Here is a 144179-nt window from a genome sequence, read left to right on the forward strand (position 1 = left end):
CAGAAGATTGAAGATGTTAACTTCACTACTCCCCCATAGTCAATGCATCAAGGCATACCTAGTCTAGTGTAGCCCATTATCTCTATGTATGATCGGGCTATAAAGTCCTTCAACCATTTTGTAGAAGAGTGAGCCATGCACCATCGTAATATTTTCAAGGCTGAGCATCGGTTGATCACTTGTTGCTCGGATCTACCAACTACCTAAATCGACAATGCTCGAGCTTCCTTTCTACTATTCAAAGATTTTGTGGGAGCATGACAAATTAACTAGTAGCCATGTTACCAAAACAGCAGCCATGCGGAATAATGTTTGAGACTTATGCAAGGATCCGCTAACCAAGTGGTAGGAGTGAGTGACCTTAGTTCACCACTACACGACCAATTTTGAGACGGCATTGGATATCACCGATCCACACGAAGCTCTAGTTTCTGAGTTGTGGATTGTCGACTGGCTCACCAACTTGGAAAGGTGTCCTATGGACATTAGCTTTGATTGTATTGAGCTATCCAAGCATGGCATCTTGCATATTTTGCTTAAACAAATGATATGCATATTTGTTTTTCTTTTCCCATTCTGCATGTGCTCGAGCAATGGCAGAATCTACTATAGGTGTGGACACAGGTGGTGCAGGTGTAGATCCTTCTACTTGTGGGAGTTGATGCGGGTTCACTAGACGGTCTAGGTGTAGACCCATGTACATACTCCCATTTGTCTTGAAGTAGAAGAATTGGCTCCATTCGATATTTCCATGTGCCGTAGTTGGATTTGTCCAACTTAGCAGATGCCTTCAATTGAGGTTTCTAGTAGTAAAATGTGCCTATGAGGAGGAAACTATGCCTATCTAGCACTATGTGCCATGTTACACTGATGAGATGGTAGGTAACATGGCTTATCCACATGGCATGATGATGTGGCACTATTGAATCACTACTAATGTGGCAGTGATGATGTGTTATTGAGCTGGAGGCTGAGTGGAAGGGTGACATGGTTGCTAGTGTGGCATTACTTACATGGTTTGATGGCATGGCAGGCGGGTTGCTGATCTGGCAAATAAGGTGAACCTGATGATGTGGCACTCTAGATGTGGTTGCCATGTGGCAACAACTAGAGTACCAGACTTGGGTATGGTCATTGATCCTCCACGTGTCACAAGGAGGACTAACCCTGGGTTTTGATAAGATGCTCTAGAATCTTACAAGATCTATCAAAATCTCTAAAGATTCCATCACCGTCCCCATTTTTTCACTGATGGAGTTGTGCATGTAGGCTATTATGGAGCGTTGGGGGCATTGTGAGATGGACTTGTAAGGTCACGCTATTTTTGGCCTTGCAATTTGTTGAAGCTATCTGTAGGTCGTCTATGTTAGTCCATGGAGGTCCATGGTGTTGTCGTGTGGTTTTAGTCATAGAAGTCCATTCGACTGTTGCGTCCATTGAGAGGTGTGTCATCTAGGCATGGCATAGCTATTGGCTAGAGCGTCGCCCTTTCCATAAACTTCCTTGTAGACACTCATGTTGGCATTGAATTTCATTCTTTGCACTTGTAACCATCGTGTTGTCGGAGAATTGGGCTGCTTGATCGCTTTAGTGCATGAGTCTTAATCACTAGCTGAGTCTGTGTTGCCCCCTAAGGGTCGTCGACGTTGCTGTGTAGTCACCCCACCTACTGCTCTTGAGTTTGATGTGTGTAGCTTTGCATTGGAGTCGCTTAGTTCCTTGCTTTGTTGTAGAGAATCCCACATTTACATGCACGTGCGCATGTGCATACGAGTGCGTGCATGCACACACACACACATACATCGTGTGTGCGCATGTGCATGTGCGCGCGCACACACACAATCACTATTTTTCCTACTTTTTCCTAATTTTCTTCTAAATTATTCCTAATTTCTTCCTAAATTTTCCTCTGTGTCTCTCTCTCTCTCTCTCCCTTTCTCTCCCTCTCCCTCTCCCCCCCCCCCTCTCTCTCTCTCCCTCTTCCCCCCCTTCTCTCTCTCTCTCTCTCTCTCTCTCTCTCTCTCCCCTCTCTTTTAACCCCCTTGCTCTTTCTCTTCTCGCTAGTGTCTCTTGGTTTCTCTCTCTAAACCTTCCCTAACTTCTCCAAACTCTCCCTTAATCTTCCCTATTTTTTTCTAATTTCTCTCCCTAATTAACTACTCTCCCAAACTAACCCCCTCCCTTCTCTCTCTCTCTCTCTCTCTCTCTCTCTCTCTCAACCCCTTGCTCTTTCTCTTCTTGCCACTGTCTCTTGGTTTCTCTCTAAACCTTCCCTAACTTCTCCAAACTCTCCCTTAATCTTCCCTATTTTTTTCTAATTTCTCTCCCTAACTAACTACTCTCCCAAACTAACCCCCCCTTCTCTCTCTCTCTCTCTCTCTCTCTCTCTCTCTCTCTCTCTCTTCTCTCTCTCTCTCTTTCTCTCTCCCCTCTCTTTTAACCCCCTTGCTCTTTCTCTTCTCGCCATTGTCTCTTTGTTTCTCTCTCTAAACCTTCCCTAACTTCTCCAAACTCTCCCTTAATCTTCCCTATTTTTTTCTAATTTCTCTCCCTAACTAACTACTCTCCCAAACTAAACCCCCCCTTCTCTCTCTCTCTCTCTCTCTAAATTCTTCTACTTTTTTCCAACCAAACTATTCTCTCTAACTAGCCCCCCCTCTCTCTTTCTCTAAACTTCTCTCTCAACTGCCTCCAAAAAGCCTACTCTGCCTGACTACCACAACTCCCCCTAATCTTCACTATCTTTGTAAGCTTTATCCCCCCCCTTAAATCTATCCTCATTTTTTCCTCTCTACTTTTCTACCCCCCCCCCCTCTCTCTCTCTCTCTCTCTCTCTCTCTCTCTCTCTCTCTCAACCCCCTTGCTCTTTCTCTCTTCACCATTGTCTCTTTGTTTCTCTCTCTAACCCTTCCCTAACTTCTCCAAACTCTCCCTTAGTCTTCCCTAATTTTTTCTAATTTCTCTCCCTAACTACTTTGCCAAACTAACCCCCCCCTTCTCTCTCTCTCTCTCTCTCTCTCTCTCTCTCTCTCTCTCTCCCTCTCCCTCTCTCTAAATTCTTCTACTTTTTTCTAACCAAACTATTTTCTCTAACTAACCCCCCCCCTCTCTCTCTCTCCCTCCCTCCCTCCCTCCCTCCCTCCCTCCCCCCCCCTCTCTCTCTCTCTCTCTCTCTAAACTTCTCTCTCAACCACCTCCAAAAAGCCTACTCTGCTTGACTACCAACTCCGCCTAATCTTCACTAATTAAGTAAGCTTTAACCCCCCCCTCGGACGTAAATCTATTCTAATAGTTTCCTCTCTACTTTTCTACCCCCCCCGCCCTCTCTCTCTCTCTCTCTAAATTCTTCTACTTTTTCCTAACCAAACTATTTTCTCTAACTACCCCCCCCATCTCTCTCTCTCTCTCTCTCTCTCTCTCTCTCTCTCTCTCTCTCTCGGTAGCTCCCTTGGCTATTGAGGATTCCATATACTGGCCCAATCTTCATGTATGACATTTTGGGCTACTGCTATAAGTTGTTGATGTGCTCCTCTTGCCTAGCATAAGCATATGTATTAGGCTTGGGTGGGCATGCTTGACGACACTTGTCATTTAAGTATGTTCCATAATCAAGGATTGGCTCAATTAGCCTTGTGCTTGGAAATTGGTGTTGCTACTTTCCTACCTTCCCACTGTGACAATTTGTTCATATTTGTCCCTAAGCTTTGATGTTATAGTTAACGCGAAGCATGGCAATCCATAATAGAAGTAGATGTGACTACAAGTATTTATACATTTCTCTCTCATGCCTATGGTTTGACACTCTATGAGAGATGAGCTTCTCTCTAATCTTGCGGTTTGCAAAGTTAGTCCAAATGCTTCGGGTCACCATCCAACTGTTAGTATGTGTTGATGTTTGCATATGTTGTTACATATTTGGCCTCTGAGTCCTTTCTTCTATGAGGTTGTAACTTTAATATTTACGTTGGATTATTCTTGTGCCATGGCTAATCCTAGTGGCTTTGCTAGTTCTCTTTGTCTGTGCATGTCCATCTCCATGAGAGACTATTGGGGATTCATTGCGACTTGAATGTTCTTTTGCATGTGGTAGAATATCTTTAGCAATGGCCCTTATTTTTGAAACCTCGATTGCAAGGTCAATGCCTAGCTCATGACACGCACTCCCATTGTTCCACCTAGTCTAGCATATCATAATCGTTTCACTTGATCCCTGGAAGTAGCAGCTAAGTTCATCCTTCAATGTAGTCCTATATCAATTGAGTTTCGTGTTTTTTGAGTTGGGTTCTTGTGTAGCCTGCCTACCAGCCATATAAATGTTTCTCATATAATTGACTTATGATTAGCTAGATCAATCGTGATCCCTTATAGCTCTCAGTAGAACTCAATTCAATATTTAAGGACTTTACATTCTACTGTTGCTTGTTCATGGGATTTTTGCCTCGTTCAACCCCACTAGAATAGCATGCCATTTTTTTGATGGCAATTTTTTCATCTTTATCCTATATTGCAACAAATAATAGTCTCAGGCAATTTGTGATTTAGTCATCCCAAGTAGGTCAGATGAGGCTGTGCATGTATCTAAGCTTGTGAATAAGATCGAGTGGTCATAACCCTCTTCATCTTTCTATGCAAATTATAACTAGCTGCAGTCCCACAAGGCTCATGAGAGCGCTTGGCCATGACTCATATTTCAATACGACAGCTTAAAGTTTAATGTGCTAGCATATAAATTGAAGTTGTCATGTATAAGTTTATTACCTTATTAATGCCTCAATTATTTATCCATGCAGGCTTGTTTAAAGTGCATGGTACTTGAGCCCATGGATTCTTTTGTAATATGAGAAAATGTACATGGTGCTTGAGCCCATGAGAAATGCATCTCTATCACCTTTGTAGGGATGGGAACATCATGGCCTTGTGACTTGATGACATTCTATAATGTTGGCATCCTAGATGATGTGAGATTAAAATATGAACGATCCCTTATGAGACCCCCCGTCCTCCTCCTAGACTTAAACCAAAAAGTTTTCTTAAAAGTCTCTTTTCATGTTGCTAAGTATTTCTAGGTCTCTTGGATGTATGCTCATGCATATTCTTGATTGTAATAACAAGTAGTTGGGGTCTATGATAGAGTCCCAAGCTAGAATTTGGATTTGTTCTAACATCACCTTCTCTTGGATGGATGTAAGTAACAGTCCCCGACACTGGAATATGTCTCAATGTAGCTGCCACAATGAGATCAAGTCTTCATTGCTTTGCATGCTCACCATCCCCCAAATTGCTACCTATAGCTATTGCCCTACATTTTATAACTTAGCTATTGTTTGCCATCGTTGCCTATAGCTATTGCCCTTGCATCTTGCCTACCGCGGCCTCCACACTACCTAGCCCAAGCTATTCCACCTCGACTTCCACACTCTACTGACATCCTCACACCTCCTCCATTTTTACTTCTCCCCCGTCTACATCTGGCCCTAGCCCCATTTGTGCCTTTCCTGCTATCCATGATGGCTTCACACTCAAGCCGTCCAAAGGATTTTTCCTCCCATATGTATTGGCGCTAGTGTTGCCTCCCTTGGACTCATAGGTGCTTTACCTTTGTTACATGTATCCCCCCCCCTTTCAATTCTTTATTCCCCCTGCTGGCGTCGCCTCTTGACTCACTTCATTGCTTGCTTGAGCAATACTATCTCTGTCACTAACCTTTCGAGTTTCACATCATCAAAAACTCTTGTATCCCAAACAATTCTCAAAATAGCCTAACTCCTTCCTTCCCTTCTTTCCTTTCCCTTCCCTAGTGTTACTATCATTAAACCTTCACTCTGTTTCCCCCCCCCCTCTCTCTCTCTACCCTTTTCCCCTTCCATGGCATTACTATCATCAAACCTTCACTTTGTTTCCCCCCCTCTTTTCCCCTCTCTTTCTCCTAATTTCCCTCAAACCTCTCCCTTTCCCAACTTATCCTCTTCCCTTTTCACCCTAATCTAGCCCCTTATGTCCTTATGTTCCCCCTAATTTATCCCTAATTTTTTCTAATTGTTTCCTATTTTTCTCCTAATTTTTTCTAGTTTTTCATTCTCCCCTATTCTTTCCTAATTTCTCTTAATTTTCTCATAATCTCCTAATTTCCCCTAATTATTTCCTATTTCTCACTATTTTTCCTACTTTTTTCTAATTTTCTTCTAAATTATTCCTAAATCTTTTCTTTTTTTTTCCTCTTGACTTTTCTACCCTCTCTCTCTCTCTCTCTCTCTCTCTCTCTCTCTCTCTCCCCCCCCTCTAAACTTCTCTCTACACCCCCTTCAAAAAACCTACTCTGCCTAACTACCAATTGCCCCTAAAATTCACTAACTAAGTAGACTTTAAACCCACTTTATTGCCCTTCTCACTGTGGCTCCTCATCTCCCAACCCTACCGACTACTTGCCACTCCAACTATTTATTTCTCCCCTACCTTTTACAAGTGAGCTATTGTTTGCCACCGTTGCCTATAGGTACTGCCCTTGCATCTTGCCTACTGAGGCCTCCACACTACCTAGCCTAAGCTATTCTACCTTGACTTTTTCACTCTGCTGACGTCCTTGCCTCTCCCCCGTTTTTACTTCTCCCCCATCTGTGCCTCTGGCCCTAGTGTTGTCTGCACCTTTAGTACTATCCACAATGGCTTCACACCTACGTTGTCCAAAAGATCAAGTAGATTTTTTTATAGAGCTATATGCTGAAATTTTGTTCAGCCCAAGAGTTCTAATGAGTCCAAATAGCAACCATGAAATTTCTACAAAGACAATGGAGGCCTTTTCATAGATTTTTGTCTATAGAAGTTTTTCCCCCATTTCTTGAACATTCAACAATATATGTCTTAAAGGGTAATTACATTGGATAGAGGTTCAAACCACTCACCAAGGGTTCTCCTCCAATTGGGGAACCGAGGTGAGTAAGATAACCTCCCCCATCGGCTCTATAAGCATAATGGAAGAGCCCCTTCAGGTTCGAAACCCCATGTATCCAAAAGCATGGCTAAGGGAGGAAACTAGAGGACCTACGGTAGGTACCAACCCATTACAAGGCCTACACGATCGAGGATTGCAAGATCTTATACCAATAGGCCAAAAGGTCTCGGGAAGATGGATGCTCCCAATGGTACGACAGGCCAAACCCCAAGGAGGTAAACCTAGCCCCAGAAGGGTAGGATTCCCAACCCGTATTCATCACCGATGATCTCACCCCCAACGAGGAGAATGCCTTAATCGCTCTCCTACAAGAGTACAAGGACTGCATGGCCTCAAAGTACACTGACATGAAAGGGGTCCGTGCTAAAGTAGTGCAGCACACAATCCCCATGCTAGACGACGGTACATCAATGCCCCTACCCTATGAATCCCAAATATGCACTCATAGTGAGGGAAGAAATCCAAAAACTCATAGATGTAGGATTTATCTATGAGATTGAGCATATGGACTGGGTATCACCCATCGTAATAGTCCTAAAGAAAAGTGGAAAAATTAGAGTATGCATGGATTTGAAAAAGGTTAATGCTGCCACTAGACGTGACCACTACCCCTTGCCATTCACAGAACATGTTATGGAAAGGGTAGCCGGGAGGGAAGCATATAGCTTCCTAGACAGATTCTCAGGTTACAACCACGTGTCTATCACCTCACAAGATAGACATAAAACCACCTTTGCAACTAAGTGGGGTGGCTAGGGTGATGATATTCGGATTAATCAATGCCCCTACCACCTTCCAATGGATGATGATCACGGTATTCAAAGAATATTTGAGGTTGGCAGATGAAGAGAAAGATGATGATGCCTTCTTTGATAATTAAGGCTCACAGGGTCATGTAAAAAGGCCACTACAACAATACTTAGCAGTATGAACTCTCTATTTCTCAACTAAATACCATTTTTTAAATAAGATTTAAATTTAAAGATAATGAATCTAATCTCTCATGTTTGTTTACAGGCAATAGAGGGAGAAGAAATGGATGAAGTCGAGATGGAGGCACTTCCTTCTACTTTAGCAGTGCAACCACCTCTAAATTTGGTTGAAGAATTCCATGAGCAAAAGAGCCTTGCAGACACCATAAAAAGTAGAATGACTGCAAACATAGAATACAAGCTATGACAGAGACCCATTCTGCAAATTTGTTTGCATTGGATAAAATGGAAAGCTCATTTAAAAGTCTTCTTGGACAACATCTACGTGAACTCGACATGGGATGACCACCTAAAGTACCTTAGGCTCATCCTTGAGAAGTGTTGCTTATACCATATATCCCTGAATCCCCTCAAGTGCTAGAAACATGGTGTCATTCTTGGCCACATAGTGTCCCAGAATGGAATCTCTACAGACCACAATAAAATCAAACTCATCTTGGAGTTACCATCCCCCACCAATGCCAAGGGAGTCCAATGATTTACTGGCCACATGGGCTATTACAGGAGGTTCATCTTGTTCTATGCAAACATAATGCGCCCGTTATACAAGCTGCTAGTATCCTTTGAGTGGATTGAGGGATGCAAGAAATCATTCGAAACCCTCAAACTAGCTCTAGCCACCACACCGGTGTTGAGATCACCCGACTAGAATTTAATATTCCATGTCCATATCGATGCCTCCAACTTTGCCATTGGGTGTGTGTTAGCCCAACCCAGGGAGCATAATCTGGATTACTCGGTATACTTTGCGAGTCGCCAACTCGCCAACAAGTTTGTCTTCTTTGTGGGCCACTAAGCATTGTTATACTTGGTCAACAAGCCTTGCATGACTGGACGCATCACTAGGTGGATGCTAATCCTTTTGGAGTTTGACTTCACAATCGTTGTACGTAAAGGAAAAACCCATGTCCTGGCCGACCACCTATCAATAATCCCAAATGGTGAAGCCCCAATGAGAGTAGAAGACGATCTCCTAGATGCTTCTCTCTTCTTCCTTGACATCATCCTTGAATGGGCCGCCGAAATGGGCCACTACTTGGCAAACAGATTACCCCTGGACCAAGCCCTTAAGAAGGATAGAGCTTGCAAACTCATTAAGGATGCAGCGCCATATCAATTGATAGTAGGCCAACTATACTACAAGGGCAAGGATGGCATCCTGCGAAGATGTGTGTGCGAACACGAATACATCGATGTGCTTGAAGAAGCCCACTCAAGAATCGCAAGAGGTCATTTTGCTACCACTGATGTTACAGCATGTAAAGTGCTGCAAGCTGGTCTTTGATGGTCGACTCTCTTCAGAGACATGGTCGAATACATCAAACGATGCGACCCCTACCAGTGTATCCAAATCCAACACAAGGCGAACATGATGCCCTTGACCAGAATCCTGACCGATCAACCCTTTGAGAAATGGGGCATCGATTTTATTGGACCCATAAGCCCAGTAGCTAAGAGAACTGGGGCTAGATACCTCATCCTCGCCACTAATTACTTAACCAACTGGGTAGAAGGGAGAGCCACAATGAAGGCCGATGCGAGATCCATCACCAAATTCTTATATGAACAATTTGGATGTCCATTGGAGTTAGTTACTGACCGAGGAACTCACTTCCTCAACGAAACGATAGCAATCTTGACTAGTGAGTTTATGATCATACATAGGAAGTCAATGCCATACTACCCTAGGGAAAATGGCTTGGTTGAGAGCTCTAATAAAACGTGTTGTAAGATCATCACTTGTACAGTAGAGGCCAGTCACACCAACTACGAGCATAAGCTCACAACAGCATTGTGGGCCTACACAACCTCCTATAAAGTGGCCACGGTACCCCCTTCAGCCTAGCCTTTGATGTGGAGACGGTGATGCTAATGGAGTATGTAGTGCCTAGCCTTCGTCTACAAATGTTAAGGAAAGACTTACATAGAATGCATTAGTAGAATGGCTAGTTGACCTCGAAAGGTTAGAAGAGACAAGGTTGCATGCAGCCTACTCTCTCTGGGTAGAAAAGGCCTGGTGTAAAAAGTGGTTCGACTGCAACCTCAAGAACAAGGACCTAGTAGAGGGAGATTCGACACTCCTATACAATGTCCATAATACCAAATGCAAGCTAAAGTACTAAGGTATGGGTCCCTACCATCTCCCGTGAGGTATGGAAAAAGCTACAGGTACCCCTAACCCTCACCATCGCTTCACTAAGAGCTATAAATGGCCAACTCCTACAAACCTTGGGTTTTGTGAATTTAAGTGTAATGGTTGTTCACTAGGCAATGGAAATATGATTTTATGTTCTCCCCATAGAAGCAACTGACGAACATATTATATTGGGAAGAACCTGTTGCTTCACTCACAAATGGTGGCAGAACGGCAGTAGTCCCGCTATATGGACCAAGTCATGCTCCTTTAGTTCCACCCTTGCTAGTCCACGACAATGAAGCCATGCAAGATGTCGGACCAGAAGCCCCATCCACCTCCAACGTCCCCCAACAAAAGTCCATCCCCAAAGGGAGAAGAAAGCCAGCTGTAGTGATACACCGGTGCCATTTCCCATTTCACTGCCACTACCACCCTCCACTCACAAAATTTGCGAACAGCAAGTACGAGCGGCTATCCTCTATGCTCAACGCCACTTCAAAGTGAACCCAATGCCTGGCGGAAGTCCAAGTAGCACAAAAGACCCTAGTTGTCCCAGGAACGCCTCTTTTGAAACCATCTGTTCCAAGAAGGAGACCACATCGCCAACTCGCGCTTGGAGCTTCAAGCTCTAATCCACCTGCTCCACTGCCACATCCCCCCAATAGTAGTGTCTTCACCAAACACTTGGGCGGCCAAGGCAAGAAGGTTGCCTGGGTGCCAAAGATGATGGTACAAGTTGCAAAGGTTCCGAAGGCAGCAACACAAGAACATGTGTCAACCCGAGATGTAGTACCACAAGAACCTACTTACGAACTAAACCTAGCAGACCACCTCCAAAGTCCTGAATATGCACTATTACCACAAATAGTCCACCTCAACACAAATCGCCAAGGGCAGCAAGGGTGTTACACAAGAACCTCCCCTCGATTCCGAAGGCCAACCCTCAAAGGTAATTGCGATCGTACCATCTCCAACAATACCGACACAAAAGCAAGGGTCTTCGCCGAGGGTGGTCACACAAGAACCCGCTTCCCCCATGAAAACAGACCACGTTGCAACTAGGCCCAATGCCAATGTGCCTCTGGCGTCCAAGGTAAAACACAAGCTGGACACTTACTCTACGTGGCTTTTAACACACATCCACAGTCAGCACTAGGTGATTAGGATCAGTATGTCCATTTTTGCATTGGTTCACCATCTTGGATGCTGGCCTCACAATCAGTCCCACACTGCACAAATGCACTCCACTCACTCCCTCTCCCACTCACCTTCATACCCCCCTCTTTTACTTCTCTACACAGTCAGTATCCCACTGGTTGTTGCTATAGAAGTATCACGCCGACCGTTGCCATCCTGGATCCTCCGAGCGACACCATCAAGTATCCCGTCGATCGTTTCTATAGAAGTATCATGTCAACCGTCGCCATCTCGGATCTCATCAGGCGGCACCATCAAGTATCCTGTCGGTCATTGCTATAGAAGTATCATGTAGACTGTCGCGATCCCGAATCACACCGACAACCACCATCGACTTACTCCACCAACCATCACCATCGACTTACCCCATCGACCATTAGCATCGAAAGATCTCATCGGCCATGGGGATGAAAATTCTATATAAATAGGCCTTATTCTGTCGAGTCATCTCGTGATAGCAGTTTCCCCTAGACTCTTGCAAAATTTCTTGAGAATTCCCACAGCCTCCTGGCCTCTTCCGCTGCCATCTAGAATAGCCCATTTATGTCCTCTCTCTCTTCCTCGTCCCACCAACTCCCTCATCACTCAACTGCCATCACTCTTCCCTATGGATCCTGAACACGAATCCTTCAAATTCAAAATTGAATTGGGACTTCAACCACGCCCTATTCCACAGGCCACTGGCCCCTCAGATTCTCAAAGCACCCCTTCTACGATGATCTGTATGCCTTTTGAGTTCCCCATAGAAGATTTGCAAGGGGAGGAAGAAGTTTCCAATAGACAAGCCACCCAGGAGGGTACAACAGCAATGGGTACGCCCCCCTCAAGATCAAGAAAGTGCACCCTGGCTCCAACAAAAGTTGAATACAAGGTCGTGCACTCCCAATCGCACTCATTGCTTGGAGAAGCCTGGCTCTAAGAATTGGATGCATGTGTTGTGCACTTGTGCTTCGCCTATGGCGTTCACGACTACACCCTCCATTACCATACAATAGCAGCCTATGCAGCACTAAAGGAGCCAGAGATGGAGGATGCACTCAGAATTGTTGGCTTGAGCAAAATGGCGGACCACCTCCCATGCCACCTGGACATGAAACTGTTGGCAGAATTCCTCCAGGCGTATAAAAACAACACCAACGTTGGCATCCTACGAGATGCAACAAGCACTCCCCACCACTACCAGATCAATTAGGATGTGGTACGTGCCGCCTTCAACCTGTCAATCATCGATGAGAAGTACTCCAAAAGAAGAAGGTGGACGCCCTCAATAAGGTCTGCCACCATGACCGACAAAAGAGCAAGGGCCCACTCCACTTTGCTGCCATTCACAAGCCTGAGGTGGAAAGACCAGCAAGAGCCTTGCAATGGCTCATGCAAGTCAAGCACATGGACCATCATTAGTCCGTCATGCCCAATATCTTGCTACGCTTGGTGGAGCCCAGCCTATAAATTGGGCAAACTATTTCTGCAGCCAGATGAGGGATGACCTCAAGACACACGGGGAAGTAATCGGCAACCCAATTCTTTACATGTCAATTCTCTACTACTTGCTACAGTAGCATCCACCAGTCGGCTTTGGGTTGGGGCCAAAAAATCTACCAAAGGGCCCACACAGACAGAGCGAGAAGAGACGGAGTTCAAGCCCAAGCGAGCAAGGACAATGCCCAGTGCCACTTTGATTGACCATGAGCAACAAGACCAAGGCCAGTTGCCCGCACAATATGAGGACCGCCAGATGCAAGAGTTCATGAGCTAACAACTGCGACTCCAATAGACAAAACCTCAGAACAGGGGCAAACGGGTTGAGGAGGCAGGTTGAGGAGGAGCCCATCCTAATCGAAGGCCTCCCAGGTGACAAAACAGTCCACCATTGGCCTCCACCTAGGAGCCCAAGCCACGTCGACCACTCCCGCTGTGCCTTATGTCTCGATCTCGACAACCGCCTAAGAGACCACATCCTTCACCATCGGCACCTCCTCTTCTCCATGGGCAAGCCTAGCAGAGGCTCTACAATTTTGCAACACGTCCCAATACAAGGCATCAAGTGGCTATAGCCACATGTCGGTCGAGCAAGAATCAAGTGCGGACCTGATGGAACAACACCTATTTGAAGCCATGATAGAACTCCCATAGGTCGCATGCATAATTTTACAGAGGAGGCAGGAATAAGCCTCACAACTCTAAGCTAGTCTCCTTCAAGCACAGCTCTTTGTGCACGACAGTCAATCCATAAAAATTTTCGCTCAAGCCACAGGTCAAGCAGCCATACACAAAGCAAAGGAGTACCGTGCAAAAGCTGAAGAGCTCGAGCTAGCCTTAATGAAGCTCAAGGATGACCTCACCACAAGTATATCCCTGGTCCAAACTCTCATGGACCAAGTCGACAAGGCAGAATCTGGCCTGCGAACCACATTGGAGCAAAAGGCACAGACAGAGGCACAATATGCCAGAACACAGGAGAACCAGGAACGACAAATCCAATCCCTACAAGATCTCCTGGCACAAGAACGGGCACTTGCTGTGTTCCTCCAAGTAGAGAATGAATGACAGCGCCCCCCGACCAATTAGAAGAGTCAGGTTTGGAAGACCGGGAGCAATAGGAGTTTTGGATGTACAGGGAGGTCTCCACATAGTTTGCCACATACACACTTGCACCATGCACCATCTCCCAAACCCTCCAAATGCCATTCAATGCACTCTGTGCACAAAACCTCATCTTCCACTTAGACCTCACAGCTCCACTTCCTCCTAACACCCTCCAAACCATCCTTTGCATAACCCCAACCACTGCCGCCCCATCCTAGCCATGTCATACTTTTCATTAGATCTCCAACCCACTTCTCTCTCTCTCCTCTGTTCCTCCGACCTCCAGACACTAGCTGCCCATCGTATCCTCCTCAATTTCTAGGCCTGGTGCTGCATCATGACACGAAGTCCCTTAATTATCCTATGGTCAATGAAGTGATGCAAATCGCAAAGCCCAAGGAACTCACGTCGTGGGTCTAAACCCTCGAAAGTCTATAAGTAGACATTAATTGGATGTAGACCTATGGCCAAGCCTCTGTAATCTAATCTAAAGGGCACCTTGCAGCATTCCAATCCACCACCTACAACCCCCTTGGCATAATAATCCTCTTCAACAAGGTGCTACAAGCTCTCCAAGACTCACTCCTTGTTGAGCAATTTCGAAACAATTCATGTAGCATACCCCTAGGAATTCACTGAGGAAGACAACCAAGAAATCATCGCCCTCTTTAATTCTACCGCCCCTCCTGTTGAAATTCCACCATGACCTCCTTTGGATCCCACCCAACCCACCCAACAAGCCACCTAACCTCCCCTCCCTCGGACAACATTGATCGAGTATTCATCTAATGCCTCCAACACCACCATCGCATAGCACGGGACCTCCTCATTTATCTCCTCTATAGCCTCGGTCGACACCTTCTTGACAAGGCATTCAACATGCTGCTCAAAGAAACCAATTTTGTCTAGGCAGCTGAAGAAGCAATAGCAACAGGCATTGTCAAGCCGGAACCCATGCCCATTGCAAATGATGAGGCTCTGCCAACTCCTCGTGCCTCCCCCCTGAAGATGTCCATGTGGGGGTTAAAGGTCACTGTGCCTTTACCCCAGTTATGTACAATACTCAAACACATATATAAATGAATGAAAAAGAAGATTAGGGTGGTTCTACACCCACCAAAACTTGTGTGGCTCTCCCACCAAAACTTGTGTGGCTCTTTGTTTCTCTCTCTCCCTCTTCCATTCTTGCTTCCGTTGAGAGCACTCTCAACTGGTATCAGAGCCCGGGTGATCTAACTGAGTGTGCATGAATGCTTGAAGCTTAGCAACTCTGTGGGAGGAAGGAGAAGCTCTGTGGGAAGCTTTGTGGGTGACTTTACTTGCATCCGAGTGTGTAGAGACCTTGGAGGAACCTTTGGAAAAGTCACTTTGGTTTTGCGAAGTGGTTTTGAGAGCCTGTTAAGTGTTTTCAAAGAAAAAGTCATTTTTTTGAGCTTTTCTTTGTTTCGTTTGATGGAAAGACTCCGTATTGACTTGTAAAGGCAACTATTGCTTGCTTTTGGTGTCCACTTCACTTCAGGAGCTTGGAAACACCTTCATTCTTGAATTTGGGATCATTTCATTGGATTTCTGACTCATTGTGTCAGTTTCTGCGTTTTTCTACCTGGGTGTTGGAACTCAAGTTTGGAGCAACCATTTGCAGATCTGTCAGTTCCGGTGGACTCAGGAGGTCCTAAAACTTCTATATTGCTCATCATTTGCACTCCGGTCGAGTTTACAAACAGCTCTGTTTCCAAAAACGTTTTTTAGTCCGTGTGTTGGACCCAGTGATTGAGACCATGATTTCCAAAACCGTCTGTCCCCATGCATTCCGGACGCCCAAAAACCCCTACCTGTCAGTTCTTACGTGATTTGGTGGAGGATTTTCAAAGTTATAGATCTCTGTGTATTCGATTTCGTCTCTCTGTTATGCATTTTTCATTCTAAGGTTTTGAAACCTTAGATTTATGCCACATGGCAGTGGATAAGTGTTTACTCCCATTTCTTACTCATCGGTTGGGATTTTGGAGTTTTGGCAGAAGAGAGATATTTGCAGATTTTTTGCTGAGTCCGATTATGCAATGGTGCCCATGTTTTGAGGCATCTCAGGTTCTATTTTCAGTAGCAGTCATTACCGTGGGACTACGATTTCTTGAGCATACCTTATGCAGATCACTCTGGTTGTAGTTTGAGCAGTGTGCGCTCATTCGTGGTGTGCATTGGGTTGCAGTGGATGATTAATAGGCCATTTGGATGCATTGCGGTCCTTATTGGATGCGCTGATAGGTCCAAATTGCCTTGTGGGATGCTATTTTTATGGATGCTTTGCACATGGATGCTATTTTATGCTAAGGGATAGCTTTGACACATTGCAGGTGATGCATTGATAGTGCTATGCTCTCTTGGATGAGATATTATTAATGCATATGCCAGTGGACGGTGTTTATGCTGGCATTTTCTTTTGGGCCAGATTTGCTCATATGGATGCATAGTATATGCACATGAGTCAGACGCTTTGAGACATGAGTTTTGGTGATATTTTACTCTATTGTGGCATACACATTTGGGTGCACCTAGTATTTGGTGTGATTCTCTTTTACAGGCACTAGCATTTGGGATTTTGCTTCATTTGCATCATGGCATCCTCTTCCATGTCTGAAAAGGAGTTTTTCAGCATTAAAAAGTTTGATGGGACAAACTTTTCTTTGTGGAAAGAACAAATAAGGGATGTGGTTATTCAAAAGAAGCAAATTAAACCCTTGGTAGCTATTGAAGCTAAGCCTGCAAATATGTCTGAGGATGATTGGAATGAGTTGGATGCATTAGCAAAGTCTACTATTAGACTTCATCTTGCAGAGTCAGTTTATTTCACAGTAGTAAATGAGCAGACTACGAAAGATTTATGGAAGAAACTGTGTGCCACTTATGAGAAGGAAACTGCTTATAATAAAGTTTACCTCATGAAGAGGTTGTTTGAGCTACAGATGAAGGAAGGGGTCTCCATTACTTCTCACTTGAATGAATTCAATATTATTTTCAGCCAGCTTGAGGCTCACAAGATGAATTTTGATGCAGAGACTAAGGCAATATCTCTCTTATCTTCTGGTTATGTGTTCACCTTTGCAGGTGGTGCAATGTCGTGGATGTCTTGCGCATAGAAGTGTGTTGCTTTGTCTACCACAGAGGCTGAGTATGTTGCAGGCACAGAGGTTGCAAGGACGCTATATGGCTTGATCAACTAGTGGGAGATTTGGGGATTCATACAAGTGTACCGACATTGCATGTGGATAGTAGGAGATCCACTTCTAGTTATGTGTTCACCTTTGCAGGTGGTGCAGTGTCGTGGATGTCTCGCGCACAAAAGTGCATTGCTTTGTCTACCACAGAGGCTTAGTATGTTGCAGCCACAGAGGGTTGCAAGGAGGCTATATGGCTTGATCAGCTAGTGGGAGATTTGGGGATTCATGCAGGTGTACCCAAATACCTCGAGACCAATGATTGCAGGCAACGTGCGCAGATGGTATGTTCCAACTGCCAAGTTATAGGTTCTAGCTGCTGCCACGATTGTAGGTTCCAGCTGCAAGTTGCTGTTAAGTGTCTCGAGGAAGTTAAGCATTGCCACTCCAAGTTTTGAGCCTCATGCACGGGCTTTGAACCCCAAATGACTTAAAGCGTGAGGGCACTCAGGGATTTTGAGCCCCAAATAGCCTAATCCTTGGAGGTGCAAGGCTAACACAAGCATTATTTGGGAGATGGTTAGGAACATCTCCTAATGCCAGGGTTGTCCAAGCACTCTTATAACACAAGCACTATTTTTGCTACTAGTAGGGAGAGATGGAAAGAATAGCAAGATGCCTTGGCACCCTACAGGCCCAAGAGCCTTTTGTTGTAAAGAGAGGGAGAGTGCTAAAAGGAAAAGTGTTGGCCCTCCCTTCAAAAGGTGACTTGTATAAAAGGCCAAATGGTTGACTTTGGTCTTCATTGTTGTTTGCACAAGTTTGAATACAAGCTCCCTCTTCTCTTCCAAGAGAGTGTTTTGGGTGTTCCCTTGTTTCCATTGTAGTGCCCTTGTGTTTGCCACTCCATCTCCCTTCACTCTCCTCTTCTCTTCTTCTTCTCCCTCCCTTCTCCCCTCTCTTCTCCCCTCTCCCCCTTCCCTCTTTCTCTTGTGGAAACACATTGCAACAATCTGGAGGCTGCTTGAGTGACACTTGCAGATGGCTCGTGCCTTGCATTGCTCTCACAAGGAGTAGCTTGGAGTGGAGGCTCCATCGGCATCTCTTCAACATCCCCATGACACGTGAGTCACTACCAAGTCCCACACACTTTACAACTTCCTGAAGTGCAATTTTCCCAAGGAAATGACTTAGGAGGGATTTTGCTTCCACATCTAGTCATTCAATGACACCTCCGGCTCTGTTCCTGACCCCGCGGTCATTGTTGCAGTGGTCCACTTCAATCGCCTCATCCTCTTGCTCCTCCATAATCTCCCAACCCACAGTCAGCCCATTGACAAGCGAGCTCCGCAATCTCAACAACCAAATTGTCTTCAACCTCAACATCAGCCTCTCTCAATTCCTGGCTAATGCGAGGGTGGCTCAGCAATAGGAAGGGGGGCATGTTAACAGCCATAGCCATGAAGCACAGTGATGATCCGGCCATACAGGTTTTGAGCCACAAATGGCTCAACACCAAGCTAGGCCGATGGGGTTTAAGCCACGAATGGCTCAACATCTACCTCGCCATATGGGTTTTGAGCCTCAAATGGCTTCGGACAAAGGCAGGTGTCGGGACAGTCCAAATTGGCAAGGATAACACAGAGCCATTTGGATCTCGTATAAAGATAATGCAAGAGCCATTTGAAGAGGAGAGGAGGTTGAGAGAATGCCTAGGCAATCCTACAGATAGTCCTCTTCACCCACCTACTCCAACACGACCGATCTGAGGGCGGCTCAGCACCAGGAAGGGAGGCATGTTAACAGCCATAGCCATGAAGCACAGTGATGGATCCGACCATATGAGTTTTGAGCCATAAATGGCTTAACACCAAGCTAGGCCGATGGGGTTTGAGCTGCAAATGGCTCAACATCTACCTTGCCATATGAATTTTGAGCCTCAAATGGATTGAGACAAAGGCAGGCACCGGGACAGCTGTTGGAAAGCATTTTTTATCATGGGAAGCTTGTTTTTTAAGTTTGTTAATGTTTTAAAGTGATAGGAAGGTAGTTTAGAGGATTGGTAAGGTGTGTGTGGTAGAAAACTCCAACAAAAACACCCAAAAATGAAGATGGAAGCTCAAATTCGAAGTGGTCTTTGAGTGGTGATAGTCCCACTTGTAGAAATTTCTCATTCATGCACATGGACTCACCGCAAGGCCTACCCTCAGATATTTCTCTCTCTCCAAAAGAGGCTAAACTATATAGAAGATGCATACATTGTCTTTCATCTTGAGATACTAGTCGAGAAAATTGCTTCTCCATCGCCTCCGCCTCCTCAAACTTGCAGGCTTACAGTTGTTGTTGTTGCCCGGTTCCAACCTTCAAACTTTGCATTTTATCACTTCTCTTCATAAACCCTAGCTTGCACACAAGATAACATGCATGGCCAAATCATCATATGCCATGCCATAGGTGCCACATCAGTAATGATCACATCATCAACCCAGTCAATAGTGCCATATCATCAATGGTAACATCAACGTTGCCACAACAATAACTACCACATCATCAAAGACATGTCAGTAGCCATGTCATCATGACCCATTGTCACCACATGCCATGTCATCAAATCCACACCATCATGCCACAATGGTAGTGTCACCTAAGCATGCAGTGCCCCACAAGCACACTTTTGGAAGTAGCATGTGAAAACACATTACCACATTGTCATATTTTTACCACTCCTTGGAAGAATTCCAGTATAACTTTTAAATGGACATAGCTTTTAATTCTTAAGGAATTTTGCAGTTGTGTTAAAAGAAAAATGCTCAGCAAATAATGCTCTACATAGGCATATCAAAGCTTTGTTTTGATAATTTCATAGTTCAAAATCATCAAGCCTTGTCAACAAAATACCTCGTGATCCATTGTAACATCTTTAAGCTAGCGCATAAAATGAATGAAGTAAATATCTTGTGCTGCATTTTTATGTATCAACATGTAGTCTAGCTGTAGACTAGCACAATCTTAGAGGAGGTCCAACTCCACCAATCCAAGTGAGCCATTACCTGAATCAATCAATTAGTTTCCACCGAAATTAGTCCATTTGGTTTTATAGTCATTGTTCACACTCATACATCCAACTCCATTAGCCTTGTATAGCCTCTTGGCTATTCTGTTGGCCCTTGGGTTAAGGCCAAACAATACCAGTGACAAGAGCATGGTTATGAATGGTACTGAGTGCTACATCGCTTAGAGTGGTGGTATGTATGACTTTCTAAGTTGAGCGTTGCTTGTAGTACGAGGAGATAGTTTGCATTAGTACAAGTTGATTTCTTTACCTGTTCTAATTGTGTTATCCAATCAATATTCATAGTTCTTAAGTAGTGTTAATTTAGTTCTCCCATCACCATATGGTTTTCCCTTCAACAACTATCCCCAATCTCCAAGGGTTTAATGTTGGCATCTGTTTCATCACCCCGAGCACACTGCACTAAGGATTGTAAGAGCGAGCATCTTCACCCAAGTACTACACAGGGTTGGGTTATTATTGAGCATCGAGCACCTTTAAGTTAGTTGTTGAGGGTGGGTAAACTGAAGCTTCAACATTTTGGCAATCCTATTGGGGAAGGGTCAATTGCATTGCGAGTTGTTAGTCAGGAAAATCTAGAGTGCTAAGGTAGTAATCCTATAGTTGAGAGGTCATTGAAAGGTTTGACCAATGACAAAACGAAACAATTTCAGGGAAGTTTGGGCTAATACAAGAAATTCCTCCAAGTAACCCTAGACGAGTGGTGTAGTCTGGTGGTGTGCTTGGAGACCAACTTGTGGGATACACAAAGTATTCAGACAACTACTTGAATATTATCTGCCCTAACCAATGGCTGACAAGCACTTGAAAAGAAGACAAAGATACGCGACCAAGTGCAAAGAGTTCCTGAGCCAAATGAATTGGCTACATCCTACCATGAAAATTGGTGCAGTCTCAGAACCAAAGTTCAATGTCCAAAGGAGACTGGAGACAGTCCATCAGAAGCCAAGAGTGCGAGGAGAGAAACTCGTCCTATTGCGCCATGGGTGGAAGTTGATTACTACGTTGAGCTAGAAGGATGAAAAAATGGTCTTGGGCTGAGACATCCAAGAAGATTGGCATATGAAGGCTCGTCATGGTAGGTGGAGTCTGAGCATTCTTCCAAAGAAAGCTTGGATTTTGAGCAATTGGCCATTTCCTCCATGGGCCACCAAAACGAGTGTGAGTACCACGCGAAGGAATGTGTATAAATACCTCGACAATACTCGACTGGTATTCCATAGGAAACACGTCGACGAGAAATATATGAACGAAGAAGGCCACCCACAACAGATGCCCAAAGAATCAATCGACAAGAAGAGTGGCATGCTTCTGATGGAGAAAGATGTCATCGAGCACTTGAAGAGGTAAATGTAGAGCAACTTAGGTACTTCCCATTGAGTGCCTTGTAGTCATATTGCACCTCCCTTTTTGTCTATATCTCCCCTGTTATAATGACTTGAAGGGCTACTACTATGCACCCCTAAATTTTTGCTAGTGCAAGGGCTTGCACCTATTGACTTTTTGAAGCTTTTCCAAATGTAAATACATTGCATGAATAACCATAGAGGGGAGATCTTATTTTTTCAAAAAAAAGAGAGGAAAAAAACTACCTTGGTGGAAATCATAAATATCCAATACAAAAGGCATTGATGGGCTAGTACTATGCCACATATTGACCATCTTCACTTTTACTAGGAGCTTACACGTAAGCATTTCCCTTTTTCATGCCTCTTTACTGGGTCATCCCATAGACACAAAAAGGGGGGTTGTTGACATTTGCAAGGCACCTGCCCCTTTACTCACCCTTTACCCTAATGCATGTTCTTATATTCATGTGTTCAGTCGCTCCTCCTTCCACAACTATGTTGATTCCATGAGTATGTACTTGTGCTGATTCTGCATGTCTAGCCGCTCCAACTATGTTGATTTTGTGAGTATGTAATCATGTCAATTCTATATGTACTCGTCTTACTTCTACGAGTCTAGTCGCTCCTCCTTCTATGATTTTGAGTAGGGTCATATGTTAAAGTGACATTATTATTCCCACTCAGCATTTACACATAAGCACATCATGCAATAAGCAAGCTTTATGTTGTAATAAGTAATGGTTTCATAATGGTGTCATTTATGTTATGTGCATCTTCCTTACAAAATACACGTGCCCTTGATTAAAAAAAGTAAGGGGAGACTTATTGCAATAAGTTGTGTATTATTTATGTAAGAAAGAATGGGGGAGTTTTTTCAATCGAGTAGGCACACATATTTAGTTAAACGTAATTGCCATATATTCTATGCTTTGCAATAGATATAGCACCATGAAAAGGTGTAGCGGAAGGGTCTTGAATAAGTGACTCCATAAAGCTTGCAATGGTTAAGTCTTTTGAGATTATTTTGGTGATTAAGGTGGGAACATTGGACATAAACTTGACTGTCCCAACAAATGCCAATAGATTTTTGCTGCTGTAGTCGCGTTTTGCAGGTTTGTGCTTAGTGGAGAGGAGTAGTGCCCTTTATCATTTTCACTTGCAGATGGTATGCCACATTGTGACGAAAACAATTCAAAGTGTGAATAAATTAATTTTAAAATGCATAGGTTGGGACAAGAACCCTCTAATAGGGGTAGTCATGTGTAGGAAACTGAAGCAAAAGAACTTGCATACATTCCATATAAGCTTTGGCTACTGTATGAAGGATATGGGCTAGCCACACTTCCAGTCCATTTCAAAGAACGTTAATATGAAAGTCTTGCAAATAGGTATGGATTTGTGGGCAGACCACGTGAAGAATCATGTGTGCTTGACCAACTCAAATATTTTGAGTGAGCATGTTGGGATAACTATGGTCAAGGGCTTGGTCTATGGTGCATGTGTGCATCTAGGGGAGTCACATGTGTGTGTGTGTGTGTGTTGTAGAGGCACATCTACTGTTATGATGTGTCTAGTGTGTGATCTAAGTGATGATGTAAGCCAAAGGCCCCCACATGGGAGGTTCCTTTGATTTAGGCCAGTCCCACTGATGTAGGGATTGATTGCCACCACTGATTTAGGGGAGGTGCCTACACCATCTTCTCTTTTTATAAAATGGAGGTCATTCCTTCATTCTAATACATGGATTTTGCCTCACTTGTGCTCTCACTCTTTGTGCCATGATGCATCTCTTCTATCCCACACTCCTCTACATTTGGTATCATAGCTGGTAGGCTTTGTAGAACTCATTTTGGTAGTACCACCTCATCATCTTCTCCAACACCTCTTTTTTAGCTTTCTTCCTCCTTCCTTCTCAGAAATGGCTTAGCTCTGTTCTCCCCATTCCTTGCGACTTTTGCCAAGCCCTTCCAACTAGAGTTTCTACACTATGGGGCGCTCCTCTGGCCGATAGCATTTCCCTATATTTGGAGTATTCCACCCGTGCTGATTCAAGCAAACTCCGACAAAAACATGCATAATTTTGCTCTTTTGCTCAACCATTGCTTGAGCCCTCCTAGCACAAGTTGGTCCATGCCTAGAGTTTGCTGATGAGTTTTGAAGGCCAATGCTTGCTGGAGCAAGGAGAAATCAGAGAAAAGATAGTCAAAGAAGGCGCAACTCTCCCAAACAAAAAGGCGCACTATTTCAATAATGCTATTTGGTGAACTTACTTGGGTATTCAAGCTTTAGTTTTGCACAGAAAGCCCTCTCAAACTCTTCTTCAGTTGTCTGAATTGTGCCCTCCAAGTTGAGCTAGTCTACTGCAATGCAATTTTGCCAGTTTTGGATATTTGATGCTAGAGTGATGCTTGAGGATTGAATTAATGCCAAAGTACAGATCAGAGAATGCATTTTCAGTTTGAAATTTAGTTGGGATTGATCTTTTGTCAAAATGCCAAGCTCTGAAGGTTCTTCTAATGCTAATCACTTGAAGAAGACTACAAGAAGGACAAAATTCAAAGTGAAGAAGATCCGAGCCAAGAAACTTTGGGAGAAGCCAACATGGTATGAATATGCTAAACAATTAGGATTCGGCGACCCATTTTGGAATGACGTCGAGGAAGAAGAGGGAAGTGAGAGTGCTCTCAAAGGAAGCAAGAACGGAAGAGGGAGAGAGAGAAACAGAGAGCCACACAAGTTTTGGTGGGTGCAGAACCCCCTAATCTTCTTTTTCATTCATTTATATATGTGTTTAAGTATTGTACATAACCGGGGTAAAGGCACAGTGTCCTTTAACCCCCACAACTTCCCACTTAAAGGGCAATGTGCCTTTAAGGGAGAACAACCAGTGAGCATACTATCCAATGCCCATCAACACACGACAATACTCAGACCGCTGACTAGGTAGACTCTTCGTCAGCATATCTGCAAGGTTATCATCTGTATGAACCTTGACAAGCTCTATGCGCTTGTCCTCAAGTACCTCCCTGATGAAATGGTACCTGACCTCAATGTGTTTGGTCTTTGCATGAAAGACCGGATTCCGTGCTAGCTGAATAGCACTCATGGAATCACTATGCAATGTCGGTACACCTGTATGAATCCCCAAATCTCCCACTATCCTATCAAGCCATATAGCCTCCTTGCAACCCTCTGTGCCTGCAACATACTCAACCTCTGTGGTAGACAAAGCAATGCACTTCTGTGTGCGACACATCCATGACACTGCACCACCTGCAATGGTGAACACATAACCAGAAGTGGATCTCCTACTATCCACAGGCCCTGCATAGTCTGAATCTGTGTACCCAAGTACACGCATGTCTCCTCTACCAAAGCAGATGCACATCTCCTTGGTACCCTTCATATATCTCATGATGCACTTAACTGCCTCCCAATGCCTCTTTCCTGGATTAGCCATATACCGGCTAACAACTCCCACTGCAAATGCAATGTCTGGTCTAGTAGCTATCATAGCATACATAAGACTCCCAACTACTGATGCATAAGGAACCTTGGCCATCGTGGCCCTTTCCTCATCTGATTTGGGACTATCTGTATGACTCAGTTTCACATATGGAGGCAATGGAGTACTCATGGCCTTCCCCCCCTCCATATTGAAATGCTACAATGCTTTTGTAACATACTCTTTTTGTGAAAGCCAAAGGAGTTTCCTACTCCGATCACGCGTGATGCGCATACCAAGAATATGACCTGCAAGTCCCAAATCCTTCATATCAAAGGCCTCATGCAACTTGGCCTTTCATGCATCTAGCTCATAAGTATTCTTGCTAGCCAATAGCATATCATCCACATATAGTGCCAAGATTATCAGGCTATTATCCTTAGCCCTTTTAGTATAGAGGCAATGATCAATTTCACTCCTTCTAAAACACTGGGACTGAATGAAAGCATCAAACTTCTGATATTATTCTCTAGGTGCTTACTTAAGACCATGGAGACTCTTCTTTAGCTTGCAAACTAAATGCTCTTTGCCCTTTTCTTCAAAGCCTTCCGGCTGCACCATGTAAATTTCCTCATGCAAATCCCCATGCAAGAAAGCTGTCTTGACATCCATCTGCATAAGCTCCATATCCTCTGATGCCACTAGTCCAAGAATGCATCTAAGTGTGGTCATCTTCACAACCGGAGAGAATATCTCATCAAAGTCCACACCCTTCTCTTGCTTGAACCTTTTAGCGACCAAACGGGCCTTGTACCTAGGCACATCATCACTTGTGACCTTCATTTTGTAGACCCATTTACATGGCAATAATTTCTTTCCATGTGGCAAAGAAACCAAGTCCCAAGTCTTATTCTTCATAAGTGAACTCATTTTTGATTGCATAGCATACTCCCACTTGCGTTGATCCTCACGCATCATACCCTCTCTGTAGTAAGAAGGCTCCCCACAATCAGTAAGCATCACATAGTCTACCCCTGGAACAAACCTATCAGGCAGTCTAGACACTCTAGATGATCTTCTCAAGGGCATTTCAACTTGCTGTCCCACTTGCATATCAGCCACATTTGGCTCATCATTTCCACCAATAGATGATCCATTATCTACCCTTGATTGTATACCTGTGGGAGTACTTGGTGACACCATTTCTTGCACATTTGGTGCATGGACAGCTTGTTGTCTATCAACATATGTAGGTGGATTCACATCCTGGAAAGTGATTCTTCTCATTTCCACATCTCTCATGGGTGCCTTATGCATCTTCTTCTCATTGAAGACTACATCATGGCTGCGTATGATCTTCTTTGCTTCTGGATCCCAGAGACGATAGCCCATCTCTCCACTTTCACCATAACCCAGAAAGATGCATTTCCTAGACTTAGGATCTAGCTTCTTTTGAAGCTCTTTCGGCACATGTGCATATGCCTCACACCCAAATATACGCAAATGAGATTAAGAGGGCTCCTTGCCACTCCATGCCTCTTCAGGAATACCACCATCCAAACTCTTACTAGGTGATCTATTGATCACATGCATTGCAGTCTTCATTGCCTCAGCCCAAAAACCACCAGAAAGACTTGCATTGGAAAGCATGCATTGCAACCTTTCTTGAATGGTACGATTCATCTTTTCTGCAACTGGATTTTGCTCTGGGGTACAAGGGGATGTGAGCTCCCTCTTAATCCCACGTGTATCACAAAAATGCTGAAAGTCATGAGAGAGATACTCTCCACCATTGTTAGTCTATAGGCATTTAAGCGTTCTACCTGACTGATTCTCAACCAAGGCCGAAATACCTAGAACACATCACTCTTCCGAGCTATAGCATAAGCCCACACTTTCCTAGTTGCATCATCAATGAATGTCACATAGTATTCAACCCCGCCTAATGACCGTGTAAGCATGGGACCACATACGTCTGAATGCACCAAATCAAGCTTTTCAAACTCTTTCTTTCCCCTTCTTTTATGGGCTAATTTAGTTTGCTTCCCATAGAGACAGTGTTCACAAAATTCAAAATCAGAGAAACTCAAATGCGGTACATAACCCAAACGGCATAAGAGTTTCATTCCATTCTGGCTCATGTGCCCCAACCTGCAATGCCACAAAGAAGTGCTTGGCTACTCGGTTATTGCAACAACATGATCAAATACCCTTGATAAATGTAAGGGATACAAAGTTCCATACTTGGCACCCCTGGCCAAAAGCATAGAGCCCTTTTGAATTTTCCAACTCTGAAAGCCAAAAGTGGTGTGAAAACTAGCATCATCTAGCTGACCCACCAACTTAGGCACATGTCTCACATGTTTCAAAATAAATGCAGACCCATTTGCAAAAGAAAACTTTATGTCACCTACTCCCACTATGTCACATGCATAGTCATTTCCAAGATGCACACAACCTGTCTTTCCACTGTCATAATTGGAGAACCATTCCCTATGGGGAGTAACATGGAATGAAGCACCAGAATCCAAAATCCAATCTTGGGAATATGCATCATCTAAGGTGGTAAGCAACTCTGCAGATAAACTCTAGACATGAAGAGAATGTCATTGTCACTATTATGTGTGACTGCATTGATCTCCTCGATCTTTACTTTTCCTTTGTCCTCCCTTGGACTCTTTTCCTTTTGATTTGCACCCCAATTTGCATTCTTTTTCTTATCCTTTTGCTCTCTTTTCAGCTTGTAGCAATCCTTTTTCATATGGCCCTTCTTGCCACAGTGGTAATACTCAATGTTCCGTGCCCTGGATTTGCTACGAGACTTCCCTCTTTCTTGGGACTTCCCCCTAAACTGTGATCTGCCCCTTTGCACATTTAAGGCTGCATCCTGCTTGTTGCCGTCCATAGACTTCCGTCTAATCTCCTCGGCCAACAAGCTACCCACAACATCATCAAATTTCAGTACTCCACCAGGTGCAGAGTTACTGACAACTGTACGGAAGGTATCCCATGAGCATGGCAATGAACATAAGAGAAATATTGCCTTAGTCTCCGCATCAAAATTCATCTTCTGAGCCTGAAGTTGGCTGAAAATAATATTAAATTCATTCAAGTGAGAAGAATGGAGACCCGTTCCTTCATCTGCAGCTCAAAGAACCTTTTCATGAGGTAAACTTTATTAGAGGCAGTTTCCTTCTCACAAGTGGCACACTGTTTTTCCACAAATCTTCCGTAGTCTGCTCATTTACTACTGTGAAATAAACTGACTTTGCAAGATGAAGTCTAATAGTAGACTTTGCTAATGCATCCAACTCATTCCAATCATCCTCAGACATATTTGTAGGCTTAGCTTCAATACCTGCCAAGGGTTTTATCTACTTCTTTTGAATAAGCACATCCCTTATTTGTTCTTTCCACAAAGAAAGTTTGTCCCATCAAACTTTTTAATGCTAAAAAACTCCTTTTCAGACATGGAAGAGGATGCCATGATGCAAATGAAGCAAAATCCCAAATGCTAGTGCCTGTAAGAGAGAATCACACCAAATACCAGGTGCACTCAAATGTGTATGCCACAATAGACTGAAATATCACCAAAACTCTTGTCTCAAAGCATCTGACTCATGTGCATATACTATGCATCCATATGAGCAAATCTGGCCCAAAAGAAAATGCCAACTGCAATGGCAATCCAAAATGCCAATAAGTGCCAAATGACTCAAGCATAAACACCGTCCACTGGCATATGCATTAATAATATCTCATCCAAGAGAGCATAGCACTATCAGTGCATCACCTGCAATGTGTCAAAGCTGTCCCTCAGCATAAAATACCATCCATGTGCAAAGCGTCCATAAAAAATAGCATTCCACAAGGCAATTTGGGCCTATCAACGCATCCAATAAGGATCGCAATCCATCCAAATGGCCTATAAAACATCCACTGGAACCCAATGCACACCACAAATGAGTGCACACTGCTCAAACTGCAACCGGAGTGATCTGCATAAGGTATGCTCAAGAAATCATAGTCCCACAGTAATGACCGCTACTGAAAATAGAACCTGAGATGCCTCAAAACATGGGTGCCATTGCATAATCGGACTCAACAAGAAAATCTACAAATATCTCTCTTCTACCGGAACTCCAAAATCCCAACCGATGAGTGAGAAATGGGAGTCAACACTTATCCACTGCCATGTGGCATAAATCTAAGGTTTCAAAACCTTAGAATGAAAAATGCATAACAGAGAGACGAAATCGAATACACAGAGATCTATAACTCTGAAAATCCTCCTCCAAATTGTGTAAGAATTGACAAGTAGGGGTTTTTGGGTGTCCGGAACGCAATGGGACAACCGTGGTCTCAATCACTGGGTCCAACACACGGACTGAAAAACGTTTTTGGAAACAGAGCTATTTGTAAACTCCACTAGAGTGCGAATGATGAGCAACATAGAAGTTTTAGGACCTCCTGAGTCCACCGGAACTAATAGATCTGCAAATGGTTGCTCCAAACTTGAGTTCGAACACCCGGGTAGAAAACGCAGAAACTGATACAATGAGTAAAAAATCTAATGAAATGATCCTAGATTCAAGAATGAAGGTGTTTCCAAGCTCTTAAAGTGAAGTGGACACCAAAAGCAAGCAATAGTTGCCTCTACAAGTCAATATAGAGTCTGTGTCATCGAACGGAACAGGAAAAAGCTCAAAAAACAACTTTTTCTTTGAAAACACTTAACAGGCTCTCAAAACCACTTCGCTAAGCCAAAGTGACTTTTCCAAAGGTTCCTCCAAGGTCTCTACAGACTCAGATGCAAGTAAAGTCACCCACAAAGCTTCCACAGAGCTTCTCCTTTCTCCCACAGAGCTGCTGAGCTTCTAAGCATTCATGCACGCTCAGCTAGATCACCCGGGCTCTGATACCAGTTGAGAGTGCTCTCAACGGAAGCAAGAACGGAAGAGGGAGAGAGAGAAACAGAGAGCCACACAAGTTTTAATGGGTGCAAAACCCCCTAATCTTCTTTTTCATTCATTTATATATGTGTTTAAGTATTGTACATAACCGGGGTAAAGGCACAGTGACCCTTAACCCCTGCAGGAAGCGTTGGGGAGATCATCTTCTACTCCTGTTGGAGCTTCGCCGCCGTTTGGTCGGCTAGAATGTGGGTTTTGCCCTTGTGCACCGCGACTGTAAAGTTGAATTCTAGCAGGATCAGCATCCACCTAATGATGCATCCAGTATGCTCAAGTAGCAAAACATGGATTCCATACGGCTCTTGATATCACTAGCGACACTCAGCAGATGGAATGTGTATCAGCCCGTTTCCTCAGATTATAACTCTTTGGGGAAGAAAGCGCATCGCCTCCTTGCCCACATCACAGTGTGGTTATAACAATTATATATTAAATATTATCACACAAATATTTTCAATTGCTCGTCCATTCAAAATTGCTTGTTTTCAATCTGAATTCTTACAACATTCCTCTCTTTTAATGCGTGTTATCTATGCGAGGGAGCAAGGAAATCCAAGATGGATGCAAGATTGAAGGATGATGACACCTTTATTCATATGGTTGTGGTCAATGTGACAATATTCTATAGACTGCAACGAGGATTAGTCATTGTATCGCCTTATTCATGTATTTATTTGACTTGAGCTTCCAAACTATGGACGCCATTTTCTTGGAAAAAAAAATAGACGTCATGAAGTCAATAATAAATCACCACCCTTAACATTTGTAGGGAGGATCGGGTCCTAACGGACCCTGTGTCTCGCATCTTATGTCCACATTTTTACTCATTCACTTTTTCCCTTTAAATTTTTTATAAAATGCTAGGATTGAGGTTCAATTTCGAGTTAGTAGTTACGTGCTCAGGTTCAATTTCGAAAAAGCTGCATGCCCCAAAGCTAGTTTGTCGTTATAATGCTGAGTTTCACAAAAATTGTGGCAAGCTCTTTGGAGAGTGTTTGTGGGCTTGCGACATGGGGGAAATGGGATGGTGTTGGAGTCTTGGTTCTTTTACAATAGAGAGAAGAGAAGAGAGGTGGTCTAGTTTTAGCACTTGTAGACTAAAATGTTGTTGTTGCTTATGTTTTTACTTGTCCACTGCTAATAAAAATGGAAGCAATGTAAAGTTGGCCTCCGTTTGTGATTTGATTCAAACCAAGCTTCCAACATAAAAACGAGGAGACAACGAGCAGCGCTCAGCGATGGACGTGGTGCTGGTGCAGATCCGAGGAGACTTGGCGTCCAACGACGCTATCCGGCAAGCGCAGGCGCTGCTGCACGCCTTGCAATGGGGAGCCGCCGGGAAAGATATCTCATCGGTGTCGCGGGCTGCCTGCGATGAGATCATCGCCAGCCCTGCCAACGCAGTGTGCAAGAAACTTGCTTTCGATCTCATTCGTGGCACCCGCCTTACTGCGGAGCAGTGGGAGACTGTCTGTCGAGGCATCAAGAATGATTTCGATTTTCCGGATCCCGATGTCACTGCTGCTGGCGTCTCCTTCCTCGCTGCTATTCCTTCCTGGCGACTCGGCAAACTCGTTATCGATTGTAGTAAGGAAATTTCATCGTGCATCACCAGCGACAACAATCACCTCAGGTACGCCATCACTGAGACCCTTGGATGCATCCTTGCTCGGGACGATGTGGTGACATTGTGTGAATCGAGCGGGGCTCTTTCCGACAAGGTCGGAACTTGGTGGAAGCAGATCGGACAGACCATGCTGGATGTATCGGATGCGGTCTCCAGAGTGGCTTTTGAGGCAGTGGGACGCCTTTTCTCCGAGTTTACTACCAAGAGAATGAGCCGTCTTGCGGGCGATAAGCTCATTCCAACCGAGGCTTCCCTAGCAATTCGTTCGAACTGGGTGACCGCAATGTGCAAATTTGTGTGGGAGAAGCGAAATTTACTGATGGCACGGTCGCTTGTGCTCCCAACAGAGAGTTTTCGCTCGACTGTACATCCTCTGGTGTTTGCTGTCAAAGCTGTTGCAACCGGCATGGTGGAAGAAATGCAGGCTATCTCAGGAAACGATGGCAGTCCACGAGGTCCTATTGGAGAGAAGGATTTTGTAAACGCAGAGAGAATTTTAGGAGTTTCCGATCTTGTTTCGCATCTCGTCCCGTTCCTATCGTCTCTAGATCCCGCGCTGGTTTTTGAAGTCGGGGTCAATCTACTATCCCTCGCAGATGTTCCTGGAGGCAAACCAGAGTGGGCATCTGCTTCTATCACCGCAATTTTAACATTATGGGACAGACAGGAATTCATTGCAGGGAGAGAAAGTATCGTGAGGGCAGTTGTACAAAATCTTCAACTTCTAGATCTTCACATGCAAGTATCCTTATTCAAGAGATTACTCACAATGGTGAGAAATCTGAGGGTGGAGGCAGATCGGATGCACGCTTTGGCTTGTATCTGCCGCACTGCCCTTTGCGTGGATTTGTTTGCAAAGGAAAGCGTGAGAAGGGGTCAGAAGCCTCTACCCGGAACTGATATTGCCTCTCTATTTGAGGACCCCAAGACCAGAGAGGATCTTACAAGTGTAAGTAGCTCAGGTCTTTTCAGAGAGGAGCTGGTTGCTTGCTTAGTGGAAAGCTGTTTTCAGCTTTCCTTACCCCTTCCAAGGCAGAATTCTTCAGGGACAGAGAGCAGGGTGATTGGAGCCTTAGCATATGGAGCAGGATATGAAGCAATGAGCTGGACTCAGACTGCTCTTGAGGTGGTGGAGGTATGCAAGCCTTGTGTGAAATGGGACTGTGAAGGAAGGACATATGCGATGGACTGTTATTTGAAGCTTCTTGTGAGGCTTTGCCATGTATATGACACAAGAGGGGGCGTGAAGAAAGTCAAAGATGGTGCATCTCAAGAGCAAATCTTGAATGAGACCCGGCTGCAGAAGCTGCAGCGTCAACTTGTGAAAGATTTAGCCGAGGTCAGTCTGTTTCCTCAGACAGCTGGTACAGTCCATTTTCCCTGTTTCAAGCGATCGTTCTAGTAACTTGAAGTGTCAGTGTTAGGTTGTCACAAAATGTTTAAAAAGGAATGCTTCGCAGTTCTGTCATTCACGTGCTCAGGTGTTATTGTGTTGAGTTCTCCCTTTTTCCAATCTTGTGCTGGCTGATTATTTTCTGAAGAACAGGTGGCTACACCCAGGCTTTTGGCACGGCTGATCTGGGCACTGGCAGAGCATTTTGATTTGGATGGCTTAGATCCTCTCCTGGCAGATGACCCTGATGATCCTCTCAACATTATAATCGCAAATGTGCACAAAATTCTATTTAATGCAGATTCTCCATTAAATACAGCAACAAACAGACTCCAGGACATTCAAGCAGTTTTGCTATGCTTACAGCATTTGGGCTCTCGTCACCCTAGGGCCGCCCAACTGTTGACTAAGGAACTTGAAGACTTTCGGGCTAGCCCATTTTCTGATTCAGTCAACAAGCACCAGTGCCGCCTTATCTTGCAGATATTCAAGCATATCTTGAAGCATCCGGAGTCCAGGTCTGCTAGCGTAATTCTTGGATGATGAGTGATTTTTCATTGTTTTTATTTTCCATTTGTTGGTGTACATACTTTGGGAGGGGCTTGTGTTGATAAAGAAGCTCGAGTGTCCAGGTTTAGGCATGCATTTGAAAGTCTTCATTTTCTGTGATGTAATTAGTCTATCATTCATATTGGTAGTTTTGATCGAAGCTCTCGACAATCTGTTGGAAAAGTTACTAAACTGTGTAAGTCAGCTGTCTTTTCTTTCTCATTTTTTCTGTCCCTGTTGTAAGTACCTACATGATATTCTGGAAGAGTAAACAGCGATACATCAGTTTAAGTCTGAGAGTCTTTTGGTTTTGATTTAAACTCTCTGATTAGTGCTACGCCTTCACAGTAAACTGCCCATTTTCCATCCTTTCTGGCAGCCCTGACTCTAGCTAATTCAGTTGCCTTAATCTTGAGTTGAGCTTGTGTAAGTTCCTGTGCTATACATACTTGGGTGCCCTTCAACTTGTAAGATTGTCGAAGAAGCTTGATCCGCATATCTTTTGACTTCAATGTAAGGATTGCATGACCTCTATAGTGCAAAATAGGAGCTGGCCTGGAGTCGTCATCATCCTGCTCATCATCATTCACCCATTCAATGTTGGGCAAGCTTGCTTTGATCTTTGCCAATATTTCACTATATGTGTCCTCTTTGTACCAATCTTCTGGGAGTCCCCCTATTCTAATCTTCAGCGCATTATCACATCTGGCTTCATGTTCTTTAATCTCTGCTTGAATATCAGACTTACTTGCTTTGTTGTCCACTTTCACAATCACTTCCTTCTTAGCAGTTTGTACTTCAGTGTGAACAAGATCTTTGACGACTAGTTGCGGGGTAGGGGGGGAATCCTTACAAGATTTTATAGCCTCATCAATTACTGCCTGCTTACCAGGCCCTTCCAGAATGTGAAGTCGGGCCTTTACTTGTGCCAACTCCAATCATAGCACTCTCACTGCCTGATGCAGATAAAAAATCTGATCCATTTGCTCGAGGATGGGTCGTTTTGAGCCTTCTTGTTGGTAATTGCGTGCACAGGGAGAGGGTGTCATGGCTGCAAGTGTAGAGTTCCGAGTCTTGATGGATGTTGAAGTAGTTGAGGGAATTGAGGGGGACTTGGAGGAGAGGGTAGGCCAGTCCATTATTCGCTGTATGTTGAACCCCCTAGCTTAACCTAACCCTCGGGTTGGGTTGGGGGTTTAGCCCAACTCGAGGTTAAGGAGGACTAGGACTAGGTACGGATGGGAGGTATGGAGAGGTGTTGACAGGGGGAGGTACGGATGTATGACTCCGAGCTGTGGTATGGACGATGAAGGACGAAGGTACGGACGGAGTGTTGTGGTACTGACGACGAAGGTACGGACGAAGGTGCGGATGGGCTGTACGGTACGGGGAGAGGCTGAGCGGTTGTACGGAGGAGGTACGGACGGGCTGTACGGTACAGGGAGAGGCTGAGCGGTTGGAGAGAGAGAGAGAGAGAGAGAGAGAGAGAGAGAGAGAGAGACTCTATTAAAGTCTTCAGAAGACCAAAAAGAGTCTATGAGACTGAAAGAAACTGATACAATGAAACTGATGGGTGGAGCTGCTAAACGGGCATCAATACGCAGGACAAATTCAAAATCCATAACCCCGTACATAGAAGCGAAAAAACTCTCTGAGTGGAAGCCAGTGAGAGTGCCAGCCCTAGGAGGGGGATGTTGGGGTGTGAGGCTGCAAAAACCCTGTGATATAGCGCTGGTATCTGTCAGCATGTACAACTCGCTGAAGTCTCCTGATTGTAGCCTTGCGGTGGTGACAAAAGATCCCAATGCTGCTGGAGAGGCAGTAGAGAGAATTGATGTCAGCTGAGTGGAGTCCTCCAATATCTGCTGGTAGTCCTCCCTAATATGTGCATATCGGGGGCACTGTAGAGCCACATGTGCCTCCGTCTCAACTGTCTGCATGTCACAAAGGGTATAGACTCTAGCATGTCTAGGCTGATGCATCCAAGCTCCCTTCTCAATTGCAAATGTATGAGATCTGGTACGAAACCTGGCTATGTTTCTGCGATATAGAAGGGGGATAGGTGTGCTAATATAAGGCCGAGCATGAGTCTCTATGGACATGTATGTAGACCAACATTTGGGATTCATGTTGTCTTGGTAATATTCCAGCTTTCTGCCGGGATATCAACCCCTAAGTATTTGAAGGTGCTGACATACTCAATAATCTGTCCATCAAAGGTGATCTCAGGGCGGTAAGCCTTCGGACTCCAAGCCCAAAGTGGATAATCCACAAAGCAAAAAAATGAAGTGCGTCCTCTCAATCTGCACTCATCCTTGAGGACTCTCGAGGTAATAGGGTGGTCGGCTTTCTTGTGCTCCTTGCGAAAGCCTACTTGTCCAGTGGCCCTTTTCTGGGCCTCTTCTGCCCATGAGCTGATTTTTATTTCAAGCACCGTACTGAAGAGCTTGGCCAATGTAGAGCTGACCATTATAGTTCTGTAATTTGTGACTGAATTTTTGTCTACACCCTTGTGTAAAGGATGGACCCAATTTTCTTGCCATTCCTTAGGAAAACCATGGTGTAGAGCATGTGTTAGGATGTGTGAGAGCCATGTTCTTGCTCGGTCCCCTGTCCATTTCACAAATTCAGCCTGTATCTTCATGTGATTTGAGGCTTTGCCATTAGCCATCTTCTTTAGTCCAGCTTCAATGTCTTCAAAGGTAAAAGGACTAGTACATGTGACCGAGAGAGAGAGAGAGAGAGAGAGAGAGAGAGAGAGAGATTCTTGTTTTTTGCTCTCTTTGTTTCTTGATTTTTTTGTTTATTTTTGCTTAGTCTTCTTCTTCCTTTTCTCTTTATTTCTTGTTATCTTTCCCTTTTGTTTATTTGACGTATTTTAGTAAGCACTGGGTTTGTCCAAGAGACTCCCCGGGTCTTTAGAAGCTCAATATAGTTGCTTATGCTTGGGTACTGATGACGACATAAGCATTGCTTTGCTTGCTAGGTATGTCTTCCTTCTGTTAAAAAAAAAAATTGTTAGCTCATTTTTCTTCTCTTTCGTTTCTCTTTTATTTTCATTGTATGAATTAGAACTTTAGAACAACAAATATCTGAATTTGTATGATTGGATATATTCTAGTCTTACAAAGGGGGGTGTGTGTGTGCGTGTGTATGCAAATTTCACTGCTGCCAAATGATATTGTGATAACTTTTACTAGCAGTGCATTTAACTTTTCTAAGCTTTTTTGATAAACGCTAGTTTTCACAAGCAGTTGTAGCTTGAATGAAGAGAATCTGGAAGTAGACGTCTTGCCTTTCAAATCGGATGTGACAAGAACCAAATTTCTGTGGCCGTAAAAATTTAAAGGGTAACACCTGTTTCCATGAAGTCATCTGCAAATACAATGAAAATCGCAGGAAAGAAATGGAGGTGGCACGAAACAGAGGACTGAATGGAATAGGTGTTGCTCAAGACTAGAGCAATTGATTGAATGAATTGTGCCTTCTTTTTAGATTACTTGTGGACCTTTTTTCTAAAATATTAAAGAAAAAGGGATCTTGAAAGACTGTTGTTGTCGCCTCTCCATACTAGGCAAACCCCTGAAATTGTACTTGACGGAGACATTGGGTGCTCTCTTCATGAATGTCCAATATAGTCCTGCACAGAAAGTGGGTGTTTTGATAACTACTCAGCAATGTGGAGATCATCTCATCATCAACGATTATTAAATTTTATTTAAGTACATGTTTGAAAGACATGAACCCCCATATATATATTCTGCAAATTTTCCTGCATTTTAAGAACGCTTACAGAATGAATATTTATGGCAGATGGGCAGGGTCAGCAGAAGCTACTGGGGATTATCCTTTCAGTCATCATAAGCTTTCAGTGCAGTATTTTGATGCATCTGCAGCACAGGACAGGAAGTTAGAAGATCTGGTCCATAAGGCTGTCCAAGAGCTGTGGAGGCCTGCACCGAGTGAACTCATGCTTCTTATCACTAAGGGGGCTGGTTCTTCTTTATTAAAACCTCCGCCTAGCAGTCGCACTTTATCTGGAAGCAGTGATCCATGCTATGTTGAGGCGTATCATTTAATGGATCCAAATGATGGTCGTTTGACGTTACATATGAAGGTATGATTTTATTTCTTGTATGTTTTTGTTCAATAATCGAATCTTACATGACTTGCTGTGAGCAATATGGTTAAACATACTAATCAAGGAAGTTTACATGGTTTGCATGTTTGTTGCCATATTATTGGCCTATTTTTTAAAATCTTGAATACTGCTTTAATCTTTTCAGTCAAGCTTTCAGTGTGTGCGTGTTTGCTTTGATTTTCCTTTAAGCAACCTAGAGGTGTACCTAAGAGCTTCCAGAATCTTTGGAACTCCAATGGCAGCTTATTCTCGAATATTGGTGAGAAATAAGTGTTGTTTTGCTTATTGAATAGCCCCCCTCCTTGCCACCCACACATAGCCCATATATCCACCACCAGCACCCCCTCCCCCCGGTTTCCTTAGAAGAATTTTCAACTAAATTCAAAATTGAAACAATCCTGAAAACTGATATTTAATTTTGAAACATTCACATAATCCAATTTCAAGTACATGCATCACACAGAGGTAGGGGTCAGAGAGGAACTTAATAGTAGGTTCATCAACACAGCATAGGGTCTTCCGTATGAGCCCTTAGTTTGTCTTTACCTATTATTCTAGAGATACAATCTAGCATCTACATCCACTTGGTTGTGAACGGGACCTAGGAACCCTAGCAATTGAATATACAATAAGTATGTAGAATCCTCAAAATGACGATCTTTCTTCAAACAAAATAGAGAGGCAGAGTGATACAAAATACGAAGCTCCAAAACTATCCTAATATTATAGGATGTGGCTATAAACTCTAGGTACTAGGCCCTTCAAGATGGAACAAAGCTCAGCTATGTAGGACGTTCAAACACGACCCACTTCAAACCTTCTAGCCAAATCGCCTATGCTTTTTCACACATTACATAGTCCATACCTTCGGATCAAAGCCAAAGTTGTATGGTGAAAACGACAATCTCCTATGCCACCTTTTTTCTCCTAGGACAGACGATTTCAATGTAGAAGCTTGAATCAAGTTGAAATTCACATGGAGCTGTACTTCTTTACTCTTTCGGGTGTTCTCCCTTGCTATATATACAGTTTTCTTTGTCTTTATTAGTGTCTGTTCTCTCTCTCTCTCTCTCTCTCTCTCGCTCTCTCTCTCTCTCTCTGCATGCTTCCGCGCATTTCACACTCTCACAGCAAGATAGGTAAGAACCTAATGTACTTCTTTTCCTAAACTGTGCAAGAATCTTCTCTCCATTGATGCTATCAAATGAAGGTAAAGCTTGATCATTAGGATGTTTATGAGAATATGAAGCAGGTTGCTAAAGGAGTGTTAGAGAAGGCTTTCTACAAGATTCATTAACAATTTACGAGCTGCATCTTGCGTTATGGGCCAGCAAGCACATTAATCATTGTCAAAGGAAGTAGCTATAGGACACATGGTGACCTCTAGGTTATCTACTCAGATGAGGAAACATATGTGAAGGAAGAAGAGGTTGAGTCACGATCATTTACAGGAAAATGTTAGAGGTTTCTTCAATGGTGTGTGTTGACTATGGAGCCATCTAGTACATTGGAGGATGACATCGATTTTAGCACATCTGAGGAAGACCAAGCCAACTTAGTAGATTATGCCTTGATAGATATTCATTAGCCGAGGACATTTGATCATGTGAAGGGTGACCCGAATTGGGAAGAAGCCTTAACAGTAGAGATTTGATTCCATAGTCCGCAATGACACTTGGGATACACTAACCAAGCGTGCAAATATGAAGGTCATAAATAGATCTTCAAGGTATAGTATAAGTCAGATGGTTCACTAGACAAGTACAAGGCTAGACTAGTAGCCAAGAGATGTGTTCAAGCAGAAGGCGACTACCAGCAATCTTTTGCTCCGATTGTAAGAATGACCACCATCAGAGTGGTTCTTGCAATCGATGCACATGACAACTAGCCATACTTTAGATGGATGTGAAGTCGGCACTTCTAAATGAGGATTAGAGGAGGAAGTTTGTTTAAAAGAGTGCCTCAGGTTCCAGATTTTGGGAAACAAATTGCATAGACTCCAGAAGGCACCCCACAAGCTGAAATAGACCCTAGGGCTTGGTACACATATATTGATGAGTACTTTGGGATGGATCATGAGATTGAAACTGCACTATGTTGTGTTTTTAGAGGATGAGTTTGGGAATGTTCCTGGATATATCTAGGTATATGCTTTTGCCGTATTAGTGGACATGCAGATTTCACCTTGTGAAGTTTTCGTCCAAGTTGCGGCCTGCTGGTATTGCGATAATTCTTTCTATTTTAAATGGTGCGTTGTCCTATCAGCTAGATTTAGATGCTCTTTTGGGAGAGACTAAAATGAAATCGTTTAGACTTCACAAGCAATTGTAGCTTGAATGAAGAGATTTTGGACTTTTTGATTAGCCTCTCTCCTTTAGTGGTAGCCTTTGTCATGGCTGAGTCTACCCTTCACCTTCGGAGTGCCGACAGAAACTCAGTACGAAGACTTCGTATAAATGGATGCTCAAGTATGTGTGGGTGTGTGGATTTGTATGTGTGAGAGCATATTTTTATAGTATGGTCTACACCCATTGTTGGGTGCTGATGACGTCAGTGGGGATGTCATGGTAGCTAGTCCCTGCTATGTGTGATGGAGTTTATGGTTTTCAATCTTATGAGTGACTATCGTGAGATTGAAACTGCACTATGTTGTTTTTAAAGGATGAGTTTGGGAATGTTCTTGGATTCATCTAGGTATATAGTACTTTGGGATGGATCAGATTGTTCATTCAGAAGTCCTTTATACACCACTTGATGCCTCTTTATTGATGATCTAACCTTGATAGGTGACTATGGTTAGAGGATCAAAGAAATCCAAATACACTTAAAAAAAGAGTTCGAGAGATGGACCTTGGGCTTTTGCATTATTGGCTTGAAATGGAGGTACATCAATAGTAAGTATGGCACCTTCATTTGACAATAGAAGTGTTGGAGATATCATAGCTCAAGAGTGTGTTGGTGTGTATTACTAGGTGATCTAGTACTAATCTATGTGTGTGAGTCATGTGTGAGTGCCAGGTGTCATCATGGGACTTGTCCCATATGACTAGGTGCAAATGGGTGAGTAAGTAGTCTATACAAAGGCTTGTACTTCACTTGTCATGATATACTTGATGAATGAATGAAAGCCCTCATGGTTTCTACATTCGTGTACCACTTCTTCACTCTGTAGCCTCTCTCTCTCTCTCTCTCTCACACACACACACACACACACACACACACACACACACACACACTTTTTTTTTTTTTTTGTGAAACCAGTAACTATATTATTAACATGAAATCAATGTACATGACATTAGACTCCAAAAGAGAGCCTAATGGAAGAACTAAAAAACAGTCAGAAAATAGTAGCATCCAAGTCCCTCGTAGCATAACTATCATATAAAGTTTGCTTGAGGGACATTCTGAAGAAAGCATATGCCTGAGGAAACTGTTGTCCCATCCTAGAATGCAATCTCTGTGTCCAAATAGTCCATAGTACCCAAAAACGAGCCCAGTGAAAGAAAAGGAGGAATGGAGACATCTGAGATGAGAAGCATCCAAACATCGAGAAGAGTTTCCCGAATCTGATAGAGGGAAACCGAAGCCGCAGCAAATGAGAGACATGAGTGATCAATATCCGAGAGTGCGGGCAAGACCATAACAAATGGGGAACTGTCTCACGGTGATGAGAGCAACGGGGGCAGGAAGAGGAAGCAATACGACCTGCTGCCAATTTCACCCCAATGGAAAAAGCTCCCACTATACATCTCCAATAAAAAGCCTCTGTTTCAATGGCAATTTAGCTTTCCAAAATTTCTTGAGTTGTGATTGCCACCAAGATAAAGGCCTATCCAAATTCCAAAGAGTGTTGGCATGCTTATCAATCCATGGCGATGGAAGAAGAAATCTGTAGACCATCGAGGAGGCCAGATTATGCATTGAAAGTGAACAGGTAGCGGGAGATAAGGAAGTCAGATTCCAGTCCAGTAATCTGTCCTGTACAAACAGTGGAGGAACAGGAACAAATGGCTGCAACATAGTTGTAAGTATTCTCCAAATGGGCCTATGATGCAGACCCAAGGGGAATGTCCTGCAAGCTTGTGGAAATGAAAGCACATAACCATGTTGATCCACAACATCTCCGACAAATCTTATGCCCAATTTCATAAGATTATATGCTTTAATAGGTGCCTGTAAAGCAAGAGGCGATTCAAACACCTTGCTCCAATGGATGCTTTCCAAGCGAAGAGAATGACCATGATGGGAAGAAGCACCTGACCATTTAGCATAAGAGAGAATTCTCTTCCAATCATGAATAAAAGCAGTGGAAACAGGACAACCAGGAATTTTCCCCTGAAATGTGGTCATGACTGCTTCCCAGTGATCTGTAATCCAATGCCCATATGCATGGGACGTCATGTTTCCACACATAGCTGCTAACATAATAGCCCATGGCTGTTTTTGCTGAAAAAAATCAGCAATCATAGTGCTCTTTCTTGCCAACATATGAAACTGAAGATTGAGAATATTCAGTCCCCCATGAGTCTTAGGAGAACAAACAGACTGCATGGGAAGTAGTCGCAAAGCCTTTTTGTGAGATTTGCTTTTCCAAAATATCTCCATAGCCTGGGACATATAGGAAGCCAAATGCTTAAAAGACCAGGGAAGAAGAGGCAGATAAAATTGCACATATGCCATAATGATAGACTGTACTATCCGAAGTCGAACATGTAGAGGCCAAGTGGACAAATGCCAGTATTCTAGCTTCTTGTTAATCTTTTGAAGCACCCATTTGAGCTGTTGTTGAGGGGTAATATTCCAGCCAATGGGATACCCTAAATGCCTCACAATAGTCTCTCTCTCACACACACACTCTCTCTCTCACACACACACACACACACACCATGTTTCTACCTTGGTATCAGAGCAGGCCAATCCTGCCCTAGGCGCCCTGCCACATCATCATCTCCCTGCCCTAACCTAACCCTAACTCTGCTCAGCTTCCTCCTTCTTGCAGCCGCCTCATTTCCGCCTCTATTCTACCTCCTCTTGCAGCCATTAGCTTCTGTTTTCGCCTCCTCCATAGCCAGCCACCTCTTCATACCTTGCTGTCTCCACGGCTGCCCTCATTCGAGTGTTCTAGATGCCTATTGCTTGCTGGTCGGCACTTCCTTCAAGACGCGTTTGCACTAGTGCTTCCCCGAGGACGTTTTGAACAGACCCGTTTTTGGAGCTGTTCTGAGGCTTCCAGCATATCTACATCAGCTGTTTTTCACTGTGGTGACCTGCTGCAGCACTTCGGAGCTGCCTTACTGAGCCGCCTTGCAAGTTCTAGACCTGCCTTCGCATTTGGAGAACCTACAGCTACCGCCTTGTACATTTCGGACCTGCGTGTGCATTTTGGAGTTCTTCAGGCCTTCGACCAGCTACTGCAATTATCTACAGATGTTAGGGTTTCAGTTCAGTTGCTTCAAAGTTGCTTTGGAATACAACCTGTTTTGAAGACATTTGGAGCTGTCCTGCGCTAGCATATACTGGCTTTTCTGACCTACAGCGGAAAACCCTAATTTCTGCAAACCCTACATTTCAGAAATTAGGGCTTTCCTGGTTTTATCTTCTCTTGGTACATTTGAAGACATATCTATACCCTATCAGGTCTTGGCTGTTTTCAGTGCTCAAGAAACCTCCATTGATGGAAAGACAGCCCTCCTTATTGATGAAACTCATGCCAATCTTTTGGCTGAAGACCAAGCTGAACCTGAAGAGCTCCCGGACGAGATACATGCAGCTACAGCAGAGGTTCATGGCCTCTCTCTTGACGACGAGGATCTATTTGACTAGGTTTGGGATCTCTAGGCTCCTATGCTATGTGTGCTTGTGTTGAGTCAAATAAAGGTTCTCAGCCTTGAGTTATCCCTCTAAATTTAATGTATCTGGAGTCAATAAGAGGTACTCTGCCCTATGTTGTCCCCCAAAAATGAATGTATTGTCTTTTACTTTGGTTTGATGGTATTGACCACCCAGTTCAGTGTAAGGGGGGGTGACGAGTGATGGTTTGCCCTTGCCGGTCACAAGCTGACTGAGAAGTCACTATCACACGGGAGGTGTTGGATAGTTGGACTTGCTCTTTGCAGTGTTGCGGTGGAGGGGGGATCGGTCTACTCTTTGCGTGTTGGGTCTCACACTCTTTGCTTTGAAGGGGGGTGTTGGAGATATTGTAGCCAAAGAGTGTGTTGGTGTGTAGTACAAGGTGATCTAGTACTAGTCTATGTGTGTGAGCCATGTGTGAGTGCCATGTGTCATCATGGGACTTATCCCATATGCACTAGGTGCAAGTGTGTGAGTGAGTAGCCTATATAAAGGCTTGTACTTCACTTGTCATGATATACTTGATGAATGAATGAAACCCTACATTTGTGTACCACTTCTTCAATCCCTAGCCTCTCTCTCTCTCTCACACACACACTCACACACACTTTTTTGTGGGGCGAAATCTTTGATTGGTTATATTATATGAGTAGCAACCTCAAAATAAGGTGCTACAATTACATCAATTGAAAATTTCAATTACACACACACACACACACATATTTTTTTGGGTGGAATCTTTGAGTCATTATATTACAAAAAAAGCTATCACAGAAAGGGAGAGCTATAATACATCAAGAGAAAATCTCACTGTAGGACAAATATACATTATGATCAAAGACACGAGATTGCAAGCAATCAAAAAGCGATTGCTGCAAAGAGTGTTTGAAGAAAGAGAAAGTGGAAAAAACAGGATCACCAAAGATCCTATGATTGCAATCCTTCCAGAGAGTCTAGAGTGCCCAGTACCGAACCCAAACAAAAAAGAAATCAAACTCCTGTCTGGGTGGATGTACATCAAAAAGCCAGAATAACTTACCAAAAGCAATTTGAGGAAATCGAGCTCTCAAAATCTGCCGAAGGAAGTCCAAGAAAGCACGAGAGGAAGGACAATGCCAAAAGAGATGAGGCACAGTCTCTCTCGGAGTCAGACATCTGCGACAAATAGAGGAAGCAATATGTCGTCATGCCAAGAGCTGTCCATGAGGAAGAACACCCAATAAAGCTGTTCACAAGAAAACCTGCTGACGGAGAGGAATCTTAGAATGCCAAATTTGTCTCAAACGTTTCCGCCACCATTTCAGAGGACGATTAAGATGCCAAAGCTGATTTGCCTTTTGTGAGATAAATGGCGGAGGAAGTAGAACTTTTGTAACATGCAATGGTTATTTGATCGTGTAATTCGCAGCAAGACCTTCTTTAAACCTTTAGCGAGGAATGGGCGTTGTTTACCATAGAGAGAGAAAGGAGATAAGGGTAGAGAGAGAGTAGAGTCGACAACCAATTGGGTCCCTGTACCCACTGAGGGCCCCCTCCCCCAATGAGGGGAGAATTTGCTTTATACTTGGAGAACTGAGAAATACAAAGAACACTCTTTGAGAGAGCACGGAACACGCTTTTGAAGAGCTTACTGTGCACACATATAGCAGACCCAAAGATCTGAGAGGCAACGCCGACTAGTACCGAGACCTTGATGCTGTCCACAGTGACGATGTAGGACGCTTCTGCAAGGCAAGGGAGAGGCTTGTGTTGTCTACCGGAATGCAGGGTTACTGTGTGAGTGAGAGAGTGATAGTTGAGAGTAATAGATACTGAGAGAGAGCTGAGATATAACTGAGAAACTAGAGCTAAAAAGTAGGCTGTGTAGCCTGTAAAGAAAACTGAGAAAAGATGAGGAAACAGTGTCCAAACCTCTCTCCGTTTGCTGGTCCAAACCTCCGACTGTTGTGCTGCGTGGACACCTTTAGATCAGGCTGAACTGATGGCCAAGGGACTGAGGCTAGAGCAGGGCCAGAACTGAGGATCTCTGGGGCTGCAGAAGGAGGTTGGAGTGGATTGTAGGAGAGCTGAAGGCAGGAGCACTGAATGAGAAAAGAGGGCAGCCAAGGGGCCCTTTTATAGGGCTGGACTGAGCCAACCCAGTCTGTAAACAGCCGACTGAGTCGGTCTGTTTTACAGACTGGTTGGCCTACAACCAGCCTATAAAAAGCCCTCCCTGGCTAATTTGCCAGGGGAGTTTTTGGGCAGCTTTTGCAGGCTGCCTTCCCTGCTTACCTGTCCAGTCTTTGGGGACCCTAAAGGGACTCCTAACCTAGGCTAAGACCTAAACTATAAGATGGAAACACTTAACCTACTGTTCTCCAGTGGGTACTAGTGAACAAGAACTGACTTACTGACTTGACCTAAGGCTGAGAGACTGACCTACGTAGCTTGTGCCTGACTGTCCTTGGACAAGGGGTCACAGCATACGACAAAGTCTCCTATCTGGGAACTATAATGCACTTGTCGATGTAGCCAGTGTGTCACCTTGCACCCAAGTGCAGGGGTGCATGTGACAACTTTATAAAGAGAAGAGAAAGTAATATGTGCAAACTGTAGAGGACAGTATGACAAGCCCACATAAGAAAGTGTCTAGTATTGAAGACGATCCTGTAGATGCAATGGAGGAACAGCCTGAAAAGGTTGGAGCATCAAAGTAATCTTATGCCAATGTGGATGATAATGCATTCCAAGGCCAAGTTTGGCAGTGGCCAAAGCCAAAGGAAGAGTAAGGGGAATTCCAGCATCATCAACAACATCCTGAACCAAAGGAATCCCCTTGAGACTCAGAAAATACGAACGTCGAGGCTCTTGCAAAGCCAAAGGAAGGGTGAACACTCTAGACCAATGTATACTTTCAGCTCTGAAAGAGTTGCCCTGCAAGGAATCATTGCCATGCAAATCCAAGTGAGAAAGGATATGTTTTCAATCCATCAACAAATGGGAAACCAAAGGACGGCCGGGGATTTTGCCTGTCACAGAACCAAAAAGAAACTCCCATTAGGAAAGCTGCCAATGACCAAAAGCTGGAGATTCAACATATAAGAGTAAATGACGAATCATGGCAGCCCATGGTTGAGAACCTTGCAAAAACTGCAGCATGAGTTTTCCCTTATGAGCAAGAATGTGCAGATGGATATTAAGAATATTAAGACCTCCATGCATCTTTGTAGAGCAAAGCTGTTTTACCAGAAGCAAACGTAGGCTTTTTTTGCCATGGCGAGAACACCAGAAGATTTCCAGCACCTCAGACATAAAAGAGGCAAGATCAGCCTTGCTGAACATAATAAGAGGCAAGTATTGAATATACGCCATCAGAATAGATTGCACAATTCGAAGACGAACATGTAGAGGCCAAGTTGCCAATTTCTAGTACTCTAGCTTTTTCTTGAGAGCTGCGAGAATCCAATTAGATTGTTGACAAGGAGAAAGTGTCCAACTCAAAGGATAGCCAAGATGACGAACCAATTGAGTTGGTGGGATGATTTCTCCAGGCCATAAAAGAGAGTGCCATTCCTTGGAATGCAAAGGCAACAATTTTGATTTCTGAAAATTTAGATGAAGCCCAGCAGCTAAACCATATAAAGAAAGAGCTTGCATCAGCTCAGAAAGATCCTGCTCTGTATTGCGGGGAGTGGAAAAAGAATCATCTGCATAAGCTTGAGCAAGCAATGGTTTACTGTCATGAATTTCCAAACCATGTAGCTTATCCGTAGCTACGAGATGATCCATATACTAAAGCATGGGGTGCGTGGCTATAGCATACAGGAGCGCACTAAGTGGACAACCTTGACGCACTGAGCTTGATGCACTGAGCAAGAGTCCATGCTTTAGAGATATCCCCAAAAAGAATGCAAGTAGCTTGATTGTCACTATAAAGCCAGTATATGATATGCTGCAATTTCTGTCCAAATCCCAAAGCATGCATTGTCTGAGAGATGAAGTCCCATTGAATAGTATCAAAAGCCTTGGCAATATCAACTTGCAGTAAAAGAATATCCTGCTCTGTGTATTTGGCATACACAATTCTAACATAAGCGTTTGCGATATTATCAGTGATATGCCTGCGAGGAACAAAGCCATATTGTGCAGGATGTAAACCATCATGCAAGTATCCTTTAATACGATCAACCACCATCTTGGTGATGATTTTATAAATGACAGGCATAAGAGTAATGGGTCTCCAATCAGCCAATGATTCACAAATCTGCTTTTTGGGAAGAAGCTTTACTAGCCCTTTTTTCGAAGAAACTGGCATATGTTGCTGTTCCCAGGCATGGTTGATCATACGTAGCAAAATGGGCTTGAGAAGATCCCAGTATGCAAGAAAAAATTCCAACTGTTAGGCCATCCCATCCCGGAGATTTCCATTTACCACATGATCGGACAACAGTGGTCAATTCTGTTTCAGTGAAAGGGCCACACACACACACACACACACCATATTTCTAACAAGAAGTACTCTACAGAGATTCTGAAGGCTTATAGGATGGAGAATTGCAGACAACATCACCTTCAATGGAGGTAAATGCCAAGTCATCCAAGAGGACTCATCTTTAGTAATTGACATGATGGTGACAGGCAGCTGTCTATCTAATACATGATCGAATACATGACATTGATAGGCAGCTTTGTCTATCTAGTCTAGGCATTAGATGTGCAACTGGATTGCTGAGCCAATTTTCCATGGAACCGAGGGTGGACTAGTAGGTTGGCTGCCATACATGTTCTTAAGTACATCTAGGGTACTCAAAACTATGGCATCAAACATAGCTCAGGGGACACTCTAAAGGGATTTTGTATTCAAATTGAGTAGGAGATCAAAACAGCCAAAGATTGACCTCTGGTTTTTGTTTTCTATCGGCAGGAACTTGCCCTACTTGGTTCAGGAAGAAACGACCATGGTTGCGCTGTCTTTGGTGGAGTCTGTGCATTTTGCAGAGGGAACACTCTAAAGGGATTTTGTATTCAAATTGAGTAGGAGATCGAAACAGCCAAAGATTGACCTCTGGTTTTTGCTTTCTATTGGCAGGAACCTACCCTACTTGGTTCAGGAAGAAACGACCATGGTTGCGCTGTCTTTGGTGGAGTCTGTGCATTTTGCAATGCGGCATCTAAAGCAGTATAGCTCAGATGGATCTTGGATGATTTGGGTCTTTGGACAGGATGACTCAACCATCCTATATTGCAACAGCCGGAGTTGTATAGCTATTACGAAGAACCCAGTGTTCCATGCTCTAATAAAGCACAGAGGTCGAGTATCACTTTGTTTGAGAAAAGATTATCCCCAAAGACATTAATCTCCTTTACTATCCTGTAAAGGAGATGCTTTGATACCTTCACAAAGGTGCTCAGCTAAGGACACGAGTATTTACTTCACGGTTTGGACGTCTCATGCTAGGCCTAAGGTAGAGTTGCACTTTGCTCTCCACATATCATCTCAAGAAATTAACTCATCTAGTGCAAGGGAGTAGAAGACAAGGAGCAAGTCATGTGCCGCTCAATTGGAGCATATGGTTCTTCACATCTCTTGTCTCAAGAGTGCACAAGAAGAGTAGAAGAAGAGCATGGTCACTGGTTTGAACTTGTGGTTTAGCTTCTAAATTCAACTTGTTTTGGGCAGTATCTATGTAGATTTACTTGTGTGTGTGTGTGTGTGTGTGCATGTAGCATGGGTGTTGATGATCGTTTAGTAGGTCCACCCTTTCAGCGTGTTTGTATCTGGTTTCCCAGTTGCATAGACCCATCGGTCTTCCGCAAGGTGGAGGCTCAAGCCTCAAGACCAAATCTATAGAGCCAATTTAAGTGTCCAATGTGCAAGTTCTTTTAGAAATCCCCAAATATGAACAGAGGTCATGCTGAAGTCTTTCTCAAAGACCAAAAGCTCAAGCACAAATACATGAATATTCACAAACTTGCACAAGATGGAGGCTCAAGAACCGATGCTAAATCTACAAAGGCACAAAATGGGCAGCCAATGTTCAAAAAGAGAACGGGAGAGAGGGAAGTGCCCCCTAAAAAATAGGCCCCACAGTGGCCTTATAGGCAGCCCTACAGGTGGCTCTTGGGCTGTAAAACATGTTTCATGATGGCATTGATTTCTTACAAGTCTTAGAAGTCTTAGAACTCTGACTTCCAAGGATTGATTAATTAGATGTAACGATAAGGGAGCCATTGGGCAAATTTTAAAGATAGAGTTGAATTTAACTCAACCTTAACCATAGCTTAAATTTATGAGAAGTATCATTGTGCACACATGCACAAACACTGAAGCAAATATTGACTAAGAAATGTTCACAAACAAGAGAGAGAGAGAGTTTATTAAAGTCTGCAAGCTTGTGAGCATTCTTGTAGATGTGTTCAAGCTCTCGGTCTTTGGGAAAGATTTAGTCTTGTGGTGTGAGCATGGCCTTTGTTTCTACCTGGGAATTCTTAAAGAATGTTCTCAATTGGGAGAGGACGCAAGGTCAAGTGGCCAAGCTTTGAGGGCTCACTTGTGGCTTTTGTATAAATGGCGATCTTTAAAAAGCATAGAGACTCTCATTGAGATTTTGGTGTAGTTGATTCAGGAAAGTGTTTATCTTTTGTGGGTTGAAGAGGGTTAAAAAGTAAATTTATAGTGGATGGAGGGCCTAACAAATGCTTTAAAAGAAACAATAGTTATGATTGAAGATTTTCGTCCTTCAAAATTTTCAATTCTTGTAGAAAGTGCTTGGGCCTAAAAGGATGTATCTCGCAATTTGAAGTTGACTATTAGATTCTTTTTATCACTTGCATAAGGCATTGATTGATGTTATGCGTGCAGGTGTTAAATATGACCGAGCAAGAGCTCAATCGAGTTGATGTGCGCATAGGATTGATTGGTGCTTTGCAATTTATGGATGGGTCTCCTCAAGTAGTGCGAAACCTACAACGTCTTCAATCTCAAGTACTTTATTCTATGCTCAAGCTTCTGTTGGATTTCTTTCTACAATAAGATTTACAAGTTTTAGATATGTTCAATAGTTCTCGAACATATCCTATGCGTGGGTCCAACTATAGTGCATACATGTGAGTCGATGCATACACGTAAGGAGATATGAGAGAGAGAGAGAGAGAGAGAGAGAGAGAGAGAGCTCCACAAGAGATATAGAACCAACAAAAATATATTTCCGTCTGATAGCACACAATACAAAAGAAGTCCAGATACCCACCAAATTGTGGTCCTTTATCTTTACCCCACTACCTCTGTGGCACTTCTAGATCCTTGAGCCCACGTGCTCCTTGCCCAGCATCTGTAGACTTTAGTCTCCATGCCTGATCCCTGCTCCTTGCTGCCCTGGAAGACAGCCAAGGGTGCAGCCCCTTCCTGAGCTTTGTATGCAGCTCTTCAGTCTCCACGGGATCCCCTGGATGGTGGCCCAGATGTGCTGCTCTGCTGCTGCAATCTGCTGCCTGAAATGCTGCTCTGGTGGACTTAGAATGAGGCCCCAAGGGGCCCCTTTTATAGGTGCTGGAAGCCCCTAAATCAACTGACCTGGTAGGGGGCAATTGGCCGACCCAAACAGTCTGCCCCAGCTGACCCCCGGGTCCCCGGGCTCTCTCTTTGAGGCCTTTGCAGGCCGTGTTTGACAACGTGGCAGGCTGCCACTGGCCCAGACTTCTACAGTCCTACCCTGACCTGTTCTAGGGCAAACTAGGCGCCCATTCAGCCCTACCGTTTCACCTCCTGTCAATCCAGGTTCCAGCCTCTAGGTCCTCTCCAACATCTCTGTACAACCTGCTGTGTTCATCCATAATGCTGCTGAAGACCTCCGTACTGTTGCTGATGTCATTACACTGCTCCAGCCTCCTAGATCTGTGCAGATCTACTCCCACATGAGCCATACTGCCATGCATTCATGTGGGCCTCCACGGAGCTCTAGATTGCCAGGTATGTCCTTGGACCTGCTGCCCACATGGCAACCGATGTGCTGTCCATGTGGCAGCCCCATGCTTTGTTGTTTTGCTGTGTATGCTGCCCATGTGGCGCCAGCACGGGACACCAGTGTCCTTCATCAACCAGCCGAGACGTCGCTCCAAGCCAGCCGAGACGCTGCTTCAAGCCTCTCCATCGCAGTACTGCGCAAGACGGTGAAGGCCTAACGACGTGATTCGCGAAGAAGGCACAACTCAACTTCTGAAACACCTCTGCAGTACGAGTTGCTGAAGGAGACGCGAAACTCCCATCCGCGACTCAGCCACCGCCAACGACAGCTCGCGCAACGATCTCCAGCGACATATCCTCTCGCCTAGCCCCAGGTTGACTCTGCAAAACTCTCTCTATCAAGCTTCAAACGATCCCAGCGCCATCTCCTTCACGTCCGTCGCCTCCATGCACTCTCACAGAAATCTCCAAGGTTCACTTACCTTAGGAGATTGACACGTGTCCAGTTACCCACATAAGGTTGGGTCCCCTAATGCTGGTCAGGTAACTGCGTGAACCCCTAGTCAAGTTAACCCAAGGCTGGGTTACTCAAGAAAAGGTGGTCAAAAATCAGCCACGTGGCACTTATCCACTTGCCACGTCACCTTATCCATCTGCCACGTGTCACAAGCTATCCTCTTGCCACCTCAGCAGTCTCCAGTGCATGCCACGTGGCAACCTTATCTCTGAAGCTGCCACGTCATCAGTGCCACCTCAGCTGCAACGTCAGCTGACACGTCATCAGGCCACGTCATTACTGACTACCACGTCACCTCTGCCACGTCATCAGGCACGTCATCAGTGCCACATCAGCAGTGCCACCTCAGCACTGACCTCTGCAGGCACAATCCCTTGTCAAGCACACTGTGCACACACTGCATGTGCACACAGTTGCCACCTCAGCACAGAGCTTCACTGGCACACCTCTTGCTAAGCACAGTGCCACATCATCACTGCATGTGACTCACAGTGACACATCACCATTGAGCACCATTTGCACTCCTTTTGCCCCTCCACCTAGATCAAGTCATATCTCTTGATCTAGGAAGAATTTGAGGGCGCTCCAAAAAGGAAAGTCGCTCGTTTTTTCGTGCTCTACGCGCTCGTCACATCACGTGCACATTTCGGTGCAAGTTACACTCACATTAGCCTCGCCGACAAAACCACTTCCTTCACGCACATTTGCCTCTACATCGACGCATCTAACCCAGCACTTAAAAAGAACAAAAGAAAAGGAATTATTTGCTATTCTTTCATTGATCGACTATTGGTTTAGATGTAGATCAGAGTAGACTAGATCGCCATAAAGGGGACGCTTTGAATTTTCCCAAGTTGCCAATCTAAGCCATGCCCGAAATTCCGGACTAGTTCCTACTGGGAGTCAGTTCATACGCTCACATATGGTTTCACATCATTACATTACCTGAAACCTTACATTCATCAGTTCAATGAGCAGACTTCAGAGTTCAGAGGCATTGCAGATAGATTCAGTGGGCAGATAGCACTTGATCGCCATAGAGTAGAGTAGATCGCCATAGAGTAGATCAGAGTAGACTAGATCGCCATAGAGGGGACGCTTTGAATTTCCCCAAGTTGCCAATCTAAGCCATGCTTGAAATTCCCGACTAGTTCCTACTCGGAGTCAGTCCATACGCTCACATACGGTTTCACATCATTACATTACCTGAAACCTTACATTCATTAGTTCAGTGAGCAGACTTCAGAGTTCAGAGGCATTGCAGATTGATTTAGTGGGCAGATAGCACTTGATTTCACACACACACATGCCACCATTGTAAAGCCTGTTTGGCTATCTCACGGCATCGTGCACATCATTTTCAGCCTTGTAAAGCCTCTTGGCTATTCCCGGCATCATTGCCACAAGCCTTGTAATACAGATCAGATTTTATATACTGCAGTTCTATCTTCACCGACGGTTCATAGATTTCACTTGGCATATTCAGTGTATTTGCAGTTGATTCATACAGAGATTTTCAGGACACTTTTTGAGTACATTTCTTGCACCATGTCGACTAGCAACCTCAATTTGGAGGCATCTGCTAAGTTAGACAACTCCAATTTCGGTACATGGAAATACCGAATGGAGACCATTCTTGTGCTTCAGGACAAATGGGAGTATGTCGATGGGTCTGCACCTAGACCATTGGCCGACCCAGCCACCAGTAGCTCTACTTCATTTGTTGTCACAGCACTAGCAACGGAATCTACATGGGGATCTACATCTACACAAACAGTTTCCGCATCAGTAGCAGATCCTGCCATTGCCTGAGCTCAAGCAGAATGGGATAAGAAAGACAAGTATGCCTATCACCTGATCAAGCAGAATGTGCAAGATGTCATGCTAGGACAACTCAACACAGTCAAGACATCAAAAGAAGCATGGGATATGCTCGCCGCTCTCTACGAGTCCAAGAACACATCCAGGATTCTCACCCTGAGAAACCAGATCAACCTGAGTTTCCGAAACAGCAGTGAAACCGGTCATGCTTATGTACTCCGCATAAAAGGCTACAACAATAAACTTGCAGCAGCAGGAGAGACTATGAACCTCGCAGAAATGGTTCAAGTCATTCTGAATGGACTAGGAGAGGGATACGAGAATCTAGTCCAGAGTATTGCCATCCAACGGCAAATTCCAACACTGGAAGAACTTCAGTCAGTTCTACTTGGTGAAGAACTCAGGACTCAGGCAATTCAAGCACGTAAAGGTCATTCTAATGATCAGGCATTCACAGCTTCAGACAGAAGCAGAGGCAAAGGCAGAAACAGAGGTAGATTATATCAGAAAAGTGATCATCATCAACAAAATCAAAGTCAGAATCAGCATCAGCATCAGCATCAGCATCATCCTCAGCAACATCAAAATCAGCATAGAGGAAATCATTCCAATCGAGGAAGATTCCAAGGACGAGGGAATGCATCCACCAATGTGTCAAACATTCAGTGCAACTACTGTCACAAGTTTAAACACTATAAAAGAGATTGTCGCAAGAAGAAGTACGACCAAGGCGGTCAATCCAGCAGTAATCGAGGGAATTCCCGAGGAAGAGGAAATCATTGTGGTGGACATTCTAGTCAAAGTCATTTTGCAAATGAACATGGAAATGTTTCTTGCAAGCGAGGAATTGCATCAGACTGATACAATGCACCTAGACACTGATTTCAATCCTAAAGAGGATTTCAGCTATCAAGTCGACCAAGTGGAACAGGATCCTTGGTACATCGACAGCGGTGCATCATCCCATATGACAAATCATCAGGAATGGTTCATAGAGATGAAACCATTGGAAGGACAGAAAAATGTCATCTACAGAGCAGATAATACACCGAATCCAGTTCAAGGGACAGGTGTAATCCTGAACAATTTCACTGGTACAAAAGGATTAGTCAAAGATGTGCTCTATGTTCCGAAGCTCAGCAAGAACCTTTTGTTAGTAGGTCAAATGACAGAACACAATTACAAAGTCATCTTCGACGGTGATGAATGCACTATCAGAGACAAATCTAAAAGATGTCAGCTAGTAGCAAAAGGTGTCAAGGAAGGACGCTTATGCAAAATGCTAGCTACAGTACCAGATAAGCATGCCATGTCAGCTCAAATGCAACAAATGCCACTATCTGCAAAATGGCACAATAGATATGGTCATGTTAACTTCAAGTACTGGTTAGATCTCAGGAATCAGAATATGGCAATTGGGATTCCGAAGCTACAGTTTCTTGGAAAAGTTTGTGAAGCATGCTGCTTCGGCAAACAAAAGCGAACCAACTTTGTCAGAAGTACCTCTCGTGCACGAGGTATTCTTGATTTGATTCATACAGATGTATGGGGTTATGCCCAGACCCGCAGCATCAATGGTTCACTTTACTACTTGACCTTCATCGACGACTACAGTAGATATTGTTGGGTCTACTTTCTGAAAGAGAAATCTGAAGTGTTTTTTAGATTTCAAGAATTCAAAGCCATGGTAGAAAATCAAACAGGCAGAAAGATCAAGGTCATGAGATCAGACAGAGGAGGTGAATACATGTTTTCAGCATTCATGAACTTTTGCAAAAATCACGGCATACGAAGACAATTTACATGTGCAGATACTCCTCAGCAGAATGCAATAGCTGAAAGGAAGAATGGGACTTTAGCAGACAGTGCTAGAGCAATGCTTAGTGAAAAGCATCTTTCGAATCAGTATTGGGCAGAAGCAATAGCGACAGCAAACTACTTGCTTAATTGGCTTCCTACCGAACTGATACAAGGTATGACTCCTCATGAAGCATTCACTGGACACAAGCCACGCATTGGGCATCTCCACATATTTGGTTGCATAGCATATGCCCATATACATGATGATCATAGCAGGAAATTGGATGCGAAGTCACGCAAATGCATCATGGTTGGCTACAGTGAAGAAAGCAAAGCATACAAATTGTATGATCCCATCAATCGCAAAGTCATTATCTCCAGAGATGTAATCTTTGATGAGGAATCAGAATGGAAAACCTCACCTACACAAGAGATAGAAGCATCGACTTCACAGTCATCTATAGAACAGGTTGATGAAGAAGAGCAAGAATTGCCAGCAACACCCCAAGCAGAGCCACAGCGGCTCAGACGGTCTACTAGGGAAAGCAGACCTCCAGCCAGATTGACATATGCTCAGAAAGGCAAAGCAATTCAGGTGGAAACCACTAACTATGCTCTTATGACTACCATCATGGCTACAGAAGAACCAGTGTACTTCGAAGACGCCGTAGACAAGCCAGAATGACAAACTGCTATGAATGAAGAAATGGAAGCTTTGTATAAGAATAATACTTGGAAATTATGCGACCTTCCACCAGGAAAGAAGGATATACTTGGAAATTATGCGACCTTCCACCAGGAAAGAAGGATATACTGCTATGAATGAAGAAATGAAAGCTTTGTATAAGAATAATACTTGGAAATTATGCGACCTTCCACCAGGAAAGAAGGATATACAATGTGAAGTACAATCCAGATGGCAGTATTTAGAGATACAAAGCCAGATTAGTTGCAAAAGGTATGGTCAAGACTTGGAGACTTATGCTCGAGTAGCAAAGATGGATTCCATACGGTTCTTGATATCACTAGCGACACTCAGCAAATGGAATGTGTATTAGCTCGATGTCAAGAATGCATTTCTCAATGGTTATCTAGACGAGGAAGTCTACATGCAACAACCTGCAGGTTATGTTGAACTAGGAAAGGAGACAAAGGTTTGCCATCTCAAGAAAAGTCTCTACGGCTTAAAACAAGCATCCAGAAGTTAGTATAGCAGAATTGACAAGTATTTTGCTGATCTGGGATACATGAAATCCAATGCAGATCATACTCTCTACTACAAAGTTCAAGGGGAAGACATTACTATTGCACTTTTGTACGTAGATGATCTGATTGTGACAGGAAGCAAGGATAGCTTCATGGGAAAACTAAAACAAGACTTATCTGCAGAGTTCGACATGAAAGATCTTGGACTTATGCACTATTGTCTTGGAATTGAGTTCTAGAGAGATTCAGATAGCACATTTATGAGTCAGCTCAAGTATGTTGACAGTCTCATGAAGAAGTTTCATATGGCAGATTGCAAGATTGCAGCCACTCCCATGGAACAGAGTTTGAAACTTACTAAAGATTCAGAAAAGCCTACAGTCAATGACAAATACTACAGACAGCTCATCGGGTCTCTTATATATCTGACAATCACATGGCCAGATATTTGTTATGCAGTAAGCTCACTAGCATAGTTTATGGCAAATCCAAAACAGTCTCACTGGAATGCAGCTAAAAGAGTCTTGAGATACATCAGAGGTACAAGACAGTTTGGGATAGAATACAGGGGAAGTCATCCACGGTTGGATGGATACTGTGACAGTGACTATGCCAGAGATCATGAGACCGGGAGATCGACACATGGATATGCATTTTTCCTTGGTCAAGGTGCTATATCATGGTTGTCAAACAAACAGCCAACTATTTCTTTGTCTTTAACTGAAGCATAATATAGGGCACTCACTACAGGTGCATGCGAGGCTATATGGCTCAGAAGACTATTGTTAGAAACAGATTACTTTGATGAGTCAAATCCAACAACAATATACTGTGATAATCAATCGGCTCAAGCATTGGCCAAAAATCCAGTATATCACTCTAGGACAAAGCACATTGATGTCAGAGAGCACTTCATCAGAGAAAGAGTGTTACTTGGTGACGTCACTCTGCAGCATTGTGATAGCAAAGAGAATGTTGCAGACATCTTTACCAAACCACTCGGTAAAGAGCTATTCGAGAAACACCGACTAGCTCTTGGTTTGACACAGAGGAAGGACATTCCCATTAAAGGGGTGTGATGAATGTAATGCTCAGTCCTTCTTCGATTCCCCAGAATCATCATCTTGAGGGAAGGCCTACTTCATGATGTTGATCTTGAGGGAAGGTGTTGAGAGTTCACGCTCAACATCATGTGATCATGTGTGCATAGCACCATCACGTGATCATATGTGCATAGCACTAACCTTATAGAGTGCTATAAAGGAAAGGGTTAGATCCCCTAACCCTAACCCTAAAAGGGTTTGTATATATTCTATTTTTTCAACTAAATCTAGTGTATAGTTAGTCATTTGTAATGCTCAGTCCTTCTTCGATTCCCCAGAATCATCATCTTGAGGGAAGGCCTACTTCATGATGTTGATCTTGAGGGAAGGTGTTGAGAGTTCACGCTCAACATCATGTGATCATGTGTGCATAGCACCATCACGCGATCATATGTGCATAGCACTAACCTTATAGAGTGCTATAAAGGAAAGGGTTAGATCCCCTAACCCTAACCCTAAAAGGGTTTGTATATATTCTATTTTTTCAACTAAATCTAGTGTACAGTTAGTCATTTGTAATACTCAGTCCTTCTTCGATTCCCCAGAATCATCATCTTGAGGGAAGGCCTACTTCATTTGATCTTGATGGAAGGTGTTGAGAGTTCACGCTCAACATCATGTGATCATGTGTGCATAGCACCATCACGTGATCATATGTGCATAGCACTAACCTTATAGAGTGCTATAAAGGAAAGTATTAGATCCCCTAACCCTAACCCTAAAAGGGTTTGTATATATTCTATTTTTTCAACTAAATCTAGTGTACAGTTAGTCATTTGTGGTGTGCTCTCTAGCTGTGCCCTCTCTCCTCATCTCCACTCTTCTCCTCTCCCCTCTTCATATTTTGTCAAACCCACCGAGGCAAAGGGCTCACTAAGGCTGCCCTTGCTAAGTGCTATGCTAATAATCTCAAAAACTCAAGCACTTAAAGCTAGTGCTGGAAAGACATATCCAGGTGCCATGGTGGCTCTCCGCTGGGATGTGAACTTGTCTCGTATTTGTGTCTATGGAGTCATCTCTCACTGTGGCTGGGGGGGCATGGTGTCAATGATCTTTGTGTCTCAAGAGTGACACCTCGGCCGGGACAGTCCCCTATGAGTAGTCTGGCTCCACTGCCCCGCTTCTTCGTCTCTTCCCGGTCACTGGTCCATGCTGCTCTCATGTCGGCTATCTCCTCCTCCACTCCAGTATGTCTCGGGGCTGACTTGAATGTATAGAACTTTGTGAAATGTCGCTGTACTCTATCTATCTCTGTCTTTTGTGGCATAGTCACCTTCTACTGTCTGATCTACTAGAATATGGACATTTGTCCGACGGCAATCCTCAATGCATGTGAGATCTGTCTGTCCTCCAGATACTGATACTCTCAAGGAGTGGTCATGGTAGAATAGGCTCATGGTGTTTCCCCCCCCCCCCCAAGTCTGTGATGTAAAGAGCTGGAGTAGATCCAAAATGTATGATATAGTTGATCTCATCTTGAGAGATTTGAAGGGACGGGGCATCCAAGCTTTATTGGAAGGAGGGAAGGCGATCCATCTGAATAACTTGACTAGCAAGCCATTTGGATATGTGTGCGTACCAGGCCGTGGTAGACCCACTCTCAGCTAGTCGTCTGGATGACTCTAGTGCGAACCTAGTCTCCAGCTAGGCAAGGCCCAAACCATGTGAAAATATGTCACCGTCTGTAAGATGGCATCAATTTAAACTGGTGTCATGGCAAACTAAACATATGCGACCATCTATAAGATGGCATCAATATGAAGTTGTGAAATAGTGAACTCTGCATGTACCATCTGATTAGGGACCAAGGGCTTACTCCGAATCATCTTAGACTCCATAATCACTTGTAGCCAGTGGATCGCCGATAGGCACTCTCCCAGATGGGCACTACATACATAGTTGTCAGCCTCACAAGTGTATCAAATAGCCATCCCTTTATTGGGGGGTCTTGGAATTTTCTTGAAAGCATTGTGTCTCTAGTCGAGCGAGAGCTCCCTACCCTTGTGTGAGTCGTGCCTTGGCTGCACGAGTCATTGTGAAGACTGGTCCTGCGAAGACGACCCCTAGATGAGCCTTGACGACGGTCAAAGTCCTAGACTACTGTCAAAGAGGGTTGACCTTGGTCCACGAGAGTAGGACAGATTGAAGGCTTTGACATTCACACAACTTGTTTTGTGTATTGGGTTGCATGCAAGATCCTAGGATTAGTCTCGAAATTTTCATTTGCATGCGAAAGTAACGATTCATGGGTGCCATGGCTAGGTGTATTTAATTAATTGTTGCAGGTTTTCAAGAGTGGTTTATTCCCCCAGCTTTTATGGAGCCTAGCAAACGGCCAAGAGGTGTCTGTATGACGGAGCCTTCTATTGCATGCGAAAGTAACGATTCATGGGTGCCATGGCTGGGTGTATTTAATTAATTGTTGCAGGTTTTCAAGAGTGGTTTATTCCCCGAGCTTTTATGGAGCCTAGCAAGCGGCCAAGAGGTGTTTGTATGATCGTGGCCTTAGAAGTTGCTAAGTCATTGGCATGTAACTAGAAAGTAGTTAGAATTGTGACAAGTGGCTGTTGCCAAGTTTGGGAAGGTGGGTCTCCCACTCCGTTTGAGTATGTGGGTTTTTGGGTGGATAGCCTCGTGCTGCAAGCTTTGTACTCCTATTCTGTTCAAGTAATAAAGCACCTTCAGGGTGGGGTTCCAGCTCGTTTGGTTCTGGATCCTAGTGCTGTGTGCTGTGTGAAATTGTTCATGTGCTCCATGAATGTTGGCGATTTATTTCTGTCCAAAGTTATGCTCGAGGTAAGGGTTTCGTGATAGTAGTATCAGAGCAAGGCTTGCCCTCTTTCTCAAGCATGTGATGATTCTAGCACAAGAAGCCTGGAAGGATTCCTAGAAGCATACGCTGACTATGCCCCTATCTGGTGACGATTTAAAGTGAAGCAATTTATGAGGTTCTTAGAAAGGAGTGGCGATCACGAGTTGTCTACCAAGGGTGTGGGCAAGAAGAGCACATCAGGTGGAGCTTGGCAAAATCTTCATGAGCATGAGCAATTCATAGAGTCACAGGATAGTTCCGCACTTGACGTAGGAGTTCAGGATTCATGTGATCTAGCCTCAGTTTTACACAGCCAATGAGATGGCTTCACGCAAGGGAGAACCTGTAACAAGGACGTTGTGTGACGAAAAATGTAAATACGGTGTGCTGTACATGGGATGTGCTTGGAGTGACTAGGGAGTTGTATAGTGTGCGGTGGGTGCGGTTTTTTACAGTGTGACAGCACCAAAATGTAAATGTGCAGGAGAGAGAAAGTAGAGAGAGGTAGTATTAATACTATGGGTAGCACAAATGTTTTTTTTGAGAAGGGTGTTAATGTACCCGGTGAGGTGGCTGCTGTGTGTCAGTAGGAGGTGACTGGAAGGCCTGTGTGTCACTTGGAGCAAGGCACTAAGTGCTTGTGGTGTGCACAAATTCTAAGTGTGAGGCACAAATGGACTTGGTTAAAGTTTTGAGGGAAAACTTGGAGAGTGGTAAAAGGCAAACATGAGGTGGATAACTAAGGATGATGTGGCACTCATCAAGAAAGGCATGCATGCATGTGGCTACGTGAGGAAGAAGAAGAGCTTCTAGACGACGGGTTGGAGGTACGTGAAGGTGACGGCTGGAAGCGGGTCTGGGAGGCTGGAGCTTGTTGGAAGGATCAATAGAGAGAGAGCAGGGAGCTTCTTGTATAGAAGGGGATTGCGACTGCAGGTTGGAGGACGATGGCAATGCGGGTGCTCTGTGAGCAGATCTCGTCGTGAAAGAGAGGTCGTGGGTTTTGCTGGAAGTGTGAGCCGTTGCCTCAGGGGAGCTTCTAGATCCAAGTGGTTGGATCTATACCAGAGGGGGGTCTTGATTATGGAGTGCTGGAGGACCATAGACGACGAGAGCTCTGTGAGGACCATGGAAGCTGATTAGTGTGGCTATGGTCACTATTATCTGGCTGGAAAGGTGGCTTGTTATGTGTATGCAGAGCTCCTTGGCTAGTTGGGGCCGGCACCATCCGTGAGCTTTGTGCACTTTGTAGAAGGAGGGGGGATCACGACTGCATGGGTGGGGGGGCATTTTGACTATGGAGGCATGTGCCTCTTGTTGGAGGCTGCTAGAATGAAGGGTTGTTGCTCAGAAGTTGTGGGATCTCTATAGTAGGAGGCGGCTTGATAGATGACTGCGACTGGGAGGATCTCAAACGACGGGAGTTTGGTTGTGCAAACACCATGAGTAGGAGAAGCTACAACGAGTTATCATCACGTGAGACAATGACGGGAAAAGTTGGACTAACCTGAGGACTGAAGAGAAAGATGTTTCTTGGCGCTACACATTCATTGGACGAGGCAACAACGTGGGTGGACTCGGCCATTGATTGCGCTACTACAGAAGCTGATTAGTGAGGATTTTATGAAGTGTGCACAGTGATGACTTGTGCTTGCAAGGGCTTATGGATGACTGCAGAGAAGTAGCCACTAAGTGTTGCAGCTGATCGTGAGGGACTCCTTTCATGACCAAGCCAAGGATGGTGAACTATGACGCTAGAGCTTGCTCACTTCAGCTTTCAAGGATTTTGATAGGAGCTTGAGGGCGGCTGGCTGTAGTGAGTATGGTGCTCATTGTTGAACAAGGGAAGCTTGCTTGTGGCAATAGGACTATGGACTGCAGAGTGGAGAAGGAATCTTGATGCTTTGATAGAGGAGGCCTGCAATGCATGAGAGAAAGGCGGATGGTGTCTTGCTCTTACATTGAGCTTTAGTAATTCTCTAAGGCAGTGGTTTGCTGACAGAAGGTATTTGAGTCCTTATGAGCAGTCGTGTGTGAGTAGAAGGGAAACTGCAGTGCTTGGATGATCACGTGAAAGATGGGCTGCATCATTTCTAGTGCTTGCTGATGATCTTGGTGAAGATATAATAAGATTTTTGACCGTGGCTAGCTTGTGGGTTGATGTCTTGAAGAGTCATGAAGTTAGTCTTCATGTGGGTTGTGGGTTGGAAGCATTTGAAGCTAATTTCTCTCTGAGTTATTGAGGGAAGAAGTCCACTTGTCTTGAGTTGTGTAGTCCATTGGGTTCTTTTTGAGGTTGTGCGGTCCATTATTAGTCAGTTTTTTGTGGGGGGTTGTCTCAGTTCCCAGTTCAAGGATCCATGCTCTGGTTGCTGGGATATAGCTCCATCTGCAAGCTACCCACACTTTTCTGAGCCCATTGGGTCCTGGCCATAAAAGCCACCTACTGTTGCAGTAAAAGAAGGAAATGATCATATCATCGGAGTTTGGGCCAGGGATTTGTGGTCTGTCATTTGAAGGATTTAATTTTGAAATTTTGTTGTCTATGGTCCAGGGTGATTATTGGATTGTAGTAATATATGTGAGTGATGAGGAGTGGGCATAGGTTGTTTGGCTTCTGGAGGAAATGTGGCCAGAGTATGTGCTGAATGTAAAGGTGTGTAGAGACGAGGATTTTGAATAAAGTCTTTTACCTTGTGATTGTGTTGTTCAGTTGCTTTAAATGTGGCTGAGGGTGGCTGTGAAGGCGGACTATGCTCTATCTCTTTTGTTCATCGAACATGAAATTATGGGACTTTTGATTTGCGACTCCCGTAATTTGCGCGTGACTACCTTGAGTCTCTGGGGCGCGAGGGTCCGGCCATGGGGTGGGACTTGGGGAATTAAAATTTCCTAGTGGGCCCTTGGAAATTGTGAATGTGCGCCCAGTTACTAGGCCATCAATTCCTAGGGCCAAAGTGTGCAACAGGGGGGCCAAAAGAGTGGTGCAATTAAAAATTTGCTAATTTTAACACTGGACTCCAAAAAGAGGAGAGACGCCTGTTTTTGGGGACATAAGGCCAAAATCAGTTCCAAAAGGAGCCAGATCATCAGTTGCGAGCTGCCAGAGCCAAATTGTCCTCTGCCAGGAGCTTCTAGAGCCTGCCAAGGAAAATCGCCATCAACCAGGGCCAGTTCCAGTGCATCCAGGGCCTGCCAAAGGAAATCGCACTTGATCCAGGAGCTTGTTGCATATTGCGATTTCAGCCAGGGTGTCTTCTTCAGATTGCGATTTCATCTCCAGGTCTTCCGGGCTGTGCCAGGTGGCTGCGACCTGCTCTAGGGCTGTTCCTGGTTGCTGTAGAAGATTGCGATTTGCTTTTTCAGGCTTTTGAGTCTCTACAGGAGATTTTGACCTGATTTCTAAAGCTTTCTGGGTGTTGCTGCTGATTTTGGTAACTTTCCAGGCGTGGGTGTTCTCTTCTAAGCTGCTTTTGGGGCTGTGCCAGAGCAGAATCAGCTTTTCTTTGCAGGATCTATGGTTTTCCAGCCCCGGTGGCCTATCTTCTGTGGATACTGGGTAGAAGAAGGCTTGCTTTTTGCCTGCTTTTGCCATTCCCTGATTGGTTGCTGGCTAGTTATTGTGTTTGGGTTTCTTTTCTGGCGAAGAAAGGTTGATTTATGCTGTTGGGCAGTGGCCTGAGAGGCTATAGATTGTTGGAGGTGCTTTGTTGATTGATTGAACCAGAGTTTGGCTGCTGAGGGCTTGTCTTGCAGTTGTTCAGCCGTGTCTGGCTGGTTAGGCACTTGGTTGTGCAATTGCAGGTGTGGCACAGACAGTGGATGCTTTTGGGTTCTTTGTTGCATGCTTTGGTTGGCTGAGGACACATGGTTGTTTAGTCATTGGATGCCATTTCACCATTTGGAGTTGAGCAGGGAATTACAGGGTGGGCTGGACGGGGAGTTGCGGGCGTTGGTTTGCCTTTGGTGCCGCTTCCAGAGACCTTTGTAATGAGCCGCTTGGCTTCAAATGAATGTTAAATAAATACCGCAAGGGGCGCCAACGTTTGGGGCCAATTGGTGTCCTTGTATCTGAGTAGGAGCACTCTAGCTCCCTTGTGATTTAATCTGTGGTGCATAATTATTTGTCAATTTACCATATATGCTGTAATCTAGTGGATCCTACCACCCTTTACGTTGTTGAGGCTGGTTTCAGAAGCAGCCAAGTTGTGACAACTGGGAAAGTTGACTTCTGGAAGAATGGGAAGTTAGCAGGAATCCTGAATGTGTGGATGTTTTGGGGGTGAAATGGAATTGATAGTAATCCATCATCTAGAGATAGAAGATATCAGCTTTGCAAGCATCAATTCAAATCATCTCTTTTGGCGAATGCCCACCTCGATTTCACCTGCTCAATTCAATTCGCCCAGACAACACACATTTTTCTTAGACAAGCTGTAGCAATTTCATGATATCATGATATAGGGAGAAGCTCGTGGAGGCTGGAGATAGCACTGTGTCTCTGTGGTCTTCCGATTCCATTTCATGACATTTTGACCTGGGAAGAAGCTCATGGACAGTGGAGAAACAATTATAGTGTCGTTTCTACCACAGAGGAAGCACAAGCAGCTGCAGTCCCTAGGGATTTAGGACACGATCCTGACGGTTGATGAAGATCAGTGGGGGAGAAGAAGTTGAGGTACACTCTGTCTTGACTGTCGGTTCTCAAACCTCCTTCAATTATGTGACTAAGCAACCCCCATATGAGGGAGCACGAATCTAGCTTGGTGATCTTCAAGCTTAAGCACGCCTTGGCAAGAACCGTGGCGAAAGAAGCTTCTGCAGGGCCCTTGAAGCTTTCCTCCATGTGGTCATGGAGCAGCGAGACATGCTTCGTGCTTTAACTGTCCTTGAGAAGGTCGAATCGCAGCCTAATGAATTGAATTGGAAAATCATCAAGGCACAGACTCATGAATGCCTTGGAGAGCTCTCGATGGCCATGCAAGGTTTTCAAGAACTCTTTGTGCTATGGCCCCTGTCTGCACGTACCTCCAGGAAGCAAACACGAAGCCCACATGGCTTGATCAACAGCTGTCTTTTATAAAGGACAAACAGGATTTGCAGAGAAAGGGAAGTGCGTTTCTTCCTGATTGATTTTAACAGAGAATATATTTCTTTTTATATTCATATATATGCCTTCAGCATGGCTGGAAGATTTTTATATAGGGGAAACCAGTACCTCAGTTGACAGTCATAAATATGGTTTTATTCCATTATGACACAGCTATGTGTTTCCAGTTATTGTATTTCTGAAGATTTCAGTTTAGATATCCTCAAGTATGAGTTCTTTCTATGATAGTTTATTCTTTATATCTATTGTCATCAATGGTCAAGCATTTTCCTCAGGAATCTATAGAATATATCAGAATTCTGAGGGCCTTTCATGGATTATTATGGCCGACGTGATACAACTTTCGACTCTATCCATCATATATATATATATTCTCTTTTGGATGGAGAAATATTTGGAGCCATCCAAGCTGAGAACAGTAATTTCCACTTACAAGACATGGTAAGTGATTGATCGGAATAACATCTTTGTGGAGGAAAGGGGAATCCTTTATGAGGGTCTCAAGCAGACGGGGAAAGATCACAAGCAACGATGTCAACAACATCTTAAGCTAAGTACATCTTTCATGTCTCTAAAGTTTTCTGAGTTTTTTAAAACCCTTGTATATCTACGCAAGGAGAAAAGTGGATTGTTTTCTTGAGTTTCGTTTCAGGAGAGCATTCTTTTGAATGAACAGCTTATGGAGCATAATCTGCTCAAGTGTTGGTCATCCAGTGAATTATTGGAAAAGTATTGTTCTGATTCTAAGGCTCTCTTATTGGGACAGTCTAGCTTGATGGCAAGTATTTTCCAATGAAGCATATGATGCAAAGTGAGTGGATCAGGACTCTAATATTCCTAAATTTTGAACTTATATTCAGAAGTATGTGGCCAGGATACGTGGCCAAGTTCAAGGGTAATGGTAACTTCCCACAAAGGCAAGACGGTTTGGACCAAAGAAAAATTGTGGAAGTTCCTAGAAACAGGGGCAAGTGTTCGATATACTTGTTGGGATATCTCAAGGTGTATGCCTCAGACACACCTTGGTTTCTATGTGTGAGTGCTAGAGGTACAGTTAGGTGCCCATAAGCACAGTTAGGTGGTGGTAAGCCACATAGGATGATTGAGAGAATCTAGAAGCAGATTGAGGAGATGATTGTGGAGCTCTGAAGTCATTAGTGATGTCAGTGAGCATGGAAGAGGTGCCTACATAAGGACCTCACTCTTCTTCATTCTATATGCAAGTATTCAGAATTTGTGTCCACTCTACTCTTTCCTTTCAGTTTACCAACATGGTATCAGAGCCATTTGATCCCCCTTGATTCCATTTCTGCCACATCATCATCTTCTTCTCCACCTTCTTCTTCACCATCTCTTCCTCTTCTTCCCAAAACTTGCTTAAGCTTGTTCTCCTCCGTTTCTCTGCCATTCTCCATGCCCTTCCTGCTGGAGATACACCTCGAAGGGGCGAACCCTTGGCTGCAAGGAATTGACGAATCTTCGCCTCTGCTCGTCGCCATTTCACGCAGATCGTCGACTCTTCTTCCTGCGTTTTCTCTGAGATTGCTCCATGCTTCTCTAATTCCTTTCAGAGGGAGCTTCTCCTTACCTTGAGCTATCCTGTGCTGAAATCTGAGCAGCAATGGCTGCATATTCAAGCTGAAAGCTGAAATCTGAGCAGCAATGGCTGCATATTCAAGCTGAAAACAGAGAAAAACCAGTCGAAAATGGAGAGGCAAGCTATGGCGCCCTGATGCGAATTTGTGCCCCTTCTCCTCAGTGGACCTTCTGTGGTATATAAGCTTTCTTTTGCCTCAGAAACCCCCTTTTTCTTTGCTCTGGAGAGTGAGATTCAAGCCCTCCAAGTTCAGTCTTTTGATTTTGACAGTTTTGACAAGTTTTTGAAAGTGATGCTACTCTAGCATTTCTGAGTTTTTGAAGTTTTCAATAACATCAGTACAACTATGGCTTCAGCTTTGCTTTGCCTGGTTTTGATTGGAAAGCTTTCGTTTTAGCCACCTCTATGAAGCATGTAAGAAAAAGCATCATTGATTGAATTTTGGTCACTAGTCTTTGCTACATTAAATGCTTATATTTGGAAGCCTTTCAGTTGTTATTCTAGCCTTGTAAGAGAGAAGACACTGCCCAATACCTGGGTTAGACCCTCTCATGGCTACCATATTGAATATAGATAAGTTCAATGGAAAGGGCTTCCACACATGGCAGATGAAGGTGAAATTTGCATTGATGAGGGAAAACCTCTAGGGACTTGTCAAACCGACTTCAACTTCTTCTTCTACAGCCTCCAATGCTGGAGAATCCTCAGCTCCAACACTCCCGGCAAGGGATCCCGCTAGAGAGGAGAAAGCATATGGTATCATTGCTCTTGCTTTAGGAGATGATTATATTCATCACATCTCTGACTTAGAGTCTCCTTCAGAAGCTTGGCAGAAGCTTGACATGATTTTTGGTGCTAGCTCTCACATCTCAAAATTATCACTGTCCCGTCGTGTACGGTCTCTGTGTCCCTCGTCCAGCAGTGGTGTGTCGGCTCTCTCCACCGATCCATACATCTCTCATGACGGCTAGCTCCTCCTCCTCTATCCCACAGTGTCCCGGAGCTGAGTCAAATCATAGAAATCCGTGACCTGTCCTTGCACTCGGTCTACCTCAGTACCTTGTGGTGCGGTGGTTCCATCTTGTTGCTCTCTGATATGTCGTAGTAGTGTCCCTCTGTGTCGTCGCATCTCCATTAGGTATAGCCCTATACAGACCTGGTCCTGGAAGTGGATAAGTCATGAGAGTGGGCCAAAGCCGTGCCCCTCCTGAAAAAGGCAGTGGTAGCGCCCTCAGATCTTATAGTTAGGTTGGGCAGACACATAGAAAGTGCTCCTTTGTCTCGACCGCCCCCATCGTGCACAACCTACAAGTCCACTGTTCTCTGGGTATGCCTGTAGCTCTCCCTACCTCGATCCTCAGTTAATGGGACGAGACCCGCATGTGTCCGATGGCAATCCTCAACGCGTGTGAGACTCTATCCTCGAGATACTGAGGTCTGATGATGAGCCCATCCTCCGATACTCTCCGAAAATGGTCATAGTAGAGTTGGGTCTTGGTGGGAAACTCCTGGTCCCTCCCCCCCAAGTGCGAGATGTGTGGAGCTGAAGGAGATCCAACCGTATGATGTGGTTAATCTCATCCCGTGGGATCAAATCGGGCGGTGCATCCATGCTATACTGAAACAGGGGAAGCCAATCCATCTGAATGCCGTGACTGGCAAAGCATATAGTGTTGCGTGCATATCATGTTGTACCGATCCCACTCTTTGCTAGTCGTATGGAAGACTCTAGTGCCATGGTGCTCCCTTGCCTCCTAGGCGGCCTATGAAAGATGTAATCTCATCAATGTAGAGCTCGAAGAGAGTCGGTGAAAGAAAGAAAGATATATTAACGTCCTCGGGAGGCCTCATGGGCCTATGGGACAAACACACACCAAAAGGTGAACACCAAAATTTAGTTATAGACTGAGAGTCTCTTGTGAGAGAGGGCATCCCTGTTTTACCCCGATCTACCACTGTCCACTTCCCCTCCTTCCGGGCTTGATCTCGCTGCTGCTACTGCTGCAAGAGAGAGAGAGCGAGAGAGAAGGCTGAAAGTAGGAGGGAGAGTAGATATGATAGCATGTCACATCAAAAGTGTTAACGTTCATGGGAAGCCTCGCAAGCCTATGAGACAAAGTACAAAGTACACCGAAAAGGAAAGACTTACACAAGCCACAATGAGCTGCAGCAAAGGGTGCGCTAGGGCCCTTGTTGGGTACTATGCTGATCTAGAGAGCTCAATAGCCTGAGCAAAAATCAAATGCAAATTGAAGTAGACTGAGAGCTTGGACTCCAAAATTGAAGCCTGATACTGTGATGGCTCGTTTGTGGGTGGTGAAAATATCTCGGATCTGTTTCTGTCGGGCTGTGTCATGCTGTGGTGGGGGGGCGTGGTCTCCTCTATCTTTGAACCCGTTGGGCTATGTTCAGAGTCATCCCCCGTCTCGGGCGGTCTCCCCTGAGGAAAGTTGTGATAGGCCGAACCTCAATAGAGAGAGAGAGAGAAAGAAAGAAAGAAAGAAAGTTTATTAAAGTCTTCGGGAGACCGTGAAGGTCTATGAGACTAAAGATAACTGATACAATGAGCATAACGGTGGTGGTCTCAAAACGGGCCAACCAACCGTTTCTACAAAAAAAGAGGTTATGAAGGACTATGTGTCTAGTCCTGATACAAAAAAATATATGTATCTACCTCCAGATGATACAAAGAAGAAGAAGGGGGGGGCACAAAAAAGTGGGGCAGAGGAGGGAGATACAGTATACATGTGCAGGTGGTGATCGTCAGAGACCAATCATAGAGGGGCCATCAAATGGGAAGTCGGAAAAAATCCTGCGATAGATGATTGGCCTCTGACGTCACGCGGCCTAGTCGAGCTCGATCGTCGGGGGCGGCGGGTGGCCCTGTGGATGAGGGCAACGGTAACCCCAGTGGGGCGGGCCGAGAGTAGAGACGAGATGTCATGGACCTGGATGTGTGAATCTGTCCGCTGACACTGTCGTGACTCTGGCTCTCGCTCACGTCCGCGTCGTCGGCTAGATTGAGAAGAGGTATCCTGTGGCTGAAAGAAGTCAGTGATAGGCCGCTGGATATCCTCACGCTGTGTGTGCTGCTCGTGCCACCGTGCTCGGAGAGAAGTATCTCGGTGGCGGGTCATCTCATGTAAGAAAGCGGCAAGGCACCACTGATCCGGGAATTGTAGCATGTGTGAGAGGGAGCCGAATCCGTTGCGGAAGAGGCAGTGGTATCGGCCTCGAATGGCATAATAGATAGGACATCTGAAAGCAAAATGCTCCTCCGACTCGATCTCCTGTAAGTCGCAAAGTAGGCAAAGGCGGTCCTCTTGTGGGATACCCTCTGCGCGTCCACTCTCGATCCGTAATCGGTGTGACGAGACCCTAAACTGACCGAGGGAGATCCGGAGCGCATGTGGTAGATGAAGTTGTGTGTAACTCGGAGGTGTGATGAAGCCCTCCTGTGAGATCTGGAGGCAGTGTCGGCGGTAGAAGTTGAGCTTCACAGGAAGCTCGGAGTGAAGAAACCATGTCCGCCAGGTGTGGAGCTGGAGCAGATCCGCCCGAATGAGCCGGTTGACCTCCTGGTCAGTGGGGGAGAGGGGAGATGGTGGAGCGTCGAGGCTGTACTGAAAAGGAGGCAACCGGTCTAAGTCGAGGTCCAGTCGGGTGAACCAACTGGAAAGACGCCTGTACCAGCATCGCTGGTCCCCATCAACGGATAAGGCCATAGAGGAGGATAGGGCTAACCAAGGTAGGCGGAGGCGATCGTCAGCGGAGGAGCCAAAATCCCTGACTCTGTGGAGGTAGGTGATAGCCTGAAAAGCCGCATCAAGTTGTAGGGGTGAGGCGCCGAACTCTGCTAGAATGATCTGGTGTGGTACCGATGGTTTGCTACGGATCATCCGAGCAAACATCAGTATCTGCAGGCGCTCAACTCGAGCCCACTCTGTGTTTGAAAGGTCGACTCCCCACCAAGGGCTACCATACATGCCTGCTGGGCGGACCAAAGAATAAAAAAGGAGAGACTTGGTCCGCGGGTCCTGGAAGTGGGAGTGGTAGCACTGTCGCTCCAGCCTGGCAAGAGCGGCGTATCCCCGGCTGATCCTGGCCTGCATGGCCGGGCGCATCGTGAAGATCGGGCCTGAGAAGACAACGCCCAAGTAAGTGTAGGAGTCAACTATCTCAACAGGGTCGCCAGCGAAGAGGTACTGCTCTCGGTGCATAGCGGGTCTGGAAGTGTTGAAGATCATCACCTTGGTTTTCCCAAGGTTGACCTTCAAGTCATGTGTATCACAGAAGGCCTGAAGTCCATCCAAGTGTCGCTGAAGACCAGTAGCAGAAGAGGATAGTAGTACTACATCATCTGCGTATAGGAGAATCTGGATGGCAGTCCCCGCAAGAGAGCAGCCTGCACCTCCGAGTGTCCTGATGGTGGTCTCGAGCTCGTCGATGTAGAGGCCAAATAGAGTCGGTGACAAGGGACATCCTTGTTTGACTCTGATAGTGCTCGTGATCTCTGGGGTCCAACTGGTGCCAATCCTGACCTGCCCCGTCACCCGCTCATAGAGAGCTACTACTGCCCAGATAATCGCCGAGTTTTAGCCTAACTCTTGCAGGTGTCTGATGAGTCGGGCGCGGGGAACGGTGTCGAATGCCTTGCGGAAATCCACAAAGCAACAATATACTCTCTGTCTCCTGTGTCTGGCCTCCTCAATAATCCCTCTAAGTGTAAAAATGTGATTGTAAGTCGAGTGATCCATCCTGAAGCCGGCCTGTCCGGATGCCCTGAGCCCCTGGATCTTTGCGCGAGCACTGACCTCGCCATCTAACACTGATGCATAGATCTTGGACATAACATGTCCAACCATGATGGTCCTGTAATTCCCTGGATCCATGGGATCTCCTGCTTTGTGGATGGGTGTGATAGTGTTCAGGGTCCAGGCTCTGGGTAACCCGTGACAGACAGCTTCATTGAACAGCGTTGCCAAGATGGGGGCTAGAGTTTTGATGCCGTAGGCAACAAACTCTGTGCATAGGCCCTCATGATCCTTAGCTCGACCGTTATGAAGCTTATGTGCTGCGTGGGTGACTCCCTCGGTTGTGAAGAGGATACAAGAAGCGGGGCGGGGGGTGGCTGAGAGGTCGCGGGGGGGGGGCTGATCAGGGATATCATAGAGTGTGCGTGCGTAGGTGTGCCAGAGGGAAGTGTCCGTGAGGGGGGAGGGGGATCGGCGTTCTAGGAATTTCCTCCAGAAATCCTTGGAGTTGCTACTAAACAGAATGTTCAATAGCGTATCCTCATTCTAGCGCAGGAAGGCTAGCTTCTTGCGACGGACTAGTTGACGATAATCCCTGGTGAGATGTGGGTTGGCCCTAGCGTTTCGCTGGGTTGTGAGTCGGAGTGTGCGGCGTAATGCTTTGCACTCGTCATCATACCATCTGTTGCAAGGGGTAGAGCCAGCGGGTGGAGGGCGGGTGGACCGGGTAGTGGAAGGAAATATGTGGCGGGCTGCATTGTGAAGGGAGTGGGTGATGAGGGTGGCTCGGTGATCTAGAGAGGGTGTGGTGCCTATGTGTCTGAGGAGGGAGGCTAGGTGGGCTGAGTAATCAGGTGAGAGGTTATGATCGAAGTGTATATCATGATAGGTAGTATAGTGCGGGGTGTGGCTGGGGGGGGCTCGGGACGCAAGTATATGAAAGAAAAGGTAAGTGTGATCGGCTCCTGGGGGTAAGGGTGCAGTGCGGAAGTTAGTGATCTTTGAGGTTAAAGCAGGAGATCCCAGAATATAGTCGACGACACTGGCTCCTCCGCCATGTGGGAAACATGTGAAACCAAAGGAGGCAGGCCATCGATCTAGTCCATTGTAGATGACCAGATCATGTATACGTCCAAGGTCCAAAAGAGCCTGCCCATACCTAGTAACGGGAGCGCAACTGTCGGCCGAGGAGCGAGGGAAGCCCGAGTCCTCTGTGTCCATCTCAGGTAATAGGACCGGATCTGAGTGGGAATCCAGGAGTGATGTCTGACGTGCACCTGTCCTTGCGTTGAAATCCCCAACTAGGAGGACCTCTCCGCGTCTGGAGAACTCCACAATGTCTGAGGACCTCTTCGTGTGTTGAGTCTGAGTCTCATAGACCATGTCTCCCTATTTGGGGGGGGGAGTCTGCTACCATGTCTGGAGTACCTGGTGGGGCTCGGCGACGGGGGCCAACTAACAGGCGGCCATCTCGGACGACAGCCCACTTCCCCTCCTGACGGGCTACATCTCGCTGCTGAAGCAGGGTGCGCCGCTCTTCCACCTGCATAGGTGTGAGATCCTCATCCATGAAGATAGTAGGGTGATCCTGTAGTGTAGCACGCTGCCTGAGTGCTGCAAGTCGAGCCTGAGTATCCTTGAATCGGATGATGAGTGGCTGTGGGCGCGTGGGATCCCGTCCTGTGCGCCATGCATGCTCGATCCCATGCTCGACGAGGCCGAGGGTAGAGGTCACAAAAGCAGTCGCGTCCACTAAGGGGGTGAGTGAATCTGCGCGGGGGATACCTCGTACTCGGATGTTGAGAGCCTTACTGGCCCTCTGTTCCTGCTCGGCGATGGTGGCTGAAACTGTTGCTTTGGGTGCCCGTCTCGCAACGTCCACCCATCTGGTAGTCTCCGCAATGGCAGTCTGGATAGTAGCGATCCGCTCCTCTACCTCTGGTGTAGTGCGCGGAACCGTTGTGACTGTAGCAGTGAGAGAGACGACCTCCTGACGGAGGTGAGTGATCTCCTGGCGCATGATCTGAATAAGCTGGTCTTGTGCTACGGTGTGATCCCGTAGTCGATGTAGCTCCGCAAAGATGTAATCTATCGTCTCAGGTGGGACCCGGGGGGGTGCGAACTGGGACATGGCGTATGGTTGTGGAGGCGTGGGCGATAGGCTAGGTGTATATGGCAGAGGAGTGGAGAAAGGCTGCTGGGTGAGGGGAAGGGGGGACATAAGAGTGGTGGAGACAGAAGGAAGCTGTGTGGGGGGTGAGGAACTGTGACCCTCTCCTGTGGGGGGCAGGCTGAGTGGTACAGTGGTGGGGGGGGCAGTGATTGGAGTAGAGATGATGGCTACGGGAGAAAGAACTGCATTGGTGTCCATTGCACCCGATGTTTTCAGGGCTGGTTGGCTGTCAATTGCTAATCCACTCCTGGAGATGCGCTTTGTGATCCCTCCCACGATTGGCTTGGGAGACTGTTTGGGTTTGTGGGCCATTGTAGGACTTGTTCAAGTGCACGATTCCCAGGGGAGGCAGATCTTGTGCAGCATTGCTGTAGGGGTGCGCAGGCCTGCGCAAGGCTAGTGGCAAGCCAAGGCTTGCCGCAGACAAGGACCCTCAGACCACGGGAAGGTGTGGGGCAGAGGCTACGGGAGGGGGGGGGGTCGAGGGGCAGCGAGGGCGTGCGGGGAGGGTGTCGAGGGCAGCGGGGAGGGCGTCGAGGGCAGCGGGGGGGGCGTCGAGGGCAGCGGGGGCGAGAGGGGCAGCGGGGGGGGCGTCGAGGGGCAGCGAGGGCGTGCAGGAGGGGTAGCGAGGACGTGCGGGAGGGGCAGCGGGGGCAGCGAGTGCGTGCGGGAGGGGCAGCAAGGGCGTCGTGAGGGCAGCGAGGGCGTCGTGGGGGGCGTCGAGGGCGTCGTGAGGGCGTCGCTCGGGCGTCGTGAGGGTGTCGTGAGGGGCAGCGAGGGGCAGCGATGGCGTCGTGAGGGCAGCGTCGTGAGCGTCGGGGGTGTCGTCGAGGGCATCGTGAGGGCGTCGTGAGAGACGGAGGGCGTCGTGAGGGCAGGCAGGGAGGGAGCTGCGCGGCTGGGAGCGGGAGCTGCCTGCGAGCAGGCTGGCAGCAGAGCGGGGAGCTGCAGGCGGAGCAGCAGCGAGCAGGAGCGGAGGGGCGGGCGGAGCAGTGAGTAGGAGCGGAGGGGTGGGCGAAGGATTGGAGGGGCGGGCGGAGGAGCAGGAGCAGAAGAGCGGAGAGGGTGCAATTATGATTATATCCGACAATCAAAGTCACAGAGAGAGAGAGAGAGAGAGAGAGAGAGAGAGAGAGAGAGAGAGAGAGAGAGAGAGAGAAGAGGGGGGGGGGGAGGGAGGGCGAGGTGACAGAGGGGGCAGGCTGTGAGTGAATGTGTGTGTTGGGGGTGGGTGGGTTCTAGTTAGAGTGAGAGTGAGGGACGTGCAAGGTGGGAGAACAGGGATGAGCAAAAATGTAGGATCTGGAATGGGGACTGTATGCAGGATGCAGGAATGGGCACTGTATGCAGCATGCAGGGATGAGCAAAAATGTAGGATGCAGGATGCTGGAATGGGGACGGTATGCAGGAATGCAGGATGCAGGAATGGGCACTGTACAGCTGCTGTACAGAAGTACGGTGATTGTACAGTCTGAAGGGATGGGAGGCAGTGGCATTCTGGGGAAGAGCCAAGCAGGGATTGAGGGCATGAGCTAGGGGTGGGCAGAGGGAGAGGTAGGGGGAGGAGGGTGTGGTCTCCTCGATCTCTGTTGGGCTATGTTCAGAGTGACCCCTCATATCGGGCGGTCTCCCTTGAGGAAAGTTGTGATAGGGCGGACCCCAATAGAGTGTGCTCTCTCTCTCTCTCTCTATATATATATATATATATCTATATATATCTCTATCTATGTATCTATATCTATATCTCTCTCTCTCTCTCTCTCTCTCTATCTATCTATCTCTATCTCTATCTCTATCTCTCTATCTTTATCTCTATCTATCTCTCTCTCTCTCTCTCTCTCTATCTATCTATATATATATATATATATATGTATATATAAAATCTATGTATCTATTATCTATCTCTATCTCTATATCTCTATCTCTATCTCTATCTCTAGCTCTATCTCTATCTCTATCTATCTATCTATCTATCTATCTATACACACACACACTGATACTGATAGAAATAGATAGATAGATAGATAGATAGATAGGAGAGAGAGAGAGAGAGAGAGAGAGAGAGAGAGAGAGATGTGTATGAATATCTTTAGGAGGCCTTGCGGACATGATATATATATATATAGAGAGAGAGAGATAGATAGATACTGATACTGATAGATATAGATAGATAGATAGATAGATAGAAGAGAGAGAGAGAGAGAGGGAGAGAGAGAGAGAGAGAGAGAGAGAGAGAGAGATGTGTATGAATGTCTTTAGGAGGCCTTGCGGACATGAGACAAAGTACAAAACCAAAAGTAACTCATAGAAGCCGCTATGGGCTGAAGCAAAGGGCGCACTAAGGCCCTTCCTGAAAGCTAAAGTGATAAGCTAGTGAGCATAATAGCAGAGTAGCAAATGGCAAAATAGTATCAAGTGGTCAGAGCTAGCGCTCCTAGTACATGCACCGGAGCCATATATCCTGATAACCCGGTGGCTCTCTGATGGGATGTGAGGAGCTCCGTCAAGGGTGATGCCTCGTCTCTGGCGGTTTCCTCTGAGGAGGGCTGAAATAGACCGGACCTCGATCGTGCGTGCTCTTGTCACTCCCTGCGTCACATGCGGAGTGTGCTTGGCAGCATCTTGGCAGTGACTCTCACTGCTAATTTATAATGCTCTCATCTCATCAAGTTTCTCTCCCGCTCCCCGGTAGTAGCTGACGTAGATGCATAGAAATCTGGTTTTTGTGATCGGTCAATCTCGGTGATCTGTGGCATCGCCTCTTGCCGCTCTTTGGTCTATGGCATCAGTGTATCTCTGTGTCTTTGCATCTCAATCAGATAGAGCCCAACACAAACGTGGTCGGGAAAATGGATCAGTTGTGTAAGCGGACTAAAGCCATGCCCTTCTTGAAAGAGGCAGTGATATCACCCTAATAGATTGGGCAGACACATACAAAGGCTCCTCTGTCTCGACTTCCCCCATCGGGCATAGTGTACAGATCCTCCGCGCTCTGGGTATGCTTGCAGCTCTCCTTGCCTCAATCCTCCACTGATGTGACGAGACTGGCAATGTCCGATGGCGATCCTTGCGTCCTATCCTCGAGATACTGAGGTATGATGACAAGACCATACTTCGAGACCCTCAGGAAGTGGTCATGGTATCTTAGTGGGGAGCTCCTCTCCTCCCTAAGCCCGGGACGTATGAAGCTGGAGGAGGTCAAACTGTATGATACGGTTGATCTCATCTCAAGGGATCATCTCGGGTGGTGCATCCATGCTGTACTAAATGGAAGTCTGTCCATTTGAATGTTGTGGCTACCAAACCATGTGGATACCCGTGCGTACCATGCTGTATCAACACCGCTCTCTGCCAATTGCTTGGAAGACTCCAATGCTAGCCTCGATAAATTCCATTGAGGTAACTCTTTGGAGGAATGTCACTGTCTGAAAGATGGCATCAACTTGGAGAGGGGTCGTGGCCAACTTTGCTTGTATAATCTAATGGGGGAATGAGGGCTTACTCCGAATCATCCTAGATCCCATGATCACCTGTAGCCTCGCAAATCTCTTCCACTCTATCATTGAAATGTCACTCCCCCAAAAGGGTGCTGCATACATGGCGGCCGGTCTCACCAGGGTGTCAAAGAGCCAACCCTTTGTTGAAGGGTCTTAGAAGTGTGCTTGGAAGCATTGCCTCTCTAGTCGGGCCAGAGCACATCGTGTGAGTTGTGCTGTAGCTGCATGGATCATCGTGAAGCCTCGCTTGGTGAACACTACCCCCAAATATGTGTAAGACTGCACTATCTCCACTGGCTCATCTTGGTATGTGAAGCTATGGCGACGGGGCATTGCTCGCGAGGTGTTGAAGATCATAACCTTGGTCTTTCCAAGGTTAATTGTCAAGTCTCTCTCTCTGCAGAACATCTTCAGAGCCTCTAGATGTTTCTGTAATCCCTCTGTTGAGGATGATATAAGGACTATGTCATCTGCGTACAGCAGTATCTGCGCCATCAGTCAGCCAGAAGTGAACCCTCTCCACCTAGATGATCTACAAAGGATGTTATCTCATCAATGTAGAGCCCAAAGAGAGTTGGTGAGAGGGGGCAGCCTTGCTTCACTCTGATAGTGCTCTCAACCGAGTCCGATAGACCACCCGGGACACGTACTCTCCCTCTGACGGACACATAAGACTCATCACCTCCTGATCAGGCGGGAGCACGGGACAGTATCAAATGCCTTACGAAAGTCTACAAAGGAGAGAGAGAGAGAGAGAGAGAGAGAGAGAGGTGCAAGGTGACTGAGGGGGCAGCCTGTGAGTGAATGTGTATGTCTGTTGGGGGGGGAGGGGGGGGGTTCTAGTTAGAGTGAGAGTGAGGGAGGTGCAAGGTGAGAGAACAGGGACGAGCAGAAATGTGGGATGCAGAATGCAGGAATTGGGACTGTGCAGCTGCTTTACAGAATAAGGTGATAGTAAATCTGAAGGGATGGGTGGCAGTGGCATTCTGGGGAAGAGCCAAGCAGGGATTGAGGGCACGAGGTAGGGGTGGGCAGAGGGAGAGGTAGGGGGAGGAGGAAGCAGGAGGCAGGGAGCTCGAACAATTCGAAGATGACAGATTGGAAAATCTCCGGTTCAGGATTTGATCAATTATCTGTCTTATTTGTCCCATAAATCATTTTGGTCTTCCATGGATGTTTCTTTCTCTCTTTTGAAATTCTTGACTGCAATAAATGAGGAGGCAGTACCCAAAGCATTCATGCTCTTGTTTTATTTATTGTTGTGGTGAAGTCAACACCCACTGCTATTGTTACGCTCTAGCTGAGGTAGCATGACCTCGGAAGAATCAGTCGACATTTCCCTTAAAGGATCTATGTTTGTAATTATTTGTTTGCGCTTCATGTAAATGATCGGGAGGGAATTAATGTCAAGGTCCTAGGTGAGGGTTGATAGCACCAGACTAGGTGGATCTAAGGCTAAGGGCCTAATGCAAGGAATGTGCCTAGGGGCAAAGGATTTTAAAGCATCCCAAGAGAGGGGTGAAATGTTGCATTAGGAAGGCCCTATGATGATGACATGTGGCATCTAGATCCATCTAGGGAGATGGGGCTTGTTGAAGCTAGTGAGAGAAGAGAATGTGTGTTCACGTATGTTTTTTTCCGATTCGAATTCTCTATCAGCTCGTGTGCTTCAGCAAGGTTGGCTGGGAGGAAAGAATTGGTGCTGCTCCCGTGATCTGCAGTAGGAATAGATGTAGTGTCTAACAGCTATTGTTAAGCATGGTCTCCTTCACACCACATTAATATAGCACAGCCAGATTCGTGTAATTTATACCTTCTTGTGCTGACATTTGTTCTGTAATTAATCTACTTGTTGATGCAGGACCCTACACTATGTAGCGTCACAGTGACTGTGTCTCAATTTCAGAGATGCGCATTGTGTGTTCAGTTATTGTACTATCCGTTTCATGGTGGCACAGCTGTCGGTGATATGGATGATGCAGAATTTGGGGAGGAGGATCCAATGCAGGGAGTAAGACACAGGAAAACTCTTAAAGCTGATTATGGTGAACCAGTTATTTTACGGTGTCAACCCTATTTAGTTCCTCTGAGCGAGCTTCTGTTGCCACATAAATGCTCACCAGTAGAATTTTTTCGAATTTGGCCTAGTCTTCCTGCTGTCTGTGAGTTTACAGGGGCTTATATGTATGAGGGCAGTGGATTTAAGGCTACTGCTGCAGTTGAAAGTGGGACTCCACCTTTTCTTACTGGATTAAAGACGCTCGCAGAGAAGCCCTTTTATCGAGTCTGCATGCATGTGCTACGTACTGTGGCAGGATTTCAAGTGAGTTATTCCTCTTTTGTCTGACAATTGTTTCCTTCAACATTCAAGTATCGTATTCAACAATTAGCTCTAGCAGGTCTTCTGTCTTTCCAACAGGAAAATAGCTTTATTTTAAATTTTCCTAATCGTAGCAATATAGAGTTGATGACCTCAAAGAAAGACATTAAGGGGTCTGTAAAAGATGCATTTTAATCAGGGCCATCATAAAATTTTTGATTGAAATCTCAAAATCTCACAGTGACATGCCTTTAAGCTTTCTTATGGAAGCAGAGACAAGGTGAATCATAGTAGAAGGAGACACAAGATGAAATGATGTTACACCTGAAAATATGTTCACATACATTTTGTGGACATAGTGGTGATGGGTTGGACCTTTCTGAACTCTTCAAAGAGTTTTGATATGAAACGATAGGCCCTGTCTCAGCAGATGCCTTGGTGTGGTTATCAATTTGTGCTGAGGATGTGACTCTTATCTAGTGATCATAAAAGTGTTTCTTGGGGTGATGGTTGGAAATTTTTTACTTGAATGTATATTCTTTGATATGATGGTGGATTTAGTCTCTCTCTCCCTCTCTTTCTTGCTCCCTCCCACTCTCTCTCTCCCTCCCCCCTCTTCCTTCTCAATGGTAGCTTTGAGGGGTGGCACGAGTAGGTTATTGAGAGCAAAGTGCTTGCAACCTAGGTCAAACCCTAAAAATGTTCTCTTCTCTCCACTGTTGGTTTTCACATTGTCATGTATGTGGATATGCAGGAGAGCTATTTGTTAGCAACTTGGTACGCAGATTATATGCTCACTTGTAACCATTACCAAGTGAAGGCGGATAATTTTAATGCTAGTTGGGGGCATGTCCCAACGCTTTCATGATGTATGCTATATAGGGGGACGCATGTTCCCTCATGAACTCACCGGGATGGTGGATGGTTGTGAATGACCTTAATCATCATCATTGTCCTTCTCGTCCTCCTCTTCACCACCATCATGTAAAGCGTGACATCGGATTATGAAGAAGACCCAAAGCCTCCCTCCCTGATTGTGTTACCCTTATCATAATTCTTAGGTTCTCGATCTACCATCTCTGGAAGAGACTCCAATGCCTCCCCCTTTGTGGCATTGGAGCAAGAGCAAGGAGATCAGAGAGGGGACCATGCCTATGCCCATCCCCCACCCCCATGCCTACGGCCAGCTCTTGTGCGTCGACCTAGTGGAACACCACCAATTGAAATTAATGAGGTGTGTGCTCATACGAGCATGAGTACGAGTCACCCCTATTGACAATCTCCAACTCCCTATGAAGCTAGGCATATCTCTCCTCGTGCTCCGCATCAAGTCGAGTAGCATCATCGTCATCTGGGGGGGTTTATCTGCATTATTGCAAGTTACTAGTAACAAGACTCAAGTTAGCATTGATCATACATGTAACATCCTTATTCTGAAATAAACATTAGACCTTGCGACTTGGTCCTTGGTCATACTGTATACTTGCATTGGTCCCTCTAATTCTTTACAAGCGCAAGGTTTGCCCTGCAAAACACCAATCTCTGTAATTGTTGTGTACTGAAACTGGCCTTCAATAAATAAAAGGGCAGTAGACCTAACAAATAACCAGCCAACACCGTTACATCAGCAATTCAGCAAATATACACCTAAGAGAATGGGAGCTAGAGTGCCCCTGCACCAAGACAAAGACACAGACTGGCCCCAAACCTTAGTGCCCCTTTCGGTATTTCTTTAATTAAGTGAGAGGCCTTGAATTCCAGGCTACATAAAGGATACATCATGTAAAAACAAACAAAACCTCTCTCTCTCTAAACAGTATCGATTTCCTTCTGGCAAGCTGGCTGTACAGAAAATCTTTGCTTTCAAGTCACACCCTCTCTCTCTCTCTCTCTCACACACACACACACACACACACACACACACACACACACACACACACAGCACTAGGGCCCAGGACAAATCGTCAAGTTGGACCCCCCCAAGGTCTTTATTCATTCAGAAAATCTGAGTGCAAGAGTTAAGCTCTTGGGCTGCTTATAGAAAAATCATACGTGAATCAATTACAAGGGAGCTCAAAGCTCATTTCTTTTGGCAACATGTCAAGTGTCCAAATCCTAGATTAGCCTTAATTACATGCCTCAAAGGGCAATTTTTGGGTCTTTGTAGCACTAGGTCACACGAGCCATTCCTGGTTGCTTGCTAGGCTCCATATCGCTTAGGCCTTCAATCCCTCTTGGTACCTACAATCATTAATTGAAGTGCACAACCATGGCAACGTTAATGGTTAGTGCTTTGCATGCAAATAATAATTTGTGGACTATTCCTAGTCATTGTGGGCATCCCCACCAAACAAACATGTGCACATAACATAGAACAATTTCTTCGGTCGACCGAGGTCAACCCTCTTGGTCGTAATTAAGGGGCTTGACCATCAGTCGAAGCATCTTAATTATGGCCAAGTCTCTCCAACCGAGATTGGCACATCTTGGTTAGTTGAAGTTACCCTCTTGGTGAAAGCCAAGTCTCGTTGATCGAAGTCAACACTCTTTGACCGAAGTCAGCGCTTTGGTTAACCGTGGTTAACCATCTTGGCCGAAGCCAAGTCTTCCTAATCGGGGTTAGGCTTACTTAACCGGGGTTAAGTATCTTTGACCGAAGCCAATACTTTGACCAAAAAAATAAAACTCTTTGAACATAATTAAATAAATGAAGAATTCATTAATTATGATTAATAGATGGTCAACTAGAACTTTGACTTTGGAGTATTTACAGCTTGGTGACGCATTCTTTCTTGCATCTGGGGCATTCCACATCCCATTAGGCATCCACATACCCTGCAGGCATCCACATACCCTGCATAGCCTTTGCTGTTCACTGCTCTCACCAACCCTGGCCATAGGCCTCCATTCCTATTCTAGAAAGCTTACACACAACCTGGAACTGTTACTAGTTGTTGGGGTAAAGGCACATTGCCACCCCTTTATTAAAATTATGACACCTATGACTGTCTTAAGACAGTCATAGGGTGAAAACCTAATCCTAATAAAACCTAATGAGTTTGTGGTGTGGCTCATCACTTCACACCCGCACATTTTGGTCTCTCTCTCTCACTCTCTCCCCCTTTGCTCTTCTCCCTGCTTACACTCCTCTCAACTGGTATCAGAGCCAGCCTCACTCCCTTCCAGCCCCATCCTCCTCTCTACCCTTCCCCTTGCCTCTTGGGCTTCGTGCCCTTAGCATTGCACAGGGCAGCTGCCAGTGTGCATCGCGGGCCAGCAGGACAGCAGCGTAGGCAGCTGCAGCAGGGCGGCGCTGAACATCTGCAGCAGGGCGGCTGCAGCGCGCGGTCGAGGGCGGCGCCGAGCAGCGCACGCGTGAGCAGATCTGTGCATCGCGCGTCGCGCCGTACAGTCGTACGGACGTCCGTACATCCGTACGGACAACGTACTTTTTTCTTCGTCTGGTACCTTCGACCGTCGTACGGGCACGCGTCGGCCGTACAGTAGTACGGACAGTCGTCTGCAACAGTACGGATCGCCGTACGAACTGTGCAGGGAGTTGCTTCCGAATTTTTGCGTCAGGGAGGTGCATTTTTTGGTTTGGATCTGCGTCAGAGGAGTGCATTTCGAACTCTCTCCTTGGATCTGTACCCTGCTCAGGTACAACGAGGAGATCTGGGTCTTACCCGAGGTGCATTGCATTGCATGAAGTACAACAAGTACTTTTTCAGTTATTTTCTTTCTTCGTGGAGGACTTGTGCACAGATATCGGGATTTATGCATCTGACAGAGGATATATGCTTTTACTGGGTTTGAATCTCAGTTTACAAGTGAGCAGATCATAGGGCTTTTGCCCGGCAATTGATGCTTTGTATGCCTTGAGGTAGTGTGGTGCCAGAGTGCACACATTTGTCTCGATTTTCGCAATGTGGAGGTGACATTTTCTTGCAGGTCACATTTCTTGTGCAACACTCAGAGAACCTCAGTTGAGCCACGCTTGGCCAGGGCGCATCGAGTTTACTCGGTCCCTAACTGTCCATCGTTGACAGTGCTCAAAAGGTTCCTCATTGAGTGTTTGTACGTTGGGATCTGTGTATGTCATTTCTACACAGGGCAGTATATGCATTACACTGTTAGTTGATTTTGTCAGAAAGATTTTCACATTGTATGCTACCTCAGTGTTGAGGTGTTCTTCACTTGGTTCAGGTGTCAGATCAAGGGGCTTTTTCCCAGATTTTGTTTGAGAGCACTTGGGTTACTGACAGAGATTTTCAGATGCATTTTATCCCCTTGGCAGAAGGGTGATTGCTTGGGATTCATCCCATTTTCTGTTGCAGGTTTTGTGACAGGCTGAAGTGTCTGATTTTTTTTTGGTGTATGCCAAGTGGTTTATGCATATTAAATCAGTGCAGTACCTCATCTGAGGTGGGAGAAGTGATCAGGTCAGCAGTGTTTGTGCTTTGTCAGCTGATGATGCACTGTTAAAGCACTTGTGGAGCAACTGCAGCATTCTGAAATTACTATTCTTTCTTGAGAAATCAGAATTTTATGCCTATTTGAGCACGGTACAGTGTGTCAGAAGGTGCAGTAACTGGAGGAAATTTACTGTTTTGCTGCAGATTCTCTTGACAGTAAAAAATCAGCACTATTGTGAGTGCTCCTGACTCTTTATAGAGCAGGTTTTTTTCTGAGAAATCAGAACTTTATTCAGTCATTTTTGACTTACAGGGAGACAGGAACTTTCCTTATCTGATATGGCATCAGGGGGAAGTGAATCTTCAATTCTGAACATAAAGAAATTGGAAGGAGCACACAACTATGCATTATGGGCAGAACAGTGTTTGAATGTACTTCTGTTAAAGAAGATTTCTAAGCCCATAAAGCTGAAGGGTGTCAAGCCATCTGACATGGCAGCTGATGACTGGGAGGAGCTTGATTTGTCCGCAAGGGCAGCTATCATGCTTACTATTTCTGATACCCTTGTGTTCAATGTTCAGGCTGAAAAGACCTCTTATGGTCTATGGCACAGACTAGAAGAATTGTATGCCCAAAAGAGTTCAGCCAGTAAGGTTTATTGGTTGAAGAAGCTGGTTGATCTTCGCATGAAGGAAGGTACACCTATGACCTCACACTTGAGTGAGTTCAATGCCATCTTTACACAGCTTATTGCACAGGGATTGAACCTTGATGAGGAGTTCAAGGCTACTTTCTTGTTGTGTACCCTCCCTGAGAGTTGGGACACTTTCAAGACCACCCTGTCAAATTCAAATGTCATTCTTATGTATGCTGATGTGGAGAGCTCTCTCCTTATGGAGGAGATGAGCAGGAAAAATAATGCGGGCAGCAAGTCTTCAAATGCTTTGCAGGTACAGGATAGAGGCAGGACTCAGCAGAAGGGGAGATCTGCTAGTAAGTCCAAATCCCGCAGTCAATCCCGTGGCAAAAAGGATATTGAATGCTTTTATTGTGGCAAGAAGGGACATGTGAAGTCTAAGTGCTTCAAGTTTATACGGGATCAGAAAGCCAAGAAGGCTGAGGCAAAGGATGCAAGCAGTGGAAGCAAAGGCAAAGGCAAGGCCAAGGTAGATGACTTGGATGCAGTGAATGTTGCAGCAGAAGACAGTGAAAGTGACATGCATGATGTTTTATGCTCTTCTGCTGTAATTGCACATACTTTGGTTATTGATGGCCATGACATGCACACCTGGCTCTTGGATTCAGGTGCTTCTTTTCATGTTACTCCTCATAGGGAGTGGTTTACTTCCTACACAGGTACTCATGGAGTTGTTCATCTAGGGAACAACTATGCATGTCAGATTGCAGGGATTGGCAGTATACAGATAGTGTTCCCTGATGGACGCACATTTATGCTTGATGGTGTTCGCCATGTGCCGCAAATCAAGAAAAATCTGATTAGCACTGGCTTATTGGATGACAGTGGTTACCACACCACATTTGGGGATTCCAAATGGGTGATTACTGATGGCTAGGTTGTAGTGGCTGAGGGTTTTAAGAGTGATACCTTGTACCCTCTTTATGTTTCCAGTGTGGGTAATCATGTTGTTGCCATAACCGAGCTGCCAAAGGTTTCATTGTGGCATAGCCGGTTGGGACACATGTCTGTTAAAGGAATGCAAGAACTGTCACGTTTGGGTTATCTGCCGTCTCTTTCTTTTTCAGATTTGCCTACTTGTGATCATTGCATATTTGGCAAGCATTCTGTGACTCCTCATAAGAGGAGAACTCCCCAGAATAGAGCACCGCTTGATCTAGTGCACACTGATTTGTGTGAGATGCCACAGTTATCACTAGGGGGTGCAAAGTATTTCATTACTTTTATTGATGATGCCACACGCAGAGTGTGGGTCTATTTCTTGAAGCATAAAAGCGATGCCTTAGATGCTTTCAAGAAGTTTGTCGCTCAGGTTGAGAATCGGACAGGTCGCAGGCTGAAATGCCTTAGATCCGATAATGGGGGTGAGTATGTGTCACATGCTTTTGTGCAGTTTTGCGAAGCTAAGGGCATCAAACAGGAACTCACAGCCCCTCATAATGCATCTCAAAATGGTGTAAGTGAGCGAATGAATCGAACTATTCAGGAGAAGGTTCGATGTATGTTGTCTTATGCTGCATTGCCCCATGGCTTTTGGGCAGAAGCCGTGCAAACACAGCAGTTCACATTATTAACAGGTCGCCAAACAAGGCTTTGGAGTTGAAAGTGCCAGAGGAGATGTGGTCTGGCAAGCCACCTTCATATAAGCACTTACGTGTGTTTGGCTGCGAGTGCTTTGCTCATATACGCAAAGAACTGCGCACCAAACTGGAGCCAAAGTCTTCCAGATGCATCTTTATGGGTTATGGTGACGAAGGTGAAATGGGGTACAGGTTATGGGATCCCGTTAAATGGAAGATTTTACGCAGCAATGATGTCATCTTTAAAGAGGATAGTGTACACAAAGAACCCATGCAACCTGTGGAATACAGGAGGGTTATTTATGATGATGTCGGACAGCAAAGAATGCCCATTAATATGCAGCAGCAGGCTGCTGCAGATAATCCTGTTCAAGAGGGTATACAGGCTGAAAATCAGCCAGATAATTTTGCCAATAATGCACCATTGGATATGCCAGCAGATGGGGCTGTAGAACAGCCAGATATGGTGGTACAGCCACCCGTCATGCATGACGAACAGGCTGGACAGCAGCCTAATCCGGAACATTTTGTTAGGAGGAGCACCCGTGTACAACGGCCTCCTGACAGGTTTGTTCCAGGAGCCAACAATGTGGCTGATTTTATCATGCTGACAGATTGTGGTGAGCCTTCCAACTTCAAGGAAGCTATGGGAAGAACAGAGAAAAGGAAGTGGGAGAAAGCCATGCAGTCAGAAATGGACTCCTTACTTGAAAATGATACATGGGACTTGGTGCAGCTACCTGCAGGCAGGAAGGTTTTGCCATGCAAGTGGGTTTACAAAGTCAAAGTGGATTCAAATGCTTTACCGAGGTATAAGGCCAGATTGGTTGCCAAGGGATTTAAGCAGGAGAAGGGCATTGACTTTGATGAGATCTTTTCCCCTGTCGTCAAGATGACTACTTTGAGAGTAGTGTTAGCTCTTGTTGCTCATGAGGACATGGATTTATGTCAGATGGATGTGAAGACTGCTTTTCTTCACGGAGATCTCCATGATGAGATCTACATGAGTCAGCCAGAGGGATATGCTGTTAAAGGGAAAGAGCAGCTTGTGTGTAAGCTCAAAAGGAGCTTGTATGGACTCAAGCAGGCACCAAGAGAATGGTACAAGAAGTTTGATGCCTTCATGCAGTCTCAAGGGTATCATAGGTGTGAGACCGATCATTGCTTGTACACCAAACGGGCAAAGGATGGCAGTTTGATGCTACTCATTCTATATGTGGATGACATGCTGATTGCCAGTAAATCTCAGCATGAGATTAGTGCTTTAAAGAAACAACTGCATAAGTCTTTTGACATGAAAGACTTGGGTGACGCCAACCATATTCTTGGCATGCGGATTATTCGTGACAGGTCCAAGGGACTTTTGTTTCTGTCACAGAAGGAGTACATTGACAAAGTACTGCAGAGGTTTAAAATGGAGGGGGGGAAGTCTATTAGTACCCCGTTGCCTCCACATTTAAAACTCAGCAGTAAGGACAGCCCCAGATCAGATGATGATAAGGCTGAAATGGCCAAGGTTCCGTATGCATCTGCAGTTGGTTCTTTGATGTATGCCATGGTTGCCACTCGTCCGGATATTGCTTTTGCGGTGGGAGTCATCAGCAGCTATATGGCAAATCGAGGCAAGCGGCACTGGGAAGCAGTGAAAGGTGTCTTGAGGTATCTCAAGGGTACCAAAGACTTGTGCATATGCTATGGTAGGCAGGATGCATTGGTGCATGGTTTCACAGATTCAGACTATGCAGGAAATGCAGATAACCGGAAGTCTACTACCGGTTATATTTTCACTTTTGCAGGAGGTGCTATATCATGGGTGTCTCGGTTGCAGAAATGCATTGCACTGTCAACCACTGAAGTTGAATATGTTGCAGCCACTGAGGCTTGCAAGGAAGCAATATGGCTTACTCGGCTGGTGGGAGATTTGGGCATTACAGGAGATATGCCAGTTTTGCATTGTGATAGTCAGAGTGCTATCATGTTGGCAAAGAATCCGGTCTTTCATCAGAAGACCAAGCATATAGATGTGAAATATCATTTCATCAGGGAGGTACTGGAAGACAAGCGACTTGAGCTTGTGAAAGTGCATACTGATGATAATCTTGCAGATTTGCTCACTAAGAGCTTGCCTACAGAGCGGTTTGCACATTGCCGCCACATCATGGGATTAGGATGAGACCATTCTTATTTTATGGTCTTGTATACAGTAACTGTACATTGCTGTAATTTTTATTCTTTTCTCCCCTTTAGGCACATTGGCCTTTAGGTGGGAGGTTGTTGGGGTAAAGGCACATTGCCACCCCTTTATTAAAGTTATGACACCTATGACTGTCTTAATCATAGGGTGAAAACCTAATCCTAATAAAACCTAATGAGTTTGTGGTGTGGCTCATCACTTCACACCCGCACATTTTGGTCTCTCTCTCTCACTCTCTCCCCCTTTGCTCTTCTCCCTGCTTACACTCCTCTCACTAGTAACCACGCTTGGCTGCACAATTTCCCATAGCTGTCACTAGTGCCCAATTAGCCACCTCTCTACTCAAAGCAGAAAAGGAAAGCATACGAGAGCTTTGTCCACCGTCGAGGACTGCCACAACCTATAGTCTCTCACCCTATGAGCAGCACATAACACATTCAAATACATCATTCTCCTCTTATAATAACTACTACTTAGAAGTCACCCTTGTTGTAGAAATTAGACACTTGATATTCTTAACAATTTACATGACAAATTCACAAATCAATTATCAAGCCTCAAAACACTAAAGACAACATTGCAAATGCTCAAGAGGTTTAGGGGTAAAGGCCTTCAAAGGATTACATATATAAAATCATGACCTTATTGTGTGGAACAGCCTAGGAAACATTCCCTAGACGTTCTTATGCCCAGAGTTTTATCTTGTCTTCCTGAGCGGAATGCGTTCCCAAGTTCCATATCAATGGAATAGGGTTCCTTGGTAACAGCTAGGCTGAATAGCTCTTTCAATAAGCTGATTGATATGAAGTAACAATAGGCGCTGCCTGCTCAGCTCCTCGCGCTAGTCCTCTGCCTCACCCTACCCTCCCTTCTTCTCCCTTAGAATGCCACCCCTTTTCCTCTTCTCTTATGTTCCTGGCTATTTGTGGGCTATCTTTTGGCGTGCTCGTGGCCTATCCATGGGCTATCTTCACCCCCACTTCTCTCGCACTGGTTCCACCCCCATCTCCCTCACGATGTTTGCGCCAATGCTTGCAACCTATGAGCCCATCGTCGTTGGGCTATAGCAAGGCCTTACCTTGCCACCTTTCCACTTGGGGCCAAGACAACTGCGTCACTAGAGCCTTCAGCCCCGTGAGGAGAGACCTTGAAAGAAGGAACAAGAGAGCTGAGGCAGATAGACGGGCTGTAAGAGAGAGACCCAAGAGGGCTTGAAAGTTGAGGGAAACTAGAGATCGCAGGGTAGAGGCAGATGATAGTTGTAGCCTTATGGTAGGCACAACATACATCGAACCTTCTCCTGAATAGTTCGATTCATCCGCTCACTCACACCATTTTGAGATGCATTATGAGGGGCTGTGAGTACCTGTTTAATGCCCTTAGCTTCGCAACACTGTACAAAAGTATGTGACACATACTCACCCCCATTATCGGATCTGAGGCATTTCAGCCTGCGACTTGTCCGATTCTCAACCTGAGCGACAAACTTCTTGAAAGCCTCTAAGGCATCGCTCTTATGCTTTAAGAAATAGACCCACACTTTGCGTGTGGCATCATCAATAAAAGTAATGAAATACTTTGCACCCCCTAGTGATAGCTGTGGCATCTCACACAAATCAGTGTGCACTAGATCAAGCGGTGCTCTATTCTGGGGAGTTCTCCTCTTATGAGGAGTCATAGAATGCTTTCCAAAAATGCAATGATCACAAGTAGGCAAATTTGAAAATGAAAGAGACGGCAGATAACCCAAACGTGACAGTTCTTGCATTCCTTTAACGGACATGTGTCCCAACCGGCTATGCCACAATGAAACCTTTGGCAGCTCGGTTATGGCAACAACATGATTACCTACACTGGAAACATAAAGAGGGTACAAGGTATCACTCTTATAACCCTCAGCCACTACAACGTGGCCATCAGTAATCACCCATTTGGAATCCCCAAATGTGGTGTGGTAACCACTGTCATCCAACAAGCCAGTGCTAATCAGATTTTTCTTGATTTGCGGCACATGGCGAACACCATCAAGCATAAATATGCGTCCATCAGGGAATACTATCTGTATACTGCCAATCCCTGCAATCTGACATGCATAGTTGTTCCCAAGGTGAACAACTCCATGAGTACCTGTGTAGGAAGTAAACCACTCCCTATGAGGAGTAACATGAAAAGAAGCACCTGAATCCAAGAGCCAGGTGTGCATGTCATGGCCATCAATAACCAATGTATGTGCAATTACAGCAGAAGAGCATAAAACATCATGCCTGTCACTTTCACTGTCTTCTGCTGCAACATTCACTGCATCCAAGTCATCTGCCTTGGCCTTGCCTTGCCTTTGCCTTTGCTTCCACTGCATGCATCCTTTGCCTCAGCCTTCTTGGCTTTCTGATCCCGTATAAACTTGAAGCACTTAGACTTCACATGTCCCTTCTTGCCACAATAAAAGCATTCAATATCCTTTTTGCCACGGGACTGACTGCGGGATTTGGACTTACTAGCAGATCTCCCCTTCTGCTGAGTCGTGCCTCTTTCCTGTACCTGTAAAGCATTTGAAGACTTGCTGCCCGCATTATTCTTCCTGCTCATCTCCTCCATAAGGAGAGAGCTCTTCACATCAGCATATATAAGAGTGATATTTGAATTAGACAGGGTGGTCTTGAAAGTGTCCCAACTCTCAGGGAGGGTACACAACAAGAAAGTAGCCTTGAACTCCTCATCAAGGTTCAACCCCTGTGCAATCAGCTGTGTAAAGATGGCATTGAACTCACTCAAGTGTGAGGTCATAGCTGTACCTTCCTTCATGCGAAGATCAACCAGCTTCTTCAACCAATAAACCTTACTGGCTGAACTCTTTTGGGCATACAACTCTGCTAGCCTCTGCCATAGGCCATAAGAGGTCTTTTCAGCCTGAACATTGAACACAAGAGAATCACTGAGAGTAAGCATGATAGCAGCCCTCGCGGACAAATCTAGCTCCTCCCACTCATCATCTGACATCCCAGATGGCTTGGCACCCTTCACCCTTATGGGCTTAGAAATCTTCTTTAGCAGAAGTACATTCAAACACTGTTCTGCCCATAATGCATAATTGTGTGCCCCTTCCAATTTCTTTATGTTCAGAATTGATGATTCACTTCCCCCTGATGCCATATCAGATAAGGAAAGTACCTGACTCCCTGTAAGTCAAAAATTGACTGAATAAAATTCTGATTTCTCAGAAAAACCTGCTCTATCAAGAGCCAGGAGCACTCACAATAGTGCTGTTTTTACTGTCAAAAAATTTGCAGCAAAACAGAAAAATTTCCCTCCAGTTATTGTACCTTCTGACACTGTACCGTGCTCAAATAGGCATAAAACAGTAATTTCAGAATGCTGCAGCTGTTCCACAGGTGCTTTATCAGTGCATCATCAGCTGACGAAGCACAAAACACTGCTGTCCTGGACACTTCTCCCACCTCAGATGAGGTATTGCACTGATTTTATATGCATAAACCACTTGTCATACACTGTTTTGTTCACTGAAAAGAGGCTCCATACACTTCAGCCTGTCACAAACCTGCAACAGAAAATGGGACAAATCCCAAGCAATCACCCTTCTGTCAAGGGGATAAAAGGCATCTGAAGGTCTCAAACAGTAACTCAAGTGCTCTCAAGCAAAATCTGGGCAAAAGCCCCTTGTTTTGACACCTGTACCAAGTGAAAAACACCTCAACACTGAGGTAGCATACAAAATACAGCGCTCTCCTGGCACTTTCACCTGACAATGCAATGCATAAACGGCCCTGTGTACACAATAACAACACAGATCCCAACGTACAAGCACTGAAGAAAAAATCTTTTGAGCATTGTCAACGATGGACAGTTAGGGACCGAGTAAACTCGATGCGCCCTGGCCAAGCGTGGCTCAACTGAGATTTTTCAAGGTGTCGTACACAAAATGTGACCTGCAGAAATGTCACTGAATACACTGCGGAAACAAGACCAATGTGAGCTCCCTGGCTCCACACTGCCTCAAGGCATACACTGCATAAACTTCCAGGCAAAAGCCCTTTGAAAAATGTCACCCAAAAGCTGAGATTTGCACTCAGCAAAAGCATAAAAGCCCTCTGCAAAATCAAGGCATTTGACCTTACCGAAACAAGGTAACTGTGCAACCACCACACACTGTGGTACTAGTCACCTCAAGCACGAGGGACACGAGGGTACTTGCTGTACCTTCAACTCACAGTTTTAAGAACTGAACAGCCGGGAATGTGAAGAGCAGAGTGCTCTCTCTTTTTCTTCTTTCCCAAAAAAAAAAAAAACTGCTGTACCTGCTGTACTTTCTGTACCTGCTGTACCGGCTGTACTTGCTGTACCTGCTGTACCTGTGCAGGGTACAAATCCCAAAAAAAGGAGATTCGAAATGCACCTTCCCTGACGCAGCAGCCTCCCTGACGAAGTTCTCTCTGACGCAGTCCGTACAGTACGGCCGCCTGTATGGTGTCCGTACGGCAGTACGGACGGCCGTACGTCCGTACAACGACTGTACGGTGCGCAACCTGGCTGCGCACACGCAGCTAGCAGCAGCTAGCTGCTGCTGCGGCTAAGGCTGCCCCGCGCTGCCTGCGTGCACGCCTGCGCGCCGCCTCTCTGCCCGCGCTGCCCACGCTGCCTGCGCAATGCCCAGCTCCACCCGCGCGCTCTGCCTGCGCTACCCGCTGCGCTGCCCCGCTGTGAGCTTGCTGCTGAGGGCACGAGGCCCGAGGGGATAAGGAGGGGTAGGCAGAAGTGGAGAGGGAGAGAATGAAGGCTCTGATACCAGTTGAGAGGGAAAGAGTGAGGGAGAAGAACAACGGAGAGAGAGTGAGAGAGAGGGGTGACACAAAAGATGTGGGTGTGAAGTGTTGAGCCACACCACAAACTCATAGGTTTTATTAGGATTAGGTTTTTCACCCTATAGGTGTCATATCTTTAATAAAAGGGTGGCAATGTGCCTTTACCCCAACAGGTAGGACCGTGTAGCACCCATAGTTCTATAGAGTTATTATTTGGATAAATTCATCATTTTGGTAAAGATGGACTATTGTTTAAACTAAGTGAGCATGGCATGCCACATGTCCCTCATATCAGCTGTATGAAGTTGGAGCACTTGGTCAAGAACGATGATGTACAGATGTGTTTTGGTGATTTGGTTAATGTTGATTTCCCAATGTTGCTTCAAAAGCAATAGCCAATAAGGAATTCATATTCTATATGCTCATCCCCCCAAAATGAAATGCTTAAAGATGTCACAAAAGGCTAATAAGAGGCTGGAAATTACTGAAGGTGATCTGATGAAGATGCAAAAAAGTGGCTGTAAAGTCAGGTGTGCCTGTTAAAAGTTAGAAGCTGCTTCAGAACACTTCTTGGAGCATGTAAAAACTTGAAAACTGCATGTGATTGGAATATCTTCAGCCAGTAGCACACATATGCAAGAAAAGCATAGGAATTGCAGAAGCTGCAGTTTTTACTAAATAAATGTCTTGAAATCCAAAAGAAGTGCAACACTTACTTTATATATGCATACTGACTACACTGGCATCACCATGCATTTGTACATACATGTTTGTACCAAATGTGTGGAATTTGTCTGTGTGTCTTAGGATAGAAATTTAGTTGTTCTACCACTTTTTCAACCTTTATATTTTGCTTGAGCTTGGTAGCTACTTGAAAGAATTCTAGCTGTCCGACAGGTAGTATTTCAAGTTCTATTAATTGAGTTTTAACATCCTATGGAAACTGATCTTGGATGCGCAAGTCTTTCGGTTTGCAACTACTTGGGACTTTGCTCAGATATGAACTTTTGCTTCTTTGGTCTTGATGTTCATTAACTTGGATGCCCAATCATGCAATACCTTGGCACTTTTCAACCAAGGCCTGCCTAGTAATATGGGATAACTGTTCTCTTTCATTGGAATTACGAGCAAACTGATAGTATAATACTATTTGCCACCAATGGTAAGAACTATACCTAAAATTATACCTAGTGGTTCCACTAGTCGTTGATCCGTCATGCAAACTTGGAATGGAGAAGTCTCTAGATTCTTGAGCTTGAATCATCTAACAGTTGTTTTCAAGATTATCTTCTCTATAGAACTACAACATCTAAAAGCATACCAATGCCCCCACCCCCTGAAAGCGTTCACACACACACACATTTTTTTGTGTGGTGAAACCATATATTTCTGTGTGGGAAACCTCAAAAGAGGTGAAAACCCACCATGAAGTACAAAAGTAAAAAGTTTACAAGTAGGTCCCTAGAAAAAGCCAGATAAGTAGAGATCCAATATTGATGAGGCATTGGTATCCAGTCCAGCAGAAGTATCCATATTAACAACCTTAGTCTGAGTAACTTGCTCTTGCAAATGCACAGTTGCAAATGCACACACACACACACACACACACACACACACATACATCACACAAATGCACACCCAACACAACACAATCTTCTGTTTCAATGTTTAACTCTGGTTTTGACTGCTACTCAGATATGCTATGCTGCAAAAACATGGTACGGTGACTTTTTGGGTATGGTTATATTTGGTGCAAGCGAGATGAGTAGGAATGTGGACTTTGGGGATGAGACAACTACAATGGTATGCAAATTTGTTCTCCGTGCATCCTCCGCAACAATACTCCAGGAAATCACAGCAGATGTGCAGGAATGGCTGGATGATCTCACAGATGGAGCTGCAACATTTGTTCCGGAGGAAGATGTGCATGCAGCAGCAGCAGAAAAGCTTAAAAGGTCAATGGAACAGATGGCAGCTTTTAAGGCAGCAGCAGCTGCCCGGCCACCACCACCACCACCACCCACGAAAGAAGAAGATGACAGCCTTATTCCTGGAGTAAAGCCTGCTGAACCATCAACATTAACCAAATTTTCAGCAGAGGAAATAGAACATCGAGCCTTACAAGCTGCAGTATTGCAGGAGTGGGAGATGTTTCGTGTGAAGCAGTCTAACAGGGTCCAAACATTATAATTTGACAAGCTAGAATCATAGAAACTTAAAGTGCTATAAACCTTGCAGGTGAAGGCTGGTCTTGTGGGAGAGAGTGCAATGGTCACAGCATGCCTTGATTCCATGCTGGAATTTACCCATGGACGGAGCGGAGCACGCTCGCATGCATGCACACACAAATGCACGACTGGAGATGGGGTTTTTCAGTTGTCTGTTCCTTCATCGGAAAATATTTCAACTTTCGATCTTTCTACTTGGAAAAATGATCATTGCAGGCAAGGTATTTGTATTTGGTTGTGTACAAGTTTCCTTGTGCATGTTTTTTAACAGTTTACTGAGGGTGTTTACCACATGTTTTGCCACTCCTATTTCCTTGTCTGTAGCTGACAATCACATTTGATGCTATCTATGATTTTTTGTTTCTATGCTAGTAAGTATGGTGCTTGAACCTTTGTATCTTCTTCATTATGTTAAGACTATGATAACGAGTAGGGTTTGATGCATAGTTACTAGGGAACGTGAACGGCAACGGAACGTCGACCCCCTGGGGAACGGGAACGCCCAAATCCTAGGGAACGTGAACGGGAAGGGAACGCCACGTCACCATACCCATAAATAAACATACTATTATATACATTAGAAAGCTTAAACTTAGAATCCAAGACGCAAAAACATTGCAATTGCTTTTGGAGTAAGCCTTAAGGACTCAAGACTCGGGACATAGTTCACGACTAATCATTGATAATAGAATCTAGATTAATCATTATAGCTTGCCAATGGCATACAAAAGCAAAGTCCATCAGAGACAAGGCATAAACATATGAGATTATCTTGAGTCTTGGAATCTTGAATCTGGATACAAGAAAAGGAGAGTGACACCTACTACTGAGGCTCCTAGAACTTAAAAAACTAGCTGCTACATGCATGATCCACTCAACACTGTCAACATCAATGATCAATCTAAATCTGCAGCATTGTGGTTGCTGCCCTCTTCCTCCTCTTCATCATCTCCATCATCTGGTTGATCTCCATCTTCTTGGTCATCTCCAACATCATCCATGGATGCACCCACCACAGGAACGATTTGCTGGCATGTTGCCTTACCATTCTTCTCTTGCCATCCAATGAATTCCTCATGGCTGTATCCAGCATTCATCTTCTGAAGCAAACGTAAGTTTGCATGCACAAACACAAGGTCACTTGCCTTTTGTGTCCCAAGTCTGTTTCTCTTCTTTGATGCAATGTGCCCAAAGCTACTCCACAAGTGCTCACAAGGAGAGGAACTTGCTCCTTGACTCAAAATGCGAATAGCCAAGTTTTGCAACAAAGGTGTATCAGTCCCATAATCCTCCCACCATAGAGCAGACCTCACAATATACCTGTCCCTTTGTGCATCCTCAGAGCCACACATTCCATATTTCTTCCTATAAAAAGCCAGCCTTCGCTCTTGTGCATCTGGTACCATTTGCTTCAGTATCTTCTCCCATTCTCGCATCACCTCCTTATTTGACTCTTGCTTGTTACCTTGAAATTCAGGTTCCAAGACATAAGTTGCAGCATGCAAGGATGAATGATAGGAGTTCCACCGGTCCACTGCCAAGTCTACTAATTCTTGCTTCCTATTAGGATTAGTCACCACCTCCTTTACATTTTCAATCATTTTGTCCATCCCCTCATAAACTTTGCCAATGCATGGCTCATCACTATCCATAAGCCTTATCAAAAGGATGATGGGCTTCACTATTTTCACCATATGATTGACATCCTCCCAATAGGCATCAGATAAGCATAAAGACTTGCATTCCAAGGCATTTGCACTCTTTGATTCCTTCCACGCCTCCCATTCATTACACACAACAAGCTGCCTTAGAGCATTTTTTACCTCTAGAAGACGCTCCAACATGATGAAGTTGTATGCAAAACGTGTCTCTGAATACTTCAAGAGGTCTTTGGAGGCAAGCTTACAATACACTGCAAGAATGTAGTGGTGTTGTGTGATAAAACCAATAATATCCTTTGCAAAATCAATTATTGGATGAACCCAAGCAAGCTTCCCTATGTCCTTCAGCAAGTTATTCAAGCAATGTGCCATGCAAGCACTAAAAGTGAGCTTAGGATAACGTGCCTCCAAAATGCGACCTGCTGCCCTGTTGGAATTCTCCCTATCTGCTATGAATTGAATGACATAATCAGCCCCCACCTCATTAATAGATTCACTCCACAAATCAGCCAACCTCTCTGCTGTCTTTCCGCCCTCTGAGTTATCAATGGACTTCAAGAAGCATGACTTACCCCTGCAATATGCAACTATGCCCTGAATAGATCGACTACATGTATCACTCCATCCATCACCCATCAAGGTAGCACCAAATGTCTTCCATTTCTCTTTAACAAGCTTCAAAGCCCGCTCTATGCTGTGCTTCTCTCCTAAAATCTTGGTTCTTAAGGCTTCATAAGATGGCGGTGTGTAAGAGGGACCAAAAGCTGCAATAGCCCTCACCATATCCACAAAATAAGGATCGCGGGCTTGATTCAAGGCAATGTCACCACTATTAAAAAAACGCCCCACTGCATCATCTACCTTTGCCTTCCTGCCAGGGTGCCAAGTGGCAGCTAAGGAGCTTGTTTCTTGCCCTTCCCAAGACTGGAAGTGGCAACTGAAATAGAAGGCGTTGCTGAGATTGGAATACTTGTAGACACTGCACTTCCAACAGGCATAAAAGCTCGAGCACCATGCTTAGATGCATTTGCCAATGCTTTTAAGTGTAAAAGAACATATTCTGGCACTGAAGAACATATGCTAATGCCTTTATTCTGCTCTCCTAACAAGTGAGCTTTCACTCTCACTGAACTGCCAGTCTTTGGCTGGCCACAATAGCGGCATGTCCATTTTCGTGAACCTCCTGCAAGCACCTCCTCGGGATTTAGAAGGTCCACTTCCTTCCACCAAAGGGATTGGGCATCAGGGCGTGGAGGAGCCATGAGAATTCAAACTAGTGCACAATAGTCTATTGCCAATAGTTCATAGAAGCTAGTGTAGCTGCCAAGGCCCATCCTCTAGCGGCAAGCTAGAACTCTTATTTTGTGTAGCCTTCACCTGTGTATGCAGTCGAAAGATGGGCGTTAGCGTAGCTGGATGCTGTCTGTCTTGTGCCGTCGCCTGTGTGTGTTGGAACACTTGCATGCAATAGGCTAGCTATGCGTAGGCTAGCTGTGCGTTGGCTAGCTGTAGCATAGGCTGTAGCGTAGGCTAGCGTAGCTTGATAGGCTATAGCGTTAGCAAGCTGCTAGGCATAGGCTAGGCGTTGCATGCAGCCTTGCAGGTCGAAGCAAGCTTGCAAGCGGCGAACACGCAAAGCATGGAGGTTGACTACAAGCGGGAACACAGAGCAGCGAATCGCGCCGATTAGATTAGGATTAGATAATTTGCCCCAAATCTTTACCTGCATGAAGGGAACAGTTTAGGGAACGTTCCCTAGACGTTCCACAAGGGATATGGAATGTTCCATAGCCGTTCTAGAGGCCAGACGTTCCACATACGTTCTCCTCAAGTTGAGTGAAGAGAACGCCATTCCAATGTTCCATAGCTATGGAACGGCGTTCCCTGGTAACTATGGTTTGATGACGCATGGTTTTTGACAATGGCAAAGTTTTGTTAGGGCTTATTGCATGTCGGTAGGTATTAAGCTCACCTTTGGAGCAAAGCATAGGCAACCTGAACTTTGACACGCCACATTGTTTATCAACATTTGTTGAGAGTGAAATAAGACCTTAAATTCTTTCCTCGATAGAAAGCCACTCTTTTCATTATTACCCTCGGTATATAATGCTGTTTCCATTTTTTGAGCCTTCGTAAAATCTCTTACCTATGGAGGCTCTGCATTAAAAATCAGCATTTTCATTGAACACATTGTACCATAAAAGAGGAAATATGACTTCCCTTGGAGTACAGCGGTGACAAAACAAGTACCAACTTGACCCGACTCAAGGTTACAAGGGGAGTGCGATTTTGGACAGATAAAAGAGTAATACAATGAATTTCACCACATAGAAGAGACAGGAGTACTTTAAAGGAGCGGTGACAAACACCAAGTTTTGAAGGCCAAATATATCAGAATTGATGCTGAGATAACAAACAATTAGAGCAAAGAGATAATGATTTACAAAGTTCACCTCACTACTTCTAGTTCAGACGATAGAAATCTGGCAGCCCACTCAGCCATTGACGGCTCGAAAAAGGGGTCTGCAGGGAGGCTGCACCATTGAGCCAGACCTAAAATTGTAAGCTGGCAAGTTGATACTAAGTGGAGTCTGGAATTTGCCAGAAAGAGGAAATTGTAGCCTCGAAGATTGTAAGTTTGGTCATAAAAAAGAAGCTTGATGCCATGCATAACACAAGATCAAGTGAAACCAGAGGTATTATTGGATCAATTAGGAAAAGCTCCGGTATAGACTCCCCAAAAAACATGTGAAGGAGTCTCATGCAAGAAGAGATTTCTTAGGTTAATGTGACACCTTCATGTTGCAATTAGAAGTAGTACTTGTCAGGAGAGCTGGACAAAATCAATTGCACACTTCTTGAATATTGTACATGCATTTTGTGTCGATTAAGTAAAACACATAGACCTTGTAAGATCTATGGTAAGCACATAAGAGCAAGCAATTTGTTGCTGATTATTGTGTTGGTTCCACGGATATATATTTATTAGAAGCATTGCATGGGCACGAGTGTTCACGACTTTATTTGGTGGCTCGTAGAATATGAAGAACCATGGAAAAAGTTACAAGTCATTGTGGTGATTTAGCAAGTATATTTGGTTAGAGGTGTGATTCCTTCAAGTATTTCACACACAAACTTATGTTTTAGGAGTAGCTTTGAAATGCCCAAGGTTATTGAGATACAAATAGTCAACAATGTTGGTTGTACATTGACACTCTTAGATGGTTTGTTGGGACAAGAACATCTTGGAGGATAATCCAACGATGACTTACAAAGAGGGTGGTGAAGTGGCACAATACAAGATTCACAGAGGGACGACTATGCAAAGGTGCACAATTTATGTCAAACTACAACCATGTGCAACACCTAGGTATAAAAAGGAGTGCCAATAATGAGTAGCAAGCAACAATGTTATCAAGATGAAACATGGAGCCAACTCGAACATTAGTCAAAATGGTTGTGGTTCAACAATGGAGTAAAGTGTCCACATCCAAATTGGGATTGTAAAATGTAAATTGGAAACACAAAGGAAGACCAAGTTATAGGATTGGAGAGATGGAAAGCTTCTTTTACGTAAGTTCCACAATATCCAAAACAAATGTACATGAGTACATGCATATATCCACAACTAGGAAGTCCATTCTCTAAATGAGATTTTTTTGAGAGAACATTTTCAAGCAAGTTTCATGACTCTTGTGTTTTAGTTCTTATGTCCTTATGATTTGCACAAAAGCCATCAACTTGACATTTTTAGTTAATAAGAGCTCGTGCTTCAATAGTGTATATTTGATTTGTGGCGGCACCCCACCTAACCTGACACCTCATCCATCATCCTGTCCCCACCTTTCAACATCAATAACCTTTGCATCCTCCACACCCCTTCTCTCAATCCCTTGATCTCAATGCCTCAGCTTGCGCGACACGTAGTCCGTTGACACCAACTCAAACCTAATAGCCCACCCATTTGGGCAACAATATTTCATCTTGACACTAGGTTTAGCCTAGCAATGCCCTTTCTTTCACCCTTAAATTCTACTATGTTATTTTGTGCATCTTGGAGGGTGGGATTGTGCATCAAAGGGCTTGGAAACCTCACTCCCCTCTCTCTAAAATCCTCGAACATACTAACATACACAAAGTAATGGGTTATTTCAAACTTTCAGTTAGGGGTGCAGCTCTTGTAAATTTTGGCTTGAAAAGGCCTATTGTTTTCTTTGTATGTGCCCATATCATTAGATTAAAGCTTCACATTGCTTATTGCTATTGAAATAGTTTGTTTGCATGTGTGTTATGTCAAAGTTTTGCGTAAGCCTCTTCTTACTTAGTATGAGTGGATAATGGAATTGCAAATTTTCAAGTTAACACCATGAATCTATTTAGTATCTTGATGTAAAGAGCTCATCATGGGTTGCTCTCTAGTGTACGTAGTCATAAGGCTACCTATTGCTTTGTGTTTTCTTAGAATTTAGATTATGCATGGCTCCTTCCTGAGATAACATTGGTTACTAAAGATGAAATGGGAAAAGAGATTGCATTCTTTCTTAATCCTTGCAAGTCTCTTTGTAGTACCATAGTGCTTGCACATGTTTGTGAATGTCATTGACCCTTTTGATACGTCCTCTTTTGTGCTTTCCAATTCACACCTAAATAAAATCTTGAGAACAAAATTTCTTTTACAAATTGAATGCCATTATACCACAATTTCTCCCTATTGTGGAGGTTAAAGGTCACTGTGTCTTTACCCCGGTTATGTATAATACTCAAACACATATATAAATGAATGAAAAAGAAGATTAGGCTAGTTCTGCACCCACCAAAACTTGTGTGGCTCTCTGTTTCTCTCTCTCCCTCTTCTATTCTTGCTTCCGTTGAGAGCACTCTCAACTGGTATCAGAGCCCGGGTGATCTAGCTGAGCGTGCGTGAATGCTTGAAGCTCAGTAGCTCTGTGGGAGGAAGGAGAAGCTCTGTGGGAAGCTTTGTGGGTGACTTTACTTGCATCCGAGTGTGTGGAGACCTTGGAGGAACCTTTGGAAAAGTCACTTTGGTTTTGCGAAGTGGTTTTGAGAGCGTGTTAAGTGGTTTCAAAGAAAAGGCATTTTTTTGAGCTTTTCCCTATTCCGTTCGATGACAGAGACTCCATATTGACTTGTAGAGGAACCTATTGCTTGCTTTTGGTGTCCACTTCACTTCAGGAGCTTGGAAACACCTTCATTCTTGAATCTGGGATCATTTCATTGGATTTCTGACTCATTGTGTTGGTTTCTGCGTTTTTCTGCCCGGGTGTTGAAACTCAAGTTTGGAGCAACTATTTGCAAATCTGTCAGTTCCGGTGGACTCAGGAGGTCCTAAAACTTCTATGTTGCTCATCATTCGCACTCCGGTGGAGTTTACAAATAGCTCTGTTTCCAAAAACGTTTCTCAGTTCGTGTGTTGGACCCAGTGATTGAGACCACGGTTTCCAAAACCGTCTGTCCCATTGCTTTCCAGATGCCTAAAAACCCCTACCTGTCAGTTCTTACGTGATTTGGTGGAGGATTTTCAGAGTTATAGATCTCTGTGTATTCGATTTCGTCTCTCTATTATGCATTTTTCATTCTAAGGTTTTGAAATCTTAGATTTATGCCACATGGCAGTGGATAAGTGTTGACTCCCACTTCTCACTCATTGGTTGGGATTTTGGAGTCTCGACAGAAGAGAGATATTTGCAGATTTTCTTGCTGAGTCCGATTATGCAAAGGCGCCCATGTTTTGAGGCATCTCAGGTTCTATTTTCAGTAGCGGTCATTACTATGGGACTATGATTTCTTGAGCATACCTTATGCAAATCACTCTGGTTGCAGTTTGAGCAGTGTGCGCTCATTCGTGGTGTGCATTGGGTTGCAGTGGATGATTTATAGGCCATTTGGATGCATTGTGGTCCTTATTAGATGTGCTGATAGGCCCAAATTGCCTTGTGGGATGTTATTTTTATGGACGCTTTGCACATGGATGCTATTTTATGCTGAGGGACAGCTTTAACACATTGCAGGTGATGCACTGATAGTGCTATGCTCTCTTGGATGAGATATTATTAATGCATATGCCAGTGGACGGTGTTTATGCTTGAGTCATTTGGCACTTATTGGCATTTTGGATTGCCATTGCAGTTGGCATTTTCTTTTGGGCCAGATTTGCTCATATGGATGCATAGTATATGCACATGAGTCAGATGCTTTGAGACATGAGTTTTGGTGATATTTCACTCTATTGTGGCATACACATTTGGGTGCACCTGGTATTTGGTGTGATTCTCTCTTGTAGGCACTAGCATTAGGGATTTTTGCTTCATTTGCATCATGGCATCCTCTTCCATGTCTGAAAAGGACTTTTTTGGCATTAAAAAGTTTGATGGGACAAACTTTTCTTTGTGGAAAGAACAAATAAGGGATGTGCTTATTCAAAAGAAGCAGATTAAACCCTTGGCAGGAATTGAAGCTAAGCCTGCAAATATGTCTGAGGATGATTGGAATGAGTTGGATGCATTAGCAAAATCTACTATTAGACTTCATCTTACAGAGTCAGTCTATTTCATAGTAGTAAATGAGCAGACTACGGAAGATTTATGGAAGAAACTATGTGCCACTTATGGAAAGGAAACTGCCTCTAATAAAGTTTACCTCATGAAGAGGTTGTTTGAGCTGCAGATGAAGGAAGGGGTCTCCATTGCTTCTCACTTGAATGAATTCAATATTTTTTCCAGCCAGCAGCTTCAGGCTCAGAAGATGAATTTTGATGCGGAGACTAAGGCAATATTTCTCTTATGTTCATTGCCATGCTCATGGGATACCTTCTGTACAGCTGTCAGTAACTTTGCACCTGGTGGAGTATTGAAATTTGATGATGTTGTCGGTAGCTTGTTGGCCGAGGAGATTAGACGGAAGTCTATGGACGGCAACAAGCAAGATGTAGCCTTAAATGTGCAAAGGGGCAGATCACAGTTCAGGGGGAAGTCCCAAGAAAGAGGGAAGTCTCGTAGCAAATCCAGGGCACGGAACATTGAGTGTTACCATTGTGGCAAGAAGGGCCATATGAAAAAGGATTGCTACAAGCTGAAAAGAGAGCAAAAGGATAAGAAAAAGAATGCAAATTGGGGTGCAAATCAAAAGGAAGAGAGTCCAAGGGAGGACAAAGGAAAAGTGAAGATCGAGGAGATCAATGCAGTCACACATGATAGTGACAATGACGTTCTCTTCATGTCTAGTTTATCTGCAGAGTTGCTTACCACTTCAGATGATGCATATTCCCAGGATTGGATTTTGGATTCTGGTGCTTCATTCCATGTTACTCCCCATAGGGAATGGTTCTCCACTTATGACAGTTGAAAGATAGGTTGTGTGCATCTTGGAAATGACTATGCATGTGACATAGTGGGAGTAGGTGACATAAAGTTTTCTTTTGCAAACGGGTCTGCATTTATTTTAAAACATGTGAGACATGTGCCTAAGTTGACCAAGAGTCTTATTTCAGTGGGCCAGCTAGATGATGCTGGTTTTCACACCACTTTTGGCTTTCAGAGTTGGAAAATTCAGAAGGGCTCTATGCTTTTGGCCAAGGGTGCTAAGTGTGGGACTTTGTATCCCTTACATGTATCAGGGGTATTTGATCATGTTGTTGCAATAACCAAGCAGCACAGCACTTCTTTGTGGCATTGCAGGTTGGGGCACATGAGCCAGAATGGAATGAAAATCTTATGCCATTTGGGTTATATACCGCATTTGAGTTTCTCTGATTTTGAATTTTGTGAGCACTGTCTCTATGGGAAGCAGACTCAGCCCATAAAAGAAGGGGAAAGAAAGAGTTTGAAAAGCTTGATTTGGTGCATTCAGACGTATGTGGTCCCATGCCTACACGGTCATTAGGCGGGGCTGAATACTATGTGACATTCATTGATGATGCAACTAGGAAAGTGTGGGCTTATGCTATAGCTCGGAAGAGTGATGTGTTCCAGGTATTTCAGAAATGGCTGGCCTTGGTTGAGAATCAGTCAGGTAGAACGCTTAAGAGGCTATGATGCGCGAGGATCAACGCAAGTGGGAGTATGCTATGCAATCAGAGATGAGTTCACTTATGAAGAATAAGACTTGGGACTTGGTTTCTTTGCCACATGGAAAGAAAGCATTGCCATGTAAATGGGTCTACAAAATGAAGGTCACAAGTGATGATGTGCCTAGGTACAAGGCTCGTTTGGTCGCTAAAGGGTTCAAGCAAGAGAAGGGTGTGGACTTTGATGAAATATTCTCTCCGGTTGTGAAGATGACCACACTTAGATGCATGCTTGGACTAGTGGCATCAGAGGATATGGAGCTTATGCAGATGGATGTCAAGACAGCTTTCTTGCATGGGGATTTGCATGAGGAAATTTACATGGTGCAACTGGAAGGCTTTGAAGAAAAGGGCAAAGAGCATTTAGTTTGCAAGTGGAAGAAGAGTCTCTATGGTCTTAAGCAAGCGCCTAGAGAATGGTATCAAAAGTTTAATGCTTTCATTCGGTCCCAGGGTTTTAGAAGGAGTGAAATTGATCACTGCCTCTACACTAAAAGGGCTAAGGATAATAGCCTGATAATCTTGGCACTATATGTGGATGATATGCTATTGGCTAGCAAGAATACTTATGAGCTAGATGCATTAAAGGCCAAGTTGCATGAGGCCTTTGATATGAAGGATTTGTGACTTGCAGGTCATATTCTTGGTATACGCATCATGCGTGATCGGAGTAGGAAACTCCTTTGGCTTTCACAAAAAGAGTATGTTACAAAAGTATTGCAGTGTTTCAATATGGAGGGGGGGAAGGCAGTGAGTACTCCATTGCCTCCATATGTGAAATTGAGTCATACATATAGTCCCAAATCAGAGGAGGAAAGGGCCATGATGGCCAAGGTTTTTTATGCATCAGCAGTTGGGAGTCTTATGTATGCTATGATAGCTACTATACCGGCTAACATTGTTAGCCAGTATATGGCTAATCCAGGAAAGAGGCATTGGGAGGTAGTTAAGTGCATCATGAGGTACATGAAGGGTACGAAGGAGATGTGCATCTGCTTTGGTAGAGGAGACATGTGTGTACTTGGGTACATAGATTCAGACTATGCAGGGCATGTGGATAGCAGGAGATCCACTTTTGGTTATGTGATCACCTTTGAAGGTGGTGGAGTGTCGTGGATGTCTCGCACACAGAAGTGCATTGCTTTGTCTACCACAGAGGCTGAGTATGTTGCAGCCACAGAGGGTTGCAAGGAGGCTATATGGCTTGATCGGCTAGTGGGAGATTTGGGGATTCATACAGGTGTACTGACATTGCATAGTGATTCCATGAGTGCTATTCAGCTAGCACGGAATCCAGTCTTTCATGCAAAGACCAAACACATTGAGGTCAGGTACCATTTCATCAGGGAGGTACTTGAGGACAAGCGCATAGAGCTTGTCAAGGTTCATACAGATGATAACCCTGGAGATATGCTAACGAAGAGTCTACCTAGTCAGTGGTTTGAGTATTGTCGTGTATTGATGGGCATTGGATAGTATGCTCACTAGTTGTTCTCCCTTAAAGGCACATTGTCCTTTAAGTGGGAGGTTGTGGGGGTTAAAGGTCACTGTGCCTTTACCCCGGTTATGTACAATACTCAAACACATATATAAATGAATGAAAAAGAAGATTAGGCTGGTTCTGCACCCACCAAAACTTGTGTGGCTCTCTGTTTCTCTCTCTCCCTCTTCCATTCTTGCTTTCGTTGAGAGCACTCTCACCTATACTTTTTAAAGAGCCCTCCTTTTTCTTGTGCGACCTTTTATCTTGTAACCTATAATCTTGAAACACTTAATGCAATACAGATCTTAACCTTATAATAATATCTCACCCTAAAGCACTATCCTTCAATAAGAGGAACCTACATGGAGACTACAAATGATACTAATGAACCAAAAGAACTAGTAACATCTAAGTGAAACAAGGGGTAGTAAGCACTCAAAATATTTATATGCAACATGCCATATCAAAATGTAGATAGGTAGCTATCTTTTCTTGTCACAGGAGTCAATATCATAGTTTTTGTCAAGTTATTACTTCTTGATGGGTTGTGTCTGTAACATGTGGAGATTTGAGACTATTTTATGATTTCCATGGGTGCTATTTTTCTTGTGCAATCAATAGATTTGATGTTGCTTCATGAAGCATTTTTGGACAATTGTTTCTTTCTTTGGCTAGATTATATTCAATGTTGATGGTGGATGATCTTATAGTAGCATAACTTGTTGTGGTTTTCAAGCGTGTACATCCTCTATGGTTATAATGGCCATTTTCTATGTCGATGCTCCTTGCACCACGATGCCCTCATGCATGTTGCATAGTGTGTCTTCTTGTTTGATGAGTGCTTATTATCTTCAAGCTCTTGCTCTAGTAGATCAACTTGTTTCCACTCTTATGGGAGCCACCTTTGTGATGTGGAATGGAGTCTAGTTCTCCTATTTTTGGTTGTTTATGTTTACCCAATATTATGCTATAAATCACCCTCCTTGGATTGTCACTTTTTGGTAGTCTTTAATTTATGAGGAATCATGTCCTCCCAAAGATCTTGGAGCACCTTGTTTCTTTCATTTCTTTATACCATACTAGATGTACTCCTTATTTTGTCCAAGGTCAGTTGTTTACTAGTTGTTTGATAAAGGATATATCAAGAGTTGTTGGTAGACTTCTTTTGTATTAAATTCCATGTTCTTTGTATATCTAATGTAACCCAATAATGTTTTTGCATGATTACATTGACATTGACATTGACATGTATAAAGTTGATGAGCTCACAACATTACAACTGTTAATTCAACTTTTGGTGAGTGAATCAAATAAAGGTGTCAATAGAAGTTGTTGGCTTGCCTTCTTTCCTTATCAACTGCAACTTGCATTGTGGAATTCTATTAATATGATTTTGGCTCATACATGTCCTATGTGCATCAATTTATAATTTGAATCCTAAAAAATAGTACAAAATTTAAGCAATTTCCTGTTGAAATAATACAAGTACATGCTCTCTTCATCAAATCTTCCCTATTTTGGTAAAGATAAATCATTCACATAAAGTATTGCCAATTTGATGTCTTTTGCCCAATCTTTGTTTTAAAGTGTATGAGCTGCTTTTAATTTGTGATATCCAAAAATTGCAAACTATTAGGTCGACTAAATGGACCTACCCCTTGATTCTTGAGTTAATACAAGACTTTTTGTAACGAATATTTATTTTCCTTTAACTATCCTTGTGGTTGTTGCATGTAAACTTCATCATTTGCTAGCCATTTTTAAATGTGTTAAGGTAGATGATTCCTTTAATGATGGGTTGCTAATGATATCAGAGTTTGGTTGAATCCATAGTGGCTAGTGGTGCATATATCTATTCATAATCATTTTCATGATTTTGTGCAAATACTTTGCAACCAACCCGATCTTTCAATTGTTTCATTTGGGGTATATTTGACCTTGTACTTGTAAACTTGTTCTTTTGTAAGAACACAACTCACTATTTCTAGGTATCTTTTTAATATAATGCTTCCACCTCTTCATTCATTGCATTCTGCCAATCTTATTGATTTTTCCTTATGTTATGTGGATCTACCATGTTTTGAACCACTTTTGTTTCTTGTTCTTGTCTTCATTTGGTTGTTATACTGATGTCTCTTTAAACCAAGTCTTGATTTGATTATTCTTATATGTAGACCACCTCCAAGAATGGGAAGGTGTGTCTTGTTCCCCTTTTTTCACCCCACGCTCCTACTACACAGGAGATGTTAGCAGATAATCATAGGATTGACTAGGAGGAAGAACGAGATGGATGGAAGCATGGGAAGGTATGTCTTGTTCCCTTTTTTTCACCCCATACTCCTACAACTCAAGAGATGTAGGAGATGATTGTATGATTGATCATGAGGAAGAAGGAGTTACTAGCAAATTGTAATAGTCTCTTTCATGTGCTAGTTCTAGTTTGGTTTGGTGCGTGTAGGCTAGAAGGATTGAGTGGAGTTGGCTCTCATAGAATCTTGTGCCTCAAGCCGAGGTGAGCGAGAGTGAGGGTCATCCATTGTGGTTCTGCGACTGCAGCCATTTGTAATTTGTAGACCTTATCAATCAATACAAGTATGTGTTTGCATTTTTGAATTATTACTTCTTGTATTCTGAGCAATACTTGTATTTTAATTGAGTGCTTAACCACCCGTCATCATATGGTTTTGCCCACACATCACTTTATTGTTAGTGTTTTTTGTTGATATCTATTTCTACATTGAGATTGACATAGGAAAGCATGGCAGAGCAACCTCAGGATTCCAAGAGAGGGCACCTATTTAGACAACCACACATCGAGTTGGGCATAGGGTCATCAATCAAGTTGAGGGGTGATAAAAATACCATCAACATTTGGTGATCCTACTGAAAAAGGACGTGTTGAATGTTTGAGTGGAAAATTGAGTGGATTGAGCTTACTAGTCTATAGAACCGAGTGCACAAATTTTAAAACAATAGTATATTCATATGTTGACCTGAGTAGAGTTATAGCAATTTCTTGGTCTGGTCTGACAATTTCAAAATCTTGCAAACCTATTTCGCGATCGATTTTTGGATTGAGGATTGTTCCTAGGTAGCCCTTCGTATTATACAAAAGAAGAGCGTTGGCAAATTTTGGATTACAAAGAGCTATAATGAATTCCAAGCCAAGAATGGATTAACATTGGAGAGGAGGTAGCAAAGAGCTACCTGCAAACAGAGATCTTGAGGTAGAAGAAGTCCAAGCCATGTACAAAGATGGCTTTTGACTATCATGATGACACTAAGAGTGAAATTTTATATATGAGATGACCTTAAGTCTTTAACAAAGAAGCAACTTTTAGGTTCTTGCACGAGAACTATGAGCAATCATCAATCAAGGATGTTTTTATCGAATCTATGCTTATATATTAATATAAAATCTTGGAGAAAGTTTTAATTGTCATTTTTTTAGTTTCACAATATTTCTATAATGTAGTACCTTTTTCTATATTTTCTTTTGAATTTTGAAGGAAAAAGTGTAAATCCTATCAAAACTTTAAATTTTTTTGCAGAAAAGTTTCAAATCTTGGCGAATGTTTGAAACATTTATTTTTATTAGGGCATACAAACTTTCGACGCCAATATAAAAGTTTAGCTTCTTAACGAAACTAACTTGAAAAAATCATCCCTGTCATCAATGGAGAGTCTAGCTTTCAAGAATTCTAAGTCTGCCCATGGATACCATGACCATGGATCCCCAAGTAGAAGATAAGAATCTAATATAGAGGTAGGACACATCTCAAATCCAGCAACAACAAAGAAGATCTACGTGCGAGTCAAAGGTGGAATACGAAGGGAGCCACAACCTTGTCTGGGTTTCAGATCAAAGAATCAAATTACGGATGCAATCAAGGTTAGCAGAGTCTCACAACACAAAGTAGCATTGACTAGGGGACACCTAGTCCTGCTGCACCATTTCCACGAGATAGAAAACCATCTTACACTGACACCAGGATGTGGTATACTCAACATTAGAGACCAATCCCAATGGCACATAGGGTACCAATGGCCCTCCAATAGCTGGAAGACAAGTACCTCAACCCATCATGAGCATGGCCATGCTAATGATTGCTGTCGCCAACATGAAGACACATGACATAAAGAAAATTATGATGCTAATGAGGAACATCCAAAGGGTCTTGATTTAGCAACTTTCAAAGTTAAGGCAGCTATGCCTATTAAGGTCAAGTTACAAGATTTCAAAGGAACTGAGGAAGAAAATTCATACAATCATTTGCAACGTTTTTTGTGAGTCTATCATATAAATGATGCTGTGACCAAGAAAGATTACATGAATTAATTTCCTTTCACTTTGACTAAGATAGCACAGGTTCAATTGGCTATTTCAAGGGTTGGCAGCAACAGATGCCTGAGGCTTTTCTCAAACAGATCAAACAGGAAATAAATGAACAAGATTAGTGGTCACTTGACATGCAAACGCTTATACAAATGGGACACAAGATAATTGTACATGCATCTTTCCTATCTCAAAAGAAATACACATAGGACACCACAACACAAATAAAGTAACAAGAAAATAATTTCCAATTGTTCTCAAAACGTTCCCTCAAGGTCACTTTGTTTCCATAATATATAGTGTGATGTCACCAAATAGCACTTTTTCTCTAGTGAGATGCTTTTGACATCAATATTTTTATTGGAATTATATACTCAAATCTTTACATGTGCTTGAGCTGACTGAGTATCATAGTATGTTGTTGTTGGTTCGATCTCATGAAAGTAGTCAATTTCAAACAATAGTTTTGTAAGCCATATAGCTTCACATGCTCTCATAGAAATCTATTGATGATAAAGAAACAATTGAATACATGTTTGATAAGCATGAAATTGCTCCTTGAGCTAGGAAAAATTCATATGATCTTCTTGTATTCTAATCCTGAGACAAGCAATTCGGAGCTGCAAGTTTTGGTGGCTGTGGCTATCGGCACTTTTGGCTCAAGCTATTCGACCAACGACTTGGTTGATCTAGCCCTTCCTGGCATTTCACCCTCCCATGCACTTTTCCCTTGCTAGTTTCTCTGTCCTGCGAGACGATAGGCTACAATGCTCTTTCCTTTGATTTGTTACTCGGCCACCTTAGCAGTTAGTTATATTACTTGTCTGACTCTCACGATGCCCTTTTTACTCTCCCCTGTGGTTGCTGCTCTCATTCTACTCTCTGGTGGTTCTGCTAGAGTGTACTCCACTTGCATGCTTGTCGTCAATTGTCGTCCCGCTCTCTTACATTGTTCCTTTGCTTCTTTCATTTAGTCCTTTGCATGTCAGCTGTGTGTAGCTTACTTACGGGTTTGCCTCCATGTGTGCCTACGTGTTCTTGCATTGTCAACCTTATGGTTAACTATAGCTTCTTGACCCACAGTCTCTGTCGGGGTAACCCCTACTTGCCTTGTACCTAATCTTAGATTATTCCCCTTTTTTTCTTGGGCCTCATCATTTAAGGACCTTTTTATTTTTTTAGGGCTTTAAATTTTATGCTTTCTTTTTCAACCCCTAGCTATAATTATATTAGGTCCTTCCCGTGTATATAACCCCTTCTTTGTAGGCTTCTAATTTCTTGTTTCTATTTACTTCTTATTTTTCTCATTTTTTCCATCTTATTTCCCTCCCCTTTTTTCCTTTAGTGGCTTCCTTCTTAATTTTCATAATGTTTGTCTTCATTTATTTACTCCCTTTGAAAATTGGGCTTCATTTATTCCCTTTTAGGAGTTTATTCAATTATTCCTTCTATTTTCTATCCACTCTTTTAATTATTAAAATATATTTATATGATTAGTTATGTTTGCTTTAGTGCCAATAATATTACTATTCCTAATTGTAACATATAATGGTTATCACTTTGTCAAATTGCATGATTACGTCTTGCTTAAGCATTTTATGTTTTCATTAACAAAAAGCTAACATGTTTAGGAAATTTTATTTTTGCTTCTTTTAGGCCTTTTTTCATGACCTTAAGTTTTTTCAAACACGGAATAGTAAGGCAAAAAAAACCCTGAAAACCCTCATTTATTTTCGAATTTGTTTAAATTGATTATCCTTAATCCTGGGTGTGGAATACCCCCATGATTAATTATTTAATTTATCCTTTTAATTTTTAAAGAAAAGCATTATTTTCCTCGAGGGTGTGAATGGTAACCCCCCTTAAGCACTCTCTCCTTCTTTCACTATTTGTGCTTTCATTTGTTAATGTGTTATAACCCCAAAATTTAAGAAAATATGGATGTGGACCCCCTCACATTTTCAAAAACTTATGTATTCTTTGTTGGGATGCATTTCCCCCCCATTATTTTTGGGCTTTGAATTGTGTTGAATTCCCCCTCAACCCTCGCTACTTTCTTACATTCCTTTAAAGCTCATTTTTATCTTAGAATTTCACAAGGTCGGTTCATGTTCTTTGGTAAAGCGATAACAAGCCAGGGGATACAGGCATTACCTGTCTACCCAAATTCAACTTCATTGTTCTAACAACTGGTTGGTTTGGATGGTGGTGGGTAAGTAGACCCTGACCTCAGAGCTTGGACTACCTAACGGATTCGACACTATTGTACTGAGTTTTTGCTTAAGTTTGCAAACTCAATAAAAAGAAGAATTCTATTGCCATTCCTCTTGTTTTCCATACCAACTTTTTGGATTACAATTTTGTCAAAACTTATTTCAATTTAGTTTTCTTAAAGAATTTCTATCCTTTTCTCATATGCATCTTTTTATAATCATCCAAATGATTGAATTAATTGTATGGTACATGTATTGATGGGATTATTAAATCTAAACACACACACAGATCTCCCAACTAGCCTTTGGTCGGGGTAGTACCATACAATTAATTCATAATCATAGGATAATTTTAAACATAATAATAGGATAATTTTAAACATTGTCAAATGTTTGTCAATTGAATTATTTTGTCCCTTTCCTCTGATTACTAATAATGACCTTTTATGTGCAGAACCATTGGTTCCAAAAACTAGATTATGCATCTACTGATGGTAGGGTGCTTTAGGTGTGTCCTTGGGTTGAGGAGAATCTCACATTGTGTACTTTTGAATGATTACTTGGTTTCATGTATGTATTGAGCAAAATTTTGATGTTTTTGAATAAATTGCTATATCCTATAGTCTTCAAGATGCATGCTTCACATGCAACATAGCACTTGTAACGCTTTAATAGTCTTGTTCCAAATCCTTATTCCATAATTTTTTGCTCTCATGTTCAAGTTTGGAATGTGTACTACAACTTGAAGACAAAGTTTTCTGAATTCCGTTGAGCAATGCATAAGTTATGGGTCATGCAAGATGCCTATATACAGAAAAGTCCCTGAACCTCACCAAAAATGGCTACACCCAAGCAAACAATGACCCCATAGTAGTATCCCATAACTATTAGTAATCTAGTAGTATCTTGTAACTATTAGTGGTCTAGCAGGAATAATATTGCCCCAATTATCCGACATCACCCTAGGTATTCTTTCCTTTTCCTTACAACATTTAATAATGTAAAAGTCTTCACCTTCCTCCCTGTTACTTGACACATTAACAACAAAGTATTCTCGCCATTCTCTCCCTTCCCTCTCCTAGAATTCAAACTTCCTACTTCTCTCTTTTCTCCCTATTTGAATTCAAAATTTTTAGAATTTCATGCCTTATATATCAACGTTCCCCTCCCATCTCCCTCAAATCTCACATTCCCCTTCCCTCTCCCTCCCTTTGCTTCCCCCTTCCTCTCCCCTCTCCCTCTCCCCTCCCCTCTCTCTCTCTCTTCTCCCCTCTCAGCCCCTCTTCGCCCTCTCTTCCCTCTTCTTCCTCTCCCCTCTCCCTCTCTCATCTCCCTCTCTTCCCTTCCGCTCCCCTCTCCTTCTCTTTTCTCCCTCCCCCTTCTTCCTCTCCCCTCTCCCTCTCTTCTCTTCCCTCCCCTCCCCCTCTCTCTTCTCCCTTGCCTCTCTCTTCCCTTCACCCCTCCCCCTTCCAATCCAAAACATAAATTGGACAGACGTGGCCGCCATAAGTTTTTTCTTCTTCTTTGTGTGTGTGTGTGTGTGTGTGTGTGTGTAGGGGCTTGGTGGCCACGCCAAAGCATGTATTTGTGAGCTCCGTGATGCCCTCTCCTTCCCTTCCCCTCCCGTTCCCCCTTCCCTCCTTTCCAATTTTCCTTTCCTTCTATTGTTTCTTTAGGCGTTCGGTAGCCGCAGCTGCCAGAGCATACATTAGGGAGGCCTCCTCCCCACTCCTTCCCTTCCTCACCCCTCCCTTCCCTCCACCCCCCCACCCTCCCCTTCCCCTTCCCTCCCCTCTTCCCCCTCCCCTCCCCTTCCCCCTTCCCCCTTCCCCTCCCCATCCCCATCCCCATCCCCCTTCCCCTCACCTTCCCTTCCTCACCCCTCTCCCTCTCCCTTTCCCTCCCCTCCACCTCCCCATTCCCCTCCCCTTCCTCCCTCCCCTCCTCTCCCCTTCTGCCTTCCTCACTCCTCTCCCTTTCCCTCCCCTCCCCCCCCCAATTCCCCTTCCCTCCCCTCCCCTTCCTCCCTCCCCTTTCCTTCCCCTCCCCTTCCTCCCTCCCCCTCCTCTCCCCTTCCCCCTTCCTTACCCTACCCTTCCCTTCCCTTCCCCTTCCCCTTCACCTCCCCTCCCCTTCCCCCTTCCTCCCCCCCCCTCTTCTCTCTCTCTCCCCCTCCTCCTCCCTTCCCTTTCTCCTTCCCTTCCCCCTCTCCTTCCCTTTCCCCTTCCTTTTCCTCTCTTTCTTACCTCCCTCCCTTTCTCTCTTTCCTCCTCGCTCCTCTCCATCAACAGTCTTCGCAGCGTGAATCCCACACTGACATGGATCAACTTAAAGACCTACGGGCATGCCCATGTGATGTGAACAAGTGCAGTGCATTGGTCCCACCATATGTATCAATGGCCTTCCATCGACGAACCAAGGACATGTACATTCCATGCATGCATGTGTAGCGTCATGTGTGACTCCATATCTACTAGATTTTAGAGTTGTTAAACTCTCAAAAGGTGTTTGTTAATACCGTTATGATATCTTGAAGATTTTAGAGGACTCTTATGGTAAATTAATGTCATGCATGGGACATACATACATACATACATGCATACATATAATTTTTTCATACATTTAAATTACTTTTATTAATTTAAATGTAATTAAACTATTATTTTTATTAAATTATTAATTTAAATTGTTATTAAGTACAACATTATAGGGACATATTCTAAAATTTATAATGTGGAAATGACAGCACTTGCCATAAAGTAAACTTTTGATTCTCAAACAGAATTTTCATAAGTAAACTTTTCATTTGGGAAGGAGTTTTAGGATTAGTCCAAATGTAGACATATGAGTCCAAAATTAATGAATCAAGTGTTCTTAATTGTACTTCAAGAATGTCTAGAGGTACTTAAGGACCACTTGACAATACTTCTGAACCACTTAATAGTACCTCAGAACTATTTAATAGTACTGCTGCAGAACAACTCAGTATTGCTCCAGCACCACTTAACAATACTTTTAGATCACATAGAAGCACTTAATATAGTATGTCTGGAGATTTAATAGTATTATAGAACCACCCAATAGTGCTTTAGGACCACTTAATAAAAATCCTGGACTATTAAGCTTGCCTGTCCAATTGAAGTCTTCTAGTTTATGGTCAAATCTTAAACATGAACAACGACTGAGTTCTTTGATTTTTTGTTTCCATGTTCAAGCAAGAAGTACGTTCTCCTTTGCTCTCTCTTTCAAAAACATCTAGTCCAATTTCGGCAAAGAGAATTTTGGAGACTTGAACATTGCTTGTAGTCCACTTTCCATGTTGATCTCATTCGATTTCTTATGTCAAACACATCCTATGGAACGAAATCAACATGAAAAATGGATTACAAACAATGTTATGTGTCCATTCATTTGAGAAGATCCTCTGAGAGAATGTTGATAGCTCTTCCCATCTTTCTTCTTTCATCATCTGTAACAATAGGGCTAACAAGACGGTTAAAAATTTACCACTATTAGTACTTCTAGTCCACTTAATAGTGCTTAATAACTATTTAATAGTACTGCAAAACTCTCATAAAACTACTTAATAGTGCTTCATGACAACTTAATAGTGCTTCAAGACCATGTAATAGTGCTTTAACACCATTAAATAGTACTTCTAGACCACTTCGCAGCACTTACTGGTACTTTTGAAGCACTTAATAGTACTATTATAGAACCACCTAATAGTGGTCTAGGACCACTTAAAAATGCTTCAAGGCAACTTAATAGTGCTTTAACACAACCTTATAGAACTTCAAAACTATTTAATACTACTACATAACTACTCAATAGTGCTTTAAGACCACTTTTGTAGCACTAACAAGTACTTCAGTACCACTTAATAGTACTTCTCGACCACTAGGAAGCAATTGGGAACCATATATAAGTACTTTAAGACTCCTAATAAGTGCTTATAAACTAGTCAATAGTACCTCTAGACCACTTAGAAGTACATACCTCTAGACCACTTAGAAGCTCCTTAGAAGTGCATTTGGACCATTTTACAGTACATGTGAACCTATAAGAAGTAATTCTAAAAGGACTTTAGAATTATTTAAAGTACTTCTGCCTACTCCCCAAGTAATTCACCTTGGTCTAAAGTCCTTTTAAAAGATCTGAAGCACTTTTAGGTGGCCTTCCAAAATATAAACTAGCACAAAAGTACTTCAATACCACTTTAAAATTATTGGAAGTTCTATTGTGCCATTGAAAGTCCACCTAAAATTGTTTTAGAGCTATTAAAAGTACCACTTGAAAGTGGTTCAAAGCTATTAAAAGAACCACCAGAAAGTGCTTCAAAGCTATTAAAAGCACCACCTGAGAGTGCTTATGAGTGCCTGAAAGTGCACTAGGACTGCTATTATTTTCAAGTGACACTAAAGTTGTTCCAAGTGGTACTAAAGTACATGCAAGTACTAGAGTGTTTGAAGTACTAAAGTACATGGAGTACTAAAATTGTTCCAAGTGGTAGTAAAATACATGGGAGTACTAAAGTACCAAACTTGTTCCAAGTGGTACCATAGTAGTAGAGTGTCTGAAGGTGCTCTAGGATTGCTATTACTTTCAATCTATTTTCAAGTGACATTGAAGTTTTTCCAAGTGATACTAAAGTACATGGAAGTACTTTAGTATCACTTTAAAATCATGGAAAGTTATTTTGTGCCATTGAAAGTGCACCTAAAAGTGTTGCAGAGCTATTAATAATACCACCTGAAAGTGGTTTAGAGCTATTTTAAAAGCACTAGAAAGTGCTTCAAAGCTATTAAAAGTACCACCTGAAAGTGCTTCAGAGGATCTGAAGGTGCTCTAGGACTGCTATTATTTTGCTTGAATAAAGTAAAGTACAAACTTGAGGAGAACTTGAGGCTCATCAAGCAAATGAATGGGATGCTTTACAAAAGAACGTCTCCCCATCCTCTTGCAACAAACATCTTTTTTGTTGTTGGGGGAGACTTGAGTCTCAAGTGTCCAAAATTCAAAAACAATATCTTTAACCTATTGTGTGATGATGGTACTTATAGGTTGCTATCTATGGCATGTTTGTAGGGGCAATTCTCCATCCTTTTCTAATTGTAGGCTGCCAAGCTGATAGGTTTATTGTTGCTAACTTCTCCATTGAACCCATTACCATTAAGTACCATCATAAGAGTTTAACTCTTCAAGAAAAGTTCATCTTTTGAATGGGGCACTTTGACTCGTGACAAAGTGTTGTGAAGTTTCATTTTTGCAACCCATTTCTTCAAGTCAAACTTCCTTGAAAGTGGGATGGAGGAGGAGTTCTTGAAATAGTTTCTTGCGACTATCTTTGTCGAGACCCTTTGTCTCCTTTTACTAGGAGTTAGTTACAGTTGTACAAAGCTTCTTTCTTTCCTTCTCATCAATGGACCTATTCTCTTTAGCACTTTTCTTCTCCTTGTCTTTTTATCGATGTTACTTTTGCTTTGAAGCCTAATACTTCATGATAAACTCTATTCTTTCCTGACCAATAAAAGCCATGCCTCCATTTTCTTGCGGTACTGTATTGTGCAAAAATTGATCTTCTACCATTGCATGCCCATTTGCATTGTGCAAAACCTGATCTTTTCCCATTGCATAACGATCCATACTTTACAAGTTCCTTCAACCTGAAAACATGCAAGGAGATAAGTGGAGGGAAACACACATTTTATATGTGTCGAGAGAGAGAGAGAGAGAGAGAGAGAGAGAGAGAGAGAGAGAGCTGATGACATACCACAACTCTTGCTAGCCACAACATACGGAGATGAAGAAGTAGAGCAGAGGTGTAGAAGAACAAGTGTGACACATTCTATGAAGTTTGAGAGACTCTATTTTCTCATGTACTAATCTTGCCTTCATAATCCTCCAACAGCTCTTTGTCCTTAGAATTCTCCATAGAGAGGGCAGTGAATGATGGAGAGGTTGACGATAGAGGATGGAAAAAATGGAGAATGCTTAACGATAACAATGTGATGGCTGATAGAAGGAAGAATGACAACCTGAGGGAGGAGCTATTAAAGACAAGAAACTGCAGGAAGAGTGGAAGGAGGCAAGGAAGCATGGAAGCTCAAGGAGGCATCAAATGTGAAAGAAATGGAAGCGTTGATGAAAAAAACTATGTTCCGGCTCCACAATGTGCAGTACTTGCAGACTGAGGGGGGGGGGAAGAGAGAGAGAGAGAGAGAGAGAGAGAGAGAGATGTGACACAACGTGGATGAAAGAAACAAAAATAATTTTTCACCATAAATCCATATTCTCTACTCATTCTTTCCATTGACAAAGCACTAATCATTCTATTTACTTTCACGTTAGTACCTTTACCCATTCTGTCTTACTCACACGTTCTTACCTTTAGCCACTACTTGCTAGCACTTGACAAAGTAATATCAAATGACACTGCTTTTTGAACCACCTATCCATGCTTTCACCCTAATGCATTGGAGTGCACAATGCCTTGTGCCAATCTATGGATAATAATTCATTGCACTACCCTTGACTAATGGTCAATTTGTACAAAATAATTCCAAGTAATTGTCTAATCTCATAAGGAGACCCTTATTGTGCTTCATGCATGGTTATTGTAACCATTGGTGTAACACTTGTCTTGTTCTTTTATGCTTCCTTTCTCAACACTTATAAAAATTGAGATGCATATTCATTTTTTCTTTTTAAGGTTCATCTAGAAAGGAACATGTAGTAGTAATAAGTTCAAACAGTTATAGAGAATAGCAATCAAAATGGGAAACATACATCATTGCACACCAATTGAAATACTTCATCCCATTTCAAAGTGCAAAGTTTCTTGTTCAATGCTTTTTCTAAGGGTAGTCCACATGTCATTTTCACTTGGGATGACCTTATTCATGATTCCACCCCTCACACTAGCTGGCTCGATTTGGTGTATAGACAAACCGACATTGTTGGTGAAGGATTTCCCACTCCTCTTTGGCAAACAAACTATGCACATAGATAATTAATGACCTACCTTAAAAGGGCCTTCATTCCTTTTAGACAACCATCATATCATCCTCACATCCACAAGCAAGGCGCTGGCCACTTAGGGGGTTCACTAACAAATACGTGACTATCTTCTGAGTTCAACATGAGGTATTACTTTATTTACCAAAATTCACACACAAGGGATCTCTAACATACCCCTTGAATGGACATGATAGTCTAGTTTTCTATAAAGTGAAACCACCATGGTGGGTTGCTTTGCATGCTCCAATGTGAAGCCTTCCAAAAAGAGAAGATGTAATAAAAAATACTATTAGCTTTGCCCAAAATCTTATAAAAGGTTCAAAAGAGTGATGGTCCTCCATTGGGAAATGAAATTTATGCAACCTCCCTTTGGGATAAGATGAATAAGACCCTCTATAATTGAAGTAGGCATAATGCTAGAGTCCCAAACATCCTACATGGCTAAGGTAAAATGTTCCCCAATCATGTCCCAAAAAGCAATAAAATAGGAAGGTGTTGACCCCATCAAGAATTTTCTACAGAACCTCAGTGTACATACCTTAATAGACACTTTCCATACCATGTCTCAAGGCCAAGAGTAGAGACGAAATGTTTATTGACTCTTTCTCCCATTTGAATCCAAACGGCTCCCAAATGGACTCCCGTGCAAGAAAGGCATCCTTTGCTCTCTAATCTACCAAAGCCTACTAATGAGCATACATAGGCCTTTTCTACTGTTTCCTCTGTAGAGCTACTAAGTATAGTCAAACATCCATTTGTCGTTTGAGAATCTCATGTCTCCTGGTGCTAGCAACAGTATGACTCTAGTATGATAACATGTGAAGGAGATGAGACTCCACCCTGCAAATGAGATATCCTAATTGGCGAATGAGATGGACATATGCAACCTCTTGTTCGACCATGGGAAGAGGGAAAATGAAGAGAGTTTGAAAGGCACCATCTGTCCAAGTATCTCTACCATTGAGTTGGAATAGGAAGATATCCAATGAGTGAATGCCACTTTCTCTTCGCCCATTTTGAACTGAAGGCAACTCGACCATGTTGAAGTCCTCCCCAATAATCCATGATTCTGTAATGGGGCCAACCTTCTAGAAAAGGACATGATCAACCTTATGTCTGTCAATAAACAAAATGTTTCATTGTGCTCTAGAAGGTATAATGATACCATGTCCAACCACAAGGAAAAAGAAAGGAATCTAAAATTGAAATGCACATTGCAGTAAAGTGCCCACAACAAGCAAAAAGAAAGGAATCTAAAACTGAAATGCATGTTGCAGTAAAGTGCCCACAACAAAGTATAAACTAGTATAAACCTAAAAGTAGTTGACTTTGAAATCCCAAGCACCTAGTTTGTGTTATTAAATAGAAAGAATGTCCAAATGGATCCCCTATTTCAGCTATTTGAACTTGATTACGAATTAGCTGCCTACGGTGACGATGTGATACCCCATAAAGGCCCTGGATATTTTGATGGAAGGAAGTAGGGTGAAAAACCTTATTCAACCTGGTGGTGAAAGCAAAGGAAGTAGGGTGAAAAGCATTCTTCGACCAACTGGTAGTGAAAGCAAATCTAGGAACCCCATCAACCCTGACCACCTCCGCTGCGGGAGAAGCAACTTAAGAGGGGGGCTCTCCCAAACCCAAACTGGATCCAATCATGGTAAGAAGTTGATGATAGACCTATAGAAGACCTTGGGAAGACGGGACCCATCTGTTAGCCTTTAGCACCATGCTTGTGGCCTCAAGAAGCAAGTTCTTCATGTAAGGCCACCATCATCGCAGTTGTGATTTGGATAGGTGGGATGCATAGATGCTTGCAAAGAGAGTGGTGGAGCTTTCGACCTCCACATATTTTTGGAGTTGCAGCTCATCTTTTGGAAAAATGTAAGTTCTCATGGTTGATGGAAGCAGTAATTAGTTCATTTGTTTATGGGTGCACCTTGTGTTTAGAAATTAGCTCCTTTGGTTTTACATAGCAATTTAAGGCTAATTTTTAACACACATGCAAGAAAAAACATGACTTTATGTTAGCAAGGTAAGCATTGATGACCATTCAAAGAGTTCTCGTAGATAGCATATTCTTTTACCCTTTTACAATTGAGCATGGTCATTGATTGCTCTTAAATTTAGTTTTTGTTTGTGACCTTCAAAACTTGACATCTTGATCTAGGGTTTCCTGCTAAGGTGGATAGTTGGTTTTTTCCAAGGTGGATTACACCCTGCTATCCTCTCCCTCCCCTACCTTCCCCCTCCCTCCTCCTAGCCAAAGTGGAGGTTGGGATGTGACATGATTCTTGAGCATGATTGGATTCCCACGCTTTCATTCAAACTGGGATGTGACATGATTCTCCTCTTTTTTTTCATTAAAGGGCCCAACAGTCGATGCAAATCTCCCTCTCCCCTCTCTACCCCCCCTTGCATACCAACCTTTCTCTATCCCCCCCCCCCCCTCCCCCCAACCCAACTTCTCTTCTACCCCCCTTAATTGCTCCTCTATGCCTTCATCACTTATGTCGTCTCGACCTTCATTTTTGCTTCTTTGCCGCCGCCTTCTATCGTCCCCGCTTCTCAGCTTTGCTCTCACTTCCTCCTTGTCTCTCTTCTCTACCGGTAGCCCCTTCCCTCTATCAACTATTCTCCTCTCAACCCCTCCTCCAACCTAACGTCCATCTCTCCTAGCAGCCCATCCCCTAGTTCAAACCTTCTCTTAGTGCATCCCTCTTAATCTTTCAACCCCTCCCCTCTCAGCCCCTCACCCTTTAGCCCTCTATGTAATGAGGACCAAATCATTCATCCTGACAAACGGATATCCATTCAGCCACCACTATTTTAGGCACAAATCTTAATCGAGCTTCTGGGGAACAAAAGTTCATCTATACATAGCAATCTAAGTAATAAGTTTTAGGGAGATACTAGACTACCTTGCTAGGCAAATACAAAGGTGCCATGACATTGATAACGATTCATGTGGTATAAACATGTCCATGAGTTCAAGTTAATGCTTGGTTATAGAATTATGCAAAGGATGGAGAGAGAGAGAGAGAGAGAGAGAGAGAGAGAGAGAGAGAGAGATTTCTTAAAGTTTTATAGTACACCCAAAGTGGCCAAGAAAGCCAACCCTCTCAAAGTCGTAACATTGGTGTAGGGAAAGTAACTCCTCGTGAGAATAAATAGACAAAGTAACTCCCCAACACTCGAAGCTTTAAAGAGATGGAATTGCAACGTAGAAGGGAGGCAAAGTCTGTTTGGAACCAAACGAAGGCAAGGAATGAATGAGAGGTGGTACAAAGCCACATGTATGGCTGAAGCAATCAAAGAATTAAGTGTTATTACCTTGTACAATAACCTAATATACCAAGAAGAGCAACAATGCCATCCCACGAGGGGACGTTCCAACAATAAAAGCTAGCCTCCCCGGGCGACGAGGGTGACACTGTGCAGCGCTGTGTAAATTGTGTGTGTGCAGGGCGTGAAATCAATTGATTGATCATATACGTACATGTTATAAGATGCCCTGGGAACCGGATTAAGGAAGCTGCATGTCACAGCGCAGCTGCGTCATTACAGGCGTAGAAGGCGCCTGCATCGTGAGAGATTTTCCAATCCATCACCTCCGATCCCGATTCTTCTTTCTCTGATTCATTCTGATCTTCAACCTCGTCGGGATCCGGAATCACACTCAAGTAATGATGCTGCGAATCGGCACAATCAACCCTAGCACCTGACCATCCACAACTCGTATTGATTGCGGCAAAGCTCCGGGCGTCCTTTGCAATGTTTAGAGCCTCAGTGCACATGCCAAAGGTGTCTGGGCATTCGCTTGCTGAAATTGTTGCTCGGGGTTGGGCGAGGTACTCCGCTTGTCTACCGGGCTTGCTCCCCACTTCTTGCGACCATGGTAACGCGAGCTCAGTGAGAGTCTTGTTGGCGGGCAGGCTGTGAAATTCTGTCGAGCCACCTTGCAGCTGTGGATTTCGAGATCTTGGCCCTGGTCCGCTTTTCTTCATCACGCGGCATAAAACAAGAGCATCATTGAAATCTTTCAACACGAGAGCAGCGTCGTTGAAATCTTTGAACTCGGTCAATCCGACCTCTTCCTGGACAAGCTGGTACTCGTGCATGACCCAATCTGTTCTCGACCCGTTGGGAGCACGACCTTTGTAAAACACCAGAGTTTTCTTCATGCCGACCACTCTGGAGTTAGAGAATACCTTTCTGTCCTTTCCAGTGGCTTTCCAATAACCCGACTTGGTGGCTCGGTTTGTTCGCGAACCGCGAGGATACTTTTTATCTGGAGGGTTGAAGAAATACCACTCGAAGTCTTTAGTGGGCAAGCATGCCAACCCGGGCAGGTCCCAAGGGTCGTGCTTATACAGATCGATCTCTGCGATGACATTCCAGTCTATATTTCTTCCGGAAACCTTTCTCTGCAAGTAGAACGAAACAAGTTCTTCGTCAGTTGGGTGAAACCTGAAGCCAGGAGGAAGATCAAAGGCAGAAATCGCCATCGGCGCGGGACAAGCTGTCAGCTGGCGGTGGGAACGACACAGTCCGAGGGTGAAGATTGTTGTGAGGTGTGGAAAAGGGGTACGCTACTCTATGCCACGCAATCAGTGCGATAGAAGCAACGGATGAAAGTTTTCTTCCTCTTCACTCTCTCGTCGGTTTTATATATGGAGCTTGCTTTCGAGCAAAAATGGTGTTTCCGTGAGGCGCAAGCTAGGGGTTTGGGGGTATTTTGGTTACCAGAATAGTAAGTGAACATCACCATGAATAGCGAGAAAGCGGAGGTGTCGTCGTGCGCACGCCAGCTGCTGAATCATCTCATACGAAGCATACACACTAGATTCAACCACAAGCCACCGTCACCCTTCGCCGCCGCCCTGCCTCCTCCTCCTCCTCCTCCGCAGCTGCTTCCTTCCGACACACCACCGCCTCTTGGCGTCGATGACGGTGTTTGTCCAAGGAACTGCTTTAGGAACACACGGAACCCCAAGGTTTTTGTCTTCTTGGCGTCGCTCAACTTTCCAATTTCCACAAACAAAGCAAAACTACTCTAGTCGATGTTTACGTTTTAGGAAACTTTAATCAAGCTATATCTAAAAAATGCTTCTTAATTGATGGGCTCTCTCTCTCTCTCTCTCATATATATATTCTTTCTTCTTTAAAATTATCCTTTCACTAATCTACCAATTACGGCCTACTACTAATAAACAATTCATACTATTATACAAACTTTTATTTCGGGTGAACTTTTAGTCATACAAGGCCTTGTCAGGGATTTTTTCTTTTTCTTTTCTTGCAATCACCTCCATAGCAAGCATATACATGATACTCAAACCTGTACAATCCCTAAACATTTGGAGGGGCAAATAGTTTCCTAAATTCTTGGGCTACAAGCCTATGGACAAAGCATTTCTCAATATTGAATAGTAAAGGGGATGTTTAAATAATGGGGGTGATTGTCATGGCAATCTTCAAAAATTCTTGAATGTTATTCACTCATTGAAGGTATCTGAATAGCAATAGTAATCCAAAGTGTGGCATCAATGGTTGAGATACTAATATGTCATGTGAAGAAAAATGTAGACCATACATGATCAAGTAGTTAAAGGCTTGATAATCTGTATTGCATATGACCAGAGGAGACTCATATACCCCGAGCTCAACTTGCACATTGTTGGAGCATGCACAACAAAACAAAGAAACTATAAATGCACCTGATAGATGCGCAAAATAGCGAGCGCGTCTATTGGCGCAGATAGAATTAATGAAAATACAGGCACGTCTATTAGCGCATCTACTAGCGCGCTTATTAACGCATCTAAAAGCGCGTCTAAACTGTGTATTAGATGCGCTTGTAAACATGCAATAGAGTGAAAAATTTTGTTGCAGGCTAATAGATGTGCATTACTGCTTTCCAAACATTGCCCATGATTACCAAAGCACATAATTTTAAAAAAATATCAATGCTATGCACGTCACACACGATAATATGTTTTTTGCCAAATACACATATACAAAAATGAAGTGAGGTGAGGAGAATGAGACAATATGTAAAATAGTTTTGCCAATATCAATGACGGGCTACAGTTCGATCTCATCCTAGTAGTGGGCTGAATGTATTTGTAGATCTCCACATTGGTTTGGATATTGAAGTAGGCATCACTAATGGTAGGGCCAAGCTTCACGCATCCTCCCTGTGGTGCGTTGATCCTCCCTTATGCTCAAGGAATCTTGTGTCCCATTCAGATGTTCCCAAATGGTAGACGCCACATTCTTGAAGATATGCATAGGATCAAGAAAGTGATTGATCTTGAGGTGGGACCAATATGGTAGCCGATAAAAGATGGAGTATCTAAACAAAAGATGGTGTTAGCATGCAATCTTTACTTAATCTTTATTTCCATTCATACTCCTAAAGTGTTGAGTGACTGTGGGGGGACTTCATTCCAAGGGGCAACATATCTAGGATGATCAAGTGGGAGAAATCGATGGTGATTCTCATAGACGACCTTATTCAACGCGTCTGGCCGTGAAGTAACTAGCAAAGGACCACAAATGGGACATGCATGGTGGCCCAATGTAGTGAAATCTAAATAATAGACGCAATTACGTAAGCAAGGTGGGTTTAGGGTGCCACATCGATTGCCTAATTAGAATTAAAAGTTCAATGCTTCCCTGAACACTCGCCATAGCTTGGGAAGTCATGCATCATCCACATCAAAACTGCCTTGCCTGTGAAGTCTCGTGGTGAGGGGGGCGCAAGTTCCTTGAAGCTTGGCCATGTGTCTTCAATATGCTTGGACCACGCAGGAGTGTATGTGGGAGATCTCCATTTGCCATCGGTTGATCGATGGGAGGAATGCCATGACATAAGCTTTGCAATGGATTTGCACTTGAACATATGTTGCATGTGAGGGATTTTGGGAAAATGTCACAAAACCTTATGAGGCACATCCAAAGTTTTGAGATCTGCTTTATATCTTGCCTCGCCATAAGTAGGACACTCTCTTGCCTCCTTATGTGGTCCATGAAACAGAACGCAATCATTGATGCATGCATGGTTGCGCTTGTAATCCAACCCTCCAAGAGATGTCACATGTTGCCTCGCCAATATCTCTTGAGGTCGGTAATTTATTCTCCCTTGGAAGAATTTTAGACAATAGCCTGCATGTGAAGACCATAAATGAGAAAAAGTATTCCAGTAATTGATCCATTAGCATAATTGACCATGTTTGCAAAATAGAAATTAAAGCTTACTTGAGTAATGCATTCAAACTTGCATTGCTTCATCCATAAATGGGTTGCAAGTTTAGTAACTCAAGGGAGGCACATAGAACAGATAATGTGCACCCCTCAAACACTGGTGTCGATGCTGCAGTAAAAACTCCATGCTATCATCCCTACCCGAGGATTGATGGGCAAATAAATCTCGCACCATATCATTGACGGACAACTCCTACTCCACGGCCTCATGAGGTAATGGTGGAGGGCTACTATCACCATCACTCCATGCATCTATAATGGTCCCTCCTGAAGATCCCACCTCATATCGCCAACGCTTCGCCTCCTCACGACGAGCATAGGGCAACATATGCGGGTATGGCACTGCATCCTGTATCAAATTAGAAAAGGATCATATATCAAACACTTGAGCACCCATAGGTATCTCAATCAACCTCAATGTTTTAACACTTACCATGGATATAGTCGCATCCCATTCTCCGTACTTTGAGATGTGAATGAGTGTAATTCTATGTGCACGATACATGTTTCATCGACATCGATCACACATACATTTGATTTTTTGCTCCAACCACATTTCTCGATGGTGGATACGGAAGGATTCATCCTCACTGGAGGTACTTATTGAAGATGAAGACATCCTATAAATAAACAACTCAAAAAAAGTGTTTGTGCTTGCAAATTTAATCTCAAAACTGTGTAGCGTGTCTGTGTTGTGAAACGCGTCTATAGGTTCGTCTAATACACAGTGTAGACACACTGTTAGATGGGCTTTTAGACATGCGGACTGGTTTTTAAACCTACATTTCACTCATTTCCTCACTTCATTGTGCTTCCTTTCCTTTCAACACACTCATCTCCAGGCATACACACTCATCTCCAAGCATACAAGAGAAGAGGGTGAAGAAGGAAGCCACAAAAGAAGGAGAGGAAGCTTTGAAGAAAGAGAAGAAGCTTAAATTCATACCTCTATCCAAGGTAAGTCTCTTGTCAGTTGCTCTTCTCTCTCAATCTATGATGCTTCTTGTACTTGTGGAAAGTTGTTCTCTTCAGATTCGTCCTTTGTCGCATGCAAGAAAGAATGTTTTTGGGTACTTTTGTTCTTTTTGGGGTTGGGCGGTTTGTCATTGTTAGATTTTTGTTGAGATTCATTTGTCGAAGTGTGTCTAAGTGCGCTTCTAATAGCGCGTCAAACTTTCTTTTAAATTGTGCAGCATCGCCTATAGATGCACTATTAGCTGTGTCTATAGGCATGCTACAACAGTTTATAGTTTTACATACCTTCTTCTTCTCCTTCTCCTTCCCCTTCCCCTTCCCCTTCCCCTTCCCCTTCCCCTTCCCCGCCCCTTCTCCCTTCTCCTTAATCCATTCTCCCTTCTTCTTCCATTCTTCCTTCTCTTTCTTAATCCTTACCTTCTCCTTTCCCTTGCATGCATGTCTAAGTCGAATTTTCAATGCCTTAAGCATTCATGAGGAAATAGGGGATTACATCAATGATGGAAATAAGGGATTGCATGAGGGAAATTGGACTACAGCATGAGGACGGGATAAAGAAAAAGGACATGCATGATGGAAATCATAGGATTGCATGAGAAAAATTGGGAAATTAGCATAACTCTTTTATATATGCATATGGAAAGAGGGACATCATGGCCTTCATGCGATCTATAGTTCATAGCAACTACAAAAAATTCTTTATTCCATTCAAAGAGCAGAAAAAAAGTTTGGCTGATGATACCATCAATGCTATTTGCTCTAGTTATCCCAATCCATCTAGTGTTGAGTTCACAGACAAATGGAAAAAGTCAAAGATTATCATTATCCTTGCCAATAAGAGATATTTGCTTAAGAGGTAGGCATTAGCCGAGATTGCTAGGAGAGATGGAGGTCAACCACCAAGGGGCCAGCCCCACACCGCTCATAAGCGCGAGTGGAAGAAAGTGATGAAGGCAATGAAAGCAGACCCCAGTCTTTTGCAGCACGTGGAGGCATGAGGGATCCAAATGGAGCAATATGGAAACGTGCATTTTGGAGCAGGGGGTATTGCATCATGGGAGGCCCAATTTGTAAGTATCGATCTCAAATTATATTGTGTTTATGTGGTTTATTAGGAGGTTGCTCCTTTGTACTAACCCCTCTGCAAATTGTGCCATCTTGCTTGATATCGTGGGTAGATACCCTACTCTTGCCGAGACAGCCTACCATCGTGGACATCGCAGGTAACATACACGGAGGCACTTCTATGATGAGGGGTTGATTACTGAGGAGCAGTATATCCGGGCTACTGGAGCGCCCTTGCAGGTATATAAAAGTACTTTAAAAATGTCAATGTTGTAAATAAAGATTTGGATTTTTCATACATTGATACACGTTGTCCCTCATTTACAGGCCCCTGGGGATATTGATGTTACGTCAGCCATAATCCCAGAATCGTCTAGTGTGGTTATGGTGAAGCGGGAAACCAGAGGGCTCGATAGTGCTTGCATCTATACGGAGTGCATAAGTAAGGACTAAATGGGCATAGAGACTCTAAGGTCCAAATGGACATATGGCACTCAAGAGAACACCATGTGGCAAGCACTAGGCTAGGAGGGAGGATTCCAGAAGGAACTGAAAAAAAGAAAGTAAGTTCATGTAACTAAGGGAATCCGTGGCTGGGTGGAAAAACGAGCTGAGGCCCTCTTGTTCAGGTAGCGTGACATTGGTATCAGAGCCAGACTTCATGCTCCAAAGTTCATGCCTCTAGGCATAGTCTGGCACAGCCTATACATGAGTCTCGCCACTGAGTCGCCATCCCCAGCCGCCAGGGAGCCCGTGCGTTGAGACTTTGCACCTTCTCGCTTCCACCTCGCCATCATCTGTGCCTTGACGTCCCGTCTGCAACTCACCATCGTCTGTGCCTTGAGGATCCGTCTGTAGCTCCGTGCACCTCGCCAGCCATCTATAGCTCCATGCACTTCGCCAGCCATCTGCATTTTGCAGCTCCAAAGGTGCATACGTAAAGATTTATACTTTACGAAATTACGTCTATGAGGCTGGTCGTAAGATCAGGATCAAGGCGTTTTTACCAATGAAGCTTCTGAGGTGAATGAGGGATGCATATGTAAACATGATGAAGAGGCGCAGAAGGGCTCAGGATTCCCCGAAGGCCACAAACAAAATCGGTGCAACAGCAAGACTCCTTCAATGGTCATCAACGAGCCTAGCACTTGAGAATTATGGAGCATGATAGCGTTGGAGCTGTCTTGAGGTGGATATGCAAGCGCATCTAGTACAGCTGCGCGTCTTTCACCGATTCACCGTTTTGTCATTTATCTCAGAAAGAAAAAAACATAGACACGTCATCCCAAGGTTGAGAAACCTTTGGAAAAAGCCACCTCATCAAAGCTTTTATACCCCTCTATAAGTCTCAAAACCCCCCCTCTCTTTTCAAAGTCTTTTCACCCTCTTCTTTGTTCCAATCTCCTTAGCCTCGCCAAACTCAAAGAAGAAGATCGAAGAACGGGTCGAAAAGTTCGAAGCAAAGAGTATAATGGAGAACTGGATCGGGACGAGAGATCAAATATTAAAAGCGTGAGAAGACGCGTCGACTTCAAAGACAAATTCAAGACCATCGAACAAATACCAGGGAAGTAGGCATCATATTTTGTCTCTCTGATATAAAGCGCTTTGCTTTACATTTTCTAGAAAATATACATTTTTAAAATGACAACTCCAGAAAGGGATGGTATGATTAGGGAGGCCGAGGAAAGGGCTAGAAAGGGAAAAGCAATAGTTAGAGAGGAAATACATGAGGAGGTACAAACTGAAACTCAAGAGGATAATGTAGAAATGGAGGATATTGATTATGGAATTCCGTATGTGGAATTCACTAAACTTGAAACTCGAATGCAAAATATAGAAACACAGTAGGGGTCATCAGTGAAACATTAAAAACCCTAACTGAAGCTATGACTAAGATAAACGATTCTCAATCAGTATCTATTACTGAAAAATCACCGATTCCTCCTAATGGGCTCCTAATCAAGTTGAGAGGTCGACCTCTCAACTTAGAGAAACATCGAACGGTTTCCAAAACCGTCTGTCCCATTGCGTTCCGGACGTCACCTTTTGAGACATCTGCTTATCTTATCACTCAAAAATCCCTTTGAGGGTAGATGCCATTAGGTGCATTGCAACTGCAATGGACTGAGATGATGGTATTTTCCATCCACTCAATTCTTCATGTTGGTTAACACGCTTTTGGAGGTCATCCTTGAGAAAGATACATCACATCCTTTCACTTGCTCTACTACTGCTTGAACCTACCAGAACTTCACGGTTCCTCTTATATTAGGAGGAAAGAAGTGAATGATCTTCTTCAGCACATCTTGGAGGTCTGTTGGCAAGCTAGAAAGCTTGACTCCACCATCTTTACTAATCTGAGTGTTGGGGTATACATCTCGAATATCCTGTCTCTTCCACTGCTTCTCGAAAAAGTGTGCTTGCAAACTGCCTCTAGAAATTCCTAGAGCATTCTCAATCACGCTTTCATTGATGGTAATCTTATGACCTTGATAGACTAGTTGCACCTTCTTCACGTTCACCTCCTGTACCAACCTAGTGAAGTTTTGGAGAGCATCCAAATTTGGCTTTTGAAGAGCGAGAGAGGAGATCCATATGTCATGATCTCAAGATCAGGGGAGAAGGGGCTCTTGTACTATGTTGTAGAGAGGGAGGAAAGATTATGTGAGGATCTCTCAGACTGTGCAGGGTCCATTACGAGAGGGAATAGAAGTTGGAGAACGGAGATAGAAATGGTCGAGAGGGATAGAAGATGAAATAGTGAAGGAAATGGAATAGTGGAGGCTTGAGTTTGCAGTCCAACCGCAAGGGAGAAAGAAACAGCCAAGAGGGATAGAAGATGAAACATGAAGGAAATGGAATAGTGGAGGCTTGAGTTTGTAGTCCGATTGCAAGGGAGAATGAAACGGTCGAGAGCGATAGAAGACAAAACAGTTAAGGAAATGGAATAGCGGTTTGTAGCCCAACTACACTGTCAAGGTGAGAGCCACCACGATGGCTGGCTTGAATTTTGATTAATTCAAGGTGGTAGTACTGACTTGCATGGTAATGAGTGATTAGAGGTGGTGGCATCTAAGATTCCCAACCATGTCTATGGTGGCGACTAAGACCCAGTGATCTGGCTGTTAATTATCAGCCACTGTAGTGGCCCGCAATTACTCACCTTCCAATTACCACCACCGGGCTTGCATGCATGATTACTATGAGTGTAGTAAATTACAAGTCACCAAGCTTGCATGCTCAAGAGAGTACTAGAGTGCATGGTAATGAGGGATTAGAGGTGATTAGGCTTCATGATTTACTTTTGTGGGAATTACTACCTGGTGGTGGTGGCTCTTATCATCATCCACATCTATTGTGGCTATGATTCCATCGAGTTGGCAATTAAAATTACTAACCACCGCTCACCCACCACCGGGCTTAAGCATGCATGATCACTATGAGTGCAGTAAAAATTACCAGTCAGCAGGCTCGCATGCTCAGTAGAGTACTAGAGTGCATGGTAATGAATGATTACATCCACGTCTGTCGTGGCTACGATTCAACTAGGCTCACAATTAAAATTACCAACCACAACCACTCACCCACCATCGGGCTTATGCATACATGATCACTACGAGTGCAGTAAAAATTACCAGTCACCGGGCTTGCATGCTCAGTAGAGAACTAGAGTGCATGGTAATGAGTGATTAGAGCTTCATGATTTACCTTTGTGGAATTTACTGCCAGGTGGTGGTGGCTCTCATCAACCATGTCTGTCATGGCTAAGATTCCATCGTGCTGGCAATTACCAGCTGCCGCAGTGACTCAGCCACCACATTAAACATTAGTATTAGCTTAATTACATGAAACAACAGAACAAGGAAGGATAACCTCAATCCATGAAGAAACTATTTTTATAGATCGCATTTAGAGTACAACATATTCACTCATCCTCAGAAGTGTCCTCATCGTAAATGGAGATCTTGCCCACATTGGGTAGACCCCTCCTCTTCTTTGCATGCTCCCATCTTTGCCTGCTTCCCATCTCTCCATCCTCTTGCTACCCTTGCCTCTATCCAATCATCCTTATCCAAGCCATTCTTGTCAACTATACCCTCCCACGCTACTCTAGCTATTGACCACTTAGCCCTAGCTCGTGCTACATTGTGAGCATTGTCGTACCGCTTGCTTGCATCCAACGAACACTTTATGGAGTGATCCTGATGATGAGGATCAACCGCATGCCCTTCAAGAAGTTCACCCTTAGGTATGCGACCCCTTGGGAGTGGTGGATGGGCTCTAAACCATGATCCTTATTCCTATGCATATTGAGCAATTGCCTATGACATACCTCTTTGCCGTTCAGGCCACACCCCCTCATAATAAATACTTGTCTCAATTTTTTGATGTTACGTGCGTAACACACCTTGAATTCCTTTATTTTGAGAAGGACTTATTCTGCACACGAATGACTCAATTAGTCTGCAGAAACAATTCAAAATGGTGATTGCCTAAATACAGGTACATTAAGTCATTGCCTTTAGAGCATTTTATTGTGGGCATTTTGCTTGTGCTACCTTGGAAGCACTTTGCCGTGGGTGGTTTGTTTGTGCTAGCTCATCGTCTCCTACAACCTCCTCTACACGTTGCTTGCCCTTCACTTACCCTTTCTTAGGCACTTGGGAGGTTGATGTTGCTTCTCTTGTGGGGGAGGAAGGGCCATGACAACAAAGCAAGTAGACTCTGTAAGAAGGAACTCTGTAAGAAGGAACTTAATATATAGACATAGGCTTAGAATAATGGAAACACATAGTATACTAATTAAGTTATAGCCTATAGAGACAGCCTAGTGGTGGAAATTGTCGTGTTTCTTAGTATTTAAATTCATTAAATTTAATTTCTTGCTATTCAGGGCATATACCACTATTAAATTGTGAAATTTAGAAATGAAAAGCAACATATTGTTATTTTCTAATGGTGAAATTCATAAATAAAAAGCAATATACTTGTTATTGTCTAATATGTGAAGTGGAGACGGTCAAGCTAAACCATCTCGGTGGTTGAAATTGTGATAGTTTCCTAAACCATCCCGGTGGTTGAAATTGTGCCTATCCTAAATGTGTCCTAAACCAGCCTGGTGGTTGAAAACTGTTTTGCTTCATTATGTACTTTAATTAGACCGTGGTGGCTACAACAAATTGCTCCATTGTGGCTGTTGTAACTTGTTCCACTATGGCTGCCCTCTACATCCTTCCTGGCCTGGGGAGCTACCTTGTTGTCTTCTCCACCTTAGCTGCTCTCTGCCCCATCCTTCTTGGCCTTGAAGCACTCTCGCAGTTCTTGCATCACCTTTCTGGTTTCTGCATTCTCCCTTTTCAGCTCCTCCATCATCTGGTCTTTTTCAATGTTCAATGCATTCTGGATGTTGCAGAGCCATTTGTAAAGACCCTCCTTTTTGGCTCTCTGATCTTCAAGATCCTTTCGTATCTTTTCTAGCTCCTTGTCCGCCATATCCCCGTCATTTCTCACTTCTTCGAGCCTATCTCAAAGCTCCTTCATGCGCTTCTCTGCTTCTTCTCTTTATGCCTTTCCATGTTGATTTTTGTAGCGGCCTCAGCTTGCTCTTGTGCCTACAAGGCCTTGCTTATGCCTCCCCTACCTTGGCTTATGTACCTTTCTTGAGACTTTTCTCAAGTTGCACTACCTTGGTTGCATCGGTGTCTTTCTCTTGTAGAGAAGTCACCTTCTGAGACATCTACTTATCATATTGCTGAAAAATATGCCATCAGTGCATTGCAACTCCAACGGATTGAGATGACAATTGGGATTTGCCATCCACGTAATTCTTTAGGTTGATTAACAGGCTCTTGGATATCGCCCTTGAGAAAGATACATCACGTCTGCTTAGTTGCTCTACTACTGCTTAAACCTGCCAAAACTTGCAGGTTCCTCTCGTATCATGAAAGAAGTGAATGGTCTTCTTTAGCACATCTTGAAGGTCTATTTGTAGGCTAGAAAGCTTGACTCCACCATCTTTACTAATGTGAGCGTTGGGGTATACATCTAGAATATTTTGTCTCTTCCACTGCTTCTTGAAAAAGTGTGCTTGCAAAATTACCTCTAGAAATTCCTACACAATTTTCAATCACGCTTTCATTGATGGTAATCTTCTGACCTTGATAGACTAGTTGCTCCTCCTTCACGTTCACCTCCTATACCAACCTGCTAAAGTTTTGGAGAGCATCCAAATTGGGCTTTTGAAGAGAGAGAGAGAGAGAGAGGAGATCCCATATGTCACGATTTTAAGATTAGGGGAGGAGGGGGGCTCTCGCACTATGCTACAGAGGGGGAGAAAAGATTGTGTGAGGAGCTCCCGGACTGTGCAGGGTCCATTACGAGAGGGGATAGAAGCTACAAGAAGAGTGCAAGGGAGATAGAAATGGTCGAGAGGGATAGAAGATGAAACAATGAAGGAAATGGAATAGTGAAGGCTTGAGTTTGCAGTAGTCTGATTGCAGGGGAGAAAGAAATGGTCGAGAGGGATGGAAGATGAAACAGTGAAGGAAATGGAATAGTGGAAGCTTGAGTTTGCAGTCCGATTGCAAGGGAGAATGAAATGGTTGAGAGGGATAGAAGACGAAACGGTTAAGGGAATGGAATTAAATAATAGCCCGACTATAATGTCAAGGTGAGAGCCACCGTGGTGGTTGTCCCAAATTTTGATTAATTCAAGGCGGCAATATTGACTTGCATGGTAATGACTGATTAGAGGTGGTGACATCTAAGATTCCCAGCCGCGTTTGTGGTGGCGACTAAGACCCATTGGGCTGGTAGTTAATTACCAGCCACCGCAGTGGCCCGCAATTACTCAGCTTCCAATTACCACCACCAGGCTTGCATGCATGATTACTATGAGTGCAGTAAATTACCAATCACCAGGCTTGCATGCTTAGGAGAGTACTAGATGCATGATCACTATGAGTGCAATAAAAATTACCTATCTCTGGGCTCGCATGCTCAGTAGAGATTTGATTGCATGGTAATGAGTGATTAGAGCTTCATGATTTACCTTTGTGGGAATTATTCCCTAGTGGTGGTGGCTCTCATCAAAGATTCCACCAGGCTGGCAGTTAATTACTAGCCATCGGAGTGGCCTATTCACCCACCACATGGCATCTACTTCATGATTACCATCCCATCTAGGGTGGTGCTTAAGATTCCACTACGGTGGCTTGCAATTAATATGGATGGAACCCCAAGCTCCAACTACAATGGTGGCTCAAACTTTATAATATATATTATCCATGTGGCATTTGGCATGTTACTACGCTCTCATCTGCGCCTGCTCTGCTACTTTGCTCCACACACTCTGCTACTTTGACCACACCCCTCCTCTAGCTCTTTTTTGCCCCTACTCTACTTTGCTCCATGCTCCCTCCTCCAACTCTCGTCACTCATTTGTTGCTCACCCACTCATCTTCACCATATGTACTACCAACCCCCCTCGATGCTATTTGATCCCAATGTTACCTACCTTCTCATATAAGGTGATTGCGTTGCACTCACTTGGAGTAGAAATGCTAGCACTAGTGAAGACCTTTCGTTCCCACAGTCAATGCCCCCCACATCTGCATGTCACCACCTTAAATGATATGCTCATAGAGGGCCTCTTTATGGATTTGCTATATGGGTTCCCCCTAGATGTTGATGAAGGCCTCAGTATTTTCAAAACAGAGCACTCTTGACTTGTTGGGGGGGCCGTAATTTGAGTTCTGGCAAAGTGCATGGTCTTCAGCATTTCCATCATATCCTCCTTTGGCTCCCTAAAAATTTTTAATGCAACAAGCTAGACTGGTAGAAAACTGAGTTGTACAAATCCCCTCTTGCTCAAATAAGTCTCTCAGCAATGGTGGCTGGATCTAATATTTTGGCCTCTTAAGGCTCTCAATGATCTTTTGGCTCACTGGATGTAATGTTTTGGTCTCTAAGGCTCTCAGCAATTGATGAGTTTTTATTACATTTATGTAATCTATTTTTGTTCAATTTGAGGCTCTCAATATGCACTATTGTTAACTTTTATATTTGAATGTTTATGGTCGCTAGTTGTAATCTTTTAGCCTTAAAGGCTCTCATCAATTGTCAAGTTTTTATGTTGATGTGGTTGTACTTGCACTAATAATGCACAAAGGGTGGTATTGGTGTCTACATGCTTGTACATGCAAGCATGTAGACACCAACTACTCACCCTCAAATGGTAATCCATAAGTAACACATTCCCCATAGAAAGTAATGTTGTTGAGCCCATCCAGATTATGGGGTATATGCTCTATAGTAATCATGTCACCAACCTTGAGCTGTTGTACTAATGCCTCTATAAATAGACATTGTCTCTTCGCATTTGCAATTGTGGTCATAGCAGCTTCATATCTTTTCTACATGGGCATATTGAAATTATGATATATTTGTCATCCAAGTATGTCTTATAGGAGCACTATCAAAATTTCCTAGTGGTAACATTGCTCTGCCTTGATCCTCATGTTTCAACAATTGAACAAATTCATTCTCATGTCCTTTGGGAATCCACTAAACAATGCCCTACTATCCTCATGTGTGTACCGCACCATCAAGAATCCTAGTTGGATCATTTGAACTCATGAAATTTACTTGCTCAATGAATTTATCCTTGATTTTTTTGTTGCCTAAATTTCATATTTATCTAGTTCTTGTTTCACAACTCGACCTTTATGTTAGAAAAGGGTGGAGGTTGCATGCTCTAGCTAATGCTTCCCATAGCCAAAGCTAGATGAAACAATATAGTTCCTAGGAGTCTTTGAATTGTTGAGATTGAGGTGTCATAGTGTCAATTTCAAATCCAATATTTATTCTATGATGTCTGTTAGTGTAGAGATAGAGATAGCGATGCAAATAGTAAATGAACTATGCTAGAGAGAGATGTAGAAATAGAAACATCTCTCTCTCTCTCTCTCTCTCTCTCTCTCTCTCTCTCTCTCTCTCTCTCTCTCTCTCTCTCTCTCTCTCTTTCTCTATCGATCTATCTAACTTTTATTTGTGTGTGTGTGGAAGACAAGACAACAACCCGTTTTGCATAGTGAAAAGACAAAAGAGTCAGGGTAAAGGATAGAAAGAGAACATTATAGAATTAAGGAAGAGTACGTACGTAAAGCACCTACAAAATTGCATAAAAAGTATATATGAACTTTGATAAGAAATGACAATAATGTTTTTGCAAAAAAAAAAAAGAGAGCTTGGTGAAGTCCTAATAAGCATCTCTTTTATTGAAGAGGAGAGTCTGCATACCTGCCACCATCCTACAAGAAAACATGGTAAGAACTAGCTTAACTTTAATTGGGAAGACATGTGTCATAAACACCCCTCCCTTGTTATCAGGGTCACAATAAAATAGTAGCTTAAACACAGACTTAAACAGCTCGATGTGGACTTGAAAGGTAAAAAAAGGGGCCTAGAGAGAATTTGAAAAAAAGAAAAAAGGATTTAAAAAGTTAGTTTTAAAATTTTAATAAAAATAATTGGGGGGAAATCAAGTGAAATTAGGAAAAGTTATGGGGAAGGAAGAGGAAAAAATAGGGAAGAAAATTGGAGAAAATTGGTTAAAGATGCAGGGGGAGAGAGAGAGAGAGAGAGAGAGCATTAAGAAAGAAATTGGAAAAAATTTAGGAGGAATCAGGAAAAATTAGGGAGTGTTTGTAAGATAGAAGGAAAAGGAATTAGAAAAAATAGGAAAAGGGGAAATTAAGAAATTAAATGGATGCAAAAGAAAAAGGAGAATAGTAAGTGTGTGTGCGTGTTTTCAGATTAAACATTCCCATCAATAATTGATCCATACAATTAATTCCATCAATTGGATAAAAAGTTAAAAAAAGAAAACATATGAGGAAAAAATGTTTGAGACATCTAAGGTTAAAAAACGCAACAACTAGAGTTTGCAAAAATTTCAATCAAAATTAAGAGTTTTTAATAATATTGTGTTTAACAAACATAATATTGAAAAAAGACATTGAATCCTCAAGAAGTCTAGGTTCCAAGGTCGAGGTCCACTTACCTGCCACCATCCAAACAAACTAGGTGTTAGAACATCATAGTTATGTTTGGGTAGATAGGTAATGCCTGTTTCCTGTGGCTTGTTATCGCTTTACCTAGGGATATAGACAACCATATGGATTCTTAGTTAATTTAAAAAAAATTAAGCCACAAGTGAAGTTTCAGTCACAAGTGGAGTAAGGAGCGAATGAGTGATTTCACGGAGGGTACATAAAAGAATAATTCATAGTTAAAAAAGTATACATGTGTGTGTGTAAAGAAATAAGTGTCTTTGTGTGTGAGATATGTTTACTAGTCAAAAATAAATTTTGTGGGTGGATGGGTGTATGTGTGTGTGGCCCACCCCCCAGAGGGTAAGACCACATGGTGGAGAAGAAGCCCACCATGTGGAACTCACTCCCCACCTACTGATAATAAGCGAATAAAAGTGGATCTGTATGATGTGTCAAAATGAAAAAATGATGCCACTAGTAAAGGCGTAAACCACTTTTGCTAAATAGATTAAAAATTCCCATCAATAATTGAGCCATACAATTGCAAAAAGTTTGCTCAAAATCAAGAATTTTTTGAGTTTGACAAACATAATATTGAAAAAAGATGTCGAATCCTCAAGCCACGTCTAGGTGTTGAGGTCGGGGTCCACTTGCCTTCCACCATCCAAACAAACTAGGTATTAGAACATCATAGTTACGTTTGGGTAGATAGGTAATGCATGTTTTCCCCAGCTTGTTATCACTTTACCTAGGAATATAGACAGCCATATGGATGTAAGAAAATAATACAACGTCTGTGCTCAACAGATAATAGGATCTCATACGCAAGAGAGAAAAACAAGATAGTATGGAGAATAAAAAATTTGATTACTGTAGAATTGATACAATAGATGGCGTTGCATCCCAGCCATGCGCTCCTATGAAAGAAGCTTCGATGGCATGCTGGAAATAGTAGAAGATGGAGGTTGAATGCTAAGGAATCAAGGTTGCTGTAGCTAGTGATGAAATGGGCTTCACGGGCTTGCTCTTATATAGCCACCAGTCGTAGTCAATTAGGCTCAATTGGGTGGCTAACCAAGTCCACCCAAAACGGTCGACTGGGGGTCGGTCAAGAATAGGCCACCGACCATACGATACATGCAAGTGCAGGAAGGCATCCCTTGACTGACCGCACTGAGGGTAGATGGAGCATTTCTCGAGGTAGCCCACTCTCGAGTTGTGGGGCCCGTTTGGAGCCTTAGATGATCCCGGATGGCTGTAGGTTAGTTGCTCTATTTTGCGCACCGGTTCTATCGTATGGTCGGTGGCCTATTTCGGGACCGAGACCGTTTTGGGTGGACTGGGTCGGCCACCCAATTGAGCCTAACCGACTACGACTGGTGGCGATATAAGAGCAAGCCCGTGAAGCCCATTTCATCACTGGCTACAACAACCTTGATTCCTTAGCATTCAGCCTCCGTCTTCTACTGTTTCCAGCACGCCATCGAAGCTTCTTTCACAGGAGTGCATGGCTGGGAGGTAGTGCCATCTATTGTATCAATTCCACAGTAATCAAATTCTTGATTCTCCATACTATCTTGTTTTTCTCTCTTGCGTACGAGATCCTGTTATCTGTTGAGCACAGACGTTGTATTATTTTCTTACATGGTATCAGAGCCTGGACTCTAGCAAGAAGATTTGGTAGTGTGTTTCTATTTGCGAGCAGATTGTGAGAGATGCCTAGCCCGCAAGACTGCGAATCCCACCATTCGACAAAAGCAGAAAGTTGGATGGCTCTAACTATCCTCTCTGGAAGTTCAAGATGAAGACCATCCTAAGCGCATATGAGCTTTGGGACACTACTACTGGGGTGGACATGAGGCCGGCCGAATCCAGCCAATGCAGGACAACAGATAGTACCAACTGCGGATGAGATTCTCGCGTGGACAAGAAGAAATGCAGATGCACTGTGTTCTATTGTCTGTAGTGTTAGTGATTCTGTCTTGGCGTTAATTCAACATGTCACCACAGCAGAGGAGGCATGGATGGTCTTGAAAAATCAGTACGAGACCATGAATCAGACGTGGATTCAGAATCTAGAGACTCAACTCGCGAATGAAAAGTTGTCTGAGTCTGAAGCGGCAGAGAAGTTCATCACCAGGGTGAAGAATCTGCGCGATCAGATGACTGCGATTGGCATCACAATCACCAACAAGAATCTAGCATGAAGGTGCATACAGATTCTCCCACCAAAGTACGACGGTCTTGTTATGGTGCTGAATACGTAGAACAGAAATCCGCCCCTCAACTTTGAGGATTTTAGTGCGATGCTTCTGGAGGAGATGCGTCAAAAGATGAGGACTAGAGAAGATTCGGCTTTCTGGACTGGATCAAAGAAAGGTAAGGGTAAGGACTCTGGTAACCCATCTTCTTCTGATGATAAAAAGAGAAAGAAGAAGATCAAGTGCTTCTATTGCAACAAGGCAGGGCACAAGCAGAATGAGTGCCGCAAGAAGATTGCAGATGAGAAGAACAGAGTGAAGAAAGAGTCCAGCAACAGCACGCCAGTAGTACCCATAGAGCTGTTCGTCGCAATTGAGGATATTTGCACGGAGTCAATTCATGTACCTACAGATGAACCTTGGATCATTGACAGTGGTGCATCGCGCCACATGACCAATCAGAAGGATTGGTATACCTCTCTACAGCCGGTAGGGAATGACATCATGGTAGCAATCGGCAATGATGCAAAATGTCCAGCAAAAGGAAAAGGTATGATTGCTCTCAAGTCAGATGGAGTTGTAAAAAAGTTGTCCAATGTTCTTTATGTGCCAGATATCAAGAGGAACTTGTTGTCTGTTGCTGCGAACACGGATCAGGACCTCAAAGTTCAATTCAATAAGAATGGTGCACAGATCCTGGATCTTCAAGGAAAGGTCGTTGGTAAAGGTACACGGTGCAACAACATTTATGAACTCTCATCTTTCAGTGCTCAAGCGGATGTGAAGAACACTAAGCTATGGCATGAGAGGTTTGGTCATCTAAACCTTAGTTCTTTGAAGGAGATGCATAAAAGTGGAATGATTGCAAACCTACCAGAAATTTCAAATTTGCTCGATGTATGTGAAGCTTGCAAGATGGGCAAGCAGCATCGGCAGCCCTTTCCTAAAGAGGCCAGCAGAGCAAAGGCTCCTCTAGAGCTCATTCACACGGACCTCTGTGGAAAGATGGAGATGGAAGCTTTGGGTGGTTCCTTCTACTTCATGACGCTGATCGACAACTACAGTAGAAGGATATGGATATACTTCCTGAAGACGAAAGACGAGGCTTTCAGTAGGTTCAAGGAATGGCATGTAATGGTCAAGAAAGAATCGGGGAGGAAGGTGAAGAAGCTAAGATCAGAGACAGAGGTGGAGAGTTCACATCGATTGAATTCGAAAGTTACTGCAAAAGTCACGGAATCAAGAGGCAGAAACCCCCGCCACATACATCACAGCAAAATGGAGTAGCAGAACGCAGGATGCGCGTCATCTATGAAATGGGCCAAAGTATGATGAAAGGGAAAGATTTGCCAAAGACTTTCTGGGCTGAAGCATGTAACACTACAGTTTACATCCTCAATCGTAGCTACACGAAGGCTATGAACAGGATGACTCCACTGCAAGCCTTTTCTGGTAAGAAACCTTCAGCTGCACATTTCAGAGTTTTTGGATGTGACTGTTTTGTGCATGTCCCTGATGCTACCAAGACTAAATGGGAACCGAAGAGCCGGGAGTGTATTTTCTTGGGCTACAGTGAAGAGGCGAAGGGTTACCATCTCTATAACCCCGTTACCAAGAAGGTAATTATAAGTCGCAATGTGGTCTTCTCAAAACAACTACATCAATTGGAGGAGGATGCTTCCTTCCCAGACAACCAGGACCAGGATATCCATCCAGTACCGCCACCAACAGTAGACCGAACTCCCCCAATGGTGCTTGGGAGGATTCAAGACAAAGAAGATGAAGAAGAGCCTGTAGAACCAAAATGGC

The 144179-nt window shown here is 43.9% G+C and overlaps 3 protein-coding genes across 3 annotated transcripts; 1 reads left to right on the forward strand and 2 right to left on the reverse strand.

Annotated features, from left to right (window-relative positions):
* Nucleotides 1–30989: 30989 nt before the first annotated feature.
* On the forward strand, nt 30990–96040 carry TPLATE (ARM repeat superfamily protein). The gene is made up of 6 exons (XM_087372984.1): nt 30990–32822; nt 33030–33394; nt 37239–37542; nt 50264–50386; nt 79616–80077; nt 95474–96040. Exons 1-6 carry the CDS (start codon nt 31095–31097, stop codon nt 95966–95968), a joined length of 3477 nt encoding a protein of 1158 aa, XP_087229110.1. The 5' UTR covers nt 30990–31094; the 3' UTR covers nt 95969–96040.
* An 862-nt stretch (nt 96041–96902) lies between these two features.
* On the reverse strand, nt 96903–98450 carry LOC147903207 (uncharacterized). The gene has a single exon (XM_087371133.1). The coding sequence runs from the start codon at nt 98448–98450 to the stop codon at nt 96903–96905; it is 1548 nt and encodes a 515-aa protein (XP_087227259.1).
* A 25869-nt stretch (nt 98451–124319) lies between these two features.
* LOC147903208 (NAC domain containing protein 50-like) lies at nt 124320–125364 on the reverse strand. Its single transcript, XM_087372744.1, has one exon. It carries the CDS (start codon nt 125308–125310, stop codon nt 124345–124347), a length of 966 nt encoding a protein of 321 aa, XP_087228870.1. The 5' UTR covers nt 125311–125364; the 3' UTR covers nt 124320–124344.
* Nucleotides 125365–144179: the final 18815 nt, after the last annotated feature.

The sequence above is a fragment of the Dipteris shenzhenensis genome, chromosome 3, assembly GCF_047967505.1.
Source record: "Dipteris shenzhenensis isolate YYH24624 ecotype China chromosome 3, Dip_SZ_1.0, whole genome shotgun sequence".
Classification (NCBI taxonomy): domain Eukaryota; kingdom Viridiplantae; phylum Streptophyta; class Polypodiopsida; order Gleicheniales; family Dipteridaceae; genus Dipteris; species Dipteris shenzhenensis.

Excerpts from the sequence above, each read along its gene's own strand:
- TPLATE (XM_087372984.1), top strand. The coding sequence starts at position 31,095 with ATGGACGTGGTGCTGGTGCAGATCCGAGGAGACTTGGCGTCCAACGAC. Across the intron at positions 33,395-37,238 it reads TTGAAGCATCCGGAGTCCAG|ATGGGCAGGGTCAGCAGAAG; the intron begins GTCTGCTAGCGT and ends TATTTATGGCAG. Across the intron at positions 50,387-79,615 it reads TACAACGTCTTCAATCTCAA|GACCCTACACTATGTAGCGT; the intron begins GTACTTTATTCT and ends TTGTTGATGCAG.
- LOC147903207 (XM_087371133.1), bottom strand. The coding sequence starts at position 98,450 with ATGGTGAGGGCTATTGCAGCTTTTGGTCCCTCTTACACACCGCCATCT.
- LOC147903208 (XM_087372744.1), bottom strand. The coding sequence starts at position 125,310 with ATGGCGATTTCTGCCTTTGATCTTCCTCCTGGCTTCAGGTTTCACCCA.